This window comes from Hevea brasiliensis, chromosome 1 (genome assembly GCF_030052815.1).
Source record: "Hevea brasiliensis isolate MT/VB/25A 57/8 chromosome 1, ASM3005281v1, whole genome shotgun sequence".
Taxonomy (NCBI): Eukaryota; Viridiplantae; Streptophyta; class Magnoliopsida; order Malpighiales; family Euphorbiaceae; genus Hevea; species Hevea brasiliensis.
In genome coordinates, this window is record NC_079493.1 from 44524057 (window position 1) to 44668235 (window position 144179).

The window sequence follows — 144179 nt, forward strand, 5'->3', positions numbered from 1 at the left end:
CACTTCCCGATAGCTATCAAGTTGAGATTTGTCTACACCAACAACGTCGCAGAAGACGAAGCTTGTGTGATGGGTTTACAAGCTGCCATCGAAATGAAAGTCAGGAAGTTGGAGGTATATGGAGACTCAGCCTTGATCATTTATCAAGTCAAGGGAGAATGGAAAACTAAGGATCCGAAGCTAATCCCATATCAGAAGTACTTACTGGAGTTGATTAAGAAGTTCGAAGAAATCTCTTTCACTCACCTTAGTCGAGACAAGAATCAATTTACAGACGCCTTAGCCACCTTGGCTGTTATGGCTCAAATGGAAAAAGGGTAGACGACTCAGGTATTAAAGATTAAAGCAAGGAGTGAACCGACTTACTACTTCATGATCGAAGAAGAACCTGATGGTAAACCTTGGTACCATGACATCTTGCTTTACATCAGAACCAGAGAATTCCCCTCAGGGGCGAGCAAAAACGAAAAGAGGATGATTCGGAGATTAGCATTGGGATACTTCCCTAGTGGAGAAACCCTATACAAAAGGAGCTCCAACGGCGAATTATTGAGATGTGTGGATGCAAAAGAGGCAAAGAGAATCCTTTTCGAGACTCATGAGGGAAACTGTGCAAACTATGCTAATGGGCATATGATGGCTAAGCAAATCATGAGACGAGGATATTTTTGGACTACCATGGAAAAGGATTGCGTTGAGTATTTCCAAAAGTGCCATAAGTGTCAAATCTATGCAGATCCAATAAACGTTCCGCCTCACCAATTGTTCAACCTCATTTCACCATGGCCTTTCGCAATGTGGGGCATCGATGTGATTGGCCCCATCAACCCTAAGGCATCCAACGGGCATAGATTTATCATGGTAGCTATCGATTATTTTGCTAAATGGGTCGAAGCGACATCGTATGCCCACATTACACAGAACACATTTCTCAAATTCCTCAGAAATAATATCATCTGCCGGCACGGCCTCCCCAATGAAATCGTCACTGACAATGCCAAGAATTTGAATGGTCTGAAGATTCATAAATTATGTGATCAATACAAAATCTGACATCTCAATTCCTCACCATACAATCCCTAGATGAATGGAGAAGTGGAAGCCGCAAACAAAAATCTCAAGAGAATAATCCAAAAAATGACAGTCACTTATAAGGATTGCATGATATGCTTCCCTACGCTCTTCATGCATAATGGACTTCTGTAAGGACATCAACTGGGGCAACCCCATACTCACTGGTTTACGGGATGGAAGCTGTACTACCTATTGAAGTAGAAATTCCTTCCCTAAGAATTCTGAAGGAATCAGGGATTGATGAGTCGGAATGGATCCAGTCAAGGTTGGACCAATTAAACTTGCTAGATGAGAAGAGGCTAGCGGCGGCATATCACGGGCAGTTATACCAGAGAAGAATGGCCAAGGCATTTAAGAAAGGGATTCGCCCACGTGAATTCCAACCAGGAGACCTAGTCCTGAAGAAAGTGCTTCCGAATCAAAATGATCCCCGGGGTAAATGCTCACCAACCTACGAGGGACCCTATGTGGTTAAAAAAGAATTTTCTGGTGGGGCATTGATCTTGACCCACATGGAAGGCGAAGAATTTCTAAGACCTGTGAATGCCGACACCGTCAAAAGATACTATGCCTAAAAAAAAAAAAAAAAAAAAGGGAAGGAGTGAAAACCCGAAAGGGCGCTCCTAGCAAAATGTGTGAAAGAAGGCGAAAACCCTGGAGGGGCGCTTTCTGTAAAATGAGTGAGGGACGAAAACCCGAAAGGGCATCCTGAAAGAGCAAGTGAAAAAAAAAAAATCTAGGGGTGAAAACCCGAAAGGGCATCCCAATAACCAAAAGGGAGAAATAAGGAAAGGAGCATGAAACCGAGAAGGGAAATAAACCGTCATGGCATGAGACTTCAGAGTACTGGAAATAATGGCAGTTAAGGGACTTCAAAGCTAACTACAAGGAATATGTGAGATCTATCCTTGTACCCTTTTTCTTTGAAACTGTACCTTTATTTCTTAAAACCATAATAAAGTCATACTTTATTCACTTTGCTTTTATCTTTCCCGTATACTCACTCTTTAATATTGTCCTTCTTCAATCCCTTCATCTAATGCGCTATTAATCTGTTAAAATTTTGCCATAAGATTAGGATTTGAAAATAGATAACCTCACGTACTTTACTATGAGATTTGCAAGGAATGGCCTAAAAAAAAAAAAGTAGAGGTGAAAACCTGGAAGGGCGCTTCTAGTCAAATGGACGAAAGGAAAGTGAAAACCCGCAAGGGCGCTTTTCGCAAAATAAGAAGAAAGTCAAGAACAGAAAAGGGGCATCCGAAGAAAAGAGGTCATAGGTCAAGTCTTGTTACTCGTCCTCCATTAATCATTGGCCTTCGGGATCCTGTTAAGTACACTTGATCGGGGAAGAACTTCTCGTGTCGGGATTAGACTTGCTTTGTAAGTTGATTTTAATTTTCCTGCATTTAAATTTCCTATTATCAACCTCTGGTTCCTTGATCTAAGTTGATTTTAATTTTCAGCATTTTTAAATTTCCTGTTAATCAACCTCTGGTTCCTTGATCTAAGTTGATTTTAATTTTTAGCATTTTAAATTTCCTGTCAATCAACCTCTGGTTCCTTGATCTAAGTTGATTTTAATTTTCCTGCATTTAAATTTCCTGTTAATCAACCTCTGGTTTCTCGATCTAAGTTGATTTTAATTTTCCTGCATTTAAATGTCCTGTCAATCAACCTCTGGTTCCTTTATCTAAGTTGATTTTAATTTTCAGCATTTTAAACTTCCTATTATCAACCTCTGGTTCCTTGATCTAAGTTGATTTTAAATTTCAGCATTTTAAATTTACTGTCAATCAACCTCTGGTTCCTTGATCTAAGTTGATTTTAATTTTCAGCATTTTAAATTTCCTGTTAATCAACCTCTGGTTCCTTGATCTAAGTTGATTTTAAATTTCAGCATTTTAAATTTCCTATTAATCAACCTCTGGTTCCTCGATCTAAGTTGATTTTAATTTTCCTGCATTTAAATTTCCTGTCACTCAACCTCTGGTTCCTTGATCTAAGTTGATTTTAATTTTTCTGCATTTAAATTTCCTATTCCTTGATCTAAGTTGATTTCAATTTTCCTGCATTTAAATTTCCTGTCAATCAACCTCTGGTTTCTTAATCTAAGTTGAATTTTAATTTTCCTACATTTAAATTTCCTGTCAATCAACCTCTGGTTCCTTGATCTAAGTTGATTTTAATTTTCCTGCATTTAAATTTCCTGTCAATCAACCTCTGGTTCCTTGATCTAAGTTGATTTTAATTTTCAGCATTTAAAATTTCCTGTTATCAACCTCTGGTTCCTTGATCTAAGTTGATTTTAAATTTCAGCATTTTAAATTTCCTGTCAATCAACCTCTGGTTCCTTGATCTAAGTTAATTTTAATTTTCAGCATTTTAAATTTCCTATTAATCAACCTCTGGTTCCTTGATCTAAGTTGATTTTAAATTTCAGCATTTTAAATTTCCTGTCAATCAACCTCTGGTTCCTTGATCTAAGTTGATTTTTAATTTTCCTGCATTTAAATTTCCTGTCAATCAACCTCTGGTTCCTTGATCTAAGTTGATTTTAATTTTCAGCATTTTAAATTTCCTGTCAATCAACCTCTGGTTCCTTAATCTAAGTTGATTTTTAATTTTCCTGCATTTAAATTTCCTGTCAATCAACCTCTGGTTCCTTGATCTAAGTTGATTTTAATTTTCCTGCATTTAAATTTCCTGTCAATCAACCTCTGGTTCCTTGATCTAAGTTGATTTTAATTTTCCTGCATTTAAATTTCCTGTCAATCAACCTCTGGTTCCTTGATCTAAGTTGATTTTAATTTTCCTGCATTTAAATTTCCTTTCAATCAACCTCTGGTTCCTTGATGTAAGTTGATTTTAATTTTCTGTCAATCAACCTCTGGTTCCTTGGTCTAAGTTGATTTTTAATTTTCTTGCATTTAAATTTCCTGTCAATCAACCTCTGGTTCCTTGATCTAACTTGATTTTAGTTTTCTAGCATTTTAATTTCCTGTTACCAACCTCAGGGTGCCGACCCAAGTGGGTTTTAGTTTCCTAACTTTAATTTGAAATTTCAAATTTTAATCGTCCAAAATATGGGTCTGAATCTTTACATAATCCCTGCACGGAAATTTTTTCCAGTAGGAATTATATAAAGAGGGGCAGCTGTCGACACCATATTTTGGCCGATCCTCGAAACCAATAAACTTTGAAGCCTATCCCCAACACATAATCTCCCCTTTGCCAAATAACCACATTTCCGATCTCTCCTCAAAAGGAATCTAATTAATACTAAGTCCCCGTATCATTTAAAGCCTCACCGATCTCTCAAACCAATTGTCAAGTCCCCTGATCAGTCAATTATATTTCCGATCTTTCTTGTCAAAAGAGATTGAACCAATATTAGGCCTTTGTGCCATCAGTCTTATTGCCGATCTCTTATTTAAAAGTTTGGGAATAATAAAGTTAAGGTTCCAATCCGGTTTAATGATGATTCTGATCTTAAGTATCCAAATTAAATTTCCAATTTTAATCGAGTCCCGTTTAGCGTTGGTTCCCAGCCGATCTCATGCTTATTGTGTTTTTCGACCTCTTACACTTAGATTAATAATCACTTTTAGATGTTGTTCTAATATGCTCAGACAATCAAGTGCTTATGCAATTTAAAGACTTTTTGATCACATCCAATCATTGAATAAAAAGGGAATTTCATTTCATTTCATATTAAAATTTATACAGGTCATTCGGCTGGGGGATCACCCCCAGCCTGATTTACATTTTGTTCGCTCCCTCTCTCACCTTCGGCCTCCTCCCCGCTTTCCTCTTCGTCTTGGGGAGCCAGGTCGACCATCCAGGAGAAGTCCCTCTCGGGATAACGCTTCTTGAGCTCGGCCAAGAGATCCCTGTGAGCATTCACATAAGCACCGACCTCCCTTGTCACCACCTCTTCTTCTTTCGCTTTGAGCTCCTCAGTGAGGTGAGCAACTTCACCGGCCCGCAGTGCCTGAACTTCTTTAAGAACATGAGCTCGCTCAGCTAGAACATGAGCTTGCTCGGCCAGCTTATCCTCATAGAACTTCATCCGCCCCTCAATTTCAGATATGTAGTTCTGAGCGGATGAGAGTTGGGATCGAAGGGAAGCCACTTCATGACCCATCTTCTCGACCTCCTTACCCAGGCGGTGAGCCTTCTCCCGGACAATGTGCTGGTTCACTAAGCACTCCACGTTCAGGCTCATAGATCGGGTCAGGATGTCATCAAGATTGTCCGGGGATAGCCTATCCCGATCCTTCCGAAGGCAGATGGAGGACCCCAAGACCTTAGCAAAACCCGGGTTCTCTCAAACCGTGCGATTCTTCTCCAGCGAGTGGATCAAGATTTGGGCACTGCGGGAAAGGGTCCTTACAGGAGGTTGGGAAGGACCCCCTTCCGCACTCGAAGCGATTGGGGGAGGTGGAGGCGGCTCCTCTTGGCTAGGAGGAGATCGGACCACTTCTATGACTGGCGGTCCCGAGGGTTGAGACGAGCCTCCTTGCATCTCCCCGAGATCATGACTGGGCGTTTGAAGCAGCTCGGAACGTTTCATCTCCCGCACTTTCCAGGAGACCTCCCTCTTCCACTTTTGGCTCTCCTTGGAAGCTTCGCCGCTTGCCATACCTGCACAAAGAAGAGGTCAGTGAGATCGCTAAGATCCAAAGATCTGAGATATAGAAAATACCGATGCCGAGGTCAGAGAGCTGAAGCCCGCGATCTTTGCCAGTGATCAAATCCATTGTCCAGTGATGCAGTTCGGCAGTCACTACATCTAAACAAGAGAACTCCTCACTGGCCGCCTGATCTTTCAGCTCCATCACCATCAGGCCTTCTTCCCTATTTAGGGTGATGCGCTTCGGAAGTAAGGGGCCCTGGTGCAGCCAGCTGCGAGGGAAGCCCTCAAAGCCATTCAGAATTTTGCTCCTCAGAATGAAGAAGCGATTCTTCCAATTCTTCAGGGAGGAGGGCAGATCGGTAAAAAGCCCGTAATGTGGCTTCGCCTGGAAGAACCAATACTCGTCATCCTTTCGACGAGTTAATCTATGTAGTTCGGCGAATACCTTAGCTGTAGGATGGAGTCCCTTAGCTCGGCAGAGGCCTCTGAAGGCTACTAGGATCCACCACGAGTTCGGGTGAACTTGGGCGATGCACACTTGGTGAAATTTTAAAACTTCCTTGAAGAAGTCATCAAGGGGGAACCGCAGCCCGGCCTTTAATTGTTCTTCGTATACCATGATCATATCATTCTCCTCGAAGAAGTGATCGGCATGAAGATCGCCGTGACACTTAATCAGCTCGTATGAATCAGGCCGAATGTTATACTCCTGGCTGAACGACTGCAGGTCGGTTTCTTACAGGATTGATGGCAGCTCATCCATGGGAAGATTTTCTCTCCCTGAAGAATGTACATGCCTTGATGGTGCTGCTTGGCCCCAAGCTGGAACGGAGACCCTAGGAGGTTCAGGTCGCACGCTTGATCCGACCACCTCCACTTCATCAGACGACCACGAGATCTAAACCGAAGGGGGGCTTGCCGCTCTCTGGCCCTCGGCATCGCTCATTTTCAAAGGAAATAGAGAATTTAAACTAAAAGAAGGATCAAAACCCTTACCGAAGCTTGATCGGTGTCGGAAGAACTTGAAAAATCGAGAAAATTTTGGAATCGCTCACGGGATGCTGAAAATAACATAAGAGAGCAACTGGCTGACCCATCCCCTATTTATACCCGTATGAGCATTTAATGCTCATAGTGTTCCAGGCGGTGCATCGGTTAGCGGGAATCGCCAGCTTTTCTGACACGTCTCACGAATATTTCAGAAATTCCATAATAAAAGGGATCGGCTAGTTACAGATCGGTGAATTAAGGCGGATCGGTTAAGAGTTATTCAGTTAGGAACCAGATCGGATAAAAACATCAGAGATCGAAAAATAATCAATACAATAATAATAAAAATGATAGTTGTCAAAATAAAATTTTATTTCCGAAAAGGTCGGATTACATCATTTGGGCGATCTCTAGGGATCGAATTACATTAAAGGTCAGATTACATCATCTGGGCGATCTCTAGAGATCGGATTACATTGAAAGTCAAATTACATCATTTGGGCGATCTCTAGAGATCGGCAGTACATCCCATCTAATAAAGACCTATGTCAAAGCCTAGTCTCGTGGCTGAATCAAAAGATGTGGATAGATGTACAGCTCAAATAGGGGGATTATGACTCTCATGAAGATGAGAGAGGTCATCATCAATGTTATTGCCCAGAACAGAGTCGCTGTTGGGACACCCAATGTGGTGAGAAGCTGAATGAACTTCAAGGGGCAGTCACCAATGTTAAGGGGAATATTAGCAGTCTTCTCGCCCGAAATCAGTTCACCGATTATATCGGTCGAACGATTCGAGATCGACACGATTGAAGTCCTCGATCCAGGTCGACAAATTAGTCCGGTTCTCCCACTATCATCAAATGAGGTTATCATAATTTCCCGATTACCAGGATCCTAAATTTTTAGTCGGGGAATAAAAAGGACAATCAGAAAAAGATCAAAGGCCACTATCATGGCCGGGACTATTGCCAGAGCAGTTAGAATAGGAAATGTGAGAAGGAAGAGGAGAAAATCAAATACGGAGGGCTTTCCCATTGAAGGTATATATATAGGGAAAATCTGAGCATTTATTGCGAGCAGAAAACAAAGCAGATGCCTCGGAAATCAAAGGAATAAATGCTTTGACTGAACCGGACCAGATGAAGGAGAAGATCGGAGTTGGAGAGGTCGAAAGAGGGGAGCCCGGCACGAGAGAGCGAAAAAGGATCGTATTAGAAAGATCGCAAAGGAGGGGAGGTCAGAAAACAAAGGGAATAAGACAACTTCTGCTAACTGTCGTCATAATCAGAGCCGAGGTAGTTAAAGCGTTGCAGACGAAATCTCCACCGCACGCTCCAGAATCGCCCGCATTACTGACATGCGCCAGAGTATGTCATGACAGTGCTGTACATCCCAATCTCCACCATTGATCTTACTTGTAAGGACGAGCCCGGAGCCCTTGGATCAAAGAAGAAGACGACAAGATCAGTGCCTTTCACTTCCAGCCCTCGGATCGCCCTTGACAAGAAAATTTTGGGCCATCAGATTAGAAGAGAGAAAGGGCAAAAATTCTGAAAGGGATCTCAGCCGTTCGTTCTGATTCTCTTTAATTCCTGAGCCTCAGATCATGTCCTTTAAAATCCTAACCTTGCATCACCCTCAAAATAAATCCTGACCCTTCATGGGGAGCACCTGGTTCCTATAAATACCTGCATGAAAACTTTTCAAGGAGGACAGAAAAAATAGTGAATATAGCGGAAGGACTCTGAAACTTAATTCAGTTCGTTACTCTGCTATTTTTGAGCTTTCATAACAAAAACTTTTGAAACCAGTTTTCTGAAGTATTTTCTTGCAAAGGGATTTTTGAATACTGAAACTCTCCATTTTCAGTTCGTTCATTATCCTGTGACACTTTCACTTTCTGTCTTTATTATCTTTATTTCCACTCCCATTGTCCAAGCTCAACTTCATTCAAACTCGGTTATTTTGACCTGACTGCATTTTAGCAAAGTATCCTTCATTTCAAGGCGAACCTTAGTCCTCCGGCTATCAACCCGCAGTCCTATTATGTTTTGTGATTCCGTAGTTAGTTTAGTAGATTCGGCTCCCTACAGATGAGTGCTTATATCGCTGCTTTATCAAGTGCTCGTTTTATTTTACGTATTTCCTTTATTTTTATGTTTGTAATTTTCACTAAGTTTATACTGCGTTAAAAAATGCGAAGAAGGTCATTCTTGAGTTTACTTCTTTGTTAATCAGTCCATTCTTTTGTTAATCTTTGTTACTTCTAAATGCAAGAGTTCTAGTCCCGAGTAGCGTATAAGTAGTTGGATAAAATGTAGGTAACTGTATCTTAAGCGTTTCTTTAAAATAATAGAAGGTCTGAATAACAAGTCAGGAAAATAGTAAAGTTGAATAACTAGACTAACACAGAAGATAATTGGGTAAAATGTCATAAGGCGGAATAAAACCCAATCTAAGATAAATAAATGGAATAGATCGGGTATCAAAAGGTACTGGTAAGGCGACCACATAGGAGGTCGGAAAATTCAGTTTGGTATCCCCTGTCTAGTCACAAGGTACCAATGAGTTAAAATAAGCCTTATTCCGATCCCCGACATCTTTGAATGCCAGAACCCTTAGTTTTAGGCTCTTGTGATGTGTAGCTGTAATCAAATTTCGAGAGATCGGAAAAGTCCTTATCCGACTCCTATTAAAATAAAAGAGATCGGCGGAAAGTTCTTATCCGATTCTCAACCAAAATTTTAACAAATATTTAAAAGAGATCGGACGAGACTTCTTATCCGATTCTTAACCAAAATTTTAGCAAACATTTAAAAGAGATCGGAGGAGAGTTCTTATCCGATCCTCAATCCATAATTTTAATAAATATTTAAAAGAGATCAGAAGAGAGTTCTTATCCGATTCTCAATCCAAAAAATTCTAATTTTAACCTCAAAGAGATCGGAGGAGAGTTCTTATCCGATCCTCAGTCCATAATTTTAACAAATATTTAAAAGAGATCGGAGGAGAGTTCTTATCCGATTCTCAATCCAAAAAAACTCTAATTTTAACCTAAAAGAGATCGGAGGAGAGTTCTTATCCGATCTCTAATCAAAATTTTAATTTGAAAGAGATCGGAGGAGAGTTCTTATTCAATTCTCAAATCGAATTCTAACAAATATGCAAAATGACCCCTTAAACAAAACTGATATGCAACAATAACTCACAAAGGGTCGACTCATTTATTTATGTATCTAGGTAACCCGAATTGGTGAAAAATCAAATATTCCCTTTTACCAAGAGGATTAACATCTCCGTTCGAACCTCCTAACTATCAATTCTAGTTTATAAAGAGCTTGAAGTTAAATATGCTTACCCTCATTGAGGGACGAGGTGGGGTGCCTAACACCTTCCCCACCCGTTCACGGACCCTGAACCTTGAATCTCTGTTTTTGAAGTGGTTTCATTTTAATTTATTTTCGCAAATGGTTTTCTTTAATTTCCCTCAAAATTAAAATGGCGACTCCTCACTCTTTACCACTTCGGTGAGTGTTCGTCCAGGCGACCGCAAAACCCCTTGCGACACTCCCATTTGGCCAAAACCTTAGTTTAGGTTCCATATATGTTTTCTTTCATTTTTTTTTTATGAAATTTCATCATAAATTAACTTCATTCCAATATAACATGAAAAGAAACTTACCTCTTGTTGATTTCATTCCAACTTCACTTTTCTTCCAATTCTTGTTCTCCTTGCTTTTAATCTCTCAATCAAAGATCTCTTTGATGTTTTCTTTTAGTGGGCTATGGAATTTATGAAGAGAATTTAAGGGAATTAAAACTTGGGAGGGGAAATCAATGAGAGAAAGAAGTGGAAGAAGAAGAGAAAAAGAGAGAGAGAGGAAGAGAGAGGAGAGGGTGGTGGCATCTTATGAAAAAAAAGAAATGAAAAAGACATTTGTCTTCTCATATATATATATATATATATATATATATATATATATATATATATATATATATATATATATATATATATTTATATATTTATCCCTAAAATTAGCTTATTAAAATTATAAATTTTAATTGTGTCATAAGGATAATTAAACTTAAATTTTTATTCCTTTTTTTTTTTACATTTACACTTAATTTTTCCTTTTAATTAAATAATTAAATTTAACTATCAAAAGCCCATAAGTCTTTCATTTTAATTTTGTCATAATGGAAATGAAAGTTTAAGTTTTCATTTCATAAATTTTCCCTTACATATTTTTACTTGAATTTTTCTTCAATTTTTACCCCATAATTCAATTCATTAATTTCATTTAATTTAATTGACATTTTGGTCAAAAGTCAACTCTTGAGGTGAATTGACCAAAATGCCCATCATCGGGTCATAATCCTTCTTTTTATAATACCCGATGAGTCCTTAGCTTTTTTGTTCACTAGAATTTTTATTGTGTCTATCTCAATTAATTTTCTATTTATTTTTGGTCCTCAAGATGTCTTTGAATAGTATTAGTCATGGACCAAAAATGGTACTATTCATAACTCGGAGGTTCGGGGTGTTACAGTGTCATTGATTGAATATTGAAGTAATGAGGAGGAGAAGGAACATCAAATTGGAAGTGTATGTGCTTTGTGTAGGTTGTGTATTGAAGGCAGTACTTAAATTAGGTCATAAGTGTCAAACTGTGAACCCAATTAGTATGAGGCCAATGGGGGGTGAAACTACACACCAAATAGGCCAACTTTCATGTAGAAATATTGCCAAAATTCTACCTAGAAACTGACCTTAAAAATGACCAAATCTGGAATAGCAACCTTGCAACCCAGATTTTTGACCATATGAACAGTAATCATTAGGATGACCATAACTCACTCAAAACAGGTCCAATTGACCTGAAAGTTTTACCATGGATAGCTTAGACATAGAGCTACAATTATTATGAAGACACTAAAAGCCGAGAAATGATCAGAACCAAGTCAAAAGGGTACCAAAATTGCCAAGACTAAAAGTGACCTAAAATTGACCAAATTTTGCACTAAAGGTGCAATCTGTCCAGCTTTAGTAAATTGACCATATCTTGGTCTATACAACTCAGAATGACCTGAAATTTTTCCCCGCGTGCAATAAGACATAGAGCTACAATTTTACTTCTTTGACCAGGAGCTAAAAACAAAGAGAAATAGGACTTTAAGCTAGACCAATCTAGCACACCCAAAATTGAGAATTTGACATTTACATATAATGATGCTTGAAGCACTTTGGCAATGAATGCCAACTTAGGATATCTTGTATTTTGTACTTTTGTTGTATTTTTGAAATTCACCCCTATATTTTGTAATGTTATGAAAGCTCTAAAGTTTGTAATATTTTGTACATATTAAATAATATAAAGATTTTCTAGATATATTTGAATTATTATGGATTGTATTATAGAACTGTTTAATGACTGTAAAAGTCTATTGATTTTACTGAGAAATAAAGACCATGAAATATTCGAGATTTTGATTTTATCATATTAAACTGTTTTCAACAGGTTTGGAAGGACAGTTTGTCCGAAATATAGATGGCACCTTGCCAAATTTTTATTACCATTTTTGAAACACTGATTTTATCAAAGTATGAAAATAGTATCAACATGATATGAATATTATATAAAAGACTTCTTAAAATCAAATTGAGTTCAGAAAATGAAATAATCACAAAATAGGTGTTCCGGCATGCCGTGTAGCACGCCTTGCTTGGCTATACTGTAGACGGGTTACAGTAATAAACTCCCTTCTCTTCTCTTCCAGGTATACACTGTGCACATACTTCTTTCTGAACTCAGTGAGAAAGAAATCCCAAGTTATTTGTTTTGGTGGCAGCTCACTAGTTATTGTTTCCCACCATTAGTATGCATCATCTTGTAGTAGTGATACAGTAGCTTCCAAATTCTACTCTGGAGTATAATGAAGTTGCTTCAAGACTCTTCCAGTTCTGTCCAACCAGTTTTCAGCTGTGACAGAATCATCTTCCCTTTTGCCCAAAAAATCCACTGCTCCAAACTTCCTGAGTCTCTCCATATGAGATTTTTGATGTGGAGGTGGTGATGGTTGCATAACTCCTGCCATCTGTCTAAAGAACTCAGCCATTTGCTGAAATGTGGCTGGTGCATCTAGTGCTAGTGGAGCAGGTTCCCTTCTGTCTCTTGGTCAGTCATAGATGGAGCATGACTATCCACCTCCTCATCGATCGCTCTTTGCAATGTGGAGTCCATATTCTAATCAAAATAACAAATCAAAAGATCTGCATTAGAGTCATCTGAACACTTACAATGCAATGCATGATATGCAATCTATCTAGGTTTAGAAATGCCTAAACCGTGCTCTGATACCACTAAATATAACACCTCAAACCTGTCTACAGTATAGCTGAGCAAGGCGTGCTACACGGCGTGCCGGAGCACTTAGTATGTAATCAACTCATTTCCTGAACTCAATTTGATTTTAAGAAGTCTTTTAAGTAATATTCGTATCATGCTGATACTATTTTCATACTTTAATAAAATCAGTGTTTCAAAAATGGTAATAGAAAGCTGGCAAAGTGCTGTCTGTATTTCGGACAAACTGTCCTTCTAAACCTGTTAAAAATAGTTCAATATGATAATCTCAACCTTTCAAATTCTATTTCAGTATCAAAATTTCATAGTTTTAAAATACAATCCATCATATTTTATATTCATCAAAACACTATCCATAGGAGTTTAATATATACAAATTATTACAAACTTTAAAGTTTTATGATATCTATACATATTACATAACAAAATATCAAAATACAACTGATAGTCATTGCACAAGATCCTAAGTCCTACCATGTATGTAGTGTAGTGCAGATGACTCTAGACTTGTGTGCAGATCTGATGTCTCACCTGGTCGTAGGTCTGCTGGGCTCCCCAGCTGTGTCTCTAATACTTATGCATTACAAAAGCAACACGCTAAGCAATTTTGCTTAGTGGTGCTAAACATGAAGAAATATACACTAAAATAAAGTAAATGAATTATTTATGAATTTATGACATCAATATTCTTTACAGTTGTTGATTCTACATTTATTTGCTAACCTTTCATTTTTGCTAATTTTGGTGGTGTTGTATGTTAGAAGATTGGATTTAGCTATTAGAATTTAATAGTGCTTAAATTAACTACCCGTGTAGCCTATACACTGACTAGACTGGATAAACTGTATACTGGCACTGAGTACCTAGTACCTTGGGCTTCACACCATCGGTCACAAAGTATCTCCCGGTGTGCAAACAGTGTGGCTAAAAAGCAATATAGTCAATCCGACGATAAGCCAAGTATAATAACATAATACGTATAGCCGTAGGCTATTAAAGTCACAGTGCGGCATAACATGCTGTAAAAACACAGTATGGCATAAAGCTATTTACAGAACAGCTGTCAGAATCCTATTGGCATGCCAAACTATCCAAACTAGTCAACTAGGCAAACTAGGGCACATTACAAATTAATTGTTTAATTCCTCATTTTTTTGAGTTTACTAGTTATCATGTAATTCACAAGTCAATGTATATGTTGACCTTTTTAGGTTATATGGATAAGTTGATTCTAGCATCAACATGTCACAATTTGTAATTCAATATGCTGCCATTATAGTGTAATTTACCCTTTTTACAAGTTGACATTCATTGCCAAATTACTTCAAGCATCATTGTATGTAAATGTCAAATTTTCAGTTTTAGTGTGCTAGACTGGTCTAGCTTAATGTCTTATTTCTTTTGGTTTTTAGCTTCTGGTCAAAGAAGCAAAATTGTAGCTCTATGTCTTATTGAATCTTTGGCAAAATTTCAGGTCATTCTGAGTTGTATAGACTAACATATGGTCAATTTACTAAAGCTAGACAGATTGCACCTTTAGTGCAAAATTTGGTCAATTTTAGGTCACATTTAGTTTTGGCAGTTTTGGTACCCGAAATTGTGCAAGCTATTTGACTTGGTTCTGTCCATTTCTGGGCTTTGGTGTCTTCAATAAGAATTGTAGCTCTATGTCTAAGCTATTCATTTTAAAAATTTCAGGTCAATTGGACCTGTTTTGAGTGAGTTATGGTCATCCTAATGACTACTGTTCATATGGTCAAAAATTTGGGTTGCAACGTTGCCATTCCGGATTTGGTCATTTTTAAGGTCAGTTTCTAAGTAGAATTTTGGCAATATTTCTACATGAAAGATAGCCTCATACCAATTGGGTTCACAGTTTTGCACTTATAACTTAATTTAGGTGTTGCCAACACACACAACCTGCATTTGACAATTACACTTCCAATTTTAACAATCCTCTTCGTCCCAATACTTCAACATTTAATCATGGCACTTCTATATATGTGTATAATTCTAGCAAGCATTTTGGGTAGAACATTTAAGTGCTCAATGCATACAATACACCATTAATGTTTAACATTTACTTTAACCCAAGTTTAATGAACATTAACGCTTATATTACACATACACTTCCATGGCAATTACACAAATTGTCCACCATTCAACACCATCATATTTCATTAATAAATTTCATAAACTCATACACAAATTCATGATATTCAAGGCTGCCCAACATGGTAGTTTACTAAAGCATCAAAGTCCCACATTTAAACCCTTAATTCAAGCACTAACATACACATATTTGGACATTAACCTACTACTACTTCCATTTGAGTTAATCAACCTTAATTCTCATCCATTAGAGGTAAGAAAAACTCAACCACAACAAACTTTCATGGCTGCCAAAAATGGATAAGTTCATACCTCAATATTTTCTTCATTTCTCTTCACTAAATTACTCACCTCAACCTAAACACAAGGTTTACTAAAGCTAGGGAGAGGATTTGGAAACTTATCTCTTGAGATATTCCCTTAAACTTCACCAAATCTCTTCCTTTTTGTTCCCAATATCTTCCCCAAGGTGAGTAGGCAAGCTTTAATGAAGGATCCAAGTGGAAATGATGGCTTGATCATGCACTAATGGAGCTTTGCATGTGGGGCGGCAATGGTGCTTTTATGGAGGTTGCATTTCGGCAAGTGAGAGTGAGGTTGAAGATGAAGATGACAATGAATGGAATCTGCTGTCGGTCCAATATGTCTCCCAAGTTAGGAGTTAGTGGAGCACTAATCCTATTTTTAATGTTTAATTATTCCAAGTTTCCTTATTTGCTCACTTATCTCAATTCCTTTACTATTTACATAATGTATCTCATTTTAATTTTTCATGACATTTTCAAAGTGTAATATCATTTATTTTTAATGGACATTGAGGTCAAAAGGCAGCTCTAGGTGTCAAATGACCAAAATGCCCCACTTCGGGTTGTATTCCCGATTTTTCGGTAACACCGATTTTTATCTGTTTCTCAATTTTTTGTTTTTCTTTGTATAAATTTATTAATTTTTCTTTGATATTTCTAGTGTTAATTACATTTCAATAAACCTTTAACTATGTCCCGAAATATAATTCTGAGGGTTCCCCATAGTCCTGGGGTCGGCAGTGGCCTTCTCGGTGCGGTCACCCATCGTTGCAGTGTCAGCTCGTTTAACTTAGTTTCATTTTCTCTCTTTCATTTTTCTTTGATTTTTCTTGTATTTTCTTTTTATTTATTTCATCATTATATGTTTGTTCACTATCACGAAGTGTAGTTCCAGATATCCTGACTTGCCTGGACTAATATTATGCCACTAGAGCAACAAAACGTACAGAATACGTACAGTGGGGATGTTACATAATCTTAATTTTAATCATCTTGCATGATTAAAAGACATTTAGCAAGCTTATGTGTAGTGCCATGTGTCACCATCTCATGGGGCCACATGTCACCCTGTGAAATGACCAAAATACCCCTGTGCCTTAATTTTGAGTTCTCAACTCAAAATAATTATTTCTCTTCTTCTAATTAATTTATATCAAATATAAATTAATTAATTAATTAATCTCTATTAATTAATTTCTCATTAATTAAATTTATATTTAAACACTTTAAATATAAATTTAACTTATACTATACATCTAATAACCTAGATTTGGTTTTAAGTCATGCTAGGGACTTTGCAATCTAATTGCAAACCAAACTTATTTAATTAATCAATTAAACTCTTTAATTAATTAATTAAATCATATTTTAATTTGGTGATTACTTGTGTATGTGTGTGACTTACTAGGCTCATCACTAATTGGTAATGAGACATGATATCAACTCTTAATATCATCAGAACTCTTTCTTACCATAAATGATTTCTCTAAATCATTTTAAGCACCTTATAGACCATGGTTAACACCTAGCATAGCATGCCATGGCCACCCAATCAGTAATAAGGTTTACCTTAAATGAACCTATAATCATATGTTACCATGCACTAGAATCTCTCTGTTACAAATTCCCAATTCGAGTTGGAGTCATGGCTTATGTCAAACCCCATTTGCTATGAATATTATGTTCTCTTTTAATTCCAGTTCTTCATTAAAAAGATTTTCTTATCAAAAACTCTTTTCTGATTAAATCTATCTGTCCTGGCCAAGAACTTGAAACATCAAAAACAATTAAATGAACATAGGATTTTATCTCTATTTACTTAGAGGAACAGATTCCATCTTTGTGACACCCCTTACCCGACTACAGTGTAGCCGAGCAAGTTATGCCACTCAGTGTGCCGAGCACTCTATTTTATCTTAATTCATTTTTATTCTTCCTTTTGAATATAACTTGTGAAATATAATTTATTTAAGCCATTTATCGAAATTATAATTTATTTGAGGTTCCGAGAATTTTATAGAAAATCCGACAAAATACCGGCTAAAAATGGAGAAAACCGTTCTTCGGAACCTGTGAAAAACACTTCCAATATTCATATATTCGTATTCAATTACTCTCAAACTCCAATAATCATCATCTCAACATTTGTCAACCATTCATTTCTCAATTTCAATTCTCAATCATTCATCTCATTTGATAGTCATGTAACAATCACAGATCAATATTCACTTTTCCATTTACAAACACAAATTTGCATTATTTACATGAAAATTAAAATACATTACATAAGTTTCATTACATATGAGAATATCAAAATTTATTACAGAATGCCAAAATGACACCTAGTGTCCTACCAATGCACTGCAGAAGTTGAGGTGACACGGACACTATGCAGAACTGCAGGATGGACTTACCCAATCTGTGGTCTACTGGCTCTCGATCAGTATCTTCGCACTCACGCGTTGCAAAAGCGACGCGCTAAGCATAAAGCTTAGTGGTGCAAATAATAAAATAGAAAGAAATAATATGCAAATAAAAATCATAATTTCTTAGCCATTGTGTTCATAAGAACTGAATAATTACCAACTTAATGTTTAGTCGAGGGCTAATTACGTTTTATGATATTAACTTCTTCATGCATTTTGTTTATTTATTTTCTTCATGATCTTGAGTTTCTTTGTATTCTATCGTTATCATTCCTGATATTTAATTTTCGTATTTTCTTTAACAATCAATTCAGTTACAGTTATACTTTTCCATGCCCAAGTAACCTATCTTTGACGATCGGATCGATAACGGGTCGTTGGCACTGGACACCGCGGTGCCTCGGGCCGTCATACCATGGGACACAGAACGTCAACCACGTATGCAGTCAGTATGGCTAAAAAGCCATGATATCACATAATTGACATAAAAGCCATGAATACGGGCATAAAAGCCATGGATACGGGCATAAAGCCATGAATACAAGCATAAAGCCTTTCGCAATACTGCTAAAACAATACCCTATTGGCATACCAAACTATCCAAACCAATCTTGTTAGGTATACTAGGGCATTTGATACTTTAAAATATTAATATATTGTGCTTTATGACTTCATTATTTCATGATAAATTTCAATCATAATTCATACATTCATTTGATCATTTATATGATCACAATTCACATCAATTATCCTTTTATACCATTGTACTCAAAATACTTCTCCTCTTTACAATAATGAGAACTAATGTCTCATTCATACATTAATATGGTTTATTTATCCATTCATTATGTTATTCATATTGATCCCAATTCTAAACAATGGTTCACATGTACCATTGTATTCAAAACATTTTTCCTTTCTCATTTATACATTCAAGAGTCTACTTATGTAATTACAAATTTTATATTTCAAGTTGAGTTACTAATATTTTATGAATTCCATTTGTGATGGGCATATATGCCCTAACTATCTATTCACATCAATTAGGTGACTTATTTTTCATGTTTCAAGTAATCCATGAATATTTCATGGATTTCAAATTTATGGCCTAAATTTCTTTTTAACAATTTTGACTAGGATGCATAGTCCATATTTGTCATACAATTCTAAGCATTTAAGCTTAGAATTGGTTCTAGGTCTTCATCTTAATTCACTAATCATTTTGATTACTATTCACCATACTAGTCAACCAAAATGTTGACCTTTTTATACTTAATGGATATATTAATTCTAATTACACCAAGATCCCACATTTTGAGTTTTACATTTACTAGTATTAATTGCCAATTGCAATTTAAAGTCCCCTAGATGCATTTCTAATTTCAAATTTTGAATTTCAAGTTTTGGTGTCACTATTCACCTCATTGATCAACAAAAATGTTGACTTTTGCATAGACAATAGGTACATTGGTTTTAACACTCCCGATGTACCACATTTTGCATTTAAAACTTGTTGAAATCAATTACCAAATCCATTTCCAAGCTTATTTCAAGTTTTCATGTCACTATTCACTTTATTAGTCAACTAAAATGTTGACTTTTGCATAGAAAATATGTACATTGACTTTGGCACTTCAAACATACTACATTTTTCATTTAAAACTTGTTGGTTTTGGTCACTTTCTCAAAGCTTAGGTCATTTTGGCAAAATTGCCAATTTTCGGTTTTGGTGCTCCGAAGTTGCACTGTTTCATTGGTCGATTTACTGTTGGAATTTGACAAAACTTCCTTCATAGAAAATGTTCCTTATTTTGTCTAGTTGAATTTATTTTTTTGAATCACTCCATTTGGAGTTTTGTAGCTCAAGTTATGGCCAAAATAAGTTTACTGTTCACGTGCACTGTTCATGCTGCTATCATGGGTTCTGGCAGATTTTGATCCAACTTTGGTCAGTAATTTGATCAAGTTAAGTTCATAATTTGGTCTAACTTTCTTCTTATGAAATGTTCTACGATACCTTAGGTTTCCATCGGTTCAAGAATCGCCTAAATCCGAGTTTACTAGAGAGAGTTATAGCCATCCAAACATTACTGCTCAAGTGAAAATCTGCAGAGTTGCAGGTTTGATAACTTAACTTTGCCCAATAATTTGAATGGGTTAATGGCATAATTTGGGGTAATGTTCTTCATGAAAGTTGTTTTTCTATATTCTCTCTTGTTGCTGTAAAAATTTCAGGTCAATTTGACCATTCTACAGTGAGTTATGGCCAAATGAACAGTTACTGTTCATTTGGTCATTTCTGCAGGTGCTGGTTGCAGGGTATACGGATTGGGGCCAAGTTTTGGTCCTCTTGCTTTGGTCATTTGGGCATGGTTTCTTCAGAAAAAATGTGCCATTACAAGCCTAGTTTCATGTCCAATTGGCCAAACATCAATTGGACCTACACAGCCAATGTTATGGCTGTGCAAGTGGACTGAAATTTCAGTCACTCTGCTGCACTCACAAGGCAGCATGCTCCTTCACTTTGCCATGCTACATTTCAATCCAATTTATGGTTAACTTACCTAAAATGGTCACTAATTGACCCTTATAATGTTTACTTACCACTTCATAAGCCAAAACCAAATTTCACTCTCCAAAACCCTAGTTCCCATTATGAGTTTTCACAACATACCTTAATTAACTACTAGTTCATTATCCTTATATTCACATAATTTAAACCTAATCTTTAGTTCTCTTCAAGTCCATCAAAAACACTCAATCCTACTCCTTCCTTAAGGCAGCCGAAATCCATTGGGCTACATACACTTAACTTTTATTCATTTGGTTCACAACTTCATACTTATTTTAAGTCATTAACATGGAATAATAGAGATATAAGTGGAATTAGGCACTAACCTTTTTGAAACCAACCTTGAGCTTGTTATTCTTCAAGATTTCTCCTAGAACCATAATAATCATAATCAATTATAACTTCACTTTCCTAAATTAAATATCCAATAAAAATTCAACAGCATTTCCCCTTAAATTGGACTAAACTCCTATCATAAATCTTAAATCCACAACCACCCATTCATACCCAATCTGGCAGCTTGTGTATTCAAATTTATATATAATGATCTAACCGTTAGATAAATCCCAAATTTATACCATATATTCAAGACATCCCTATACAATATCAGTAAAAATTTCAGCATCAAATCATTTTATATCATGAGATATCAAACATTCATTCAACCCTTCAAAATCTGAATTGTTGCAGAAATCAGTCTTACTCAGACAGCTCATGCAAAACAATTTATATCTCATAAACCACAAGTCTAAAATTCACCAAATTTTAACCCAGCAGCCTCAACATCCCAAATATCATTTGTACCAAATTTCATAATTTTATAAGCATCCTAACTATTTATTTTTCTCAAATTTCAGTAGCCAAAATTCAGAATTCAACCTACAGACAGCCTGTGTTCAACAATATGTTTCTCCAAATCCAACCGTTGAACAATCACCAAATTTTAACCATAACTTCCACACATACATACCTCAAACATATCCAAAAATCAGCCATAGATGTTGAGCCAAACTCACCTGGACGGAAGAGAAACATGCTGCCCTGCTGAACCCCTTTTTCTGCTACTGTTCATCTCCTTCTCCTTCTTCCTTTCTTTCTTTCTTTTCCTTTTCTCTCTCTTTCTCTCTTATTCCAGCCAGTATGAAGAAGGAAACTGCTGGTTTCCTTTGTTTTTTATCTCATTTTAAGTCATTTTTATCTCTTTTTATTGGTTTGTCAAATGGTGATTGGTTGGAGAGTGTTGGATGACATCATATGATGTCATAATTTGCTTTTTATTTCATTTTTCTTTTCTTTTCATCACTACTCATTTTCAATTCAATTTTTAGCAATATTTATTCATATTTTATGTCATAATAATTATTTACTCAACTGGACAAGTCGGCCAAAAATCACCTCTGAAGGCGAAATGACCAAAATGCCCTCCGTTTGGCTTAACGGGTCAAAATTGTCTGTACCGATTGAAAAATTTTTCTAAATATTTTCTTGGCATTCTAATGCCATAGGAACCTCAATGACCCTTCTCTGGAGTCCCAAAAATTATTTTATAATTTTTCCCCCGGGTCTAGGGCTCCTCGTTGCGAGAACCGCAACTTCCCTCTAGTTACCCATCACTTGGGCACCGGCTCATTTGACTTGGTTGTATTTTATTTCTAAAATTTTTCCTAAATTTTTCTTATTAATATTTGAGTTAATTATGGTTCTTTACCTTAGTTTAAATATTTTTTCGGACGTTCTAGCTGTCCGGACCGACACTGGTCACCGGAACAGTAGACTGTGCGGAATTGCTACAGTGAGGGTGTTACAATCTTGATCAACACCTACCTCCATATATAACTAGTAGGAGCCAACACATGCCCATATACCCATACACAGTACAAGTGTAAAAGCAGTATCAAACTCAAACCACCTATATACAAGATAACTGTGCTATCTCAGGTCTAAAGATTATATGCACTAATATGATTTATGACAATACATTGACAAGAGTAAACTCCATGTACTTGTCATAAATGTCACTGGTTCGGCCTACTTATCATGTATAAGTGCCTATCATGTTTGTTATATGGCATGAGACTCACCATTCCATTTTATTTATATCTCATATAAATAACTTAGGAATAAACATGAATATAATCTTTCTGGATAAGTCATGTCCTTATTGTGAAGTATCCTTGATTGTGAACCTATTTATGATACTTTGTGCTAGAAATACTGTCACTCATATTCTTAATAACTTAAGAATAAAATTTCTAACAAAATATCACTAGAACTTTTCTATTACACATAAATATATTATGTAAACAGAAAAGTGAAAATGCCTTTTATTAATAGAACATATACAAGATGCATACTAAATGATATGCTCTAGGGCATACTACTAACAATCTCCCACTTACACTAGAGCCTTTCATTATAATATCTTAGACCCATCTTCTCAAGATGTCAGTCTAGCTGAGTCTGTGACATGGGCTTTGTAACACCCCTAAGTTCGGTAGGGCGTTCTACTGCTCCGGTGACCAGTGTTGTCCGGACAGCTAGGATGCCTAGAACCGTACTTCAATATGAGTGAGGAGACATAAAATAATGAAATACAAGAAAAGAAAATAAAAGGTAAAATAATAGCAAAGAAATGTAACAGAGTCAGTGAGCTGAAACCTAGCGATGGTGATCATGACCGGAAGTCACGGCGTGGACCGTTGACTAGCCTCGGATCATGGGGAACCACGGGAAACATTTTTAGGACTTAAATAGACCATTGTTGAAGAGTAAATATCATTAGAAAGATCAAAGAAAAATTAAATAATTAGTACAAAGAAAAGTGAGAAATCGAAAAACAGACAAAATACGGTGTTACCGAAAAATCGGGAAAACCACCCGAACAGGGGCATTATGGTCATTCGACATCCCGAAGTGTCTTTTGACCTAAATGTCCATTAAAAATAAATAGTATTACACTTAGAAAATGAAATGAAAAATTAATTTGGTGGTACCTAAAATAAATAGTGGAAATAATGAGTTAAATGTGGATTATGGGAAAGTTAAGTTTATAATATGAATTATTTTACTTAGTGGAGCACTAAGGGATTAATTTATCATTGAATTATGGCTGATATGGTCCACTCACCATCTGAAATCCATCTTCCTCATATTCTCTCAAAATGGCGAATTGAAGAACACAAAGAACTCCATGGGCGTTTGCATGCAAGCTTAATCCACCCTCCATTTTCAACTCCATTCACTTAGCTTCTTTCATGAAAAATGGTCTACACACCACAAGGAAGATATTGATACCAATTTTGGGAAGTTTAAGCAAGGTTTAACAAGCTCCAAGCATAAGGTAAGTTCATAATTTTGAGAATTTCTTTGTTAAAGTTTATGTGCATGTTATGGGTATTAGTTTGGTGAAGGAAAATTTTGAGTTTGATGGGTTATTGTTGTTGTCATTTTGGACAGCCATGGTCACGTTTTTGATGAGGAAATTGTGCATATAATTGTTGAGAAATAATGTTATTCATGGTGATTTAGTAACCTAGTGATTTAATGCATGTATATATGGTGAATTATGCACTTTGATGGAAATTAACTTATGGTACGGCAATGTGATGTTGATGAGTGATTTGTGGCAGCTTGTGGACACTTGAGAAAGGGTGTATATTGAAGGAAGTGTGGGCAGCATATTGACCTAGAAGGATTGATGTTAAGTATGTAAATTAAAGTTGTAAAGTGTATGTAATGTTTGTAGTGTTTAGGTGTAATTGTAATGGTACTTAGAATTGTGATTGTGAATGATAATTGGTGTGTTGATGGTGATTGGAATCTGCCCAAAATAATGCTAATGTAATGTAGTAAATGTTGTTGGTAATGTGCCAAAACAGTTTGGTAGGGTATGGAAGTAAACCTTGCAAGGTAAATAATGTGTTTGAAGTTGGGGTGTAATGCATATTAAGGGCAGTGTATATTTTGGCCTATAACCTTGAATGTGTAACCTTAATTAGTATGAGACCAATTTGAGGTGAAACTAGGCACAAAATGTGCCAACTTTCATTGAGAAACCATGCCAAAATTCTGCTTGCAAGGTGACCTAAAAATTTGACCAATTCGGATTAGATGCAATTAGGACCTGAAAAATGACCAATTGGGCAGCAGTGAGTGTTTAGGCCATAACTCACTTAAACCAGGTCCAATTTACCTGAAATTTTGACCAAGAATAGTTAAGACCCATACCTACAAGTCTTATGAAGACACCAAAGCCCAGAAATGACCATAAGCAAGTCAAACAACTTGCACAAGTTCGGGTCCAAAAACTGGCCGAACCAGAATTGACCACTTTGACCTAAAATTGACCTAAAATGGTACCATTTGACCAGCAATAGTGTAATGACCATAACTTGGTCTACTTAACTCGGATTGACCTGAAATTTTGCACCGCGTGCAATAAGACCTAGATCTACAAGTTTGTAGTTTCGACCGAGACCCGAAAACCGAGGGAACTAGATCGTCCGGTTAGGTCAAACCAGTGTTCCGGAATCCAGCAATTTGCATTAAAATGCACTAAGCGAGGAAATGACTTTGGTAAAACATACCAAACCTAAAACCCTATCGAGTGTGACATATTAACGACACTAAAACCTAATTTACCTAAAACGCATCGAGGGTCGGTATATTAGGTGATTAAGCGAATAATTGAGTTCAGTGCATTATTTACCAAACCCCATCGATAGAGACAGTTTAATTTGGTAATCAAACACTTCAAATTGTGTTTCTCGATTAACAAGGACTCAAAGAAAAGGGAAAGAAATCTGAGTCAAGACCAGAGACAAATATCGAGGTTTGTGCACAACAACTGTTTCTTTTGAATTATTTTCAATGGAAATAAATATTGATTATTTGTATATCATTATTTTAAATTGTGGAAATGTGTTTGAGGAATATTTATTGATTGAAAAATATTGTGAATAGTTTGAAACTGTGAAAAATGGTTTGAATGACATTGATGGATACTTATTGATTAAAAGCATTAGAAATGGTTTGAAACCACAGCTATCATGTATATTGATTGTATTCCTCTCTAGCTTGTCTAGTGGGATGAATTGAATTCTCTCTCGTCAAGTGTTGAGGTGTGTGCTGTTGAGGACGAATAGAATGAGTACTCATATTTTTGCTAGCTAGCCATGTTATTCCTCATGAGTCATCGACTTTGGGATGAATTGAATACCTCATTAGCCATCGGCTTTTGGGATGAATTGAATTATGGATCATGATTAAGTGTGTGATTTATTGATATGTATTGTGAGATTGTGAAATGGATTTAAACTCTCATTGACATATACTTTTTGAATTCAAACTGATCCGACTTATGGAAAATTATTGTGATATTGAGAAATGGAGTTTAAATTCTTGTTGACAATTATTGTCTTGAATTTAATTATGATTTTAAGTATCCACTATTTACATGACTTATGAATTGTGATTTAAATTGGATTTGGTTAATGTTGTGCACCATCGAGACATTGTCTCAAATGATAGCTTTTATTGTCGCAGTAGAGAGATAGACAGGCAGACTAGGCCGCATATACGCCCAATGAGGGATTACAGTATATTGAGTATACCGCTTTTGCTTTTTGTAATCAGAATGTATGACACTGTATGTACATATTGTATTTGGTTTTGAGCAGTTGTAAATTAAATTGTACTTGAAGTTGTAAATTAATTATGAGTGTTTTGGATTGTAAAAGTTGTATTATATTTCCTTATCTCAGACTTTGAAAAATTTCTATGGAATTGAGTTGATGAATTGTTGTGTTGAGAAATGTATTGGAGTTGAGATTTGGAAAAAATTATTGAAGTGCTTTTTACAGTTTTCAAGAACTGTTTTGTCCAAAATAGATGGCACTTTGCCAAAATTTTCTGAAATTCCAAATAAACCAAATGAGTTAGTTGTTTCACCTCAGTTCACCAAAGTTTTTAACACCTGTAAATAGTGCTCACCACTGTAAAAGAAGTAAGAAAAGTTTTTAAAATCCCTTGTAGTGTATTTAATGGGTTATCAGTAGACGGAGTTGGAAATTCATTAGGTATACTACGGGATCATGTTATGCCTTGCAGAGGGGTAAGGTGTGACAGGCTTAGTGAATGGATCAGCTGGATTTTCAGCTGATGCTATTTACTGCATGGCTACATCACCTCGCCCAACTATTTCTCTGATAATGTAGTAGCGCCTTTCTATGTGTTTGGATTTCTGGTGAGACCAGGGTTCCTTAGCCTGTATGACTGCTCCATTGTTGTCACAGTGAAGTGGAACTGCTGACTCAATGGAAGGAACTACTGCAAGTTCTATCATGAACTTCATTATCCAAACAGCTTCCTTTGTAGCATCTGATGCAGTAATATACTCAGCCTCAGTAGTGAAATCTGTAGTCGTACTCTGTTTGGAACTCTTCCAACTGACTGCACCTCCATTACAAATGAACACATATCCAGAGGTAGACTTTCTATCATCGATATTTGATTGCAAATCAGAATCAGTATAACCATCCAATTGCAAGTCTCCACCTCCATATATCAAGAATAAATCCTTAGTTCTTCCCAAGTACTTAAGGATATTCTTGATAGCTATCCAATGTTCCAAACCTGGATTGGATTGATACCTGCTAGTCAAACTAACAGCATATGCGATATCCGACCTCGTACACAACATTGCATACATCAAACTTTCAATAGCCAAAGCATATGGAATCTTAGCTATTTTATCTCTTTCTTTAGGTGTCTTAGGAGACATCTCTTTAGAAAGGTAGATACCATGTCTCACTAGTAACAATCCTCTCTTGGAATTAAGCATGTTAAACCTCTTTAACACCTTTTCCAAGTATAGACTTTGGGATGAACCAATTATTCTTTTCACTCTATCTCTATAGATGCGAATCCCAAGAATATAGTTGCCTCCCCTAAGTCTTTCATAGAGAATGTATTTAACAACCATACCTTTACAGTTGTCAACATACCTGTGTCATTATCCATCAACAAAATATCATCCACATATAAGATAAGGAAAGTGACAGCACTTTCACTAACCTTCTTATATACACATGGCTCATCCTCATTTTTTATAAAACCAAATGACTTAATGGCTTCATTAAAACGGATGTTCCAATTCCTCGAAGCTTGTTTCAACCCATAAATGGATCTCTTTAGCTTATATACCTTGGAACCATCTTGGGATTCAAAACCCCTAGGTTGTTCCATGAAAATGTTTTCTTTAATATATCCATCGAGAAAAGCTGTTTGGACATCCATCTGCCAAATTTCATAATCATAGTATGCAGCTATTGCTAATAGAATCCTAATTGATTTAAGCATGGTAACAGGCGAGAAAGTATCCTCATAGTCGATTCCTTGCCTTTGGCGAAACCCTTTCGCTACTAGCCTTGCCTTATAGGTCTCTACCTTTCCATCAGAACCAATTTTCTTTTTGAAAACCCATTTGTTCCCTATAGATACAATACCTTTAGGTGGGTCAACAAGATCCCAAACTTGATTCTTATACATGGAATCAATTTTGGATTTCATAGCATTAATCCATTTTGAAGAGTCTATATCTGATATAGCTTCTTCATAGGTAAGTGGATCATCTCCATGATCTACTTCTTCATTAGTAGACAACTCTTATTCTTCTTCATGAAGGAAACCATATCTGACTGGTGGGTGAGATACCCTGGTTGTTCTACGAGGAACAGCTGCAGATGTTTCATCAATAAGTGTAGGTTAACTAGATGGATCTATATTCATATGATCTGTTGGTTGGTCAGAATTCTCCAATTCTAACTCTATTTGCTTTCTTTTGCCTCCTTCTTGAACAAACTGTTGTTCAAGAAATGTGGCATCTCTACTTATTACAACCTCTTATTAAGTAGGCAAATAAAATAATATCAAAAACTATCTTTTGGATATCCAACAAATCGACCCTTTTCTTATTTGGTTTCCAATTTATCAGTGTTCAGCTTTTTGATATAAGCTGGATAACCCCAAATCTTAACATGCTTAAGACTTGGTTTTCTTCCATGCCATATCTCATAAGGTATGGAAAAAATTGATTTTGATGGAATCCTATTCAGAATATCCAAAGCTGATTCTAATACAAATCCCCAAAAGAAGATTGGCATATCAGTATAACTCATCATACTATGTACCATATCCAATAGGGTACGATTTCTCCTTTCAGATACACCATTCAGTTGTGGTGTTCCTGGAGGAGTCAGCTGGGAAACAATGCCATGCTCTCTCAAGTATTCATCAAATTCAGTACCCAAATATTTACCTCCACGATCTGATCGAAGTGCTTTAATACTCTTTCTTGTTTGATTTTCTACTTTAGATTTAAATTCTTTGAACTTTTCAAAGGATTCATGTTTGTATTTCATCAAATACAAATACCTAAACCTTGATTTATCATTAGTAAAGGCAATAAAGTAATGAAAACTGCCTCTAGCCATTTCCTTAAATGGACCACATATATCACTATGTGTTAGCTCCAAAATATTTTCAGCTCTTAGCCCTTGTCCAACAAAGGGTGATCTAGTCATTTTGCCTTGAAGGCAAGATTCAAAAGTTGGAGTAGGCTCAGAGCCCAATGAGGATAGAATCCTCATTTTCTCCAGTTTTGCAATCCTATCTTCTGCAACATGACCTAACCTTAACTGCCAAATATATTTTGAACTTGAGTTGATTTTCACCACGGCATTGCATTCATTTAGATCACTTGCATTCATTTTGTGTTTGTCATTATTATCCAAATAATAAAGACCATCATTTATATAAAGAGAACCAACATATTTATTTCTAAAATAAATGTTGCAAACATCATCTGTGAACTAAAATTCATAGCCATTTCTAGTTAAACTAGATATAGAAATGATGTTCTTAAAAGCATCAGGTACATATAAAATATTATCCAAACACAAAACATGTCCAGACATGTAAAAGGATTTAGATCCTATGGCTAAAGCTTCAACAGTTGAGCCATTGCCAATCTGGACTCCAACATCTCGAGAATGCAAGCTGCTACTATTTGTTAGTTCCTACATATCATAAGAAATGTGAGAACTGGCACCAGTATCTAAAACCCAAGCTGTAGATGAACTAGAGTAACATCAGAATCTAAATAACAAGATATGGACATACCTTTTGAAGGTTTATCCTTCTTGTTCTTCAGAGAAGCAAGATACTCTGGGCAGTTCCTTTTCCAATGCCCATCCTTCTGGCAGTGGAAACACTTTCCTTTGCCTCCATCAGCTTTAATCTTCCCTTTCTATTTAGTTATTTTCTTAGAAGGACCAGGAATCTGAGGTTTATTTTTCTTATTGTCCTTCTTCTTGTTGGACTTTCCAGCAGAAGAAGATGCAATCAAAGCTACCTCTTTTCCTTTATTGCTCGGCATATTCTTTTGGGCAATAACCAGCATGTTGAGTAAACCAGCCAAGGTGCATTCCTGTTTATTCATATGGAGATTTGTTACAAAATTCCCAAAAGACTCAGGAAGGGAATGAAGGATCAAATCCGTTTGCAGTTGGAAATCAATGTTAAAGTCAAGATGTTCTAGCTACTCAATTAAGCGAATCATCTTTTGGACATGATCCCCAACATTCTATCCCTCAGACTCTTCATGCGGAATAGCTGCCTAGATATCTCATACTTAGTATTCCTGCTGTGCTCACCACACAACTCTTGTAGGTGAAGGAGGATCTCACTCGCACTCTGCATGTTCTCATGTTGCTTCTGTAACTCATTACTCATGGAAGCAAGCATGTAACACTTAGCTCTCATATCATGCTCCTTCCACTTGTCCAAAGTTTCATGTTCCTCTTGAGTGCCCTTTAGAGGTAAGGGACCAGGAACATTTGAGTCTAGAACATATCCTATATGTTCAAGGTTCAAGACAAGTTTTAAATTTCTTAGCTAATCAGACAGATAAGGTCTTGTCAACCTATTGCGATCAAGTATGCTTGCAAGGATATTGGATGATGGTGGTTGTTCTGTGATCATTATTATCAGGAAATTAACTGCAAAAGATAACTAGATTAATTAGTAAATGTATCATGTAATTAACCAAAATGACTATAGTCTTTTAATCAAATTGGTCCTCCCACTAACTTAGCGAATCCTACACTTCCAAAGTAGAAAACAGAAATCCTAGTTGGATGGATTTCTAGTGGGTGATTGAATTCTTATAATTCTATTGATCATCCTCAGGCACATCCATTATTAGAATTACAATAAACTATAAGTGAGCAACTCCTTGCCCATCATATCTCATGTGAGGTTCAATCCTTTACCTAGCCCCTAATGCTCAAAATCTCAAGTACATCCATTATTGACTTATCTTACATTAGTTAAGTTGATCCCATTGAGCCAGTAATTATGCAAATAATTTTAATGTCCTCAGGTACATCCAATATTGGCCACCAAACCATTTATATATTTACAACATCTCATGCTTAACAATTATTCTTAAGAAAATCTTTTAAATTAATTGCATCATATGCAACTATTTAAAATTTCTTAAAATAATTGCCCCAATGGAGGGCCCATGTTATAATTACTTTAATTATAGCATTTCCAACTTAATCATTTGTTTGGAAGATTTTATTGTCATCCTAATTACTATTAAGGTCTCACTTTGCACATTATCCAATTAGCATGCATATATCATATAATTGCATACATTCCCATACATCTCATGCATTCATAGACAATAATTAAATATGGTATGATCGTGAACTTTTCTAAGGAATTTAATTCTGAGCCACCAAGAATTGAATTAAGGCATTCCTAGGTGCATTTCATTCACTCATTTTACAAGAGTTGCTGAAGGAGTACATAATCAACACTTGATATTGAATTCCTCCCACTAGTCCCACCAATGCTCTTGACCTCCTTGATCTTCTTGTAATCCAATTACATAGTCTTGGCATACTAAGGCGAATTTACAAGAACTAAATGAATGAAATTACAACCCAAAAATTATTACAACCTTAATAATACATGCCCAAAATAAATTAAAATAAATTAATTAATTTACAACCCAAAGAAACATAAAAGAAATAAATCCAATCACATTAGTCTTTTATAGTCCATGATCATCCATCATGCATATCACTATTTAACAATTAAATAAAACATACACACTTAAATTAAATTGAATATCTCATATTCAACTTAAAAATCCAGATTTAAATATGATTCAAACAAATTTAAAACTTTAGAAACAAATTTAAAAATTCAGATTTGAATCACATTCAAACAACCTTAAAAATTCAGATTTGAATCACATTCAAACAATTTTTAAAAATTCAGATTTGAATCATATTCAAACAATTTTAAAAAATGTAGATTTGAATATGATTCAAACAACTTTAAAAATTCAGATTTGAATCACATTCAAACAACTTTAAAAATTCAGATTTGAATCACATTCAAACAACTTTTAAAATTCAGATTTGAATCACATTCAAACAATTTTTAAAATTCTGATTTGAATCAAAATTTAATTGTGTGATTAAAACTCTAATTAAACAATTTAATTAGACATAGGATGTGCTTTTAGATCATACAACAATTGCAAATTAAAAAGCCAATTATTGCGCACACCATTGGAGGCCACAAAGTGTGCACACCAATGGTGTTGGTCACCAAGTTGCCAACTTTCATTGCAACCAGCAATGGATCTATCATCTCATGATCATACCACAGAATTAAATCATATAATCAACGATCTAAATGGCAAATATAGTGGCTCTGATACTAATTGAAGGAGTGGAAGTATGAAAAACACAAGTTTATATTATTGAATTTAAAAAATTTTTCATCTAGGGTCACAAGCATCATGCAAGATCTATTTTTATCTATTTGATTTCAATGATAAACAATATATTAAAACTCTTTTAATATGTTTTTGGATCTATATTTGCCATTTAAGATTTTAGAATTAATCAGATTAATTTTAAGAACCCTAGATTACATCAAGAATAAGTGCACTAACCTCTTGATGCACTGCAGTGTGTTTGTCACCTTTGGGATGTGTCTTTAGGACACTAGATGTTGTCCCTCTAGCTTGTCCACACCAAGATCACCTATGGCAGCCCTTAAACAGCTTCCAAAGCTTTTTCTATGAATTAGAAAATCAAGTTTTACCTTTTAAAAGATTACAGATGTAAACTGGACACTAGAAACGATTTCTAGTATTTTTAATTCAAGAGATTGTTTACTAATATCTTTGAATTGATGAGAGATGAAGAAGAAGAGAGGGAGAGGCAGCCAAGGGGTGGTGGCACCTTTGACAATACAGCAGTTTGTGTAATTTTTTCTTACATCCTTACACTTATATAGTTAGGTCACTACTTAAAACCCTTGCCACATGTCACCTTCTGATTGGTTCTAGGTTTAATTGACCCAATCACATTGTGCCAAGTATCAAACATATATTTAATCTTAATTTTAATCATCTTACATGATTAAAAGACATTTGGCAAGCTTATGTGTAGTACCATATGTCACCATCTCATGGGGCCACATGTCACCCTGTGAAATGACCAAAATACCCCTGTGCCTTAATTTTAAGTTCTCAACCCAAAATAATTATTTCTCTTCTTCTAATTAATTTATATCAAATATAAATTAAATAGTTAATCTCTATTAATTATTTTCTCATTAATTAAATTCATATTTAAACACTTTAAATATAAATTTAACTTATACTATACATCCAATGACCTAGATTTGGTTTGAAGCCATGCTAGGGACTTTGCAATCTAATTGCAAACCAAACCTGTTTAATTAATCAATTAAACTCTTTAATTAATTAATTAAATCATATTTTAATTTGGTGATTACTTGTGTATGTGTGTGACTTACTAGGCTCATCACTAATTGGCAATGAGACATGATATCAACTCTTAATATCATCAGAACTCTTTCTTACCATAAATGATTTTTCTAAATCATTTTATGCACCTCATATACCATGGTTAACACCTAGCATAGCATGCCACGGCCACCCAATCAGTAATAAGGTTTACCTTAAACGAATCTATAATCATATGTTACCATGCACCAGAATCTCTCTGTTACAAAATCCCAATTCGAGATGGAGTCATGGTTTATGTCAAACCCCATTTGCTATGAATATTATGTTCTCTTTTAATTCCAGTTCTTCATTAAAAAGATTTTCTCATCAGAAACTCTTTTTTAATTAAATCTATCTATCCTGGCCAGGAACTTGAAACATCAAGAACAATTAAATGAACATAGGATTTTATCTCTATTTACTTAGAGAAATAGATTCCATTTTGATCAACACCTGCCTCTATATATAACTAGTAGGAGCCAAAACATGCCCATATACCCATACACAGTACAAGTATGAAAGCAGTATCAAACTCAAACCACCTATATACAAGATAACTGTGTTATCTCAGGTCTAAAGATTATATGCACTAATATGATTTATGACAATACATTGATAAGAGTAAACTCCATGTGCTTATCATAAATGTCACTGGTTTGGCCTACTTATCATGTATAAGTGCCTATCATGTTTATTATATGGCATGAGACTCACCATTCCATCTTATTTATATCTCATATAAATAACTTAGGAACAAACATGAATACAATCTTTCTGGATAAGTCATGTCCTTATTGTGAAGTATCCTCGATTGTGAAACTATTTATGATACTTTGTGCTAGAAATACTGTCACTCATATTTTTAACAACTTAAGAATAGAATATCTAATAAAATATCAATGAACTTTTCTACTACACATAAATATATTATGTAAATGGAAAAGTGAAAATGCCTTTTATTAATAAAACATATATAAGATACATACCAAATGATATGCTCTAGGGCGTACTACTAACACTATAAGGCAAGGCTAGTAGCGAAAAGGTTTCGCCAAAGGCAAGGAATTGACTATGAGGAGACTTTCTCGCCTGTTGCCATGCTTAAATCAATTAGGATTCTATTAGCAATAGCTGTATACTATGATTATGAGATTTGGTAGATGGATGTCAAAATAGCTTTTCTCAATGGATACGTTGAAGAAAACATTTTCATGGAACAACCTAGGGGTTTTGAATCCCAAGATGGTTTTAAGTTATGCAAGCTAAAGCGATCCATTTATGGGTTGAAACAAGCTTCGAGGAGTTGGAACATCTATTTTGATGAAGCCATTAAGTCATTTGGTTTTATCAAAAATAAGGATGAGCCATGTGTATATGAGAAGGTTAGTGACAGTGTTATCACTTTCCTTGTCTTATATGTGGATGACATACTGTTGATGGGTAATGACACAGGTATGTTAACAATTGTAAAGGTATGAGTGTCAAATACATTGTCCATGAATGACTTAGGGGAGGCAACCTATATTCTTGGGATTCGCATCTATAGAGATAGAGTGAAAAGAATAATTGGTTTATCCCAAAGTCTATATTTGGAAAAGGTGTTAAAGAGGTTTAACATGCTTAATTCCAAGAGAGGATTGTTGCCAGTGAGACATGGTATTCACCTTTCTAAAGAGATGTCTCCAAAAACACCTGAAGAAAGAGATAAAATGGCTAGGATTTCATATGCTTCGGCTATTGGAAGTTTAATGTATGCAATGTTGTGTACTAGGCAGAATATCACATATGTTGTTAGTTTGACTAGAAGGTATCAATCCAATCCAGGTTTGAAACACTGGATAACTATCAAGAATATCCTTAAATACTTGAGAAGAACTAAGGATTTATTCTTGATTTATAGAGGTGGAGACTTACAATTGGATTGTTATACTGATTCTGATTTCCAATAAGATATCGATGATAGAAAGTCTACCTCTGGGTATGTATTCATTTGTAATGGAGGTGCAGTCAGTTGGAAGAGTTACAAACAGAGTATGACTGCAGATTCCACTACCGAGGCTGAGTATATTACTACATCAGATTCTGCAAAGGAAGCTGTTTGGATAAAGAAGTTCGTGACAGAACTTGCAGTAGTTCCTTCCATTGAGTCAGCAGTTCCACTTCACTGTGACAACAATGGAGTAGTCATACAGGCTAAGGAACCCCGGTCTCACTAGAAATCCAAACACATAAAAAGGCGATACCACATTATCAGAGAAATAGTTGGACGAGGCGATGTAGCCATGCAGAAAATAGCATTAGCTGAAAATCCAGCTGATCCATTCACTAAGCCTATGTCACAGACTCAGCTAGACCGACATCTTAAGAAGATGGGTCTAAGATATTGTAATGAATGGCTCTAGTGCTAGTGGGAGATTGTTAGTAGTATGCCCTAGAGCATATCATTTAGTATGTATCTTATACATATTTTTATTAATAAAAGGCATTTCAACTTTTCCTTTTAACATAATATATTTATGTGTAATAGAAAAGGTCCATTGATATTTTGTTAAAAATTCTATTCTTAAGTTGTTAAGAATATGAGTGACAGTATTTCTAGTACAAAGTATCATAAATAAGTTCACAATTGAGGATACTTCACAATAAGGACATGACTTATTTAGAAAGATTGTATTCATGTTTGTTCTCAAGTTATTTATATGAGATATAAATAAGATGGAGTGATGAGTCTCATGCCATATGACAAACATGATAGGCACTTATACATGATAAGTAGGTCGAACTAGTGACACTTATGACAAGCACATGGTGTAACATCCTCACTTTAGCTAGTCCGTACAGTTTACTGTTCCGATGACTAATGTCGATCCGGGCAGCTAGAATGTTTGAAATTATAATTAGACTAAAGTGGGGAGTTATAAAGAAATTAAATAATGCTCATAACAATCAAGGAAAGTTTGTAGGAATGAAATACACTAAGGTTAAACGAGCCGAAACCTCAGTGATGAGTAACCCAAAGGGGAAGTGACGGTAAAGTTCGTTAACAACCCTAGACCCAGGGGAAAATTTATAAAATAATTTTTGGGACTCCAGAGAAGGGTCATTGAGGTTCTTATGGCATTAGAATGCCAAGAAAATGCTTACAAAAAATTTTCTATCAGTACACATAATTTTGGCTCGTTAAGCCAAACGGAGGGCATTTTGGTCATTTTGTCTTCAGAGATGATTTTTGGCCAACTTGTCCAGTTAAATAAATAATTTATATGACATAAAATACGAATAAATATTGTTAAAAATCTAATTGAAATTAAATAGACAAGAAAAGGATAGAAAATGAGAAAAAATTAGGATTTTGACATCATTATGATGTCATTACTATTCTTCCACCCAATCAAATGTTGACACATGGCACTAAATTGTTTAAAAAGACTTAATGGGGAGAAAACGAAAGAAAAAAAATCAGAAAAGCCTTATCCTTCTTCCTTGCCATTTCACTCCTCTCCCATGGTCACCATTGTCAAGCTTTCCAAAGCTTGATTTCCATAGTTTTTCACCAACTAAAGCCTAAGTTGTCAATATAAAAACTTGTTCTTTCCTCTTGATAAATCTTTTGGGAGCAAAAAGAAAAGAAAAAGAAGAACCCTAGCAAGTTGGAATTTCACTCCATTAGAGGTTAGTGACTTAAACTTGATTTTCTCTTTAAATTCATGTTTAAGGAGTATGATTGAGTGCAAAATTACAAAGAAATTTAATAAATACTATGTGTATGCCCATCCCATATTTTTGGCAGCCTTGGTTGTGGTAAGATTTTGATGATTTTTATGGAGCTAAAATGTTAGTATGGCTGCCCTTAGTATTAATCTTTTAAGTGGAGTAATGAAATGCAAGTTATAATGCAAGGTTTGAGATAGTTGAGTTAGGGTTTGGGATGAAAATGAGACTTGGATCATGTGATGGTGAAAGTAGGTTTTAATGGTCAATTAGTGACCATTTTATTGTGTGTAAATAAAAAATGAAGTGGTTTGTGTAGTGGGAATTGAGTTTAGTATGGCTGCCCTTGGTGACCTGCAGGACTGGGCATGAGTCCAGTAGGTTTGGGCAGCAATAACTGGACTTGTAGAGGTTCAATTTGTGTGAGGCCAATTGTACATGAAACTAGACACATAATGGCACAACTGTGGTGAAGAAACCATGCCCATAAAACCAAAACAAGTTGACCTAAAGATTGCCCTAATCTGGGTGACCTGCATTCTGCCTGGGCAAATGACCAAATGAACAGTGTTTAGTCATTTGGTCATAACTCAATGTAGAAAGCTCCAATTGACCTGAAATTTTACCAGGAACAAGCTGAGATATAGCTAACCAAAATTATGACCATAACATATTCAAAAAGTGACCTGCAATCACTGCTCAAAATACTATAGAAATTCTGGAAAAATTATAATCCAGCCAGTTGTGGTTTTTGGGCCATAACTTGAGATACAAAACTACAAATGGAGTAATTCAAAGAAGGAAATGTAACTAGAAAAAATAAGAAACAAATTTCATGTTGATCATTTAGCCAAATTCCCACTGCAAAAATGACTAATGGAACAGTAAACACAGAGCTTGAAATCTGAAAATTTTGAACAATTAGCATTAAGCTTAGAAATGGTATTAGCAACCAATACCAATAATTTTAGAATGCAAAATTTGGTATGTTGGGAGTATTAAAACCAATGTGCCTATTATCCATGTAAAAGTCAACATTTTGTTGACTAAATGAATTGAATAGTAACACTAAAACTTGAATTTCAAGAATTGTGAAACTTAAAAGTGTAATATGCCCTAGTACACCTAGCAAGATTGGTTTGGATAGGTTGGCATGCCAATAGGGTTCTGTTAGTAGTACTGCATATGGCTTTATGCCATTCTGTGTTTCATGGCCTCTCATGCCATTCTGTGATAAAATAGCCTTTGGCTATGTTAATTGAGTTATTATACTTGAATTATATCCTTGATGATTATTACAGCTTATTAGCTATTCTGTTGCACACCGAGAGACACAATGTGACCGATGGTGTGATGGTCCGAGGTACTTAGTACCCAGTGCCAGTTTACCCATTTATCTAGTCCAGTCGACTAGTATGGGTTACTCGGGCAATGATAATGAATCTTATAAAATTTTAATCGAATAATACTGCAATATATGCCAGAAATTAAGTCTACCAAAAATGTAAATCTACATTCTGCATATTTATATTATTTTAGTTATTTTATTTTATATTGTCACCACTAAGCAGAATTGCTTAGCGCATCGCTTTTGCCACGCGCAGGTACTGGGGACTTAACTGGGGAGCCCAGCAGACATCAGACAGGGTAAACTTTCAGAGTTGCATACTGAGTCCAGAGTCACCTCACATTGCAGTGCATTTGGTAGGACATTAGGCCACTTTTGATAATTTGATATTTTGTATTTTGTAAACTTCTGTAAGGTATATTATAAACTCATGTAATTATGCTTTTGATGTAATTATCTATGAACTATGTTCAGTAATAAATGTGAGCATTTCTCATTGAGTTGACTGTGATATGACTTAAATTTAATTTTGAGATACTGAAATCATTTGAGAAATTGTTGAGAATATATTGGTGGTTGACTGAGAATGATGTGATGATTTTATTGGAAGTGTTTTTAACAGATTCAGAAGAATTGTTTTTTCAATTTACAGCCCTCTGCCGGATTTTCTATAAAATTTTTGAAAAATTCAAATTAATCAAAAAATTGTAAATAAATAAGTAAAAAGGGTAAATTGAATTGAAATGTGATTTGGTACTCCGGCACACTGTGTGGCATATCTTGCTCGGCTACACTGTAGACGGGTAAGGAGTGTCACATTTAGTGGTATTAGAGCATCGGTTTAGGCGTTTCTCGGCCTAGATAGAGTGCATACCATTGCATTGCATTTGTAAGTGTTGAGGTGACACTGATGTAGATCTGTTTGTTTTCTTATTTTGATTAGGATATGGATCCTGCTTCTCAAAGAGCAGTTGATGAAGAGGTGGAGAGTCGTGCTCCACCAAGGGCTAAATCTGGAGACAGAGGAGAATCTGCTCCACCAGCAGCTGAGGCACCTGCCCAACCTCAGTTTGCACTATTCCAGCAAATGACCGAATTCTACCAGTAAATGATGGGGGCAATTCCACCACCACAACCACAGCCACAACCTCCACCAGTACCACAGAAGTCCCATCTGGAGAAACTGAGAAAACATGGGGCTATGGTTTTTTTTTGGGAAGAAAGAGGATGATCCCATGACAGCAGAAAACTAGTTGGATAGAACAATCAGAGTGCTACAATAGCTTAATTATAGCCCCGAGCAGAACCTGGAGGGTGCTGTGTCCCTACTTTAGGATGATGCATATCAGTGGTGGGACACAGTAACCAGTAAGGTGTAACCGGAACGGATCACCTGGGAATTCTTCCTCATAGAGTTCAGGAAGAAATATGTCAGTAAAGTGTATTTAGAAGAGAGAAGAAGAAAATTTATCAGTCTAAGACAGAGGCAATTATCAGTGGTAGAGTATGAGCGTGAGTTTGTCAGACTGAGCCGGTATGGGAGGGAGATAGCCCCTACAGAGGCAGAAAGGTGTAGAAGGTTTAAAGAAGGGCTCAATGACAATATCAAAGTCATGATAACAGCATTGGAGATTACGGATTTTGCTAAGCTAGTTGATGCTGCAACGAAAATAGAAAGAGTCTAAATAAATGAACAAAATAGAAGGGAAAGACAGCAGAAGAGGGGTTCAGGTCAATCCATTACATTTTTTGCTCCCAGTAAGAAGAGTAAGGGTCCTCCTGCTCAGAGTTCAGGACAACCACAAGGTCAGGGTCAGTCTCAGGGGCCCAGACCATAGTTCACACCTAGGAGAGGCCAGTCCACACCATCAGTGGGCAGCTCTCTAGGGATGGTGTTTAGGGGACCAGCCCCAGCATCTTCTGCCTGTCCGTACTACTAAAAGTGGCATAAGGGGGACTGTTAGCGAGTGACCGGTGCATGTTTACGGTGTGGATCTACAGAACATCAGATCAAAAATTGCCCGAAGAGGACTACTACAATTGCTCCAACACAAGCTGACAGACCTGCTCTTGCACCACAAAGGGGTAGGAAGCCTAGTAAATCTGAGGCAGCGGGTCTATCACTAAGGCCTGCATCCGAGTCAGCTGAGAGGCCAGAGACTAGAACACCTGCCAAGGCCTATGCCATTAGAGCTCAGGAGGAGCAAGATGCCCCAAATGTCATCAAGGGTACGTTCTCCCTCTACAACACTTTTGTGCATGCATTGGTGGATCCAGGACTACTCATTCATACATCTGTATCAAACTACTCATAGAGAGGGGAGTTCCAGTAGAGGAGAGTGATCAAGACATTCTAGTCACAAATCCACTAGGCCACAGTGTGGTAGTGAATAAGGTGTATAAAGGTTGCCCGTTGAGGATTTAGGGGTATGAATTCTCGGCAGACCTAATTGAATTGCCCTTCCACGAGTTTGACATGATTTTGGGAATAGACTGGTTGTCACGTCATCAGGTAATAGTTGATTGCAAATTGAAGAGGATTTTTCTAAAAACTTCTGAGGGTAATGACATTACTATTGTGGGTGAAAGGACATATTTCCTATCCAATGTTATCTCAGTGATAGTTGCAAGAAGATTAATGAGAAAAGGCTGTAAAGCTTACCTAGTACACGTGGTTGATACTAGGCAGGCTAAGCCGAACCTGTGTGATATACCCACAGTGAGAGACTTCCCAGATGTGTTTCCTGAAGAATTGTCTGGTTTACCACCAGAAAGGGAAGTCGAGTTCGCTATTGAGGTAATGCCAGGTACAACACTAATTTCTATTGCCCCTTATAGGATGGCACCCACTGAATTGAGGGAGTTGAAAATTCAGTTGCAGGAGTTACTCGATAAGGGGTTCATACACCCTAGTGTGTCACCATGGAGAGCTCCGGTGCTGTTTGTGAAGAAGAAGGATAGAACCTTGAGATTGTATATTGATTACTGACAATTGAACAAAGTAACTGTGAAGAATAAATATCCGTTGCTCAGAATTGACGAACTGTTTGATAAGTTGAAGGGAGCCGGTGTATTTTCAAAAATTGATCTCAGATCAGGGTATCATCAGTTGAGGGTAAAGGGTGCAGATGTGTCAAAAACTGCATTCAGAACCCAGTATGGGCATTATGAATTTCTAGTGATGCTGTTTGGGTTAACAATGCACCAGCAGCATTTATGGACCTTGTGAACCGTATCTTCCATCCATACTTAGATCGGTTTGTAGTGGTCTTTATTGATGATATTCTAGTGTATTCCAAGGCCAGGGAAGAACATGATGAACATTTGAGGATTGTTCTGCAAACCCTACAAGAAAAGAAGCTATATGCTAAATTGTCCAGGTGTGACTTCTGGATGAGTGAAATCTCTTTCCTTGGACACATAGTATCAGCAGAGGGGATTAGAGTGGATACCAAAAAGATAGAAGCATTGATGGAATGGAAGCCTCCTAGAAATACAACTGAGGTCAGAAGTTTCTTGGGGCTAGCTGGGTATTACAGAAAATTTGTGAAGGGGTTCTCTCTTATAGCTGCTCCAATGACCAAGTTGTTGCACAAGAATGTGAAATTTGGCTGGAACGATAAGTGCCAAGCCAGTTTTGAGAGGCTGAAGGCTATGTTGATAGAAGCACCAGTGTTAACACAGCCAGTGTCGGGAAAAGACTTTGTGGTCTACAGTGATGCCTCACATAATGGGCTAGGGTGTGTATTGATGCAAGAGGGGAAAGTGGTCGCCTATGCTTCCAGGCAGTTAAGGCCACATGAACAGAACTACCCTACTCATGACCTGGAGTTAGCAGCAATTATCTTTGCATTGAAGATATGGAGGCATTATTTATATGGTGAAAAATGCTACATCTATACATACCACAAGAGTTTAAAATATTTGCTAACCTAGAAGGAGCTCAATTTTAGGCAGAGGCGATGGATTGAGTTTCTAAAGGACTATGATTGTGTGATAGATTATCATCCTGGGAAGGCAAATGTAGTTACTGATGCTTTAAGCAGGAAGTCCATCACAGCTCTAAGATCACTAAATGCCCGTCTATCCTTAGCTCAAGATAGAGCTATTTTGGCTGAGTTACAAGTGAGGCCAAACCTACTACAGCAGATACAAGATGGGCAGAAGGCAGATGAAAAATTAATGGCCATTGTGGGTAAAATTCTAGAGGGAAAGGAAACTAATTATGAGGTAAAAGCAGATGGGTGTTTGTACTACAAAGGAAGAGTGTGTGTACCAGATGACGGGGAACTGAAGACTAGTATTCTGAAAGAAGCACACACTAGTGTTTATGCTATGCACCCAATAAGCACAAAAATGTATAATGATTTGAAGCCTCATTATTGGTGGCCTGGTATGAAGAGGGATAAAGCTGACTATGTGACTAAGTGTTTGACATGTCAGCAAGTTAAAGCAGAACATCAAGTTCCATCAGGATTGCTACAGCCTATAAGCATACCTGAATGGAAATGGGACCAGGTCACTATAGATTTTGTTAGTAGTCTACTTCTCACCCAGAAGAAGCATGATGCAGTATGGGTGATAGTGGATAGATTGACGAAGTCAGCACATTTTCTGCCAGTTAGGACTGACTACTCACTAGAGAAGTTAGCAGAATTGTATATCAGTGAGATAGTTAGACTGCATGGAATCCCACTTTCCATCATATCTGACCAAGACCCAAGGTTTACATCGAGATTCTGGAAAAAGTTGCAAGAAGCCTTGGGCACACAACTCTGCTTTAGCACGGCTTTTCATCCTCAGACGGATAGACAGTCAGAATGAGTAATCCAGGTAAACCTAAGAACTAATTGAATTTTCATAGTTAATAAATTGAAATGATAGTAATAATGTGAATTATATGATAGATCCTAAAGGATATGCTAAGGAGTTGTGTCATTGAGTTTGAGGGGAGTTGGAATAGATACCTCCCACTGGCAGAATTTGCATATAACAATAGCTACCAAGCTAGCATTCAAATGGCTCCATATGAAACACTGTATGGGAGGAAATGTAGAACCCCAGTGTGTTGGACTGAATTGGGCAAAGATAAGTTGGTAGGACCAGACCTAGTAAAACAGACTGAGGAGAAAGTGAAGATAATTTAAGCTAACTTGAAAATTGCCTCAGATAGACAGAAATCTTATGCCGACTTGAAGAGAAAAGAGATAGAGTATGCAGTTGGTGACAAAGTGTTTCTCAATGTCACACCCTACCCCTCTGTAAGGCATAACATGATCCCGTAGTATACCTAATGAATTACCAACTTTGCCTACTGATAACCCATTAAATACACTACAAGGGATTTTTAAAAACTTTTCTTACTTCTTTTACAGTGGTGAGCACTATTTACAGGTGTTAAAAACCTTTTTGAACTGAGGTGAATTAACTAACACATTTAGACTATTAGTAATTTCTGTGAAAAATATTTTGGCAGAGTGCCCTCCGTAATTTGGATAAAACAGTTCTTCAAAAACCTGTAAAAAGCACTTCAATATTTTTCTCAATCTCAAACTCTAGTATTATTCAACACAAATCCACAATAATTTTTCAAAGACTGAGATACAAGAAATATAATACAATTTTTACAAGTCCAAATAACTCATAATTTATTTTACAACTTTAATTCACAATTTTAATTTACAACTGCTCAAAACCAAGAACACTATATACATACAGTGAACATACATTACAATATAAAATGCAGAATATGGTATACTCAATATACCCGATGATTTCTCGCTGAATTTACTAGCAGCCTAGTCTGCTGCCTTGTCAGTCTGTCTACCTGCGACAGCAATGAAAAGCTACCGCTGAGTAAAATTTACTCAGTGGTGCACAATAACAATTTGAAATGCGATATATAAATCTTTTATTGACAGTTCACAAATCAAATGATTCACAATTCCATTTCACAATTTACAAAATTCACCTAACACAAATTTGATCAAGTAATTGAATAATACCGTTTTGCAAATCAATAACACAATTCGATCAAATAACTGAATAATACGATTTTGCAAATCAATAACACAATTCGATCAAATAACTGAATAATACAACGTTGCCAATCGATAACATAATTTAGGCCATGACACAATTTTTCCACACATGCCGTGTTGTACACCACGACAAGACACACTCACCCCAATAATCGAAATCAATGAGGGAGGAAGCTAGCTGAATAATAAGTACTCATCCACACTCACCTCAGACTAACAAGTCAAAGAGGGAGGAACATAATCACACTCACGCCAGACTGATAAGTCAAAGAGGGAGGAATATATCAACAGTGTCATGCCAAATGTGAATCAAAACAATTTCAAATCACAATATTTCATACAAACCATAAATCACATTTTATCTCAAAATTTCCATTTGCAAAGTTGGCAATACGATAAGTTCCAAATAATATTCCCAAAACCAAAGGAATCAAAACTTATTCATAACTCATTTCTCTACATAAATTTGCTAGTAAAAGCAGTGAATATAAAAGTATTGTGCACGGACACAATTTAAAACTATAATGTTGAATTAAATTTTTAAGTAGAAAATGAGAAGTCAAACTTATTGTGCACAAACACAATTTAAAATAATAACATAGAAATAATCATAATTTATTTCAATTGAAAAATTCAGAAGAAATACTTATTATGCACAAACCTCTGATAACTGTCTCTTGGCTCTGACTCAATGTTTCCTTCCCTTTCCCTGAGTCATTGCTAACTGAAAACACAATTTGAAGTGTTTCAGTACTCATTTAAATTGTCTCTAACGATAATGATTGATAAGTAATTCACTGAATTCTATTATTTACTTAGTTAACCAAATATGTCGACCCTCGGTGCATTCTAGGTAATTTAGGTTTTAATGTTACTAATATATCACATTCGATAGTCTTTTAGGGTTGGTACATGTTACCAATTTCAGTTCCATGTATACTGCATTTTCTTGCAATTTGCTGGATTCAGGGATACTAGTTTGACCTAGCCGGACGACCTAGTTCCCTCGGTTTTTGGGTTTCATTCAAAACTATAAACTTGTAGATCTATGTCTTATTGCACGCATGGCAAAATTTCAGGTCATTCCAAGTTATGTAGACCAAGTTATGGTCATTTTACTATTGTTGGTCAAATTGCACCAAAATTAGTCATTTTAGGTCACTTTAGGTCATTTTAGGTTCGGCCAGTTTTTGGACCCAAAATTGTGCAAGCTGTTTGACTTGCTTATGGTCATTTCTGGGCTATGGTGTCTTCATAAGACTTGTAGATATGGGTCTTAACTATTCATGGCTAAATTTTCAGGTCAATTGGACCTGTTTTGAGTGAGTTATGGCCTAAACACTAACTGCTACCCAAATGGTCAGTTTTCAGGCCTCAATTGCACTTAATCCGGATTTGGTCATTTTTCAAGCTACCTTGCAAGCAGAATTTTGGCAAGCTTCCTTCATGAAAGTTGGCTCATTTTGTGCCTAGTTTCACCTCCAATTGGTCTCATACCAATTGGAGCCACACAATTAAAGTTATAGGCTTAAAACTCAAACTGCCTTATTGAAATTCTTGCATACACATCAAGCATCACTTTTAACACTCACCAAACTTACCATTCAAACCAATTCTGGTTGTACCACAACCTAAACATAATTCACAACACATTATAGGTCATTTTGGCAGCTTACAATTACATTCAATATGCACCAACAAGTGCATAATTTGCCCAACTCAATTTACAACAATTTAACTCCATAACCAAGCTCATTCACATGTCCAACCTTCACACCACTATACATACATTCAAACTGCCATAACAACCAACACATTTTAACATCATTATTCCATAAACCAAGCATGAATTCCAGCATTCTTCAAGAGTTAGCAAACTGCCATAATGGTACACTTACATTCCATTACTTTCCAAGCTTTAAATCTCATTTTACATTTACATACACTAAGTATACATCACTCAAACAATTTCCTACACAATATACATTTAATCAATCATTTAATCACCATTTACAAGCACAAATAATCTGCCTTCAAGGTATTTCCATGGCTGCCAAAATTACACATTCCCATTCAACATCAAACCTCAAAATTCTTTCAACAATTCAAGTACCCATAACATCCTCACAAGTTTTAATGAAGCAAAAATGGAAAATAAGCACTTACCTATCTTTGAAGCTTACTAAATCTTCTTCAAACCTCTCCCTTTTTGCTCTCAAATGGCTGCCCAAGTTGTATAGACCAACTTTGATGAAGATTATTGCAAGAAATTGTTGCTTGATCATGGGAGCATGGAGCATGCAAATGGGACGGCCATGGATGAACTTTTGGAGAGATTTTCTTTCGGCCAAATGAAGTTTAATTGAAGAAGAAGATGAATGCAGAGATATAGTGGAAGGAACCTGGTTTTTAATACTTAATATAATGTTTAGTGGTCCACTAACACAATTAAAACATTAAGTTAATGTTAAACTTTTAATTATTCAACATTATACCCCATAATTTTTCTTATTTATACAACACATAAAATTTCTTTTTTCATGGCATTTTCAAACATTAATATCATTTATTTTTAATGAAAATTTTAGTCAAAAGACAATTCGGGATGTCAATGACCACAATACCCCTGTTCGGGTTGCATTCCCGATTTTTCGGTAACACCGGGTTTTGTCCATTTTTCGATTTCTCACTTTTCTTTGTACTAATTATTTAATTTTTCTTTGATATTTCTAACGATATTTATACTTCAATAGATGTTTATTTAAGTCCTAAAAATATTTTCCAGGGTTCCCCGCGGTCCAGGGCTAGTCAACGGTTCACGCCGTGACTTCCCGGTGAGGTCACCCATCGCTAGGGTACTTGGTTACATTTCTTTGTTATTATTTTTCCTTTGTTTTTCTTCTTGTATTTCATTATTTTATGTCTCCTCACTCATATCAAAGTGTAGTTCTAGGCATCCTAGCTGTCCGGACAAGACTGGTCACAAGAACAGTAGAACGCACTACCGAACATAGGGGTGTTACAATACTCTCCCCCTTAAAATAATTTCGTCCACGAAATTTTGCCCAGTAGCCATCTTACAATAGTCATACGTTTATTTTCTCCTTTCTATATGATCGTATAATCTTCTTTTCCTCAAATTTGTATAAGACTTTTAACAATCCAATACAACGTTTAATTTGTTTGTATAACACCAATCTCCTCTTACTATTGTACTGTCTAATATTTCGGTTCACGTTCCTTCTTGAATGGCCCTTGAGGTCATGTTAGAATCATTCATCTAGTCATTGGTCCTCTGACCATTCTAGTCCATAGTCTTCCTCACATTCATAATATTTCTTTGTTATATATGAATCAACTGTTCAAATCTCTACTTCCATAACTCTTTTTATCTGTCAATATTCTATAACTTACTTCCTTTTGTACTGAACTATAACCTTTCGATATTCTAACCTTTGAGTTTTAGATCCCTAAGTAGGATTTTCAAACTTATTTCTAACAATTAAATTCTATCATGGCATAACTATACCAAAACAGATGCCGTTGGCAACTATTCTTATCTAGGTGTACTATCGGGTAGTACGTAGCTCTACACAATAATCTCAAGTTAGTACTGTAATCTGCAGCTTACAGTATAAACATCAAGAACATTGCATAGTTACTACGATACATCCCAATAGATCAAATTTTCCTATCTTTTATCCTTTTCGAATTCACTAATATCCCGAACTTATTATGATTACAATATCCATTAACAATTACTAACAGTGACATCCTTGCCCTCATCTAGAGCAATTCCATTACTGCATCTTACTTTTACGTCCTCTTGCCTTACATTAAGTAGGCTCACCAATTAGCTTTATAATTTATGGTGTGTTAGAAAATAATTTTTGCTAATAAACTCTTTCAAAACTAATTTCACTTATTATCACAATCCTTATTTTAAAGGACTAATCACTAATGCATCAAAATTTATTCCCCTGTAAAGGAATAACAATAGAATATATAGTTCTAACACTAACATAAAAGTATGCAAACTCCAGGTCAAACAATACTTATATATATCTTAGTTACTATTTGAGAAAGTACCAGCAATAATATCAAAAGTCTATGTCTCTTCTCTCTGCCGTATAGCGTATACTCCAGCTGGAGCATCACCTTGTTCTGGCTGATTCACAGTACTCTGACTTCTAGGTGTACTGCCCCTACCTCTACCTTTGCCTCTACTAACTGATGGTGAACTCTTTGGGGTAGAAACTTGGGTTGATCCCTTTGGTGTAGTAAATGATCCAGAACGACCTAGATTTACACAATCCCTAGCAAAATGGCCAGTCTCTCCACAGTTAAAACATGCTCCTACGGCTCTATAACATACCCCACTATGTGGTTTACCACAAGTTTCACAAAGTCGATCTGACAGTACATTCCTGGGTTTCTGTTGAGTTTGCTGATCAGATCGAGGTGGTTTCTGTCCAGAAGATCTTTCTCTACCGGACTTCTTACTATCTCTATTGTATCCCCCAAAGTTTTTCCTCTTTCCAGTAAGACCACTAGAACTCTGTTCTACTGACTATCCTTCTTTTTCTGTCTTCTCTGATTTCTTTTTCTCAGAAGCAGCTTCAGATTCAATTCTTTCTAATTCTAGTGCTTGAGAAATAAGTTCAGAGAAGTTGTTATGTTTGAATCCGACCACTTGTAATCTGATACTAGGCTTTAAGCCGGTTTCAAACCTCTTACATCTCTCCCTACTCATAGAAAGTAGACTTACTGCATAATGGCTTAGGCGGAAAAATTGCCTTTCATATTCAGCCACCGATCTACTCCCCTGTTTCAGACTTAGGAACTCTTGCAGCTTCTGGTCTACATAAGCATCAGGGACATATTTTTGTCTGAATTCCCTGAGAAAGTCATTCCATGTTAGCACTGCAGGTTCTACCAGACTGTGGGGAATGGTTTTCCACCAGTCATAAGCATCCCCCTATAGCAAAGATACTGAGTATTCAAATCTGAGCTCCTCTGTGCAATGCAGTTTCTTGAATACCCTATCCATCCTCTCTAACCACTATTCTACCTCTAGAGGATCTACTATCCCCTTGAACTCTGTAGCCCCATATTTCATCAATTTGTCATACTGCCTTGCAGAAGACCGTGGTTGTACCACTGGTGTTTGTATTGGGACTTGAGTAGGCATGTTACCAGCCATCTGTTGGAACATTGCAACCATCTGCTGAGCGAACTAAGCAGGGAACTGTGGTAATGCGGGGGCTGGTACTGCTGAACCACTGACATTATGTAGGGCTGGGGCATCCCCTTGCACCTCAGCCTCTATAGATTGATCGACTGAATGATCACCCTCTTCCATAGTCAATGCGACGATCTTAGACCTCCTGAACAATTAATGCAAGGAGATTTCCTCCCGTTAGTGCATATTTATAATGTAATGTACTGTATGTATCAAACAATGATATTGAGCAGTTGTACTATGAAGAAAGAATATTCAAATAACATGTGAAAATAGAATTTAAAAACTTTGCTCTGATACCACTAAAACATGTCACACCCTACCCCTCTGTAAGGCATAACATGATCCCGTAGTATACCTAATGAATTACCAACTTCGCCTACTGATAACCCATTAAATACACTACAAGGAATTTTCAAAAACTTTTCTTACTTCTTTTATAGTGGTGAGCGCTATTTACAGGTGTTAAAAACCTTTTTGAACTGAGGTGAATTAACTAACACATTTAGACTATTAGTAATTTCTGTAAAAAAAAAATTTGGCAGAGTGCCCTCCGTAATTTGGATAAAACAGTTCTTCAAAAACCTGTAAAAAGCACTTCAATATTTTTCTCAATCTCAAACTGTACCATTATTCAACACAAATCCACAATAATTTTTCAAAGACTGAGATACAAGAAATATAATACAATTTTTATAAGTCCAAATAACTCATAATTTATTTTACAACTTTAATTTACAATTTTAATTTACAACTGCTCAAAACCAAGAACACTATATACATACAGTGAACATACATTACAATATAAAATGCAGAATATGGTATACTCAATATACCCGATGATTTCTTACTGAATGTACTAGCAGCCTAGTCTGCTGCCTTGTCAGTCTGTCCACCTGCGACAGCAATGAAAAGCTATCGCTGAGTAAAATTTACTCAGTGGTGCACAATAACAATTTGAAATGCGATATATAAATCTTTTATTGACAGTTCACAAATCAAATGATTCACAATTCCATTTCACAATTTACAAAATTCACCTAACACAAATTTGATCAAGTAATTGAATAATATCGTTTTGCAAATCAATAACACAATTCGATCAAATAACTGAATAATACCATTTTGCAAATCAATAACACAATTCGATCAAATAATTGAATAATACCGTTTTGCAAATCAATAACACAATTCGATCAAATAACTGAATAATACAATGTTGCCAATCGATAACATAATTTAGGCCATGACACAATTTTTCCACACATGCCGTGTTGTACACCACGACAAGACACACTCACCCCAATAATCGAAATCAATGAGGGAGAAAGCTAGCGGAATAATGAGTGCTCATCCACACTCACCTCAGACTGACAAGTCAAAGAGGGAGGAACATAATCACACTCACCCCAGACTGATAAGTCAAAGAGGGAGGAATATATCAACAGTGTCATGCCAAATGTGAATCAAAACAATTTCAAATCATAATATTTCATACAAACCATAAATCACATTTTATCTCAAAATTTCCATTTGCAAAGTTGGCAATACGATAAGTGCCAATTAATATACCCAAAACCAAAGGAATCAAAACTTATTTATAACTCATTTCTCTACATAATTTTGCTAGTAAAAGCAGTGAATATAAAAGTATTGTGTATGGACACAATTTAAAACTATAATGTTGAATTAAATTTTTAAGTAGAAAATGAGAAGTCAAACTTATTGTGCACAAACACAATTTAAAATAATAACATAGAAATAATCATAATTTATTTCAATTGAAAAATTCAGAAGAAATACTTATTATGCACAAACCTCTGATAACTGTCTCTTGGCTCTGACTCAGTGTTTCCTTCCCTTTCCCTGAGTCGTTGCTAACTGAAAACACAATTTGAAGTGTTTCAGTACTCATTTAAATTGTCTCTAACGATAATGCTTGATAAGTAATTCACTGAATTCTATTATTTACTTAATCAACCTAATATGTCGACCCTTGGTGCATTCTAGGTAATTTAGGTTTTATTGTTACTAATATATCACATTCGATAGTCTTTTAGGGTTGGTACATGTTATCAATTTCAGTTCCGTGTATACTGCATTTTCTTGCAATTTGCTGGATTCCGGGATACTAGTTTGACCTAGCTGGACGACCTAGTTCCCTCGGTTTTTGGGTTTCGGTCAAAACTACAAACTTGTAGATCTATGTCTTATTGCACGCAGGGCAAAATTTCAGGTCATTCCGAGTTATGTAGACCAAGTTATGGTCATTTTACTATTGCTGGTCAAATTGCACCAAAATTGGTCATTTTAGGTCACTTTAGGTCATTTTAGGTTCGGCAAGTTTTTGGACCCGAATTTGTGCAAGCTGTTTGACTTGCTTATGGTCATTTCTGGGCTTTGGTGTCTTCATAAGACTTGTAGATATGGGTCTTAACTATTCATGGTTAAACTTTCAGGTCAATTGGACCTGTTTTGAGTGAGTTATGGCCTAAACACTAATTGCTACCCAAATGGTCAGTTTTCAGGCCTCAATTGCACTTAATCCTGATTTGGTCATTTTTCAAGCTACGTTGCAAGCAGAATTTTGGCAAGCTTCCTTCATGAAAGTTGGCACATCTTGTGCCTATTTTCACCTCCAATTGGTCTCATACCAATTGGAGCCACACAATTAAAGTTATAGGCTTAAAACTCAAACTGCCTTATTGAAATTCTTGCATACACATCAAGCATCACTTTTAACACTCACCAAACTTACCATTCAAACCAATTCTGGTTGTACCACAACCTAAACATAATTCACAACACATTATAGGTCATTTTGGCAGCTTACAATTACATTCAATGTGCACCAACAAGTGCAGAATTTGCCCAACTCAATTTACAACAATTTAACTCCATAACCAAGCTCATTCACATGTCCAACCTTCACACCACTATACATACATTCAAACTGCCATAACAACCAACACATTTTAACATCATTATTCCATAAACCAAGCATGAATTCCAGCATTCTTCAAGAGTTAGCAAACTGCCACAATGGTACACTTACATTCCATTACTTTCCAAGCTTTAAATCTCATTTTACATTTACATACACTAAGTATACATCACTCAAACAATTTCCTACACAATATACATTTAATCAATCATTTAATTCACCATTTACAAGCACAAATAATCTGCCTTCAAGGTATTTCCATGGCTGCCAAAATTACACATTCCCATTCAACATCAGACCTCAAAATTCTTTCCACAATTCAAGTACCCATAACATCCTCACAAGTTTTAATGAAGCAAAAATGGAAAATAAGCACTTACCTATCTTTGAAGCTTACTAAATCTTCTTCAAACCTCTCCCTTTTTGCTCTCAAATGGCTGCCCAAGTTGTATAGACTAACTTTGATGAAGACTCTTGCAAGAAATTGTTGCTTGATCATGGGAGCATGGAGCATGCAAATGGGGCGGCCATGGATGAACTTTGGGAGAGATTTTCATTCGGCCAAATGAAGTTTAATTGAAGAAGAAGATGAATGTAGAGATATAGTGGAAGGAACCTGGTTTTTAATACTTAATATAATGTTTAGTGGTCCACTAACACAATTAAAACATTAAGTTAATGTTAAACTTTTAATTATTCAACATTATACCCCATAATTTTTCTTATTTATAATACACATAAAATTTCATTTTTAATGGCATTTTCAAACATTAATATCATTTATTTTTAGTGGACATTTAAGTCAAAAGACAATTCGGGATGTCAATGACCACAATACCCCTGTTCGGGTTACATTCCCGATTTTTCGGTAACACCGGGTTTTGTCCATTTTTCGATTTCTCACTTTTCTTTGTACTAATTATTTAATTTTTCTTTGATATTTCTAACGATATTTATACTTCAATAGACGTTTATTTAAGTCCTAAAAATATTTTCCAGGGTTCCCCGCAGTCCAGGGCTAGTCAACGGTTCACGCCGTGACTTCCCGGTGCGGTCACCCATCGCTAGGGTTCTCGGCTCGCTTAACTTGGTTACATTTCTTTGCTATTATTTTTCCTTTGTTTTTCTTCTTGTATTTCATTATTTTATGTCTCCTCACTCATATCAAAGTGTAGTTCTTGGCATCCTAGCTGTCCGGACAACACTGGTCACAGGAACAGTAGAATGCACTACCGAACTTAGGGGTGTTACACTCAAAGTCTCACCGTGGAAGAAAGTATTGCGGTTTGAAAGAAAGGGTAAGTTAAGCCCTAGGTTCATTGGCCCGTATGAAGTCATTAAACGTGTGGGACTAATGGCCTATCGGCTAGCTTTACCACCAGAACTGGATAAAATCCATAATGTATTCCATGTTTCTATGTTAAGAAGATATCGCTCAGACCTTTCACATGTCATCTCCATGGAAGAGATTGAAATCCAACTTGACTTGACATATACAGAAGAACCTATACGAATCTTAGCTCGGGAAGTGAAGGAACTGAGAAATAAACAAATTCCACTGGTGAAAGTGCTTTGGAGGCAGCACAACACTGAAGAGGCAACTTGGGAAAGTGAAGAGACAATGAGGCAACAGTTCTCTCAACTGTTTACATCAGGTATATTGCGAGGATGAACTTTTTATTAGAGGGGAAGAGTTGTAACATCCTCACTTTAGCTAGTCCGTACAGTCTACTGTTCCGGTGACCAATGTCGGTCCGGACAGCTAGAATGTTTGAAATTATAATTAGACTAAAGTGGGGAGTTATAAAGAAATTAAATACTGCTCATAACAATCAAGGAAAATTTATAGGAATGAAATACACTAAGGTTAAACGAGCCGAAACCTCAGTAATGAGTAACAAGAAGGGCAAGTGACGGTAAAGGCCGTTAACAACCCTAGACCCGGGTGGAAATTTATATAATAATTTTTGGGACTTTAGAGAAGGGTCATTGAGGTTCTTATGGCATTAGAATGCCAAGAAAATTCTTAGAAAAATTTTTCTATTAGTACACATAATTTTGGCTCGTTAAGCCAAACGGAGGGCATTTTGGTCATTTTGTCTTCATAGATGATTTTTGGCCAACTTATCTAGTTAAATAAATAATTTATATGACATAAAATATGAATAAATATTGTTAAAATTCTAATTGAAATTAAATAGACAAGAAAAGGATAGAAAATGAGAAAAATTGAGGATTTTGACATCATTATGATGTCATTACTATTATTCCACCCAATCAAATGTTGACACATGGCACTAAATTGTTTAAAAAGATCTAATGGGCAGAAAAAAAAAGAAAAAAAAATCAGCAAAGCCTTATCCTTCTTCCTTTCCATTTCACTCCTCTCCCATGGCCACCATTGTCAAGCTTTCCAAAGCTTGATTTCCATAGTTTTTCACCCACTAAAGCCTAAGTTGTCAATACAAAACTTGTTCTTTCCTCTTGGTAAATCTTTTGGGAGCAAAAAGAAAAGAAAAAGAAGAACCCTAGCAAGTTGGAATTTCACTCCATTAGAGGTTAGTGACTTAAACTTGATTTTCTCTTTAAATTCATGTTAAAGGAGTATGATTGAGTGCAAAATTACAAAGAAATTTAATAAATACTATGTGTATGCCCATCCCATATTTTTGGCAGCCTTGGTTGTGGTAAGATTTTGATGATTTTCATGGAGCTAAAATGGTAGTATGGCTGCCCTTAGTATTAATCTCTTAAGTGGAGTAATGAAATGCAAGTTATAATGCATGGTTTGAGATAGTTGAGTTAGGGTTTGGGATGAAAATGAGACTTGGATCATGTGATGGTGAAAGTAGATTTTAATGGTTAATTAGTGACCATTTGGTTGTGTGTAAATAAAAAATGAAGTGGTTTGTGTAGTGGGAATTGAGTTTAGTGTGGCAGCCCTTGGTGACCTACAGGACTAGGCATGAGTCCAGCAGGTTTGGGCAGCAATAACTGGAGTTGTAGAGGTTCAATTGGTGCAAGGCCAATTGGACATGAAACTAGACACATAATGGCACAACTTTGGTGAAGAAACCATGCCCATAAAACCAAAACAAGTTAACCTAAAGATTACCCTAATCCGGGTGACCTGCATTTTGCCTAGGCAAATGACTAAATGAACAGTGTTTAGTCATTTGGTCATAACTCAGTGTAGAAAGGTCCAATTGACCTAAAATTTTACCAAAAATAAGTGAGATATAGACCTACAACTTTCATGAAGACACCTAACCCAAATTATGACCATAACATATTCGAAAAGTGACCTGCAGTCACTGTTCAAAATACTGTAGATTTGGTCAGTCCAGAAATTCTAGAAAAATTATAATCCGGCCAGTTGTGGTTTTTGGGCCATAACTTGAGATACAAAACTCCAAATAGAGTGATTCAAAAAAGAAAATGTAATTAGACAAAATAAGGAACAACTTTCATGTTGATCATTTTGCCAAATTCCCACTGCAAAATAACTAATGGAATAGTAAACACAAAGCTTGAAATCTGAAAATTTTGAACAATTAACATTAAGCTAAGAAATGGTATTGGCAACCAATACTGTAACACCCCTATATTCGGTAGTGCGTTCTACTGTTCCAGTGACCAGTGTTATCCGGACAGCTAGGATGCTTAGAACTACACTTCAATATGAGTGAGGAGACATAAAATAATGAAATACAAGAAAAGAAAATACAAGAAAAACAAAGGAAAAATAATAGTAAAGAAATGCAATCAAGTTAAGCGAGCCGAGAACCCTAGCGATGGGTGACCGCACCGGGAAGTCACGGCGTGGACCGTTGACTAGCCCTGGACTGCGGGGAACCCTGAAAAATATTTTTAGGACTCAAATAAATATTTATTGAAGTATAAATATCATTAGAAATATCAAAGAAAAATTAAATAATTAGTACAAAGAAAAGTGAGAAATCGAAAAACGGACAAAACCCGGTGTTACCGAAAAATTGGGAATGCAACCTAAATAGGGGCATTGTGGTCATTTGACACCCCGAGTTATCTTTTGACCTAAATGTCCATTAAAAATAAGTGGTATTAAATTTTTTAAAATCCCATGGAAATAAGAAATTTTACAAGTTATGGGGGATTAATTAAAATGTTAATAAGATTTGATTATTATAATATTAATTACACTTAATGGAAACTTAGTGGACCACTAAGTGGGACTATAAAATGCCAAAATTCTGTCCACTTTCACCTTCATCTTCCTCATTCTTGATTTTTGCCGAATTGAATTTTCTCTCCATTGTCCACCATGGCCATGCCTTGCATGCAAGCTCCACTCCTAATGATCAAGCCACAATTTCTCCAATTGTTCTTCATTAAAAGTGTTCTACACATCATGGGCAGCATGTAGGAAGCAAGAAAGAGGAGTTTTGGTGAAGTTTAATCAAGCTCAAGTTGAGGTTAGTCCTTAATCTTTCCAATTTCTTTCACTAATCCTTGTGTTGAGCTTTGGGTAAGTTGATTTATGAAGAAATTTTTGAGGTTTGATGTTGAATGGGAATGTATACTTTTTGCAGCCATGGAAACACCTTGAAGGCAGTTTATTTGTGCTTGTAAATGGTGAATTAAATGATTGATTAAATGTATATTGTGTAGGAAATAGTTTGGGTGATGTATACTTAGTATATGTAAGTGTGAAATGAAATTTAAAGCTTGGAAATTAATAGAATGTAAATGTACCATTGTGGCAGTTTGTTAACTCTTGAGGAATGCTGAAATTCATGCTTGGTTTATGAAATAATGGTGTTGAATAGTGATAGTGGTTATGGCAGTTTGAGTGCATGTATGATGGTGTGAAGTAGGACATGTAAATGAGCATGAATTGGTGATTGAATTATTGTAAATTGAGTTGGACAAATTCTGCACTTATTGGTGCACATTGAATGTAATTTTAAGCTGCCAAAATGACTTATAATATGTTTTAAATTATGTTTAGGTTATGGTACAACCAGAATTGACTTGAATGTTGAGTTTGGTAAGTGTTAGGAGTGATCCTTGATGTGTATGAAAGAAATGCAATAAGGCAGTTTGAGTTTTAGGCCTAGAACTTTGGGTGTGTGGCTCCAATTGGTATGAGACCAATTGGAGGTGAAACTAGGCACAAAATGTGCCAACTTTCATGAAGGAAGCTTGCCAAAATTCTGCTTGCAAGGTAGCTTGAAAAATGACCAAATCCGGATTAAGTGCAATTGAGGCCTGAAAATTGACCATTTGGGCAGCAGTTAGTATTTAGGCCATAACTCACTCAAAACAGGTCCAATTGACCTGAAAATTTGACCATGAATAGTTAAGACCCATATATACAAGTCTCATGAAGACACCAAAGCCCAGAAATGACCATAATCAAGTCAAACAGCTTGCACAAGTTCGGGTCCAAAAACTGGCCGAACCTAAAATGACCTAAAGTGACTAATTTTGATGCAATTTGACCAACAATAGTAAAATGACCATAACTTGGTCTACATAACTCAGAATGACCTGAAATTTTGCCCTGCGTTCCATAAGACATAGATCTAAAAGCTTGTAGTTTTGACCAAAACCCGAAAACTAAGGGAACTAGGTCGTCCGACTAGGTCAAACTAGTATCCCGGAATCCAGCATATTGCAAGAAAATGCAGTATACACGGAAATGAACTTGGTAACATGTACCAACCCTAAAAGACTATCGAATGTGACATGTTAGTAACATTAAAACCTAAATTACCTAGAATGCATTGAGGGTCGATATATTAGGTTGATTAAACAAATAATAGCATTCAGTGAATTACTTATCAAACATTATCGTTAGAGACAGTTTAATTAAGTACAGAAACACTTCAAATTGTGTTTCTCAGTTAGCAAAGACTCAGGGAAAGGGAAGGAAACACTGAGTCAAGGCCAGGAGACAGTTATCAGAGGTTTGTGCACAACGGCTATTTCTTTTGAATTTTTCAATTGAAATGAATTATGACTATTATACATTATTATTTTAAATTGTGTTTGTGCACAACAGTTATTTCTTTTGAATTTTTCAATTGAAATAAATTATGACTATTTGTATATTATTGTTTTCAATTATGGAAATGTGTTTGAATGGATAGTTATTGCTTGAAAAGCATTGTAAATAGTTTGAAACTATGGAAAAATTGATTTAGTGTGATTTGTGAAAATTTGAAGTTAATTATGAACTGTGTTGCCATTTTGTGAATGAATTTATGACTTTAGAAATTTATTGGATTCTCACGAATCATTTGAATAAAATGTTTGGAATTGATTTTGTGTTCACACTTAGCATGACAGTATCATATCATTCCTTCTCCATTTATGGGGTTGCGATCATTTATTTTCCTTCTCCATTTATGGAGTCGTGATCGTTTATTTTTCTCCCTCTCTGGTTTACCAGTTGAGGTGATCGGATGAGTACTCATTATATAGCTAGCTCCCTTCCTCATTGATTTTGATTAGTGGGGTTGTGATTGCTTTGTCGTGGTGTACAATGTGGCATTGATCGGAAATTTTGTGTCATGGCTTAAGTTGTGTATGAATTGGCAACACTGTGTTTGTAAATTATTTGACTAAATTGTGTTATTATGAGCTTTGATAATTTGTGAAATGGAGTTTAAATTCTTATTGACATTCACTGTCTTTTGAATTTAACTACGTTTTGATTACTGAGATTTATTGTGATATTGTGTTAAATTCCTTATGACATTCATTGTCTTGAATTTAACTATGGTTTTACGTATCTATCATTTATATGATTTATGAACTGTGATTTAAAGTTGTATTTGGTTAATGTTGTGCACCACTGAGACATTGTCTCAGTGATAGCTTCTCATTGCTATCGCAGGTAGACAGATTGACAGGGCAGCAGACTAGGCTGCTAGTACATCCAGCGAGAGATTATCGGGTATAATGAGTATACCACATTTTGCATTTTGTACTGTAATGTATGACCACTGTATGTACATAGTGTTCTTGGTTTTGAGCAGTTGTAAATTCAAATTGTACATTGAAGTTGTAAAATAATTATGAGTTATTTTGGCTTGTAAAAATTGTATTATATTTCTTGTATCTCAGTCTTTGAAAAATCACTGTGGATTTGAGTTGAGAAAAATGTTGGAGTTGAGATTTGGAAATATATTGAAGTGCTTTTTACAGGTTTTCTGAAGAACTGTTTTATCCAAAATACAGATGGCACTTTGCCAAAACTTTTACAGAAATTCCAAATAATTCAAATGTGTTAGTTCTATCACTTCAGTTCAAAAAAGGTTTTTAACACCTGTAAATAGTGCTCACCACTGTAAAAGAAGTATGAAAAGTTTTTAAAATCCCTTGTAGTGTATTTAATGGGTTATCAGTAGACGGAGTTGGTAATTCATTAGGTATACTACGGGATCATGTTATGCCTTACAGAGGGGTAGGGTGTGACAAATACCAACAATTTTAGAATGCAAAATGTGGTATGTTGGGAGTATTAAAACCAATGTGCCTATTATCCATGTAAAAGTCAACATTTTGTTGACTAAATGAATTGAATAGTAACAACAAAACATGAATTTCAAGAATTGTGAAACTTAAAAGTGTAATATACCCTAGTACATCTAGCAAGATTGGTTTGGATAGGTTGGCATGCCAATAGGGTTCTGTTAGCAGTACTGCATATGGCTTCATGCCATTCTGTGTTTCATGGCCTCTCATGCCATTCTGTGATAAAATAGCCTTTGGCTATGTTAATTGAGTTATTATACTTGAATTATATCCTTGATGATTATACTGCTTATTAGTTGTTCTGTTGCACACCAGGAGACACAATGTGACCAATGGTGTGATGGTCCGAGGTACTTAGTACCTAGTGCCAGTTTATCCGTTTATCCAGTCTAGTCGACTAGTATGGGTTACTCTGGCAATCATAATGAGTCTTATAAAATTTTAATCGAATAATACTGTAATATATGCCAGAAATTAAGTTTACCAAAAATGTAAATCTACATTCTGCATATTTATGTTATTTTAGTTATTTTATTTTATATTATCACCACTAAGCAGAATTGCTTAGCGCGTCACTTTTGCCACACGCAGGTACTGGAGACGTAGCTGGGGAGCCCATCAGACATCAAACAGGGTAAACTTTTAGAGCTACATACTGAGTCCAGAGTCAACTCACATTACAGTGCATTTGGTAGGACATTAGGCCACTTTTGATATTTTGATATTTTGTATTTTGTAAACTTCTGTAATGTATATTATAAACTCATGTAATTATGCTTTTGATGTAATTATCTATGAACTATGTTCAGTAATAAACGTGAGCATTTCTCATTGAGCTGACTGTGATATGACTTGAATTTAATTTTGAGATACTGAAATCATTTGAGAAATTTTTTAGAATATATTGGGGGTTTACTGAGAATGATGTGATGATTTTGTTGGAAGTGTTTTTAACAGATTCATAAGAACTGTTTTTTCAATTTACAGTCGGCACTTTGTCGGATTTTCTATAAAATTTGCGAAAAATTCAAATTGATCAAAAATTATAAATAAATGAGTAAAAGGTAAATTGAATTGAAATGTGATTTGGTGCTCCAGCACACTGTGTGGCATATCTTGCTCGGCTACACTATAGATGGGTAAAGGGTGTCACACATGGAGTTTACTCTTGTCAATATATTATCATAAATCATATCAGTGCATATAATTTTTAGCCTGAGATAGCACACTTATCTTGTATATAGGTGGTTTAAGTTTGATACTGCTTTCATACTTGTATTGTGTATGGGTATATGGGCATGTGTTGGCTCCTACTAGTTATATATGGAGGTAAGTGTTGATCAAGATGGAATCTGTTCCTCTAAGTAAATAGGGATAAAATCCTATGTTTATTTAATTGTTCTTGATGTTTCAAGTTCCTGGCCAGGACAGATAAATTTAATCAGAAAAGAGTTTCTGATGAGAAAATCTTTTAATCAAGAACTGGAATTAAAAGAGAACATAATATTCATAACAAATGGGGTTTGACATAAACCATGACTCCAGCTTGAGTTGGGATTTTGTAATAGAGAAATTCTAGTGCATGGTAACATATGATTATAGGTTCATTTAAGGTAAACCTTATTATTAATTGGATGGCCATGGCATGCTATGCTAGGTGTTAACCATGGTCTATGAGGTGCATAAAATGGTTTAGAGAAATCATTTATGGTAAGAAAGAGTTCTGATGATATTAAGAGTTGATATCATATCTCATTGCCAATTAGTGATGAGCTTAGTAAGTCACACATATACACAAGTAATCACCAAATTAAATATGATTTATTAATTAATTAAAGAGTTTAATTGATTAATTAAATAGATTTGGTTTACAATTAGATTGCAAAGTCCCTAGCATGACTTGAAACCAAATCTAGATTATTGGATGTATAGTATAAGTTAAATTTATATTTAAAGTGTTTAAATATGAATTTAATTAATGAGAAATTAATTAATAAAGATTAATTAATTTATTTATATTTGATATAAATTGATTAGAAGAAGAGAAATAATTATTTTGGGTTGAGAACTCAAAATTAAGACACAGGGGCATTTTGGTCATTTCACTGGGTGACATGTGGCACCATGAGATGGTGACATATGGCACTACACATAAGCTTGCCAAATGTCTTTTAATCATGTAAGATGATTAAAATTAAGATTAAATATAGGTTTGACACTTGGCACAATGTGATTGGGTCAATTAAACCTAGAGCCAATCAGAAGGTGATATGTGGCAAGGGTTTTAAGTGGTGACCTAGCTATATAAGTGTTGTTATGAAAAGAAAAATTACAACCAGCTGCTGCCTCCCTTTGTGCCGCCACCCTTGAGGCTCCCATTCTCTCTTCTTCTTCATCTCTCATCAATTCCAAGAGATTAGCAAACAATCTCTTGAATTAAAAATAATAGAAATTGTTTCTAGTGTCCTATTTATATCTTTAATTTCTTAAAAGGAAAAAACTTGATTTTCTAATTAATAGAAAAAGATTTAGAAGCTGTTCAAGAGCTGCCATAGGTGATCTTGGTGTGGACAAGCTAGAGGGACAACATCTAGTGTCCTAAAGATGCATCCTAAAGGTGCCAACACGCTACAGTGCATCAAGACGTTAGTGCACTTGTTCTTGATCTAATCTAGAGTTCTAAAATTAATCTAATTAATTCTAAAATCTTAAATGGCAAATACAGATCCAAAAGCATATTAAAAGAGTTTTAATGTAACACCCCTAAGTTCGGTAGTGCGTTCTACTGCTCCAGTGACCAGTGTTGTCCGGACAGCTAGGATGCCTAGAACCACACCTTGATATGAGAGAGGAGACATAAATAATGAAATACAAGAAAAGAAAATACAAGAAAAACAAAGTAAAAATAATAGCAAAGAAATGTCACCAAGTTAAGCGAGCCGGAAACCTAGCGATGGGTGACCGCACCGAGAAGTCACGGCGTGGACCGTTGACTAGCCCTGGACTGCGGGGAACCCTGGAAAACATTTTTAGGACATAAATAGACCCTTATTGAAGTATAAATCTCATTAAAAAGATTAAAGAAAAATTAAATAATTAGTACAAAGAAAATTGAGAAATCAAAAAACAGACAAAATACGGTGTTATCGAAAAATCGGGAACGTAACCCGAACAGGGGCATTATGGTCATTTGACATCCCAAAGTGTCTTTTGACCTAAATGTCCATTAAAAATAAATAATATTACACTTAGAAAATAAAATGAAAAATTAAATTGGTGGTACCTAAAATAAATAGTGGAAATCATGGGTTAAATGTGGAATAAGTGGAAATTTAGCTTATTATATGATTAAATGACTAAGTGGACCACTAAAGGGATTAATTAAATACATAGTGGGACATGTGTACACTTAAAATGCAGCTGAATAAGTCATCTTCCTCATTTGCATTCAACTTGCCGAATTGAAGAGTGAAGGAACCCACCATTGACGTTTTGCATGAGCTTCATCTTCTCCCTTCATTTCATCTCTAAATACTTAAGTAGCTTTATGAAAAATGGTCTACACATCACAAGGAAGATATTGATACCAATTTTGAGAAGTTTGGTGAAGGTTTAGCAAGTTACAATTAAAGGTAAGTTTGCATTTTTGAGAATTTCTTTGTTAAAGTTTATGTTCATGTTATGGGTGTTGGTTTGGTGAAGGAAAATTTTGAGTTTGAAGGGTTATTGTTGTTTTCATTTTGGACAGCCATGAGTCACGTTTTTGATGAGATATTTGTGGATATAATTGATGAGAAATGGTGCTGATCATGATGAATTAGTAACCTAGTGAATTATTTCATGTTTATATGGTGATTTATGCACTTGGATGGGAATTGGTAAATTGGATGGCACTTTGATGTTGAAGAATGGTTTGTGGCAGCTTGGGGACACTTGAGTAATGGTATATATTGAAGGAAGTGTGGGCAGAATATTGACCTAGAAGGTTGATGAGATGTATGTAGATTGATATTGTAAAGTGTATGTAAAATTTGTAATGGTTAGGTGTGTTTGTAATGGTAATTAGAAATTGTAATTGTGAATGATATTTGGTGTGTTGAGAGTAATGGTAATCTGCCCAAAATAATGTTAATGTAAAGTAGATAATGCTTTTGGTAATGTACCAAAACAGATTGGTAGGGTATGGAAGTAAACTTTGCAAGTTAAATGTGTGTTTGAAGTGGGGTGTGAAAGGCATAGTGAGGGCAGTGTACATTTTAGCCTATAACCTTAAATGTGTAACCTCAATTGGTATGAGACCAATTTGAGGTAAAACTAGGCACAAAATGTGCCAACTTTCATTGAGAAACCATACCAAAATTCTGCTTGCAAGGTGACCTAAAAAAATGACCAATTCGGATTAGGTACACTTGAGACCTAAAAACTGACCATTTGGGCAGCAGTGAGTTTTTAGGCCATAACTCACTCAAACCAGGTCCAATTGACCTGAAATTTTGACCTAGAATAGTTAAGACCCATACCTACAAGTCTTATGAAGACACCAAAGCCCAGAAATGACCATAAGCAAGTCAAACAACTTTCACAAGTTCGGGTCCAAAAACTGGCTGAACCAGAATTGACCAATTTGACCTAAAATTGACCTAAAATGGTACCATTTGACCAGCAATAGTATAATGACCATAACTCGGTCTACTTAACTCGGATTGACCTGAAATTTTGCCCCGCGTGCAATAAGACCTAGATCTACAAGTTTGTAGTTTCGACCGAGACCCGAAAACTGAGGGAACTAGATCTTCCGGTTAGGTCAAACCAGTGTCCCGGAATCCAGCAAATTGCATTAAAATGTACTAAACCAGGAAATGAGTTTGGTAACACGTACCAATCCTAAAACATTATCGAATGTGACATATTAAGGACACTAAAACCTAATTTACCTAAAAGGCAACGAGGGTCAGTATATTAGGTGATTAAGTGAATAATTGAGTTCAGTGCATTATTTACCAAACACCATCGATAGAGACAGTTTAATTTGGTACTGAACACTTCAAATTGTGTTTCTCAGTTAACAAGGACTTAGCAAAAGGGAAAGAAATACTGAGTCAGGACCAGGAGACAAATATCAGAGGTTTGTGCACAACGGCTATTGCTTTTGAATTTTTCAATTGAAATAAATATTGAATATTTGTATATTATTGTTTTAAATTGTGTTTGTGCACAACAACTGTTTCTTTTGAATTATTTTCAATGGAAATAAATATTGACTATTTGCATATCATTGTTTTAAATTGTGGAAATGTGTTTGGTGGACACTTATTGATTGAAAAACATTTTGAATGGTTTGAAACTGTGAAAAATTGTTTGAATGATATTGATGGAAACTTATTGATTGAAAAGCACTGTAAATGGTTTTTGTGGAAATTGAAGTTAATTATGAATTGGGTTGCCATTTTATGAATGAAACTATGAGTTTGGAAATTTATTGGATTCTCACGAATCATTTGAATAAAATGTTTGGAATTGATTTTGTGTTCACACTTAGCATGACAGTATCGTATCATTCCTTCTCCATTTATGGGGTTGTGATCGTTTATTTCCTTCTCCATTTATGGAGTCGTGATCGTTTATTTTTCCCTCTCTGGTTTACCAGTTGAGGTGATCGGATGAGTACTCATTATATAGCTAGCTCCCCTTCCTCATTGATTTCGATTAGTGAGGTTGTGATTGCTTTGTCGTGGTGTACAACACGGCATTGATCGGAAATTTGTGTCATGGCTTAAGTTGTGAATGAATTGGCAACACTGTATTCTTAAATTGTTCGACTAAATTGCATTATTATGTATTGTGAGATTGTGAAATTGATTTAAACTCTCATTGACATATACTGTCTTTTGAATTCAAACATGATCTGACTTATGGAAAATTATTGTGATATTGACAAATGGAGTTTAAATTCTTGTTGACATTTATTGTCTTGAATTTAACTATGATTTTAAGTATCCACTATTTACATGACTTATGAATTGTGATTAAATTGTATTTGGTTAATGTTGTGCACCACTGAGACATTGTCTCAGCGATAGCTTTTTAATTGCTGTCGCAGGTAGAGAGACAGACAGGGCAGCAGACTAGGCTGCATATACCTCCAGCGAGAGATTTTTCGGGTATAATGAGTATACCAATATTTTGCATTTTGTAATCAGAATGTATGACATCGTATGTACATATTGTTTTTGGTTTTGAGCAGTTGTAAATTCAAATTGTACCTTGAAGTTGTAAAATAATTACGAAATGCTTTTGACTTGTAAAAGCTGTATTATATTTCCTTATCTCAGACTTTGAAAAATTTCTATGGAATTGAGTTGATAAATTGTTGTGTTGAGAAATGTATTAGAGTTGAGATTTGGAAAATTATTGAAGTACTTTTTACAGGTTTTCTGAAGAACTGTTTTATCCAAAATACAGATGGCACTCAGCCAAAATTTTTACAGAAATTCCAAATAAACCAAATGAGTTAGTGGATTCACTTCAGTTCACCAAAGTTTTTAACACCTGTAAATAGTGCTCACCACTGTAAAAGAAGTAAGAAGAGTTTTTAAAATCCCTTGTAGTGTATTTAATGGGTTATCAGTAGACGGAGTTGGTAATTCATTAGGTATACTACGGGATCATGTTATGCCTTATAGAGGGGTAGGGTGTGACATGTTTTAGTGGTATCAGAGCAATGTTTTTAAATTCTGTTTTCACTTGTTATTTGAATGTTCTTCTGCATAGTACAACTGCTCAATATCATTGTTTGATACATATAGTACATTACAGTATAAATATGCACTAACGAGAGTAAATATCATTGTGTTATTGTTCAGGAAAGCTAAGATCCTCGCATTGAATATGGAAGAGGGTGATCGTTCAGTCGATCAGTCTATAGAGGCTGACGTACAAAAATGGATTTTGAGGTGCTAGTAACAAGTCCGTTAGGACAGGAGGTCGGGGAAATAAATTTTGATGCATTAGTGATTAGTCCTTTAGGATAAGGATTGTGATAATAAGTGAAATTAGTTTTGGAAGAGTTTATCGGCGAAAAGTATTTGCTGACACACCATAAAATTATAAAGCTAATTGGCGAGCCTACTTAATGTAAGGCAAGAGAACGTAAAAGTAAGTTACAGAAATAGAATTGCTCTAGATTAAGGCAGAGATGTTACTGTAGTAATTGTTAATAGATATTGTAATTAGAAGAAGTTCGGATATCAGTGAATTTGAAAAGGATAAAAGATAGGAAAGTTTGATCTATTGAATAAGCTGTAGATTACAGTACTAACTTGAGATTATTGTGTAGAGCTACGTACTACCCGATAGTACACCTAGATGAGAATAGTTGCCAACGGCATCTGTTTTTTGTATAGTTATGCCAGGACAGAATTTAATTGTTAGAAATAAGTTGAAAATCCTACTTAGGGATCTAAAACTCAAAAATTAGAATGTCGAAAGGTTATAGTTCAGTACAAAAGGAAGTAAGTTATAGGATATTGACAGATAAAAAGAGTTATGGAAGTAGAGATTTGAACAGTTGATTCATATATAACAAAGAAATATTCCGAATGTGAGGAAGACTATGGACTAGAATGGTCAGAGGACCAATGCCTGATGAATGATTCTAACATGACCTCAAGGGTCATTCAAGAAGGAACGTGAGCTGAAATATTAGACAACATCATAGTAAGAGGAGATTGGGTTTATCCAAGCAAATTAAACATTGTATTAGATTGTTAAAAGTCTTACGACCATATAGAAAGGAGAAAATAAACGTATGACTATTGTAAGATGGCTATTGGGTAAAATTTCGTGGACGAAATTTATTTAAGGGGGGGAGAATTGTAACACCCCTAAGTTCGGTAGTGCGTTCTACTGCTCCAGTGACCAGTGTTGTCCGGACAGCTAGGATGCCTAGAACCACACCTTGATATGAGAGAGGAGACATAAATAATGAAATACAAGAAAAGAAAATACAAGAAAAACAAAGGAAAAATAATAGCAAAGAAATGTCACCAAGTTAAGCGAGCCGGAAATCTAGCGATGGGTGACCGCACCGAGAAGTCACGGCGTAGACCGTTGACTAGCTCTCGATCATGGGAACCCCGGAAAACATTTTAGGACATAAATAGACCCTTATTGAAGTATAAATCTCATTAAAAGATTAAAGAAAAATTAAATAATTAGTACAAAGAAAAGTGAGAAATCGAAAAAGCACAAAATACGGTGTTATCGAAAAATCGAACGAATCTAACAAGGGCATTATGGTCATTTGACATCCCAAAGTGTCTTTTGACCTAAATGTCCATTAAAAATAAATAATATTACACTTAGAAAATAAAATGAAAAATTAAATTGGTGGTACCTAAAATAAATAGTGGAAATCATGGGTTAAATGTGGAATAAGTGGGAATTTAGCTTATTATATGATTAAATGACTAAGTGGACCACTAAAGGGATTAATTAAATACATAGTGGTTCATGTGTACACTTAAAATGCAGCTGAATAAGTCATCTTCCTCATTTGCATTCAACTTGCCGAATTGAAGAGTGAAGGAACCCACCATTGACGTTTTGCATGAGCTTCATCTTCTCCCTTCATTTCATCTCTAAATACTTAAGTAGCTTTATGAAAAATGGTCTACACATCACAAGGAAGATATTGATACCAATTTTGAGAAGTTTGGTGAAGGTTTAGCAAGTTACAATTAAAGGTAAGTTTGCATTTTTGAGAATTTCTTTGTTAAAGTTTATGTTCATGTTATGGGTGTTGGTTTGGTGAAGGAAAATTTTGAGTTTGAAGGGTTATTGTTGTTTTCATTTTGGACAGCCATGAGTCACGTTTTTGATGAGATATTTGTGGATATAATTGATGAGAAATGGTGTTGATCATGATGAATTAGTAACCTAGTGAATTATTTCATGTTTATATGGTGATTTATGCACTTGGATGGGAATTGGTAAATTGGATGGCACTTTGATGTTGAAGAATGGTTTATGGCAGCTTGGGGACACTTGAGTAATGGTATATATTGAAGGAAGTGTGGGCAGAATATTGACCTAGAAGGTTGATGAGATGTATGTAGATTGATATTGTAAAGTGTATGTAAAATTTGTAATGGTTAGGTGTGTTTGTAATGGTAATTAGAAATTGTAATTGTGAATGATATTTGGTGTGTTGAGGGTAATGGTAATCTGCCCAAAATAATGTTAATGTAAAGTAGATAATGCTTTTGGTAATGTACCAAAACAGATTGGTAGGGTATGGAAGTAAACTTTGCAAGTTAAATGTGTGTTTGAAGTGGGGTGTGAAAGGCATAGTGAGGGCAGTGTACATTTTAGCCTATAACCTTAAATGTGTAACCTCAATTGGTATGAGACCAATTTGAGGTAAAACTAGGCACAAAATGTGCCAACTTTCATTGAGAAACCATACCAAAATTCTGCTTGCAAGGTGACCTAAAAAAATGACCAATTCGGATTAGGTACACTTGAGACCTAAAAACTGACCATTTGGGCAGCAGTGAGTGTTTAGGCCATAACTCACACAAACTAGGTCCAATTCACCTGAAATTTTGACCAAGAATAGTTAAGACCCATACCTACAAGTCTTATGAAGACACCAAAGCCCAGAAATGACCATAAGCAAGTCAAACAACTTGCACAAGTTCGGGTCCAAAAACTGGCCGAACCAGAATTGACCAATTTGACCTAAAATTGACCTAAAATGGTACCATTTGACCAGCAATAGTATAATGACCATAACTCGGTCTACTTAACTCGGATTGACCTGAAATTTTGCCCCGCATGCAATAAGACCTAGATCTACAAGTTTGTAGTTTCGACCGAGACCCGAAAACCGAGGGAACTAGATCGTCCGGTTAGGTCAAACCAGTGTCCCGGAATCCAGCAAATTGCATTAAAATGCACTAAACCAGGAAATGAGTTTGGTAACACGTACCAATCCTAAAACATTATCGAATGTGACATATTAAGGACACTAAAACCTAATTTACCTAAAAGGCAATGAGGGTCGGTATATTAGGTGATTAAGTGAATAATTGAGTTCAGTGCATTATTTACCAAACACCATCGATAGAGACAGTTTAATTTGGTACTGAAACACTTCAAATTGTGTTTCTCAGTTAACAAGGACTCAGCAAAAGGGAAAGAAATACTGAGTCAGGACCAGGAGACAAATATCAGAGGTTTGTGCACAACGGCTATTGCTTTTGAATTTTTCAATTGAAATAAATATTGAATATTTGTATATTATTGTTTTAAATTGTGTTTGTGCACAACAACTGTTTCTTTTGAATTATTTTCAATGGAAATAAATATTGACTATTTGCATATCATTGTTTTAAATTGTGGAAATGTGTTTGGTGGACACTTATTGATTGAAAAACATTGTGAATGGTTTGAAACTGTGAAAATTTGTTTGAATGATATTGATGGAAACTTATTGATTGAAAAGCAATCAGAAATGGTTTTTGTGGAAATTGAAGTTAATTATGAATTGGGTTGCCATTTTATGAATGAAACTATGAGTTTGGAAATTTATTGGATTCTCACGAATCATTTGAATAAAATGTTTGGAATTGATTTTGTGTTCACACTTAGCATGACAGTATCGTATCATTCCTTCTCCATTTATGGGGTTGTGATCGTTTATTTCCTTCTCCATTTATGGAGTCGTGATCGTTTATTTTTCCCTCTCTGGTTTACCAGTTGAGGTGATCGGATGAGTACTCATTATATAGCTAGCTCCCCTTCCTCATTGATTTCGATTAGTGAGGTTGTGATTGATTTGTCGTGGTGTACAACACGGCATTGATCGGAAATTTGTGTCATGGCTTAAGTTGTGAATGAATTGGCAACACTGTATTCTTAAATTGTTCGACTAAATTGCATTATTATGTATTGTGAGATTGTGAAATTGATTTAAACTCTCATTGACATATACTGTCTTTTGAATTCAAACATGATCTGACTTATGGAAAATTATTGTGATATTGACAAATGGAGTTTAAATTCTTGTTGACATTTATTGTCTTGAATTTAACTATGATTTTAAGTATCCACTATTTACATGACTTATGAATTGTGATTAAATTGTATTTGGTTAATGTTGTGCACCACTGAGACATTGTCTCAGCGATAGTTTTTTTTAATTGCCGCAGTAGAGAGATGCACAGTATAAAGCAAACTAGGCCGCATATACCTCCAAATGAGAGATTTTTCGTGTATAATGAGTATACCAATATTTTGCATTTTGTACTGTAATGTATGACACTGTATGTACATATTGTTTTTGGTTTTGAGCAGTTGTAAATTCAAATTGTACCTTGAAGTTGTAAAATAATTACGAGCTGTTTTGACTTGTAAAAGCTGTATTATATTTCCTTATCTCAGACTTTGAAAAATTTCTATGGAATTGAGTTGATAAATTGTTGTGTTGAGAAATGTATTGGAGTTGAGATTTGGAAAATTATTGAAGTACTTTTTACAGGTTTTCTGAAGAACTGTTTTATCCAAAATACAGATGGCACTCTGCCAAAATTTTTACAGAAATTCCAAATAAACCAAATGAGTTAGTGGATTCACTTCAGTTCACCAAAGTTTTTAACACCTGTAAATAGTGCTCACCACTGTAAAAGAAGTAAGAAAAGTTTTTGAAATCCCTTGTAGTGTATTTAATGGGTTATCAGTAGACGGAGTTGGTAATTCATTAGGTATACTACGGGATCATGTTATGCCTTACAGAGGGGTAGGGTGTGACATTTAATATGTTGTTTATCAATGAAATCAAATAGATAAAAATAAATCTTGCATGCTATCTCAATAGCAGCTCACTCTGTTGCTTTCTCCTTTCTTTATCTACGACAGCAAAATAAGCTATCGCTGAGTATAATTTACTCAGTGGTGCACAATAAAATTTAAAATGTTGAATATAAAATATTCACTGATAAATCATAATTCAAACATTTCTCACTCATATTTCACCATTTTCAAATCGCATTTATAATGCAATTTTGTCAAATAATGTAATAAACACAGTGTTGCCAATCCATATACATCTTAGGTCATGACACAAAATTTTCTATCAATGCCATGTTGTACACCACGACAAAGCAAACTATAACCTCACTAATTGAAATCAATGAGAGAGATGGCTAGCTAGCTAATGAGTACTCATCCGATCTCGACCTCAACTGGTAAGCCAGAGAAGGAGGAAAATAATCGATCTCAACCCCATAAATGGAGGAGGAATAATGTGGTATTGTCATGCTAAGTGTGAATCCGAAATAAATTTAAAACAATTTATTCAAATATTGCATGAAAAATCCAATCAATTTCCAAAGTCCAATTTACAGGCACAAAGTAGCAACACAATAGTTCTCGGAATTCAAAATTAACACAATACATTTACAATATGGAATAAATCAAGTTTTCAAGGTGAAAACAATAATTTAGAGTTATTGTGCATAGACCTAATTTGAGTCGCCTCTAGGCCTTGACTCAATGTTCCTTATGCTTCTCAATGTCCTTTTCAACTGAAACAAATAATTTATAGTGTTTCAGTTTCATATCATATAATAATTCTAACAATTTATTTCATATTTATTTAATTGTATCCTTACATAGGCTTAAAATGGCATTTTCTAGACTTTGCATTTTATTACAATTTTTTAGATTTGTTATGCTGCCTTGACCTAGCTAATTGACCTATTTCCCTTTATTTCTGGGTTTTGATCAAATTACCAATAATGTAGCTCTATGTCTTATTGAAAATTTTCCACTGATCTCATGTCATTTGGAGTTCTATGGATCATGTCACACCCTATCCCTCAGTAAGATGTAACATGATCTCGTAGTACACCTAATGAATTATCGTACTTCACTTATCGGTAACCCATTAAATATGCTACAAGGGATTTTAAAACAATTCTCGTGAAATTTAAATAAACGATTAAAATCTGGTGTTATAAAAATTTTTCAAAATTTCAGCAGAGTGTCGGCTGTAGTTTGAGAAAACAGTTCTTCAAACCTGAAAAGGAAAACACTCCCAATATGATTTCTCAAATATAATCCCAATAAACTTCATTTAATCTCACAATTCAAATCTCAATAATCAAATCAAATGATTTTGAAACCAACCTCATCATAAAATAAAATTTCATTAATTACAAGACTCAAAAATTAATATTACAAAACTATACAGGTAAATAAAATCTCAAATTTATACTACAATAATTTGCACTTAATTACATACCAAAATATTTTACAAGAGTTTTTATACAACTACTCAAATAATTTACATATATATATTTACATGCATGCATCAAAACCTATGTACCTGGGTATACCTATGATATACCTGGAGCTGATCTGAATGTGTCTTCAAAGATGCTTACTCAACTGCTCTATGCTCTTTTCACCTGTGACAGCATGCAAAGCTATCGCTGAGTGGTGAACTCAGTGGTGCACAACTATAATTTAAAATATAGTACAATATACATTGACAAAATCATAACAATTAATTTGAAAGTCTCGAAATTCAACAAAATTTCAAAAGTCAAAATCTTCGTTGCCAATAATATAAATCATTAGTTAAAATGACTTTGAGCAAGAAATTCAATTTATCAAATCACAACTGGACATTTAAATTAATTCCAGCAATCATGGAAATAAGGATTAATTCCAACAAAATCAATTATGCATAAATCCCATTTGAAATCGAAATTCTTTACTACTCAAAAACCATTCTTTATCTCACTAACTATGCAAGACTAATCCGTAAGGGCCATCTTCAGGGTGATTCTAACTCCCTCTGGTCGGGGAGGTCGAATCGGATTCTAACTCCCTATGGTCGGGGAGGTCGAATCATCGTGCACAGTACACACCACAATAATGAAACTTCTGAAAGGGCCATAACAAATAAAAACTTAGATCTAACCTCTAATAAGAAGAGAATCTAAGCCCGTGCACGTACCACGGTAATCAAACAAAGCTAACTCCATTGTCTCCTCAACAAATGAGAGAGACGGGTAATAACCTAGTCAAGCATCTAGAGTGAGACATAAAACAATATCATGAATCTCTTTGTCCTTTTTGTGAGCATAAATCACAACACAATTCGATTCAATGTCAATTCCAATATCCAATAATTTTTATGCTCATCAGAATTCAAAACATAAATTTGTATTTTTTTTTTCCATGCAAATTGCCCATCACAATTCAAAACATATTCTATCACAATTTTTCAAAACATAATTTATTCAATCCACAACAATGCTTAATTTTTGTTGAAATACCATTTCACAAAGCTAAATTCAGACATACTATAACAATTTCAATAATCATTGAATTAAATCCAATACTTGATAAACATAATACATAAGGAAAATACGTCATTTAGTCATATGAAATTTTTAGAACAAAATGTAACATCCTCCCTATACGTGTTCTGTACGTTCTATGGCTCCAGTAGTCAAATAACAGTCCAGGCAAGTCAGGATGTCTGGAACTACACTTTGGTGATAGTGAACAGACATATAATGATGAAATAAATAAAAAGAAAATACAAGAAAAATCAAACAAAAATGAAAGAGAGAAAATGAAGCTAAGTTAAACGATGGCACCAAATGATGGGTGACTTAGGAAGGCCGCTGTTACCCCCAGACCGCGGAGAACCCTCTGAATCTAATTTTGAGACATAAATAAAGGTTTATTGAAATAGAATTGACACTAGAAATATCAAAGAAAAATTAATAAATTAGTATAAAGAAAAATGAAAAATCGAGAAATAGACAAAAATCGGTGTTACCGAAAAATCGGGAATGTAACCCGAAGTGGGGTGTTTTGGTCATTTGACACATAATGTTGCCTTTTGACCTCAATCTCCATTAAAAATAAATGATATTACACTTAGAAATTTTCAAAGAAAAATTAGAAAGTTAGTATAAACAAAAAATAAAAATTAAAGAAATCGGCGGTATAAGGAGTAAATCGGTGTTACCGAAAAAGTCCGAACTTGACCCGAAGAGGGGCATTTTGGTCAATTGACACCTAGAGTTGACTTTTGACCTAAATTTCCATGAAAAATAAGTAGTATTAAATTTTGAAAATGTCATGAAAATAAGAAGTTTTATACATAATGTAATTAAAAGAAATTATGGGGACATAATTGAAATAACTATAAGTTTAATTATACTAATATTAACCTAAAGTGAGTGGTATATATTATATTCATAAATCTTAATTAGTGGAGCATTATGGACATGTAAAAGCACTAAGTGGACAGATTTTATGAGGAAAACCATTCATTTTCTTCAATTCCACTTCCATGGCCGAATATGGGTCTCCATTTTTCCTCCATGAGAACTCATCATGCAAGCTTCAATCCTCCCCCATTTTCAACTTAAAACTCAAGGTTCCCTTCATCAAACTTTGTCTCCACACCATGGGAAAGCTTTGGGCAGCAAGAAAAAGAAGAAATTTCAAGGTTTAGCAAGCTCTAAACAAAGGTTAGTGCTAGTTTTCCTTACCTCACTTAATTAAAATTTGTACTAAGGTTGAGATGAGTTGAATTATTGAAAAATTAGATGGATTGGATGAATATTTAATGGTGATTGAATTTGGAAGCCATGGAACCTAAAGAGGTTTGAATTATCTTTACATGTATTTGATGGGAAATGATATTGATTAAGGTAATTAGAGGTCCTAGCAAATTAACTTTATGTATATGTTGAGATTGAGTGATTGAATTAGGAGTTTGAAAGAATTGTTGAAGACCTTGGATAATTGTTGAATTGGGGCAGCCTTGAGAAGCATGAAAATGGTTAATTTATGCATATTATTGTTGATTAATGATGCTCAATTTATATGATTATAAGTGGTAGAATTTAATTGTAAGAGTACATGTGAGGTTGACAATGTGAAAGTGGGTTTTGAACAAAATTTTGAAGACTTGGACAATTAAGCTTGAAATTGGCAGCCTATAATGTTATGAATTGTATTTGAATTTATGTAATATATTGATGAGATGTGATGGTATTAAATTGTGGGCAGCATGTGTAGTTAAAATGGAAGTGTTTGTGTAACATAAGTGTTGATGTACATTGAATTTGGGTGGATGTAAATGTTGAAGTTTAATGGTGTATTGTGTGCCTTGTGCCCTTGAGTATTCTGCCCAGAATTCTTGCTGGAATTGTGTACAATATATGTATAGAAGTGTTGTTGATTGAATATTGTAGCAATGAGGAGGAGAATGAACATTAAATTGGAAGTGTATGAGCTTTGTGCAGGTTGTGTATTGAAGGCAGCACCTAAATGAGGCCATAAGTGCCAAACTATGAACCCAATTGGTATGAGGCCAATATAGGGTGAAACTAGACACCAAATAGGCCAACTTTCATGTAGAAAGATTGCCAAAATTCTGCCTAGAAACTGACCTTAAAAAGTGACCAAATCCGGATTAGTGCATTTAAGGCCTGAAAACTGACCATTTGGGCAGCAGTTAGTGTTTAGGCCATAACTCACTCAAAATAGGTCCAATTGACCTGAAATTTTGACCATGAATAGTTAAGACCTGTACCTACAAGTCTTATGAAGACACCCAAGCCCAGAAAGGGCCAGAACCAAGTCAAATGGCTTGCACAAGTTCAGGTACAAAAACTGCCGAACCAAAAGTGACCTAAAAATTTACCAAATTGTGCACTAAAAGTGCAATCTGTCCAGCTTTAGCAAATTGACCATATCTTGGTCTACACAACTCGGAATGACCTGAAATTTTGCCCCGCTTGCAATAAGACATAGAGCTACAATTTTTATTCTTTGACCAGAAGCTAAAACCCAAAGGAAGTAGGACTTTAAGCTAGACCAATCTAGCACACAAAAATTGAGAATTTGACATTTTGCATACAATGATGCTTGAAGCATTTTGGCAATGAATGCCAACTTGTAAAAATGGTAAATTCCACTATATTGGCAGCATATTGAGATATAAATTGTGACATATTGATGCTAGAAACAACTTGTCCATATTACCTAAAAAGGTCAACATATGCATTGACTTGTGAATTATACAATAGTTAGTAAACTCCAAAGATTGAAGAATTAAACAATTAATTTATAATGTGCCCTAGTTTGCCTAGTTGACTAGTATGGATAGGTTGGCATGCCAATAGGATTCTGACAGCTGTTCTGTAAATGGCTTTATGCCATACTATGTTTTTACGGCCTATTGTGCCGCACTGTGACTTTAATAGCCTACGGCTATACATATTGTGTATTTATTTTTGGCTTATCGCCAGATTGACTATATGGCTTTTTAGCCACGCTATTTGCACACTGGGAGACACTTTGTGACCGATGGTGTGACTGCCCGAGGTACTAAGTACCCAGTGCCAGTATATCCGTTTATCCAGTCTGGTCAGTATATAGGCTACACGGGCAGTAATTCAAGTAAAATTAAATTCAAATAGCTAAATCCAGTCTACTGACATACAGCACCACCAAAAATTTGTAAATACTTTATTTACTTTATTTTAGCGTATATTTCTTTATATTTGGCACCACTAAGCAAAATTGCTTAGCGCGTTGCTTTTGTAACGCGTAGGTATTGGAGACACCGCTGGGAGCCCAGCAGACCTACAACCGGGTGAGACATCAGATCTGCACAGGAGTCCGGAGTCATCTGCACTGCATTGCATATGTGGTAGGACTTAGGATAACCTGTATTTTGTACTTTTATTGTATTTTTGAGATTCGGTCTTGTATTTTGTAATATCTTGCACATATTAAATAACATGGAGATTTTTTGTATATATTTAAATTATTATGGACTGTATTATGGAACTGTTTAATGACTGTAAAAGTCTATTGACTTTACTGAGAAATAGAGACTGTGAAATATTTGAGATTTTAATATCATAATATTAAACTGTTTTCAACAGGTTGGAAGGACAGTTTGTCCTAAATATAGATGGCACCTTGCCAAATTTTTATTACCAGTCTTGAAACACTGATTTTAACAAAGTATGACAATAGTATCAACATGATATGAATATTACATAAATGACTTCTTAAAATCAAATTGAGTTCAAGAAATGAGATAATCACAGACTAGGTGTTCCGGCACGCCGTGTAGCATGCCTTGCTCGGCTATACTGTAGACGGGTGAGGGGTGTTACACAAAATCAATTAAAATCTAGTTGTGCACAAACCTCTGATGAGTCACCTCTTAGCCTTGACTCAGTGGGTCTTTTCCTTTCCCAGTGTCTTTTCTAACTGAAACACACAATTTAAAGTGTTTCAGTACTCATTTAAATTGTTTCTAATAATAAGGTTCAATGATTAAATTTTATTAATACTATTCCTTTCATTAATCAACCTATAATGTAGACCTTTAATGCACACTAGGTGAATTAGCTTTAATGTCACTAATATGTTCCATTTTTCATTCCTCACATGCTGACATATGTTGCCAATTTCATTTCAAAGCTTATTGCATTTTATTGTAATTATTCAGATTTCATGGCCAATGATTACTGTGTATTGGACCAAGCTACAGTGTAAATTTAGTAGATTTCTTTTCATTAAATTGTTTCTCATTGTGTCTTCTTTAATTTCCTTTTTGAATCACTTCATTTGGAGTTGTATAGCTCAAGTTATGGTCAATTAACCATAACTAGGTCAAATCTAAATTTTAGTTTCCTTTTTAGGCATTTTCGGTTAATTTATTTGGACTATTTGTAATCACATTGAGGTCTAGCATTCTTCATAAGTATTGTTGCCCTATGTCTTAGGGACAACCAGAAATTTTGCTTACTATTTTTCAAGTCTTACAAAATTCTTTATAGACAAATTTTTAACTTGGACTCAAAGGTCCTATATTGGCATGGTCCTCAATTAAGTCAATGGCTTGACCTTAAATTCTGACCTTATACATTTAAAATTTGAGGAAGTTGTCTAAAACAATGTTTTAGGTCTCTTTCTTAGCTTTCCAGATTGGTATGGCTCATTTAAATTGGACACTTTTGGTGGTAGATATGCTTATTTGAATTTTCTGGATTTTATGGTCAATTGTGCTAATTCCAGATTTAGTATGCCAACTTAATCAAGTTAGTTGACCTAGTTCCCTTGATTTCTGGGTTTTGGTCAAATTACCGATATTGTAGATCTATGTCTTATTGAAATTTTGGGACTGATTTCATGTCATTTGGAGTTCTATGGACCAAGTTATGGTCATTTTATTATTGCTGGTCAAGTTGCACTTATATTGCAAAGTTTAGGTCATTTTTAGGTCAAAGTCAATTCAGCCAGTTTTTGTAACCCAAATTTTACAAGCATTTTGACTTGGTTCTGGTCATTTCTAGGCTTTTGTGTCTTCATAAAAGTTGTAGCTCTATGTCTAAGCTTTCCATGGTATAAATTTTAGGTCATTTGGACTAGTTTTGAGTGAGTTATGGCCAAAAAACTGATTGCTGTTCATATGGTCAAATTCTGGGTTTTTATGTCATGCAATTCCGAATTTGGTCATTTTTTTAGGTCACTTCTAGGCAGAATTTGGGCAAGCTCTCTACATGCAAGTTGGCCTATTTTATGTATAGTTTCACCTCCAATTAGCCTCATACCAATTGGAGTCACAACTTTACACTTATAACCTAATTTATACACTACTAACAATCACAACCTGCATAAGAGAATTTACACTCCCAATTTGGCAGTCCTCCTCCTCCCAATACTTCAATATTCATTCTTGACACTTCTATATTTATTCAACACAATTCTAGCAAAGTAAATTGGGCAGAATACTCAAGTAATATAGGCTCCCATGGCTGCCTAAAATAGTATATATTAATAACTCATCAAAACCTCAAAATTTCTTCATCAATTTACTTATCTCAAGCTTCCCACAAACTTTATTTTAGAAGGAAAGGAATTTGAACTCTTACCTATTGTTGGAGCTTGTTAAATCTTCACCAAATCCTCTCCTTCTTGCTGCCTATCTCTTTCCCATGTTGTGTAGACAACTTTTAATGAAGGAGGCTTGAAGTTTGGATGGTTGGATCATGGATGGCATGGAGCTCTAACTTTGCCCGGCTATGGAGTTTCCTTTGGAATTTCAATTTGGCAATGTTGAATATGAAGGTTGAAGATGAAGGTTAGTGCTACCCTTCTTGTCCACTAATGTTTAAATAGTCCACTTAGTGCTCCACTTAACCTTAATTAAGCATTTAAATAATCCTAAGTTTCCTAATTGCAATTAACACCCTAATTTCTCACTATTTACATTATATGTCAAGTTTCTCATTTTCATGGAATTTTTAAAATTTAATACTACTTATTTTTTATGGACATTTAGGTCAAAAGTCAACTCTTAGTGTCAAATGACCAAAATGCCCCTCTTTGAGTTGCATTCCCAATTTTTCGGTAACACCGATTTTTATCGATTTCTTGAATTTTTCATTTTTCTTTGTACTAATTCTTTAATTTTCTTTAACATTTATAATGTCAATTATACTTCAATAAGTCTTTAATTATTCTCCAAACTTAATTCCGAGGGTTCCCATTGTCTGGGTCGGCTATTGCTGCGCTAGTAACTTCCCCGTATGGTCACCCATCATCATGCAGGTCGACTGCTTAACTTAGTTTCATTTTCTCTCTTTCATTTTTTCTTAATTTTTCTTGTATTTTCCTCTATTGTATTTCATTATTTTATATCTTCTCACTAATATTTAAGTATAATTCTAGGCATTCTAGCTGTCCGGACAAACACTGGTCACCGGAACAGTAGAATACACTACCAAATGTAGGGGTGTTACAATTCTTCCCCCCTTAAAATAAATTTCGTCTCAAAATTTTACCTAATTTTAGTCTCTGAATAGCTGTGGGTGCTGCCTTCAAATATCCTCCTCTCGTTCCTAAGTAACTTCCTGGCCTGAATGATGGTCCATAACACCTTAACCAAATGTATACATTTATTTCTCAGCTGCTTCACCTCATGTACTAAGATCTTTATGAGCTTCCCCATCATACGTTCAATTTAAATTCATTTCACCTTTTTAGAGGTAAGCAATTTTGTGTGCTAACAAATCCACTCTTTCTAAGACCTTGTATGGTTCTATGGAGTGAGAACTTAGTTTTTCTCCTTTCTATACGATCGTATAATCTTCTTTCCTTTGAATTTGTGTAAGACTTTTAACAATCTAATATAACATTTAATTTTTTTGTATGGCATTAATCTTTTCTTACTATCGTTGCGTCTAATATTTCAATTCATGTTTCCTTATTGAATGACCATTGTGGTCATGTTAGAATTATTTATCTAATGATTGGTCCTCTAACCATTCTAGTCAACAATCTTACTCATATTCGTAACATTTCTTGTTTCATTTAAATCAACTGTTCAAATTTTCACTTCCACAACTCGTTTATTTACCAATATTCTATAAATTACTTCCTTTTGTACTGAACTATAACCTTTTGATATTCTAACTTTTGAGTTTTAAATCCCTTAGTAGGATTTCCAAACTCATTTCCAACAATAAAAATATGTCCTGACATAACTATACGAAAACAGATGCCGTTGGCAATTATTCTCATCTTAGTGTACTATTAAGTAGTACATAGCTCTACATAATAATCTCAAGTTAGTATTATAATCTGCAGCTTACAGTACAAATATCAAGAACATTGCCTAGTTACTACGATACATTCCAATAGATCAAATTTTCTTATATCTTATCCTTCTTGAGTTCATGTATATCCTAAACTTATTCTGATTACAATATCCATTAATAATTACTAACTGTAACATCTTTACCCTCGTCTAGAGTAAGTCTATTACTGCAACTTACTTTTAGGTCCTCTTACCTTACATTAAGTAGGCTTGCCAATTAGCTTTATAATTTATAGTGTGTTAGAAAATACTTTTAACTGAAAATTCTTTCAAAATTAATGTCAATCATACTTGTTATCATAGTTTTTATCCTAAAGGACTAGTCACTAATGCATCAAAATTTATTCCACTGTAAAGGAATAGCAACAAAAAAAAAAATAATTCTAACACTAACATATAAATAAGTAGTGCTGGGATCAAATAATAACTAATTGTTTCCTCCAAAATTAAGAACTTATCAGCAGCTACATCTGAAGCTTTTGCTCTTTCCCCTTGGCACATAGTGGACGCTCTTACTAGTGCGCTACTATATTCGGGTTGATTCACTATGTTATGATTGTGAGGAGTACCAATTCTATTTCTATCTCGACCTCTACTAACTGTCTGTGAACTTTGGAGAGCAGATCGAGGTGCTCTAGTACAATCTCTAACAAAATGTCCATGCTTTTCACAATTATAGCAGGCTCTAGCGGCCTTACGACAAATACCCCATGTAACTTGCCATAAACATTGCAGATACGGGCAGAATAGGCACCTCTGGTTGTTCGACGACTAGGTCTTGGTGGTCTCTGCCCTAATGATCCGCCTCTGTCATATCCATGAGCTCGGAGCTCCTCAAATTCTTTTCTCTTCCCCAAATTACTGCTAAGTTCTGACCCATAGGTTTCTCCCTCTTCTCTATTTCACACTGCCCTTGTGGGTGTTGGGTTTGTGCTTGAGCTTGAGCTGATAGTGCATCAACCATTTGTTGAAAGAAAGTGGCCATTTGTGCAGTAATTTATACAGGTGGGGCTGGTAAAGTCGAGCTTCTGACTCTCTGAGGGGCTGGGGCTTCACCTTGTACTTCTGCCATTACAAACTGTTCTATTGTCTCATTCTCTCTTCCATATCTTTTCACAGGATTTTCTATTTCCTGTACAACCAACACAAGAAGATTTCTCTTCATTAGTTAATATTTATGATGCAAATGTACTATATGTATCAAACATTTGAGCAGTTATATTTACCGACAAAAAGATTTCAAATTCACAGTTCAAAAATTACTTTAAAACCATTGCACTGATACCACTAAAAATGTCACACCCTATCCCTCAGTAAGAAGTAACATGATCCCGTAGTACACCTAATGAATTACCGTACTTCGCCTACTGGTAACCCATTAAATATGTTACAAGGAATTTTAAAACAATTCTCGTGAAATTTAAATCATATATTAAAATCTGGTGTTATAAAAATTTTTCAAAATTTCGGCAAAGTGTCGGCTGTATTTTGAGAAAACAGTTCTTCAAACCTGAAAAGGAAAACACTCTCAATATTATTTCTCAAATACAATCCCAATAAACATCATTTCATCTCACAATTCAAATCTCAATAATCAAATCAATTCATTTTCAAACCAACCTCATCATAAAAGAAACATTTTGTAACACCCTCCCTGTAGCAATTTCGTACATTCTACTGTTCCGGTGATCGGTGTCGGTCCGGACAGCTAGAACGTCTGGAAAAATATTTAAACTAAAGTGAGGAACCATAATTAACTCAAATATTAATAAGAAAAATTTAGGAAAAATTTTAGAAATAAAATACAACCAAGTTAAATGAGCCGGTGCCCAAGCGATGGGTAACTTAGTAGGAAATTGCGGTTCTCGCAACTAGGAGCCCTAGACCAGGAGGAAAATTCATAAAATAAATTTTGGGACTCCAGAGAAGGGTCATTGAGGTTTCTATGGCATTAGAATGCCAAGAAAATACTTAGAAAAATTTTTCATTCGGTACAGACAATTTTGGTCTATTAAGCCAAACGGAGGGCATTTTGGTCATTTCTCCTTCAGAGGTGATTTTTGGCCGACTTGTCCAGTTAAGTAAATAATTATTATAACATAAAATGTGAATAAATATTACTAAAAATTAAATTGGAAATGAGTAGAGAAGAGAAGAAAAGAAAATAAAAGAAAATACCTAATTATGACATTATATGATGTCATTAAAAACCTATCCACCAATCACAATTAAGCACCACTTAAATTAACCTATGAAAGAGGATAATTGAGACAAAAAAAAAAAAACAAAAGCCATCTGCTCTTCCTCACCCAAATCAGCGTCACTTTCTCTCCCAAAGCCATTCCACCATGAAAGCTCACTAAAGCTCCCAAACCTCACCTTATTTCACCTTGAAACCACAAACTTGCTTCACAAAAAATTAACCTAGCAACTTGAACATCCTCTAGACAGCCAAAAGAGGAAGAAAAAAAGAAGTTGGGTAGGTTGAAATTCTGCTCCATTCAAGGTTAGTGCCCTAAACAATTTCTTTTCTTTCTTTAATCTTGTAAGCATGCTAAATCAAGTAGAAATTGTGTGAAATTAAAAGAAAAACTTGAGTAAATGAAATATCTAAATTTAGCCATGAGAAAGTTTAAGGATTGTTGGTTTTTGATGAAATTAAGTGGCTTAATTATATTATTGATGAGTATAGATGATGAATAAAGTGATTTGGTATGAGTTTGGTGTGTGTATGCCATGAATTGGAAATTGGAGTTAGGGTTTGAGCATGAAATTGAGACTTTGATTATGTAATGATGAAAGTGAGTTTTAATGGTCAATTAGTGACCATTTGGTTATTGGTAAACAAGAAATGAAGTGTGTTTAGTGATGGGATTTAGGTTTAGTGTGGCTGCCCTAGGTGACCTGCAGAATTGGACATGAGTCCAGCAGGTTTGGGCGGCCATAACTTGAATTGTAGAGGTTCAATTGGTGCAAAGCCAAATTGAAATGAAACTAGACACATAATGGCACAACTGTAACACCCCTAAGTTCGGTAGTGCGTTCTACTGTTCCGGTGACCAGTGTTGTCCGGACAGCTAGGATGCCTAGAACTACACTTCGTTATGAGTGACGAGACATAAAATAATGAAAAACAAGAAAAAAAATATAAGAAAAACAAAGGAAAAATAATAGCAAAGAAATGTAACCAAGTTAAGCGAGCCGAGAACCCTAGCGATGGGTGACCGCACCGGGAAGTCACGGCATGGACCATTGACTAGCCCTGGACCGCGGGGAACCCTGGAAAATATTTTTAGGACTTAAAGAGACATCAATTGAAGTAGGAATATCATTAGAAATATCAAAGAAAAATTAAATTATTAGTACAAGGAAAAGTGAGAAATCGAAAAATAGACAAAACCCGGTGTTACCGAAAAATCAGGAATGCAACCCGAACAGGGGTATTATAGTCAATTGACATCCCGAATTGTCTTTTGACCTAAAAGTCCATTAAAAATAAATAATATTACACTTAGAAAATAAAATGAAAAATTAATTTGGTGGTACCTAAAGTAAATAACAAGAATTAAGGGTTTAATGTGGAATAAGTGGGAATTTAACTTATAATATGATTATTTGTGTAAGTGGGCCACTAATGAATAAACTAAACATAAAATGGGGCAGATGTAAGTCGACTATACCAGCTGAATACTTCATCTTCTCCATTTCCCTTAACCTAGCCGAATTGAAGGAAATGAAAACCACCATTGCCGTTTTTGCATGAGCTTGATCCACTCCTCCATTTCAACTCCAATCACTTAGATAGCTTCATAAAAATTTGTCTACACATCATAAGGGAGAGCTTGATACCAAAATCAAGAAGTTTAATCAAGGTTTAGCAAGTTCCAACCATAGGTAAGTTTACATTTTTTGAATATTGTTTTGTTAAACTTTGTGTACATGTTATGGGTGTTGGATTTGTGAAGAAAATTTTCAAGTTTGAGGAGTTATTGATATGTTCATTTTGGACAGCCATGGAGTTATGTATTTAAGGAAATATTTATACATATATTTGATGAGAAATGATGTTGATTAAGGTGATTTAATATCCTAGTAAATTATTCCACATGTATATGGTGATTGTGCACTTGGAATGGAAATTGATGAATTGTAGGACACTTTGGCATGGTGAAGATTTTCGGCAGCCTTGGGACTCTTGGATAAATGTATGTGTTTATGAAGGTATTGGCAGAATATTGACATTGAGGATTGATGGATATGTATATAGAGTGATTGTGTAAAGTGTATGTAAGAATTAGTAATGTTTAGGTGTATATGTGATTGTACTTAGACTTTGTAAATTTGAGTTTTAATTGGTGTATTGAGGATAATTGTAATCTTCCCAAAGTGACTTTAAAGTGAAGAGGTATGTGGTTTTGGTAATGTACCAAAACAGAATGGGTAAGAGAGATGGACTTAGAGTAAGGTAAATGTGTAGTTGATACATGTTTATGCAATGTAATTGAGGGCAGTGTACATTTTAACCTATAACTTTAAATGTGTAACCTCAATTGGTATGAGACCAATTGGAGGTGAAACTAGGCACAAAATTTGCCAACTTTCATTGAGAAAGCATACCAAAATTCTGCTTGCAAGGTAACATGAAAAATGACCAATTCGGATTAAGTGCAAATGACGCCTAAAAACTGACCATTTGGGCAGCAGTTAGTGTATAGGCCATAAGTTACTCAAAACAGGTCCAATTGACCTGAAACTTTAACCATGAATAGTTAAGATCCATACCTACAAGTCTTATGAAGACACCAAAGCCCAGAAATGACCATAAGCAAGTCAAACAGCTTGCACAAGTTCGGGTCCAAAAACTGGCCGAACCAAAGTTGACCAAATTTGACCTAAAGTGACCTAATTTGATGCCATTTGACCAGCAATAGTAAAATGACCATAACTTGGTCTACATAACTCAGAATGACCTAAAATTTTGCCCCGCGTTCCATAAGACATAGATCTACAAGTTTGTAGTTTTGACCGAAACCCGAAAACTGAGGGAACTAGGTCGTCCGGTTAGGTCAAACTAGTATCCCAGAATCCAGCAAGTTGCATTAAAATGCACTAAACAAGGAAATGAGTTTGGTAAAATGTACCAACCCTAAAACCCTATCGAATGTGACATATTAATGACACTAAAACCTAATTTACCTAAAATGCATCGAGGGTCGGTATATTAGGTGATTGAGCAAATAATAGCCTTCAGTGAATTACTTATCGAACATTATCGTTAGAGACAATTTAATTTAGTACTGAAACACTTCAAATTGTGTTTCTCAGTTAGCAAAGACTCAGGAAAAGGGAAGGAAACACTGAGTCCAGACCAGGAGACAATTATCAGAGGTTTGTGCACAACTAGTTTTCAACTGATTTTACTCTGAATAAGATTTCATATGATTAATTGTATGTTATTGATTTAAATTGTGTTTGTGCACAATAGTATTTCTTTTGAATTTTTCAATTGAAATGAATTATGACTATTTGTACATTATTGTTTTAAATTGTGGAAATGTGTTTGAATGGATATTTATTGCTTGAAAAGCATTGTAAATGATTTGATGGATACTATTGATTGAAAATCACTGTAAATGGTTTTTGTGGAAATTAAAGATAATTATGAATTGTGTTGCCATTTTGTGAATGAAATTATAACTTTGGAAATTTATTGGATTCTCACGAATCATTTGAATAAAATGTTTGGAATTGATTTTATGTTCACACTTAGCATGACAGTATCATATCATTCCTTCTCCATTTATGGGGTTGTGATCGTTTATTTTCCTTCTCCAGTTATGGAGTCGTGATCGTTTATTTTTCTCCCTCTCTGGTTTACCAGTTGAGGTGATCGGATGAGTACTCATTATATAGCTAGCTCCCTTCCTCATTGATTTCGATTAGTGGGGTTGTGATTGCTTTGTCGTGGTGTACAACGCGGCATTGATCGGAAATTTGTGTCATGGCTTAAGTTGTGAATGAATTGGCAACACTGTATTCTTAACTTATTCGACTAAATTGTGTTGTTATGCGATTTGATAATTTGTGAAATGAAGTTTAAATTCTTATTGACATTTACTGTCTTTCGAATTTAACTATGTTTTGATTATTGAGATTTATTGTGATATTGTGTTAAATTCCTTATGACAGTATTGTCTTGAATTTAACTATGGTTTTTAAGTATCCACTATTTATTTGAATTATGAATTGTGATTTAAATTTGTATTTAGTTAATGTTGTGCACCACTGAGACATTGTCTCAGCGATAGCTTTTTATTGCTGTCGCAGGTAGACAGACAGACAGTGCAGCAGACTAGGCTGCTAGTACCTCCAGCGAGAGACTACCGGGTATAATGAGTATACCAATATTTTGTATTTTGTAATGTAATGTATGTTCACTGTATGTACATATTGTTGTTGGTTTTGAGCAGTTGTACATAAAAATTGTACATTGAAGTTGCAAAATAATTATGAGTTATTTTGGCTTGTAAAAATTGTATTATATTTCTTTTACCTCAGTCTTTGAAAAATCACTGTGGATTTGAATTGAGAAATGGGTTGTGTTGAGAAATATGTTGGAGTTGAGATTTGGAAATCTATTGAAGTGCTTTTTACAGGTTTTCTGAAGAACTGTTTTATCCAAAATACAAATGGCACTCTGCCAAAATTTTTACAGAAACTCCAAATAATTCAAATGTGTTAGTTCTATCACTTCAGTTCAAAAAGGTTTTTAACACCTGTGAATAGTGCTCACCACTGTAAAAGAAGTAAGAAAAGTTTTTAAAATTCCTTGTAGTGTATTTAATGGATTATCAGTAGACGGAGTTGGTAATTCATTAGGTATACTACGGGATCATGTTATGCCTTACAGAGGGGTAGGGTGTGACAACAACTTTGGTGAAGAAACCATGCCCATAAAACCAAACCAAGTGGACCAAAACCTTGCCCCAATCGGGTGACCTGCAGTCTGTTTCTGCAGAATGACCAAATGAACAGTTATTGTTCATTTGGCCATAACTCTGTGTAGAATGTTCCAATTAACCTGAAATTTTACCAACAATAAGTTGAGATATAGACCAACAACTTTCATTAAGAAATCTAACCCAAATTATGATCAAAACCTATCCAACAAGTGAGTTGCACTCACTATTTACTGCACTATAGATATGGTCAGTCCAGAAAAATTCCAATCCGGCCAGTTGTGGTTTTTGGACCATAACTTGTGCTACAAAACTCCAAATGGAATGATTCAAAAAAGGAAATTCAATTAGACAAAATAAGGAACAACTTTCATGTTGATCATTTTGCCAAATTCCCACTACAAAAATGACTAATAGAACAGTAAAATAAGGTATGAAAACTGAAAATTCTGCTCAATTAACTTTAAGCTTAGAAATGGTATTGGCAACCAATACCAACAAATTTTGAATGCGAAATGTGGTATGTTGGGAGTATTAAAACTAATGTACCTATTGTCTATGCAAAAGTCAACATTTTGATTGACTAATGAAGTGAATAGTAACACCAAAACTTGAAATTCAAAAATCGTAAAACTCAAAAGTGTAAAATGCCCTAGTATACCTAACAAGATTGGTTTGGATAGCTTGGCATGCCAATAGGGTTCAGTTAGCAGTGCTGCACATGGCATTATGCAATTCTGTGATTTCATGGCTTTTAGCCATTCTGACATTATGTTGATACTTGGCCTCGTGCTTAATGTTATTACAGCTTATTAGCCGTTCTGTTGCACACCAGGAGACACATATGTGACCGATGGTGTGACGGCCTGAGGTACTTGATAGCCAGTGCTAGTTTACCTGTTTATCCAGTTCAGTCATCCAGTATAGGTTACTTGGGCAACCAAAAATGAAAGTGGATAAATTTAATGAAATAATGAATATAACCAGTACAAAATAAGTACGACTACAAATACTCATCGAAAATTTATTTGCAATGAGACATCAATACATTCACTGCATATTTATTTTCTATTATTTCTTTTTATTTTATTATTGGCACCACTAAGAATTATTGCTTAGCGCGTTGCTTTTGCCACGCATAGGTTCTGGAGATACTGACCAAGAGCCCAGTAAACCACAGACTGGGTGAGACCTCCTGCAGCTCTGCATAGTATCCGTGTCACCTCACCATCTTCAGTGCATTGGTAAGACACTAGGTTTCATTTTGGTATTTTGTAACTAACTTTTATTTTCTCTTGTGTAATTGAGACTTATGTAATGTATTTTGATGTTAATGTAAATAGTGAAAATTGTGTTTATGAATGGAAAATTGAGTATTTATTTATTGCTTATATATGAATACCATGAGAAATGAATGATTGAGAAATGGAAATGTTGTTGAAAAATATTGAGATTTTGATGATGAAATGGAGTTTGGGATTGGTTGAAAACTTTGGAAGTGTTTTTCACAGGTTCCGAAGAACTGTTTTCTCCATTTTTAGCCGGTACTCTGCCGGATTTTCTATAAAATTTTCGGAACGTCAAATAAATTATAATTTCAATAAATGACTTAAATGAATTATATTTCATAAATTTTACTTCATAACTATGAAAAAAAAATAAAAAAATAATAATAATAAATTAGGGAAAAAAATGATTGAATTAAAATAGGGTGTTTCGATACACTGCGTGGCATATCTTGCTCGGCTACACTGTAGACGGGTAAGGGGTGTCACATTTAGTGGTATCAGAGCACGGTTTAGGCATTTTTTGGCCTAGATCGAGTCCATACCATGCATTGCATTTGTAAGAGTCGAGGGACACTAATGCAGATCTGTTTGTCTTTGTTATTTTGATTGGGATATGGACCCCACATCTCAGAGGGCAGTTGAGGAGGAAGTGGAGAGTCATGCTCCACCTGCAGTAGCTGAGACTGGGGGTAGGGGAGAACCTGCTTCACCAGCTCCAGCAGAGCCTGCTCAGCCTCCACAAGTCATGTTCTAGCAAATGGCCGAATTCTTCAGACAAATGGCTGGGGTAATGCCACCACCACCACCTCCATAGCAGAAATCACACCTGGAAAGACTAAGAAAATTTGGAGCAGTGGATTTCTTTGGCAAGAGAGAAGATGACTCTGTTGCAGCTGAAAATTGGTTGAACAGAACAGGAAGGGTTTTAAACAACTCCACTACACTCCAGAGCAAAACCTAGAAGCTGCCATATCTCTGTTGCAAGATGATGCATATGAATGGTGGGATACGGTGTCTAGTGAAGTGCAACCAGAAGTAATAACTTAGGACTTCTTCCTCTCAGAATTTAAGAAAAAGTATGTGGGTAGTGTATACCTAGAAGAGAGAAGAAGAGAATTCATTAACCTGAGGCAGAGTCAGCTGACAGTGGTCGAGTATGAAAAGGAATTTGTCAGATTGAGCAGCTACGGAAGGGAGATAGTCCCTAATGAGGCCGAAAGGTGTAAGAGATTTGAAGAGGGATTAAATGACAACATAAAGATCATGATTACTGCCTTGGGAATCACCGACTTCACCAAGTTAGTGGAAGCTGTAATAAAAGTTGAAAAGGTTAGAATAAGTGAGCAGACCAGAAGAGAGAGACAGCAGAAGAGGCGCCCGGGTCAGTCTAGTTCATCTCCTGCACCTGGGAAGAAGTTCAAAGGTCCACCTACACAGAGTTCAAGTCAACCACGAGGTCAGGGTCAGTCTCAGGGGCCCAGGGTCACAGTTTACCCCTAGGAGAAGTTAGTCCACACCATCAGTGGGTAGCTCTCTAGGGACGGGGTTTAGGGGACTAGCCCCAGCATCTTCTGCATGTCCACATTGTCTGAAATGGCATAAGGGGGAGTGTTGGAGAGTGACTGGTGCATGCTTAAGGTGTGGGTCAACAGAGCATCAGCTGAGGAACTGTCCACGCAGAACTACTGCAGCTGCTCCAACACAAGCAGACAGACCTGCTCCTGCACCACAAAGGGGTAGGAAATCTGGCAAATCTGAGGCAGTGGGGCCATCACAGAGGCCTACATCTGAGCCAGCAAAGAGGCTTGAGGCCAGACCACCTGCCAGAGCCTATGCCATGAGAGCTCAGGAGGAGCAAGATGCCCCAGACATTATCAGGGGTACGTTCTCCCTCTACAATACATCTGTGTATGCATTGGTGGATCCAGGATCCACTCATTCATACATCTGCGTCAACCTACCCATAGAAAGGGGGATACTAGTAGGGGAGAGTGACCAAGACATTCTGGTCACTAATCCATTAGTCCACAGTGTAGTGGTGAACAAAGTGTACAAGGGTTGCCCATTAAGGATTCAGGGGTATGAATTCTTGGCAAACCTGATTGAGTTGCCTTTCCATGAGTTTGACGTGATTTTGGGAATGGACTGGTTGTCATGTCATCAGGCAATGGTTGATTGTAAACTGAAGAGGATTTCTTTGAAAACTCTTAAGGTAATGAGATTACAGTTATAGGGGAAAGGACAGATTTCTTATCCATTGTCATCTCAGCCACAGTTACAAGAAAACTGATGAGAAAAGGCTGTGAAGCCTACCTAGCACATGTGGTGGATACTAGGCAGGCTAAGCCAGATCTGTGTGACATACCATAGTAAAAGACTTCCCAGATGTGTTTCCTGAAGAATTGCCTGGTTTGTCACCAGAAAGGGAAGTTGAATTTGCTATTGAGACACTGCCGGGTACATCACTAATCTCTATTGCTCCTTATAGGATGGCACCCACAGAATTGAAGGAACTGAAAATCCAGTTACAGGAGTTACTGGATAAGGGATTAATATGCCCCAGTGTGTCACCATGAGGAGCTCCAGTGCTGTTTGTGAAAAAGAAGGATGGGACTTTGAGGTTATGCATTGATTACCGGTAATTGAATAAAGTGACAGTGAAGAATAAGTATCCATTGCCTAGAATTGATGATTTGTTTGATCAATTGAAGGGAGCAAGAGTATTTTCAAAAATTGATCTTAGATCGGGGTATCATCAGTTGAGGGTGAAGGATGCAGATGTGCCAAAGACTGCATTCAGGACCCGGTATGGGCATTATGAGTTTTTCGTGATGCCCTTTGGCTTAACAAATGCACCAGCAGCATTCATGGACCTTATGAACCATATCTTCCATCCATACCTAGATCAGTTCGTAGTGGTCTTTATTGATGATATTTTGGTGTATTCCAAGACTAGTGAAGAACAAGATGAGCATTTGAGGATTGTTCTGCAAACCCTGAGAGAAAAGAAGCTGTATGCTAAGTTGTTCAAGTGTGACTTCTGGTTGAATGAGATTGCATTCCTTGGAAACATAGTGTCAGCTGATGGGATTAGGGTGGATTCCAAGAAAATAGAAGCAGTGATGGAATGGAAGCTTCCTAGAAATACAACTGAGGTCAGAAGCTTCTTGGGGCTAGCTGGGTATTATAGGAGATTTGTGAAGGGATTTTCCTTGATAGCTGCTTCAATGACCAAGTTGTTACATAAGAATGTCAGATTTGACTGGAATGACAAGTGTCAGACCAGTTTTGAGAAGTTAAAGGCTATGTTGACAGAGGCACCAGTGTTAACACAGCCAGTGTCGGGAAAGGACTTTGTGGTCTACAGTGATGCCTCTCATAATGGGTTAGGGTGTGTATTGATGCAAGAGGGGAAGGTGGTCGCTTATGCTTCCAGGCAGCTAAGGCCACATGAACAGAATTACCCTACCCATGATTTAGAACTTACAACAATTATCTTCGCATTGAAGATATGGAGGCATTACTTGTATGGTGAAAAGTGCTACATTTACACAGACCACAAAAGCCTGAAATACTTGCCAACCCAGAAGGAGCTCAACCTTAGACAAAGGTGATGGATTGAGTTCATGAAGGACTATGATTGTGTAATTGACTACCATCCTGGGAAGGCAAATGTAATTGCTAATGCTTTGAGCAGAAAATCCATCACAGCTTTGAGATCATTGAATGCCCGTCTATCTTTGGTTCGAGATGGAGCTATTTTGGCTGAGTTGCAAGTGAGGCCAAACCTGTTACAGCAGATTTTAGATGGGCAGAAGGTAGATGAGAAGCTAAATGCTATTATGAGAAAAATTCTAGAAGGGAAAGAAACTGACTATGAAGTGAAAACAGATGGGTGTCTATACTATAAAGGAAGACTGTGTGTACTAGATGATGGGGAATTGAAGGCCAGTATTCTAAAAGAGGCACACACCAATGTATATGCTATGCACCCAGGAAGTATAAAAATGTATCATGATCTGAAGCTTCAGTATTGGTGGCCTAGTATGAAGAAGGACATAGCAGATAATGTGACTAAATGCTTGACATGTCAGCAAGTTAAGGCAGAACATCAAGTTCCATCGGGTTTGCTACAGCCTATACGCATACCTGAATGGAAATGGGATCGGGTCACCATAGATTTTGTAAGTGGTCTACCTCTCACCCAAAAGAAGCATGATGCAGTATGGGTGATAGTAGATACATTGACGAAGTCAGCACACTTTCTGCTAGTTAGGACTGACTACTCACTGGAGAAGTTAGCAGAATTGCATATCAATGAGATAGTTAGATTGCATGGAATTCCACTTTCCATCATATATGATCGAGACCCAAGGTTTACATCGAGATTTTGGAAGAAGTTGCATGAGTCCTTGGGTACACAACTCCACTTCAGCACAGCTTTCCATCCTCAGATGGATGGGCAATCAGAAAGAGTAATCCAGGTAAACAATTAAAACCAATTAAACTAATACACATATTGAACTGAAATGGTAATAATAATGTGAAATATATGTCAGGTCCTTGAGGATATGCTGAGGAGTTGTGTTATTGAGTTTGAGGGAAGTTGGGATAGATATCTTCCACTGGCAGAATTTGTATACAACAATAGCAACCAAGCTAGCATCCAAATGGCCCCGTATTAAGCACTGTATGGGAGGAAATGTAGAACTCCAGTGTGCTGGACTGAATTGGGCAAAGATAAACTGGTAGGACCAGACCTAATGAAACAGACTAAGGAGAAGGTAAAACTTATCAAAGCTAATCTGAAGGTTGCCTCAGACAGACAGAAATCCTATGCTGACTTGAAGAGAAAAGAAATAGAATATGCAGTTGGCGATAAAGTGTTCCTCAAGGTGTCATCGTGGAAGAAGGTACTAAGGTTTGGAAGAAAAGGTAAGTTAAGCCATAGGTTCATTGGCCCATATGAAGTCATTGAACGTGTGGGACTAGTAGCTTCCAGGCTAGCTTTACCACCAGAGCTGGATAAGATCCACAATGTGTTCCACATGTCTATGCTAAGAAGATACTGCTCAGATCCTTCACATGTCATCTCCATGGAAGAAATTGAAGTACAACCGGATTTGACATATGAAGAAGAACCCATACGGATCCTGGCTCGAGAAGTGAAAGAGTTGAGAAATAAGCAGATTCCACTGGTGAAAGTGCTTTGAAGGCACCACAACACCGAGGAGGCAACTTGGGAAAGTGAAGAGACGATGAGGCAACAGTTCCCTCAACTGTTTGCATCAGGTAAATTTCGAGGACGAAATTTAAATTAGAGGGGAAGAGTTGTAACACCCTCCCTGTAGCAATTTCGTACATTCTACTGTTCCGGTGATCGGTGTCGGTCCGGACAGCTAGAACGTTTGGAAAAATATTTAAACTAAAGTGAGGAACCATAATTAACTCAAATATTAATAAGAAAGATTTAGGAAAAATTTTAGAAATAAAATACAACCAAGTTAAATGAGCCGGTGCCCAAGCAATGGGTAACCTAGTAGGAAGTTGCGGTTCTCGCAACTAGGAGCCCTAGACCAAGGGGAAAATTCATAAAATAATTTTTGGGACTCTAGAGAAGGGTCATTGAGGTTTCTATGGCATTAGAATGCCAAGAAAATACTTAGAAAATTTTTTCATTTGGTACAGACAATTTTGGTCTGTTAAGCCAAACGGAGGGCATTTTGGTCATTTCGCCTTCTGAGGTGATTTTTGGCCGACTTGTCCAGTTAAGTAAATAATTATTATAACATAAAATGTGAATAAATATTGCTAAAAATTAAATTGGAAATGAGTAGAGAAGAGAAGAAAAAAAATGAAAGAAAATACCTAATTATGACATCATATGATGTCATTAAAAACCTATCCACCAATCACAATTAAGCACCACTTAAATTAACCTATTAAAGAGGATAATTGAGACAAAAAAAAAAATCCATCTGCTCTTCCTCACCCAAACCAGCGTCACTTTCTCTCCCAAAGCCATTCCACCATGAAAGCTTACTAAAGCTCCCAAACCTCACCTTATTTCACCTTGAAACCACAAACTTGCTTCACAAAAAAATTAACCTAGCAACTTGAACATCCTCTAGGCAGCCAAAAGAGGAAGAAAAGAAGAAGTTGGGTAGCTTGAAATTCTGATCCATTCAAGGTTAGTGCACTAAACAATTTCTTTTCTTTCTTTAATCTTGTAAGCATGCTAAATCAAGTAGAAATTGTGTGAAATTAAAAGAAAAACTTGAGTAAATGAAATCTCTAAATTTGGCAGCCATGAGAAAGTTTAAGGATTGTTGGTTTTTGATGAAATTAAGTGGCTTAATTATATTGTTGATGAGTATAGATGATGGATAAAGTGATTTGGTATGAGTTTGGTGTGTGTATGCCATGAATTGGAAATTGGAGTTAGGGTTTGAGCATGAAATTGAGACTTTGATTATGTAATGATGAAAGTGAGTTTTAATGGTCAATTAGTGACCATTTGGTTATTGGTAAACAAGAAATGAAGTGTGTTTAGTGATGGGATTTAGGTTTAGTGTGGCTGCCCTAGGTGACCTGCAGAATTGGACATGAGTCTAGCAAGTTTGGGCAGCTATAACTTGAATTGTAGAGGTTCAATTGGTGCAAGGCCAATTGGACATGAAACTAGACACATAATGGCACAACTTTGGTGAAGAAACCATGCCCATAAAACCAAATCAAGTGGACCAAAATCTTGTCCCAATCCGGGTGACTTGCAGTCTGTTTCTGCAGAATGACCAAATGAATAGTTATTGTTCATTTGGCCATAACTCAGCGTAGAATGGTCCAATTGACCTAAAATTTTACCAGCAATAAGTTGAGATATAGACCAACAACTTTTATGAAGAAACCTAACCCCAATTATGACTAGAACCTATCCAACAAGTGAGTTGCAGTCACTATTCACTGCACTGTAGATATGGTCAGTCCAGAAAAATTCCAATCCGGTCAGTTGTGGTTTTTGGACCATAACTTGAGCTACAAAACTCTAAATGGAATGATTCGAAAAATGAAATTCAACTAGACAAAATAAGGAACAACTTTTATGTTGATCATTTTGCCAAATTCCTACTGCAAAAATGACTAATGGAACAGTAAATATAAGGTATGAAAACTGAAAATTCTGCTCAATTAACTTTAAGCTTAGAAATGGTTGACCAACAAGGTCACTTAAAAAAAAAAACTACAAAGGAAAATAATTGCTAAAACAATAGCAAGAGAAGACTAAAATATTCTAAATTAAACTGAAGGTTGCATCAAATGATCAAAAGATTTAATAAGAAAAGAGTAAAATTAAGTTCTCACCCATAGGATCATACGAGGTCCTAGAAAGAGTGGATCCACTTGCACACAGATTTGCTTACCTCTGAAATTGAAATGAATTTGAATCTAACTTATGACAGAGGCTCATAAGAAACTTGGCACATGAGGTGAGCAATCGATGAGTAAATAGTATTGGTCAAAGTGCTAAGGAACCATCATTCAGGCCAGGAAGCTACTTGGGAGCATGAATAGGACATGAGGAGACAGCACCCACAACTGTTTAGAGACTGATACCAGGTGAAATTTCGAGGATGAAATTGTTTTAAAGGGGGGAGAATTGTAACACCCCTATTTGCATAGCCTAGTATATTTCACTGTTCCGATGACCGGTGTCGGTTCGGACAATTAAGGGGATTAGAACCACACTTAAGACAACTAGATAAGCCATAAACACAAATAATTAGTAGTTGTCAATTATTTAAGTATAAATAAGAAAAACAGAACATAAGAAGTTAAACGAGCTGAGAGTCACAGCGATGGGTGACCTTCTCGGGAAGGATTGCGAAGTCGATTTAAACTCAAATTTTGAACTGTAAAATGTGACACTGCAGTCCTTAGGACTATTGCGAACACAATGGAAAAGAGAAAATCATGAAAAAGAATTGTTAAGCCAGTCAAATAATTAGGTCAGGGAGCCGAAAGAAATATTGAATTATTTGCAAACCGGGTGTAACCAGCGAGGGGCAATTTGGTCAATTGACCCCGAGAGCTGACTCCTGACCTAACTGTCAAATAAAATCAGAGAAAAGAAAATTTCAGAGTCAAGAATTAAATTAAAGAACTAATAGAAAATTAAAAAAAAAAAAGAAAATGAAAAAGTGAAGGGAGATGACATCATGCATGACATCATGCATGATGCCATAAAATGTTATAATTAATAAATTTAATTAAATTGATTTATGGTCTTCCTAAAAGATAAAAATACAAGAAAAGAAAAAAAAAAAAAAACTAAAAAGTCTTCTTCCTTCACCTAAGTTGCTGCCCCACCTCTCCCTAAGCCACCATAGAAGAAACTCCATTGAAGCTTGAGTTCAAGCTTCAAAACTAATACTAAACTTTACCTTGACCTCAAATTAATCCATTAGAACTTGATAACCTCACTTGAGAAGAGGATTGAGCAAGAAAAAAAGAAGGAAAGAGGGGTGGAATTGAAGATTAAAATTCAAAGTTTAAGGTTAGTGAATTTAAATTGAAAATTTATGTTTAATATTTGTGTTCTTAGTGTAGGTAACTATGATCTTAACTTAAAATGAAATAAAAACATTTGTGAAGGACCAAACTGAAAATATGGCCAACTAGGGTTTTGATATATGTATGCAAGAATTTGGTGGATTTGAATGTGTATGTGAGCTTAATTGTGTTGAATAATTATGATTAAATGCATTGAATTGGTTAAATGCAATTAATTGGTGAACTAGGGTTTTGGACACCTAGGATTTGGGAGACAAAATGTGGAGAAATGGTGAAATGATGTAGTTGACCTAGTTTGAGGTGAGAAATGGTCATTTTTTATCAAATGAAGTGTGTTGGAAGTGTTGGAGTTGAGGTTAAATTCGGATTCCATGTGGTCATGCTGCTGGCAGCATGACCAAGGTCCCTTTGAGGGATCAAAAATGAAAATTTACAAGTCCAATTGGTATGAGACCAATTGGGAATGAAAATAGACACTAAATGACACAATTTTCATTTAGGAACCATGCCCAAAAAGTGACCAAAACCTAGTGAATAAATTGACCAAATCCGAAAATTCTCAGTCTGCCCTGTACAAACTGACTAAATGAACAATGTTTTGTTCATTTGGCCATAACTTGAGCTAGGCAGGTCTAAATGACCTGAAATTTTACCAGTGGACAGTTGAGATATAGACCTAAAACTTTCATGAAGAACAAAAACCCAAATTATGCCATTAACCAAGTCATTTGGCCACCCAAATTTGGTGACCTAAAACTGCTAGAACCAAAAAATGCCCAGAAATCTGGGTTAAGTCTAATTCGGCAGCCATAGTTCAAATGGCTATAACTTGAGCTACAAAACTCCAATTAGAGTGATTCAAAAAGGAGAATAAACTGAAGACAATAAGGAACATTTTCTATGAGGGAAAATTTGCTAAATTCTAATAGTAAAATGACCAATGGAACAGTGCAACTTAAGATGCCAAAACTAAAAATTTGCAATTTTGCCTAAAAGACTTATAATTTTAGTAAACAACCAAAACCAAGAAATTTAGTGATCAAAATGTGGTATGTGGGTGAAGTTGGAATTCCTACACCTATTAAGCCTTAGAAAGTCAACAAATTGTGTAACACCCTCCCGGTAACCACTCCATACATCCTACTGTTCCGGTGACCAACGTCGGTCCGGACAGCTAGAATGTCCGGAAAAATATTTAAAATAAAGTGAGGAACCATAATTAACTCAAATATTGATAAGAAAAATTTAGTAAAAATTTTAGAAATAAAATACAAACAAGTTAAACGAGCCGGTGCCCTAGCGATGGGTAACTAGAGGGAAGTTGCGGTTCTCGCAACGAGGAGCCCTAGACCTGGGGGAAAAATTATAAAATAATTTTTGGGACCTCTGAGAAGGGTCATTGAGGTTCCTATTGTATTAGAATGCCAAGAAAATACCTAGAAAAAGTTTTCAATTGGTACAGACAATTTTGACCCGTTAAGCCAAACGGAGGGCATTTTGGTCATTTCGCCTTCAGATGTGATTTTTGTCCGACTTGTCCAGTAATATGACATAAAATATGAATAAACATTACTAGAAATTAAATTGAAAATGAGTAGTGGAGAAAAGAAAGGAAAATGGGAAAAATACTTATTTATGACATCATTGTGATGTCATTTAAAATTTTCCACCAATCACACTTAAGCAACTAATTGACTAACAAATAAAAGAGACTAAAAGAAGACCAAAATAAAAAAAATTGCAGCAGCCATCTCCCTCCCCAAAAGCCAGCCCAAACATGCCCTAGACACCTCCATTGATTTTTTTTCAATCAAGCTTAATTTCTCCCTTTGTTACACGACTAAACCCTAACCCCTTTCATTAAACCTTGACCATATCTCTTGGGGAAGCTTTTGGCAACCAAGAAGAAGAAGGAAAGTGAAGTTTTGAGCTTGGGAAAAATCTCCCTACAAGAGGTTAGTGCATATATGTAGTTAAAACTCATTAATTCCATGATTGAGGCTTGTAATGGATGAGAAATTGTGAAATAAATGAAACAAATTCATGTGTATGTCCACTATAGAATTCGGCAGCCCTAATAGAGGAATGGTTTTGATTGTTTTAATGGACTTAAAGTGAGTTAGAAATGGTGTTTAAGGTATGAATATGCATGGATGTTGAACTAGTGTGCTAATTGAGGTTTATGGGTAAATTGAGTTGGACATTAGGGTTTTGAGAAGTGAAACTTTGACTTGGCTTATGAAACTGTTAAAGAACACTCTAATGGTCAATTAGTGATCATTTGAGGTATGTTGACCATAAATTGGACTGAAAAATGGTTTGGCAAAGAGAATGACTATGCTGCCTAAAGACAGCAGAATGGGGACTGAGAATCCAGTCCAATTACACAGCCATAACTTTGGCTGTGTTGGTCCAATTGGTGTTTGGTTAATTGGACATGAAACTAGGCTTATAATGGCACATTTTTGCTGAAGAAACCATGCCCAAAAGACCAAAGCAAGAGGACCAAAACTTGGCCCCAATCCAGATACCCTGCAACTGATTCTGCAGAATGACCAAATGAACAGTAACTGTTCATTTAGCCATAACTCACTGTAGATTTGGTCAATTGACCTGAAATTTTTACAGCAATAAGTTAAGACATAGACAAACAACTTTCATGAAGGAACTTACCCCAAATTATGGCTAGAACCCATCCAACCAAGTGACTCTAGTTACTGTTTATGTTACTATAGATATGGTCAATTCTGCAGATTGGCAATCCGGCCAGCTGTGGTTTTTGGACCATATCTAGAGCTACAAAACTCCAAATGGAGTGATTCAAAAAAAGAAATTCAACTAGACAAAATAAGGAACAACTTTCATGTTTGTCATTTCCTCAAATTCCCACTGCAACAGGGCCCAATGGAACAGTAAAATTGGGTCTCAAAAACTGAAATTTCTGCCCTCTTAGAATTAAGTTGAGAAATGGAAATGGCAATCAATTCCAACAAGTTTTAAATACAAAATGTGGTATGTTTGGGGTGTTAAAACCAATACACCTATTTTCTATTCAAAAGTCAACATTTTTGTTGATCAATGAGGTGAATAGTGACATCAAAACTTGAAATGCACAAATGGAAGAATTTAAAAGTTTCAATTGCCCTAGTATACCTAACATGATTGCTTTGGATAGTTTGGCATGCCAATAGGATTCAGTTAGCAGTACTGCACATGGCAATATGCCATTCTGTGATTTTATGGCTTTTAGCCTTTCTGACCTTGTATTGAGATTTGGCCTTGTGCCTGATGTATTCTGACTTGTTAGCTACATTGCACACCAGGAGATGCATATGTGACCGATGGTGTGATGGCCCGAGGTACTAGATACCCAGTGCCAGTTTACCCGTTATCCAGTCCAGTCATCTAGTGTAGGTTACTTGAGGCAACCAAATGAATAAAAGTGAACAAAGTTAATGAAATAATGAATATACCAATACCAAACAAAGAAAGCATACACATTCTATACACATTTATTTTCTTGCTATTTTTTTTATTATATTATTACACCACTAAGCATTATTGCTTAGCGCGTTGCTTTTGCCACACGTAGGTACTGGAGATCCCGATCGTGAGCTCTGTAGACCACAGACTGGGTGAGTCCATCCTGCAGTTCTGCACAGTGTCCTTATCACCTCAACTTCTGCAGTGCATTGGTAGGACACTAGGTGTCATTTTGACATTTTGTAACTTAATTTTGATTTTCTCATATGTAATTAAACTTGTGTAATGTATATTGAGGTTTATGTAAATTATGAAAATTGTATTTGTGAATGGAAAAGTAAATGGTTATTTATGATTTATATGTGATCATCACATGTGATGGATGATTGAGAATTGAAATTGAAATGTTGAGATCTTGATATTGAGTTTTGTGATGATATTGGAGTTGAGAATGAATGAATTTGTTTATTGGAAGTGTTTTTCACAGGTTTCGAAGAACTGTTTTCTCCATTTTTAGCTGGTACTCTGCCGGATTTTCTTTAAAATTCTCGGAACCTTAAATAAATTATGATTTCAATAAATGACTTAAATGAGTTATATTTTACAAGTTATATTCAAAGTTATGATGAAAATTAATTATGGTATATTAAAGTGTGCCGGTACACCATGTGGCATTACTTACTCGGGTATACTGTACACGGGTACGGGGTGTCACATTTAGTGGTATCAGAGCACGGTTTAGGCGTTTCTGGTCCTAGATTGAGTCCATACCACGTATTGCATTTGTAAGAGTCGAGGTGACACTAATGCAGATCTGTTTGTTTTTCTTACTTTGAATAGGATATGGACCCTTCATCTCAGAGAGCAGTCGAGGAGGAAGTGGAGAGTCATGCTCCACCTGCAGCAGTTGAGACTGGGGGTAGGGGAGAACCTACTCCGCCAGCTCATGCAGAGCCTGCTCAGCCTCCACAGGCCATGTTTCAGCAAATGGCCGATTTCTTTAGACAAATGGCCGGAGTAATGCCAGCACCACCCCCACCACCACCAGCTCCACAGCAAAAATCACACCTAGAAAGGCTAAGAAAGTTTGGAGCAGTGGACTTTTTCGGTAAGAGAGAAGATGACTCTGTTGCAGCCGAGAAGTGGTTGAACAGAACAGGCAGAGTTCTAAAACAACTCCACTGCACCCCAGAGCAAAATTTAGAGGCTGCCATATCTCTGTTGCAAGATGATGCCTATGAGTGGTGGGACACTGTGTCTAGTGAAGTGCAGCCAGAAGCTGTAACTTGGGACTTCTTTCTCTCCGAATTCAAGAAGAAATATGTGGGTACTGTATACCTAGAAGAGAGAAGAAGGGAATTCATTAACCTGAGGCAGAGACAGTTGTCAGTGGCTGAGTATGAGAAGGAATTTGTCCGATTGAGCCGTTATGGAAGGGAGATAGTCCCTAATGAAGCTGAAAGATGTAAGAGATTTGAAGAGGGACTAAATGATAACATAAAGATTCAGCTCACTGCCCTGGGAATCACTGAATTTAGCAAGTTAGTGGAAGCTGCAATAAGGGTTGAAAAAGTGAGAATCAGTGAGCAGACCAGAAGGGATAGACAGCAGAAGAGGGGCCCAGGTCAGTCTAGTTTAGCTCCTGCATCTGAGAAGAGGTTCAAAGGTCTACCTGCACAGAGTTCAGGTCAGCCACATGGTCAGGGTCAGTCTCAGGGGCCCAGGCCACAGTTCACCCCTAGGAGAGGTCAGTCCACACCATCTGTGGGGCAGCTCTCCAGGGATGGGGTTCAGGGGACCAGCCCCAACATCTTCTGCATGTCCACACTGTCTGAAATGGCACAAGGGAGAGTGTTGGAGTAATGGCGGTGCTGTTTAAGATGTGGGTCGACAGAGCAGCCGTGAGGAACTGCCCACGTAGAACTACTACAGCTACTCCAACACAAGCGCATGCACTGTTCTCGCACCACGAGAGGTAAAAATCTGGTAAGTCGGCGCGGTGGGACCATCACAGAGTCTGCAGATCCGAGCCAGCAGAGGCCGGATAATGCACCACCGCGTAAATTATGCCCGAGCTCGGCAAGAGCAAGATGCCGGGCGTCATCATGGAATGCGTTCTCCTCTACAATACTCCTGTGCATGCATTGGTGGATCCAGGATCCACTCATTCCTACATTTGCATCAACTTACCCTTAGAAAGGGGGATACTAATAGGGGAGAGTGACCAAGACATTCTGGTCACTAATCCATTGGGTCACAGTGTAGTGGTGAACAAGGTATACAAGGGTTGCCCGTTAAGGATTCAGGGGTATGAATTCTTGGCCGACCTAATTGAGTTACCCTTCCACGAGTTTGACGTGATTTTGGGAATGGACTGGTTGTCACGTCATCAGGCAATAGTTGATTGCAAATTGAAGAGAATTTCTCTAAAAACTTAAGAGGGTAATGAGATCACAGTTGTGGGGGAAAGGACAGATTTCTTGTCCAATGTCATCTTAGCCACCGTTGCAAGAAGAATGATGAGAAAAGGCTGTGAAGCCTACCTAGCAAATGTGGTGGATACTAGGCAGGCTAAGCCAAACCTAAGTGACATACCCACAGTAAGAGACTTCCCAGAGGTATTTCCTGAAGAGTTGCCTAGTTTGCCACCAGAAAGGGAAGTCGAGTTTGCTATTGAGACACTGCCGAGAACAGCACCCATTTCCATCGCTCCTTATAGGATGGCACCCACTGAATTGAGGGAGTTGAAAACTCAGTTGCAAGAGTTGCTTGATAAGGGGTTCATACGCCCCAGTGTGTCACCATGAGGAGCTCCAGTGCTGTTTGTGAAAAAGAAGGATGGGACTTTGAGGCTATGCATCGATTCTGTGATTGAATAAAGTGATCGTGAAGAACAAATATCCGTTGCCTAGAATTGATGATCTGTTTGATCGATTGAAGGGAGCAGAGTATTTTCTAAGATTGATCTCGCATCGAGGTATCATCAGTTGAGGGTGAAGGATGCAGATGTGCCAAAGACTGCATTCAGGACCCGGTATGGGCATTATGAGTTTCTGGTGATGCCCTTTGGCCTAACAAATGCACCAGCAGCATTTATGGACCTTATGAACCGTATCTTCCATCCATACCTAGATCGGTTCGTAATGGTCTTTATTGATGATATTTTGGTGTATTCTAAGACCAGGGAAGAACATGATGAGCATTTGAGGATTGTTCTGCAAACCCTGAGAGAAAAGGAACTGTATGCTAAGTTGTCCAAGTGTGACTTTCGGCTGAATGAGATTGCATTCCTTGGACACATAGTGTCAGCTGATGGGATTAGGGTGGATCCCAAGAAAATAGAAGCAGTGATGGAATGGAAGCCTCCCAGAAATACAATTGAGGTCAGAAGCTTCTTGGGGTTAGCTGGGTATTACAGGAGATTTGTGAAGGGATTTTCCTTAATAGCTGCTCCAATGACCAAGTTGTTACACAAGAATGTCAGATTTGACTGGAATGAGAAGTGTCAGACCAGTTTTGAGAAATTGAAGGCTATGTTGACAGAGGCACCAGTGTTAACACAGCCAGTGTCAGGAAAGGACTTTATGGTCTATAGTGATGCCTCACATAATGGGTTAGGGTGTGTATTGATGCAAGAGGGGAAGGTGGTCGCCTATGCTTCTAGGCAGCTAAGGCCACATGAACAAAATTACCCTGCCCATGATTTAGAGCTTGCAGCAATTATCTTCGCACTGAAGATATGGAGGCATTACTTGTATGGTGAAAAGTGTTACATTTACACGGACCACAAAAGCCTAAAATACTTGCCAACCCAGAAGGAGCTCAACCTTAGACAGAGGCGATGGATTGAGTTCCTGAAGGATTATGATTGTGTAATTGACTACCATCCTGGGAAGGCAAATGTAGTTGCTGATGCTTTGAGCAGAAAGTCCATCACAGCTTTGAGATCATTGAATGCCCGTCTCACTTTGATTCGAGATGGAGCTATTTTGGCTGAGTTGCAAATGAGGCCAAACCTGCTACAACAGATTTTAGATGGGCAGAAGGTAGATGAGAAGCTAATGGCTATTATGAGCAAAATCCCAGAGGGAAAAGCAGCTGACTATGAGGTGAAAGCAGATGGGTGTCTGCACTACAAAGGAAGACTGTGTGTACCAGATAATGGGGAATTGAAAGCCAGTATTCTAAAAGAGGCACACACCAGTGTATATGCTATGCACCCAGGAAGTACAAAGATGTATCATGATATGAAGCTCCAATATTGGTGGCCTGGTATAAAGAAGGACATAGCTGACTATGTGACTAAATGCTTGATATGTCAGCAAGTCAAGGCAGAACATCAAGTTCCATCAGGTTTGTTACAGCCTATACGCATACCTGAATGGAAATGGGATCGGGTCACCATGGATTTTGTAAGTGGTCTACCTCTCACCCGGAAGAAACATGATGCAGCATGGGTGATAGTGGACCGATTGACGAAGTCAGCACACTTTCTACCGATTAGGGTGACTACTCACCTGGAAAAGTTAGCGGTGTATATCGCTGAGATAGTTAGACTGCATGGAATTCCACTTTCCATCATATCTGATCGAGACCCAAGGTTCACATCGAGATTTTGGAAGAAGTTGCATGAGTCCTTGGGTACACAACTCCACTTCAGCACAGCTTTCCATCCTCAGACGGATGGGCAATCAGAAAGAGTAATCTAGGTAAACAATTGAACCAATTGAATTAATACAAATATTGAACTGAAATGATAACAATAATATGAAATATATGTCAGGTCCTTGAGGATATGCTGAGGAGTTGTGTCATTGAATTTGAGGGAAGTTGGGATAGATACCTCCCATCGCAATTTGCATACAACAATAGCTACCAAGCTAGTATCCAAATGGCCCCATATGAAGTAATCGTATGGGAGGAAATGTAGAACTCAGCAGTCCGGACTGAATTGGGCGAAGACAAATGGTAGGGCTGACACAGTGCAACAGTGAGGAGAAGGTAAAATCAATCAAAGCCAACTTAAAGGTTGCCTCTGCATGCATGTAAATCTTATGCCGACCTAAAGAGAAAAGAAATAGAATATGTGGTTGGCGACAAAGTGTTCCTCAAGGTGTCACCATGGAAGAAGGTATTGAGGTTTGGAAGGAAAGGTAAGTTGAGCCCTAGGTTCATTGGCCCATATGAAATCATCGAACGTGTGGGTCCAGTGGCCTATAGGCTAGCTTTACCACCAGAGCTGGACAAGATCCACAATGTGTTCCATGTGTCCATGCTCAGAAGATACCGCTCAGATCCTTCACATGTCATCTCCAGGGAAGAAATTGAAATACAACCAGATTTGACATATGAAGAAGAACCTCTACGGATCCTAGCTCGGGAAGTAAAAGAATTGAGGAATAAGCAGATTCCACTGGTGAAAGTGCTTTGGAGGCACCACAACACCGAGGAGGCAACTTGGGAAAGTGAAGAGATGATGAGGCAACAGTCCCCTCAACTGTTTGCATCAGGTAAAATTTCGAGGACGAAATTTAAATTAGAGGGGAAGAGTTGTAACACCCTCCCGGTAACCACTCCGTACATCCTACTGTTCCGGTGACCAGTGTCGGTTCGGACAGCTAGAATGTCTGGAAAAATATTTAAACTAAAGTGAGGAACCATAATTAACTCAAATATTGATAAGAAAAATTTAGTAAAAATTTTAGAAATAAAATACAAACAAGTTAAACGAGCCGGTGCCCTAGCGATGGGTAACCAGAGGGAAGTTGCGGTTCTCGCAACGAGGAGTCCTAGACCCGGGGGAAAAATTATAAAATAATTTTTGGGACCTCAGAGAAGGGTCATTGAGGTTCCTATGTCATTAGAATGCCAAGAAAATACCTAGAAAAATTTTTCAATCGGTACAGACAATTTTGACCCGTTAAGTCAAACAGAGGGCATTTTGGTCATTTCGCCTTCAGAGGTGATTTTTGGCCGACTTGTCCAGTCGAGTAAATAATTAATATGACATAAAATATGAACAAACATTACTAGAAATTAAATTGAAAATGAGTAGTGGAGAAAAGAAAGGAAAATGGGAAAAAGACTTATTTATGACATCATTGTGATGTCATTTAAAATTTTCCACCAATCACACTTAAGCAACTAATTGACTAACAAATAAAAGAGACTAAAAGAAGACCAAAATAAAAAAAATTGCAGCAGCCATCTCCCTCCCCAAAAGCCAGCCGAAACATGCCTTAGACACCTCCATTGATTTTTTTTTCAATCAAGCTTAATTTCTCCCTTTGTTATACCACTAAACCCTAACCCCTTTCATTAAACCTTGACCATATCTCTTGGGGAAGCTTTTGGCAGCCAAGAAGAAGAAGGAAAGTGAAGTTTTGAGCTTGGGAAAAATCTCCCTACAAGAGGTTAGTGCATATATGTAGTTAAAACTCATTAATTCCATGATTGAGGCTTGTAATGGATGAGAAATTGTGAAATAAATGAAACAAATTCATGTGTATGTCCACTATAGAATTCGGCAGCCCTAATAGAGGAATGGTTTTGATTGTTTTAATGGACTTAAAGTGAGCTAGAAATGGTGTTTAAGGTATGAATATGCATGGATGTTGAACTAGTGTGCTAATTGAGGTTTATGGGTAAATTGAGTTGGACATTAGGGTTTTGAGAAGTGAAACTTTAACTTGGCTTATGAAACTGTTAAAGAACACTCTAATGGTCAATTAGTGACCATTTGAGGTATGTTGACCATAAATTGGACTGAAAAATGGCTTGGCAAAGAGAATGACTATGCTGCCTAAAGACAGTAGAATGGGGACTGAGAATCCAGTCCAATTACACAGCCATAACTTTGGCTGTGTTTGTCCAATTGGTGTTTGGTTAATTGGACATGAAACTAGGCTTATAATGGCACATTTTTGCTGAAGAAACCATGCCCAAAAGACAAAAGCAAGAGGACCAAAACTTGGCCCCAATCCGGATACTCTGCAACTGATTCTACAGAATGACCAAATGAACAGTAACTGTTCATTTAGCCATAACTCACTGTAGATTTGGTCAATTGACCTGAAATTTTTACAGCAATAAGTTAAGACATAGAAAAACAACTTTCATGAAGGAACTTACCCCAAATTATGGCCAGAACCCATCCAACCAAGTGACTCTATTTACTGTTTATGTTACTGTAGATATGGTCAATTCTGCAGATTGGCAATCCGGCCAGCTGTGGTTTTTGGACCATATCTAGAGCTACAAAACTCCAAATGGAGTGATTCAAAAAAAGAAATTCAACTAGACAAAATAAGAAACAACTTTCATGTTTGTCATTTCCTCAAATTCCCACTGCAACAGGGCCCAATGGAACAGTAAAGTTGGGTCTCAAAAACTAAAATTTCTGCCCTCTTAGAATTAAGTTGAGAAATGGAAATGACAATCAATTCCAACAAGTTTTAAATACAAAATGTGGTATGTTTGGGGTGTTAAAACCAATACACCTATTTTCTATCCAAAAGTCAACATTTTTGTTGACCAATGAGGTGAATAGTGACATCAAAACTTGAAATGCACAAATGGAAGAATTTAAAAGTTTCAAATGCCCTAGTATACCTAACATGATTGGTTTGGATAGTTTGGCATGCCAATAGGGTTCAGTTAGCAGTACTACACATGGCAATATGCCATTCTGTGATTTTATGGCTTTTAGCCATTCTGACCTTGTATTGAGATTTGGCCTTGTGCCTGATGTATTCTGACTTGCTAGGTACATTGCACTGCCGGGAGATGCATATGTGACCGATGGTGTGACGGCCGAGGTACTAGATACCCAAAGGCGGTTACCCGTTATCGATCCGATGCGTCTAGTGTAGGTTACTTGGGGCAACCAAATGAATAAAAGTGAACAAAGTTAATGAAATAATGAATATATCAATACCAAACAAAGAAAGCATACACATTCTATACACATTTATTTTCTTGCTATTTTCTTTTATTATATTATTGCACCACTAAGCATTATTGCTTAGCGCGTTGCTTTTGCCACGCGTAGGTACTGGAGATCCCGATCGTGAGCCCAGTGGACCACAGACTGGGTGAGTCCATCCTGCGATTACGCATGGTGTCCTTATCACCTCAACTTCTGCAGTGCATTGGTAGGACACTAGGTGTCATTTTGACATTTTGTAACTTAATTTTGATTTTCTCATATGTAATTAAACTTGTGTAATGTATATTGAGGTTTATGTAAATTATGAAAATTGTATTTGTGAATGGAAAAGTAAATGGTTATTTATGATTTATATGTGATCATCACATGTGATGGATGATTGAGAATTGAAATTGAAATGTTGAGATCTTGATATTGAGTTTTGTGATGATATTGGAGTTGAGAATGAATGAATTTGTTTATTGGAAGTGTTTTTCACAGGTTCCGAAGAACTGTTTTCTCCATTTTTAGCCGGTACTCTGCCGGATTTTCTTTAAAATTTTCGGAACCTCAAATAAATTATGATTTCAATAAATGACTTAAATGAGTTATATTTTACAAGTTATATTCAAAGTTATGATGAAAATTAATTATGGTATATTAGAGTGTGCCGGTGCACCGTGTGTCATTACTTACTCGAGTATACTGTACATGGGTACGGGGTGTCACAAATTGACTTGAATAGTATAGTGAATAGTAACCCCGAAACACAAATTTTGAAGAACGCCAAGTTTAGCATATTAAAGCTAGGTATAAGTGAATTTGAATTTATTTTTGGATTTACGATGAGTTATGATATTGAAACACTTTGAAACTATGTGTTTCAGCTGAAAAGAATACCGGAAAAGAACCCGAGGGATCGAGTCAAGGCCAAGAGGCGACTCGTATAAGGTTTGTGCACAACTAACTCTTTTGTTATTTTTCAATTCCAATTTGATTTGAAATAAATTTATGGTATGATTTATGATTTTTGTTGTGTTGAGAATTTTAACTTATTGAATGGAATTGTATAATTTGAATATAAATTTTCATATGCATTTAAGGATTTATTGCATTGTTTTGAGGATTGTAAATTTTAAGTTTGATGTGTTACCAACCTTGAGCATGAATTTATGATGATTAAATATGTTGATGATTTGTAAACACTTTGTAAATAGAAATTGTTTTGAATATGACTTGAAACCACAGTTGACATGGCAAAATTTATTGTCAATTCTCATTAGCTTGTCTAGTGAGATATCATCTCCACTAGATGGGGCGAGTTACTTCCTCTCTAGCTTGCCAGTTGGGGAAGAATATGAATGAGTACTCATATATACTAGCCAGTCTTTGTTCGTCCCTTTTAGCCTTGGTTATTGGGAGAGTGTGAAATATCGTGGTGTACAACACGGCATCTATTTGAATTTTGGGTCATGGGATCAACTGTGTGAATTGTTGGCAACGCCCTTTAAATTATGCATAATTTGATAAATTGTGATTGAAATAAATAATTTGTTAGTGATTTAAAATATTTTTGCATTGTTTCAGAATTTAAAAGAAATGTAAATAAATAGTTATTAATTGATCAAAATGTTATTCAAATGAATAATTTCCATGAATGAAAATAATGATTTTTGAATGTCATGAATTTTGAAGAATTTAGAAATTTTAAATTTTTATTCATTATGAATTGTTAAGAATAATTTGTATTAAGTTTTAAATTATTAGTTTGTGCACTACTGAGTTCACCACTCAGCGATAGCTTTGTTTGCTGTCACAGGTGAAAGGACTAATAAAGCAGCTGAGCAAGATTTTTGAAAAGACATAGTGAGACTATCTTCGGGTATATCATAGGTATACCCTTGTACATTAGCTTTTGATGTAATTCTATAATTATATGTATGAAATTTACTTTGAGCAGTTGTACCAACTCTTTTTGTAACACCCCTAAGTTTGGTAGTGCGTTCTGCTATTCCGGTGACCAGTCTTTGTCGGACATGACTAGGATGCCTAGAACCACACTTTAATATGAGTTAGGAGACATAAAATAATGAAATACAAGAAAAGAAAATACAAGAAAAACAAAGGAAAAATCATAGCAAAGAAATGTAACCAAGTTAAGCGAGCCGAAAACCCTAGCGATGGGTGACCGCACCGGGAAGTCACGGCGTGGACCGTTGACTAGCCCTGGACTGCGGGGAACCCTGGAAAATATTTTTAGGACTTGAATAGACCCTTATTGAAGTATAAATATCATTAGAAAAATCAAAGAAAAATTAAATAATTAGTACAAAGAAAAGTGAGAAATCGAAAAACGGACAAAACCCGGTGTTATCGAAAAATCGGGAATGCAACCCGAACAGGGGCATTATGGTCATTTGACATCCCGAAGTGTCTTTTGACCTAAATGTCCATTAAAAATAAATAATATTACACTTAGAAAATAAATGCCATTCTGTGATTTTATGGCTTTTAGCCATTCTGACCTTGTATTGAGATTTGGCCTTGTGCTCGATGTATTCTGACTTGCTAGCTCATTACATTGGGAGATGCATATGTGACCGATGGTGTGACGGCCCGAGGTACTAGATACCCAGTGCCAGTTTACCCGTTATCCAGTCCAGTCGTCTAGTGTAGGTTACTTGGGGCAACCAAATGAATAAAAGTGAACAAAGTTAATGAAATAATGAATATACCAACACCAAACAAAGAAAGCATACACATTCTATACACATTTATTTTCTTGCTATTTTCTTTTATTATATTATTGCACCACTAAGCATTATTGCTTAGCGCGTTGCTTTTGCCACGCGTAGGTACTGGAGATCCCGATCGTGAGCCCAGTGGACCACAGACTGGGTGAGTCCATCCTGCGATTACGCATGTGTCCTTATCACCTCAACCTGCATTGCATTGGTAGGACACTAGGTGTCATTTTGACATTTTGTAACTTAATTTTGATTTTCTCATATGTAATTAAACTTGTGTAATGTATATTGAGGTTTATGTAAATTATGAAAATTGTATTTGTGAATGGAAAAGTAAATGGTTATTTATGATTTATATGTGATCATCACATGTGATGGATGATTGAGAATTGAAATTGAAATGTTGAGATCTTGATATTGAGTTTTGTGATGATATTGGAGTTGAGAATGAATGAATTTGTTTATTGGAAGTGTTTTTCACAGGTTCCGAAGAACTGTTTTCTCCATTTTTAGCCGGTACTCTGCCGGATTTTCTTTAAAATTTTCGGAACCTCAAATAAATTATGATTTCAATAAATGACTTAAATGAGTTATATTTTACAAGTTATATTCAAAGTTATGATGAAAATTAATTATGGTATATTAGAGTGTGCCGGTGCACCGTGTGTCATTACTTACTCGAGTATACTGTACATGGGTACGGGGTGTCACAAATTGACTTGAATAGTATAGTGAATAGTAACCCCGAAACACAAATTTTGAAGAACGCCAAGTTTAGCATATTAAAGCTAGGTATAAGTGAATTTGAATTTATTTTTGGATTTACGATGAGTTATGATATTGAAACACTTTGAAACTATGTGTTTCAGCTGAAAAGAATACCGGAAAAGAACCCGAGGGATCGAGTCAAGGCCAAGAGGCGACTCGTATAAGGTTTGTGCACAACTAACTCTTTTGTTATTTTTCAATTCCAATTTGATTTGAAATAAATTTATGGTATGATTTATGATTTTTGTTGTGTTGAGAATTTTAACTTATTGAATGGAATTGTATAATTTGAATATAAATTTTCATATGCATTTAAGGATTTATTGCATTGTTTTGAGGATTGTAAATTTTAAGTTTGATGTGTTACCAACCTTGAGCATGAATTTATGATGATTAAATATGTTGATGATTTGTAAACACTTTGTAAATAGAAATTGTTTTGAATATGACTTGAAACCACAGTTGACATGGCAAAATTTATTGTCAATTCTCATTAGCTTGTCTAGTGAGATATCATCTCCACTAGATGGGGCGAGTTACTTCCTCTCTAGCTTGCCAGTTGGGGAAGAATATGAATGAGTACTCATATATACTAGCCAGTCTTTGTTCGTCCCTTTTAGCCTTGGTTATTGGGAGAGTGTGAAATATCGTGGTGTACAACACGGCATCTATTTGAATTTTGGGTCATGGGATCAACTGTGTGAATTGTTGGCAACGCCCTTTAAATTATGCATAATTTGATAAATTGTGATTGAAATAAATAATTTGTTAGTGATTTAAAATATTTTTGCATTGTTTCAGAATTTAAAAGAAATGTAAATAAATAGTTATTAATTGATCAAAATGTTATTCAAATGAATAATTTCCATGAATGAAAATAATGATTTTTGAATGTCATGAATTTTGAAGAATTTAGAAATTTTAAATTTTTATTCATTATGAATTGTTAAGAATAATTTGTATTAAGTTTTAAATTATTAGTTTGTGCACTACTGAGTTCACCACTCAGCGATAGCTTTGTTTGCTGTCACAGGTGAAAGGACTAATAAAGCAGCTGAGCAAGATTTTTGAAAAGACATAGTGAGACTATCTTCGGGTATATCATAGGTATACCCTTGTACATTAGCTTTTGATGTAATTCTATAATTATATGTATGAAATTTACTTTGAGCAGTTGTACCAACTCTTTTTGTAACACCCCTAAGTTTGGTAGTGCGTTCTGCTATTCCGGTGACCAGTGCTGTCCGGACAGCTAGGATGCCTAGAACCACACTTTAATATGAGTTAGGAGACATAAAATAATGAAATACAAGAAAAGAAAATACAAGAAAAACAAAGGAAAAATCATAGCAAAGAAATGTAACCAAGTTAAGCGAGCCGAAAACCCTAGCGATGGGTGATCGCACCGGGAAGTCACGGCGTGGACCGTTGACTAGCCCTGGACTGCGGGGAACCCTGGAAAATATTTTTAGGACTTGAATAGACCCTTATTGAAGTATAAATATCATTAGAAAAATCAAAGAAAAATTAAATAATTAGTACAAAGAAAAGTGAGAAATCGAAAAACGGACAAAACCCGGTGTTATCGAAAAATCGGGAATGCAACCCGAACAGGGGCATTATGGTCATTTGACATCCCGAAGTGTCTTTTGACCTAAATGTCCATTAAAAATAAATAATATTACACTTAGAAAATAAATGCCATTCTGTGATTTTATGGCTTTTAGCCATTCTGACCTTGTATTGAGATTTGGCCTTGTGCTCGATGTATTCTGACTTGCTAGGTTACATTGCCTGCCAGGAGATGCATATGTGACCGATGGTGTGACGGCCCGAGGTACTAGATACCCAGTGCCAGTTTACCCGTTATCCAGTCCAGTCGTCTAGTGTAGGTTACTTGGGGCAACCAAATGAATAAAAGTGAACAAAGTTAATGAAATAATGAATATATCAATACCAAACAAAGAAAGCATACACATTCTATACACATTTATTTTCTTGCTATTTTCTTTTATTATATTATTGCACCACTAAGCATTATTGCTTAGCGCGTTGCTTTTGCCACGCGTAGGTACTGGAGATCCCGATCGTGAGCCCAGTGGACCACAGACTGGGTGAGTCCATCCTGCAGTTCTGCACAGTGTCCTTATCACCTCAACTTCTGCAGTGCATTGGTAGGACACTAGGTGTCATTTTGACATTTTGTAACTTAATTTTGATTTTCTCATATGTAATTAAACTTGTGTAATGTATATTGAGGTTTATGTAAATTATGAAAATTGTATTTGTGAATGGAAAAGTAAATGGTTATTTATGATTTATATGTGATCATCACATGTGATGGATGATTGAGAATTGAAATTGAAATGTTGAGATCTTGATATTGAGTTTTGTGATGATATTGGAGTTGAGAATGAATGAATTTGTTTATTGGAAGTGTTTTTCACAGGTTTCGAAGAACTGTTTTCTCCATTTTTAGCCGGTACTCTGCCGGATTTTCTTTAAAATTCTCGGAACCTCAAATAAATTATGATTTCAATAAATGACTTAAATGAGTTATATTTTACAAGTTATATTCAAAGTTATGATGAAAATTAATTATGGTATATTAGAGTGTGCCGGTGCACCGTGTGTCATTACTTACTCGAGTATACTGTACATGGGTACGGGGTGTCACAAATTGACTTGAATAGTATAGTGAATAGTAACCCCGAAACACAAATTTTGAAGAACGCCAAGTTTAGCATATTAAAGCTAGGTATAAGTGAATTTGAATTTATTTTTGGATTTACGATGAGTTATGATATTGAAACACTTTGAAACTATGTGTTTCAGCTGAAAAGAATACCGGAAAAGAACCCGAGGGATCGAGTCAAGGCCAAGAGGCGACTCGTATAAGGTTTGTGCACAACTAACTCTTTTGTTATTTTTCAATTCCAATTTGATTTGAAATAAATTTATGGTATGATTTATGAATAGTGTTGTGTTGAGAATTTTAACTTATTGAATGGAATTGTATAATTTGAATATAAATTTTCATATGCATTTAAGGATTTATTGCATTGTTTTGAGGATTGTAAATTTTAAGTTTGATGTGTTACCAACCTTGAGCATGAATTTATGATGATTAAATATGTTGATGATTTGTAAACACTTTGTAAATAGAAATTGTTTTGAATATGACTTGAAACCACAGTTGACATGGCAAAATTTATTGTCAATTCTCATTAGCTTGTCTAGTGAGATATCATCTCCACTAGATGGGGCGAGTTACTTCCTCTCTAGCTTTCCAGTTGGGGAAGAATATGAATGAGTACTCATATATACTAGCCGATCTTTGTTCGTCCCTTTTAGCCTTGGTTATTGGGAGAGTGTGAAATATCGTGGTGTACAACACGGCATCTATTTGAATTTTGGGTCATGGGATCAATCAGTGAATTGTTGGCAACGCCCTTTAAATTATGCATAATTTGATAAATTGTGATTGAAATAAATAATTTGTTAGTGATTTAAAATATTTTTGCATTGTTTCAGAATTTAAAAGAAATGTAAATAAATAGTTATTAATTGATCAAAATGTTATTCAAATGAATAATTTCCATGAATGAAAATAATGATTTTTGAATGTCATGAATTTTGAAGAATTTAGAAATTTTAAATTTTTATTCATTATGAATTGTTAAGAATAATTTGTATTAAGTTTTAAATTATTAGTTTGTGCACTCTGAGTTCACCACTCAATGATAGCTTTGTTTGTTTATCACAGTGAAAGGACTAATAAAGCGGTGAGCAAGATTTTGAAAAGACATAGTGAGACTATCTTGGGTATATCATAGGTATACCCTTGTACATTAGCTTTTGATGTAATTCTATAATTATATGTATGAAATTTACTTTGAGCAGTTGTACCAACTCTTTTGTAACACCCTAAGTTTGGTAGTGCGTTACGCTATTAGGTGACCGATCTTTGTCAGGAGCTAGGATGCCTAGAACCACACTTTAATATGAGTTAGGAGACATAAAATAATGAAATACAAGAAAAGAAAATACAAGAAAAACAAAGGAAAAATCATAGCAAAGAAATGTAACCAAGTTAAGCGAGCTGGAAACCCTAGCGATGGGTGACCGCACCGGGAAGTCACGGCGTGGACCGTTGACTAGCCCTGGGCTGCGGGGAACCCTGGAAAATATTTTTAGGACTTGAATAGACCCTTATTGAAGTATAAATATCATTAGAAAAATCAAAGAAAAATTAAATAATTAGTACAAAGAAAAGTGAGAAATCGAAAAACGGACAAAACCCGGTGTTATCGAAAAATCGGGAATGCAACCCGAACAGGGGCATTATGGTCATTTGACATCCCGAAGTGTCTTTTGACCTAAATGTCCATTAAAAATAAATAATATTACACTTAGAAAATAAAATGAAAAATTAATTTGGTGGTACCTAAAGTAAATAGTGAGAATTAAGGGTTTAATGTGGGATTAAGTGAAAGTTTAACATATTATATGATTAAATGAGTAAGTGGACCACTAAGGGAATAAAATAAACACATAATGGGGCAGGTGTAAGTCCATAATGCAGCTGAAATGTTCATCTTCCTCACTTGGTCCTCCCATGCCGAATTGAAGAAGAAAAATCCTCCATGGCCATTTTTCAATCAAGCTCTCTTAACTCCTCCATTTCAACTCCAATCTCTTAGGTTCCTTCATGAAAAATTGTCTACACATCATAAGGAAGAGTTTGATACCAAATTTGAGAAGTTTAATCAAGGTTTGGCAAGTTCCAACCATAAGGTAAGTTTACATTTTTGAACTTTGCTTTGTTAAACCTTGTGTACATGTTATGGGTGTTGGATTTGTGAAGAAAATTTGTAAGTTTGAAGAGTTATTGAAATGTCCATTTAGGACAGCCATGGAGTCATGTATTTAATGATTTAGTGTACATATATTTGATGAGGAATGATGTTGATTATGGTGATTTAATATCCTAGTAAATTATTTCACATATATATGGTGATTTTTGCATTTGGATGGAAATTGATGAATTGTAGGACACTTGGGTATTGAGGAGGATTTTCGGGAGCCTTGAACCTCTTGGATAAGTGTATGTGTTCATGAAGATATAGGCAGAATTGTAGCATTAAGGATTGATGGATATGTATATAGATTTATTTTGTAAAGTGTATGTGAGAATTAGTGATGTTTAGGTGTGTATGTGATTGTATTTAGACTTTGTAAATGTGAACTTTAATTGGTGTATTGAGGATAATTGTAATCTGCCCAAAGTGATGATAATGTAAAGTGGAATATGTTTTTGGTAATGAACCAAAACAGAAATGGTAGGAAAGTAAACATATTGCAAGGTAAATGTGTCATGGATGTGTGTTTAAGCAAGGTAACTAAGGGCAGTGTACATTTTAGCCAATAAGTTTAAATGTGTAACCTCAATTGGTATGAGACCAATTTGAGGTGAAACTAGGCACAAAATGTGCCAACTTTCATTGAGAAACCATACCAAAATTCTGCTTGCAAGGTGACCTAAGAAAATGACCAATTCGGATTAGGTGCAATTAGGACCTGAAAAATGACCAATTGGGCAGCAGTGAGTGTTTAGGCCATAACTCACTCAAACCAGGTCCAATTGACCTGAAATTTTGTCCAAGAATAGTTAAGACCCATACCTACAAGTCTTATGAAGACACCAAAGCCCAGAAATGACCATAAGCAAGTCAAACAACTTGCACAAGTTCGGGTCCAAAAACTGGCCGAACCAGAGTTGACCAAATTGACCTAAAAATGACCTAATTTGATGCCATTTGACCAGCAAGAGTGTAATGACCATAACTCGGTCTACTTAACTCGGATTGACCTGAAATTTTGCCCCGCGTGCAATAAGACCTAGATCTACAAGTTTGTAGTTTCGACCGAGACCCGAAAACCGAGGGAACTAGATCGTCCGGTTAGGTCAAACCAGTGTCCCGGAATCCAGCAATTTGCATTAAAATGCACTAAACAAGGAAATGACTTTGGTAAAACGTACCAAACCTAAAACCCTATCAAATGTGACATATTAACGACACTAAAACCTAATTTACCTAAAACGCAACGAGAGTCGGTATATTAGGTGATTAAGTGAATAATTGAGTTCAGTGCATTATTTACCAAACACCATCAATAGAGACAGTTTAATTTAGCACTGAAACACTTCAAATTGTGTTTCTCAGTTAACAAGGACTCAGGGAAAGGGAAGGAAACACTGAGTCTAGACCAGGAAGACAGTCATCAGAGGTTTGTGCACAACAACTATTTCTCTTGAATTTTTCAATTGAAATAAATATTGACTATTTGTATATTATTGTTTTAAATTGTGGAAATGTGTTTGATGGACACTTATTGATTGAAAAACATTGTGAATGGTTTGAAACTGTGAAAAATTGTTTGAATGGTATTGATGGATACTCATTGATTGAAAAGCACTGTAAATGGTTTTTGTGGAAATTGAAGTGAATTACGAATTGTGTTGCCATTTTGTGAATGAAATTATAACTTTGGAAAGTTATTGAATTCTTACGAATCATTTGAATAAAATGTTGGAATTGTTTTGACTCACAATTGGCATGACACTGATACTATGTTCCTCCTCCATTAATGGGGTGAGTGTGATTATTCCTCCCTCTTTGACTTATCAGTCTGGGGTGAGTATGATTATGTTCCTCCCTCTTTGACTTGTCAGTCTGAGGTGAGTGTGGATGAGTTCTCATTATATAGCTAGCTTCCTCCCTCATTGATTTCGATTATTGGGGTGAGTATGTCTTGTCGTGGTGTACAACACGACATGTACGAAAAAAATTGTGTCATGGCTTGAATTGTGATATTGATTGGCAACACTAGATTCTTCAGTTATTTGATCGAATTGTGTTATTGATTTGCAAAACGATATTATTCAGTTATTTGATCGAATTGTGTTATTGATTTGCAAAACGATATTATTCAGTTATTTGATCGAATTGTGTTATTGATTTGCAAAACGATATTATTCAGTTATTTGATCGAATTGTGTTATTGATTTGCAAAATGATATTATTCAGTTATTTGACCAAATTGTGATATTGATCGGCAACACTGTGTTATTCAGTAATTTGATCAAATTGTTTATGAATTGGCAATACGGTATTCTTAAACTATTTGACTAAATTGTGTTATTATGAATTTTGATAATTTGTGAATTGGAGTTTAAATTCCTTATGACATTCATTGTCTTGAATTTAACTATGGTTTTACGTATCCACTATTTATATGGTTTATGAATTATGATTTAAAGTTGTATTTGGTTAATGTTGTGCACCACTGAGACATTGTCTCGTGATAGCTTTATTCTTTGTCAGTGTAGACAGACAGAACTAAATTTGCTAATCTGTGAGAGATTTTTGTTTATAGTGAGTATATCACAGTTGGCATTTTGTACTGTAATGTATATTCACTGTATGTATATTTTGTTTTGATTTTGAGCAGTTGTAAATTCAAATTGTACCTTGAAGTTGTAAATTAATTATGAGTTATTTGACTTGTAAAAATTGTATTATATTTCCTCATCTCAGACTTTGAAAATTTTCTATGGATTTGAATTGAGAAAAATGTTGTGTTGAGAAGTATGTTGGAGTTGAGATTTGGAAATATATTGAAGTGTGCTTTTTACAGGTTTTCTGAAGAACTGTTTTGTCCAAAATACAGATGGCACTCTGCCAAAATTTTTACAGAAATTCGAAATAATCCAAAGGAGTTAGCTATTTCACTTCAGTTCACAAAAGTTTTTAATACCTGTAAATAGTGCTCACCACTGTAAAAGAAGTAAAAAAAGTTTTTAAAATCCCTTGTAGTGTATTTAATGGGTTATCAGTAGACGGGGTTGGTAATTCATTAGGTATACTACGGGATCATGTTATGCCTTACAGAGGGGTAGGGTGTGACACTTTTGGAACATATTTTTGGATTGTAATGAAATACAAATCATTATAAGGTTATCTTGAGATTTTATGTATTTATAAAGTTTGCACTACTAAATTTTTAATACTCCCATGAATGTAAATATTCATTTTGTTATCTTAATGAGATATTTCAATGTTTGATTTAATTTAAACTGTGTATTGAATTGCTTGTGTTGTTTGTGAAATGAGGATTGTTTGAATTTTGAGACATGAGAAATTGGTTGAGATTGATTTTGAAATTTGAAGAAGTTGTTGAGAAAAATATTGGGAGTATCTTTATTTTCGGGTTTTGAAGAACTGTTTTCTTAAAATACAGATGGCACTCTGTCGAAATTTTTATAAAAATTGCGGAGATTTTAAATATCTAAAAATTTGATTTATGTTTGGACTTTAAATAAAAGTTTTTATTGTCTGAAAAAAATTTACCCACCAATTTAAAAATGAACGAAAATTACTTCGAAATCCCTTGTAGTATATTTAATGGGTTACCGGTAGGCGAAGTACGGTAATTCATTAGGTGTACTATGGGAGCATGTTACATCTTATAAGGAGTAGGGTGTGACAGAATTTCTATAAAAATTTTGGCAGAGTGCCATCTGTATTTTGAATAAAATAATTCTTCAAAAACCTGTAAAAAGCACTTCAAATATATTTCTCAATCTCAAACTCCAACATTTAATCAACACAATATGTTTCTCAACTCAAATCCACAATAATTTTTCAATATTTTCAAAGGCTGAGATAAAAGAAGTATAGTATAAATTTTACAAGCCAAAATAATTCACAATTTATTTTACAACTTCAATGTGCAATTTTAATTTACAACTGCTCAAAACCAAGAACACTATATACATACAGTGAACATACATTACAATACAAAATGTAGAATATGGTATACTCAATATACCCGATGATCTCTCACTGAAGCTCTAGCAGCCTAGTCTGCTGCCCTGTTAGTCTGTCTACCTGTGACAGCAATGAAAAGCTATCGCTAAGCCATTATCTCAGTGGTGCACAACATTAACCAAATACAACTTTAAAACACAAATCATAAGTCATATAAATAGTGGATACTTAAAACCATAGTTAAATTCAAAAACAATGAATGTCATAAAGAATTTAAACTCCATTTCACAATATCACAATAAATCTCAATAAATCAAAACATGGTTAAATTCAAAAGACAGTGAATGTCAATAAGAATTTAAACTCCATTTCACAATATCACAATGAATATCCATAAATCACACACAGCTTAATCATGTTCCAAAGTTCAATTCGTCCCAAAAGCCGATGGCTAATGAGGAATTCAATTCGTCTCAAAAGCAGATGGCTAATGAGGAATAACATAGCTAGCTAGCAAAAATATGAGTACCCATTCTATTCGTCCTCAAAAGGCACACACCTCAACACTTCAGCTAGAGAGGGAATTCAATTTGTCCCACTAGACAAGCTAGTGAGGAATTCAATCAATATGCACGATAGCTGTGGTTTCAAACCATTTACAATGCTTTTTAATCAATAAGTATCCATCAAATATTATTTAAACAATTTTTCACAGTTTCAAACCATTTACAATGCTTTTCAAGCGATAAGTATCCATTCAAACACATTTCCACAATTTAAAACAATAATATACAAATAGTCATAATTTATTTCAATTGAAAATTCAAAAGAAATAACTATTGTACACAAACCTCTGATAACTGTCTCTTGGCTCTGACTCAGTGTTTCCTTCCCCTTCTTTGAGTCTTTGCTAACTGAGAAACACAATTTGAAGTATTTCAGTACTCATTTAAACTGTCTCTAAGAATAAGGCTTAACACTTAGTTTATTGAATTCTATTTTTTCCTTAGTCAACCTAAGATGTTGACCCTCGATGCAGTCTAGGTGAATTAGGTTTTAATGTTACCAATATGTCACATTTGTAGCCTTTTAGCGTTGGTACATGTTACCCAATTCATTTCCATGTATATTACGTTTTATTGCAATTTGTCGAATTCCAGTATACCAATTTGACCTAACCGAATGACCTAGTTTCCTTAGTTTTCGGGTTTTGTTCAAAACAACAAACTTGTAGATCTATGTCTTATTGCACGCGGGCCAAAATTTCAGGTAATTCTGAGTTATGTAGACCAAGTTATGGTCATTTTACTATTGCTGGTCAAAATGTATCAAAATGGTCACTTTAGGTCACTTTTAGGTCACTTTTGGTTTGGCCAGTTTTTGGACCCGAATTTGTGCAAGCTATTTTACTTGCTTATGATCATTTTTGGGCTTTGGTGTCTTCATAAACTTGTAGATATATGTCTCAACTATTCATGGTAAAAATTTCAGGTCAATTGGACCTGTTTTGAGTGAGTTATGGCCAAAAAACTAATTGCTGCCCAAATGGTCAATTTTCTGGCCTTAAATGCACTAATCCGGATTTGGTCATTTTTTAAGTTACCTTCCAAGAAGAATTTTGGTAAGCTTCCTTCATGAAAGTTGGCAATTTTTGTGCCTAGTTTCACCTCCAATTGGTCTCATACCAATTGGAGCTACACACTTAAGGTTCTAAGCCAAAACACACACTGCCCTATTGCACATTGTTCATCACTCATCAATTACACATTTAACACTTACCAAGTTACACATTCATGCCAATTCTGGTTTATACCATAACCTAAACACATTTTACTTCATATTGTTGGTCATTTTGGCAGCTTATAATCACACTCAATATGCACCTTATAGTACAGAATTTACCAAGTCCAAATTACAAACAATTTAGCCACATAACCTAGCTCATTTACAGGTCCACACTCACACCTTTATACACATGTACAAGCTTCCATAACAAGCACCATAATTCAAACATATAATTCCATAAACCAAACCATGAAATAACATATTTTGGTTCACACTTCAAGATGCCGATTCATACATCTCTCTCAATTAACTTCCAAGCTTCCAAAGTCAAGTGTACATTCACATATACATTTAGTATAAATCACCCAATTTATTCCTACACACATAAACACTTCATCAACACTTTAATATACCATTCACATGCAAAGATAAACTGTTCTTATGGAGTTTCTATGGCTGCCAAAAATATACATCTCCCTTAAAACATCAAACTCCAAAAATCTTTCCACAATTCAACTACCCATAAAATCCACACAAACTTTAATGAAGCAAGCATCAAAAATACCTACTTACCACTTTGGAAACTGTTCAAAACCTTGACTAAACTCGATCTTCTTGCTGCCTATCTACTGCCCAAGTGGTGTAGAGCAATTTTAGTGGAGAGAGTTAGTGGAAAAATGGCTTGGATCATGCTTGCATGAAGGTTCAAGGTGGGACGACAATGGAGGATTGTTCTTCACCATTTTCCGCTGGTTTTGGAATTGTTGGAGAAGATGGGTTTCTGCTGTCCAAATGAAGGTGTAGTGGTCCACTTTAGGTGTTAGTGGAACACTAAGTGAAAGTTATAACATTTGTTTATTCTAAAGTTTCCTTATTCCCACATTAAGCTCCTATCTTTTGCTATTTACATTAGGTACCACCAATTTAATTTTTTATGACATTTTCTAAGTGTAATATCATTTATTTTTAATGGAAATTTAGGTTAAAAGATAACTCGGGGGTGTCAAATGACCACAATGCCCCTGTTCGGGTTGCATTCCCAATTTTTCGGTAACACCGGGTTTTGTCCATTTTTCGATTTCTCACTTTTTCTTTGTACTAATTTTTTTTTTTTGATATTTCTAATGGTATTTATACTTCAATAGACATTTATTAAAGTCCTAAAAATATTTTCCAGGGTTCCCCGCTGTCCAGGGCTAGTTAACGGTCCACGCCACAACTTCCCGGTGCGGTTACCCATCACTAGGTTTCTCGGCTCGTTTAACTTGGTTACATTTCATTGCAATTATTTTTCCTTTGTTTTCCTTGTATTTTCTTTTCTTGTATTTCATTATTTTATGTCTCCTCACTCATAGCTAACTGTAGTTCTAGGCATCCTAGCTGTCCGGACAACACTAGTCATCGGAACAGTAGAACGCACTACCGAACATAGGGGTGTTACACATAACAAATAAGAACTTAGATCTAACCTTTAATAAGAGGAGAATCAAGCCTGTGCACGTACCATGGTAATCAAAACAAAGCTAACTCCATTATCTCCTCAACAAATAAGAGAGACGGGTAATAACCTAGTCAAGCATTTATAGTGAGATATAAAACAATATCATGAATCTCTTTGTCCTTTTTCTGAGCATAAATCATAACACAATTCGATTCAAAGTCAATTCTAATATCCAATAATTTTTATGCTCATCACAATTCAAAACATAAATTTGTATTTTTCCATGCAATTGCCCATCTTAATTCAAAACATATTCTATCAAAATTTTCGAAAACATAATTTATTCAATCCACAACAATGCTTAATACTTGTTGAAATACCATTTCACAAAGCTAAATTCATACATACTATAATAATTTCAATAATCATTGAATTAAATCCAATACTTGATAAACATAATACATAAGGAAAATAACGTCATTTAATCATTTGAAATATTCAGAACAAAATCAATTAAAAACTAGTTGTGCACAAACCTCTGATGAGTCGCCTCTTGGCCTTGAATCAATGTTCCTTATGCTTTTCAATATCCTTTTCAATTGAAACATACAATTTAAAGTGTTTCAGTACTCAGTTAAATCGTTTCTGATAATAAAATCTAATATCTAAATTTTCTTGGTACTATTCCCTTCAATTCATTTCATTAGTCGACCTATAATATTGACCTTTGATGCACTATAAGTGAGTCAATTTTAATGTTCCCAATTTGTCACATTTTATAGTCTCTAAGTGTTGGTATATGTTACCAATTTCATTTTAAAGCTTATTACATTTTATTATAATTATTCAGATTTCATGGCCAATGTTTACTGCCTATTGGACCAAGCTACAATGTAAATTTAACAGATTTCTCTTCATTAAATTGTTTCTCATTGTGTCTTCTTTAATTTTCTTTTTGAATCATGTCATTTGGATTTGTATAACTCAAGTTATGGTCAATTGACCATAACTAAGTCAATTCTGAATTTTGGTTCCCTTACTAGGCAGTTTTAGTATTACACTTTACCAATTTTATTTGAGTAGGTTGCTGCCATATTTAGGTCTATTACTCTTCATAGGATATGTTACCCTATGTCTTATGGTCACTAAGAATTTTTTATTGTAATTTTTCAAGTCTTGTAGAGTTACTTATGGTCAAGTTATTGGACTGGACTCAATGGTCTTGTAGTGGCAGGATGTTCAACTAGGGTAGTAGTTTTGACTCAACATTTGAGCTTTTTACATTCATAAGGTGAGGGAGAGGTCTAAAACAAAGTTTAAGGTCTATTTCTTAGCTTTCCGGAATGGTATGGCTCATTTTGTGTGAAGACTTCTAGTGGGAGTCATACTTAAAAAACTTTGCTAGAGTAATGGTCATTTGAACCATTTCCAGATTTGGTATGCTAACTTAATAAAGTTAATTGACCTAGTTTCCTAAGTTTATGGGTTTTGGTCAAAATACCATTATTGTAGGCCTATGTATTAGTGAAAATTTGGCACTGGTTTCAGGGCATTTGGTGTCATATGGACCAAGTTATGGTCATTTTACTATTGCTGGTCAAGTTGCACTTATATTGCAAGGTTTAGGTCATTTTTAGGTCAACGTCAATTCGGCCAGTTTTTGTAACCCAATTTGTGCAAGCATTTTGACTTAGTTCTGGTCATTTATAGGCTTTTGTGTCTTCATAAGAGTTGTAGCTCTATGTTTAAGCTTTCCATAGTATAAATTTCAAGTCATTTGGACCTGTTTTGAGTGAGTTATGGCCAAAATACTGACTACTATTCATATGGTCAAAATTCTAGGTTTTCATGTTATGCAATTCCGGATTTGGTCATTCTTTTAGGTTACTTCTAGGCAGAATTTGGACAACACTTCTGCATGAAAGTTGGCCTATTTTATGTCTAGTTTCACCTCCAATTGGCCTCATACCAATTGGAGTCACAACTTTACACTTATAACCTAATTTATACACTGCTTTCATCAATCACATAACCTGCACATAAATTGCACTTCCAATGTTTAATCCTCCTTCTCCCATACTACAATACCATATTCATGACACTTCTAATCTCATTCATCAAGTCTCAAGTTGGTAAATTCCCAACAGTTTACTCAAGTTCTCATTAATCAATGTAGAGCCCTAATTCACAAAGTCAAGGTCAACAATATATACTTGCAAACAATTAGTTAATACTTGAAATTTCCACTAACAACTTACAATACACTCCCACTAATCTATCAATACCATAATTCAACAATAAAATTCATGAATTACCAATCCCTTAAGTACCTCAAGCTTGCCACATTTAAGCTCAATTTTCCAAAGTTTCTAACACTTATTCAAACCCCTAATTCAATTATCATTTCAAACATATGCATGCCCATAAGCTCTAATTCATTTATTTACTTAAATCAACATGTCTAACCATCAATTACAAGTGGAATTTACCAACTTCCCATGGACTTCCTTAGCTGCTGAATTTAAATCCCCACAAATACTCATCCAATTCTTTCAATTTCTCCACAATTTAACTCATTACAACATCAACTCAAAGTTTAATTAAGCAAGGGAGGAAAAATAAGCACTAACCTTTTTTGAGCTTGACTAAAACCTCACCAAACTTCCTTCTTTTTGCTCCCAATATTCTGCCCAAGATGTGTACACTACTTTTAATAAAGAAACTTATAGGAATCATGGCTTGATCATGGAGTAGAGGAAGCTTGAATGTGGGATGGCCATTGAGGACAATGGGAGAATTTGGGAGAAATGGAATTCGGCTAAGATGAAAAATGAAGAAGAAGATGTTAGTGCTGCCCTCTTTGTCCACTAATGGCCTTAAATATGTCCACTAATTCCCCCACTAAGTATAATTAACATTATAATAATCCATGTTTTCCCTAATTGCAATTATGCCCTCATTTTTCACTATTTACATTATGTGTAATTTTTCTTATTTTCATGGCATTTTCAAAATTTGACACTATTTATTTTTCATGGACATTTAGGGTAAAAGTCAACTCGAGGTATCAAATAACCAAAATGCCCCTCTTCAAGTTATATTTCAGATTTTTCGTTACTACCGATTTACTCCTTGTATCGCCGATTTCTTTAATTTTCATTTTTCGTTTATATTGACTCACTAAATTTTCTTTGATATTTCCAATGTTAATTACACCTCAGTAGACCTTTAATTATGTCCCGAAAATATTTCCCCGAGTTTCCCATGGTCCAAGGCTAGTGAACAGTCCTCGCCGTAACTTCCCGGTGCAGTCACCCATCGCTACGGGTTCGGCTCGTTTAACTTAGTCACATTTTATCTCTTTTATTTTTCCTTTATTTTTCTCATCACATATTTCATTATTTTATGCTTCCTCACTGTCATTATAGTGTAGTTCCAGACATTTTGACTTTCCGGGGTAGACATTAGCCATCGGAACAGTAGGATGTACGGACTACGAAAATGAGAGTGTTACAAATTAAGCATTTAAATAATCCTAAGTTTCCTAATTGCAATTAACACCCTAATTTCTCACTATTTACATTGTATGTCAAGTTTCTCATTTTCATAGAATTTTTAAAATTTAATACTACTTATTTTTAATGGACATTTAGGTCAAAAATCAACTCTTGGTGTCAAATGACCAAAATGCCCCTCTTCGAGTTGCGTTCCCGATTTTGTTGGTAACACTGATTTTTATCGATTCCTTGAATTTTTTGTTTTTCTTTGTACTAATTCTTTAATTTTCTTTAGCATTTCTAATGTCAATTATACTTCAATAAGTCTTTAATTATGTCTCAAAACTTAATTCCGAGGGTTTCCCGCGGTCCTAGGGTCGGCTATTGCCTGCGCCGTAACTTCCCTGTGCGGTCACCCATCATTGCGATGCTGGCTCGTTTAACTTAGTTTTATTTTCTCTCTTTTATTTTTCCTTAATTTTTCTTGTAGTTTCCTCTATTTTATTTCATAATTTCATATCTCCTCATTAATATTTAAGTATAATTCCAGGCATTCTAGCTGTCCCGACAGACACTGGTCACCGGAATAGTAGAATGCACTATCGAATGTAGGGGTGTTACAGATCAAATTATGGTCATTTTACTATGGCTGGTCAAGTTGCACTTACATTGCAAAATTAGGTCATTTTTAAAGTCAAAGTCAATTTGGCCAGTTTTTATAACCCAACTTAGGTAATCATTTTAACTTGCTTAATGGCATTTCTGGGCTTGGTAGTCTTAACCAAAATTGTAGCCCTATGTCTTAGCTTTCCATAGATATAAATTTTAGGTCATTTGGACCTATTTGAGTGAGTTATGGTCATTTTAGTGACTACTATTCATATGGTCAAAAATCTGGGTTCACATGTTAGGCAATACGGATTTGGTAAATTTTTAAGTCATTTTCTGGACAGATTTTGGTAAGGCTTCTACATGAAAGTTGGCACATTTTGTGCCTAGTTTCACCTTCAATTGGCTTCATACCAATTGGGGTCACACATTTAGGGTTATAGGCTCAATTGCATACTGCCCTTTACATTTTCCTCAAACACCAATTCAAATGCACATTCAACTTGTTCTAACTTACTTTCCATGCCTAATTTTGATTTTGTACATTACCATATTCATCAATCACTTTACATTAAAGTCAATTTGTGCAAAATACAATTACTTGTAATACACCAAATATAATCCTAATTCACAAAGTCCAATTCTAATAATGTATACACATAAACACTCCTAAATATTACATATAACTTCCACTAAAAAATTATATACATATTCTTCAATCCTTAATACCACAATTCATCAAACAACTTCATGAAATTATGCACTCTTCATGGAACCAAAAAGTTACCGAAATGCTCCAAATTGCCAAAGTCTTCACATTTTCATTCAACCCTCAAATCAAATACTCAAACACACATAAACATAGAATTAATTTACTAACACATCAAATTACTCTAATCAACCTTAATTCCCATTAAATTCATATAAGAACAAACCTCTTACCTTTCACTTCCATGGCTGCCCAAAAATTAGATATATCAATAACTCCTCAAAACTTTAAAATTTCTTCACCAAATCACTTATCTCAAAATAAACATAAACTTTACTTAAGAAATGAAGGAGTTTGGACACTTACCTCTTTTGGAGCTTGCTTAAATCTTCACCAAAACTCTTCTTTCTTGTTTCCAATATGTTGCCCAAGTTGTGTAGAACAACTTTAGTGAAGGAACTTTAAGAAATGGAAGGCTGGATCATGGAGAGAGAAAGCTTGGTTGGGACATCCATGGAGTTTTCTTTTGAGAGAGAAATGCAATTTGGCAAAGGTGGTAAATTAAGGTTAAAGATGATGAATGAAGTGTTGTCCTCATGCTTATATAGTGCTAATTAGTGCCCCACTAACCTTTAATTAACATTAAAATATCCATATAATTAAACTTTAATTATCTTAAGTTTTATCCCTTAATTCCTTTTATTTATTCTATATATTTGACTTCTAATTTTTATGGCATTTTCAAAATTTAACACTACTAATTTTTCATGGACATTTAGGTCAAAAGTCAACTCTAGGTGTCAATTGACCAAAACGCCCCTCTTCTGGTTGTATTTCGAATTTTTTGATAACACCGATTTAATCCTTGTCCCGCCGATTTCTTAAATTTTCGTTTTCATTTATACTGACTTACTAATTTTTCTTTGATATTTTAAATGTCAATTACACCTCCATAGACCTTTAATTAGGTCTGAAAAATATTTCCCAGGGTTCCTCGCGGTCCAGGGCTAGTCAACGGTCCTCACCGTAACTTCCTGGTGCGGTTACCCATCGCTACAGTTTCTAGCTTTTTTAACCTAATTACATTTCATTGCTCTCATTTTTCTCTATTTTTTCTTGTATTTTCTCATCATGTATTTCATCATTTTATGTCTCTTCACTAACATTTAAGTATAATTTCCGACATCCTAACTATCCGGATAGACACTGGTCACTGGAATAATAGAGCGCACTACTTAATGTAGGGGTATTACACCTCCATTGAGGCAATTATTTTAAGAAATTTTAAATACTTGCATTGTAACACCCCTCACCTGTCTACAGTGCAGCCGAGCAAGGCGTGCTACATGGCATGCCGGAGCACCTAGTCTGTGATTATCTCATTTTTTGAACTTAATTTGATTTAAGAAGTCTTTATGTGATATTCATAACATATTGGTTCTATTTTCATATTTTAATAAGATCAGTATTTCAAAAATAGTAATAAAAATCTAGCAAGGTGTCGTCTATATTTCGGACAAACTGTCCTTCTAAACCTATTAAAAATAATTCAATATGATAATCTCAACCTTCCAACTAATTTTTCAGTCACAAAATTTCATAGTTTCAAAATACAATCCATCATAATTTACATTCATCCAAACACTCTCCATAGGAGTTTAATATGTACAAATTATTACGAACCTTAAAGTTTTATGATATACATATTACATAACAAAATGTCAAAATATAATTGATAGTCATTACACAAGATCTTAAGTCCTACCATGTATGCAGTGTAGTGCAGATGACTCTGGACTCCTGTGCAAATCTGATGTCTCACCCGGTCGTAGGTCTGTTGGGCTCCCCAGCTATGTCTCCAATACCTACGCATAACAAAAGCAATGCGCTAAGCAATTCTGCTTAGTGGTGCCAAATATAAAGAAATATACACTAAAATAAAATAAAAGAATAGTTTATGAATTTGTGACATCAATATTCTTTGCAGTTGCTGTTTCTACTTTTATTTGCTAACCTTTCATTTTTTGCTAATTTTGGTGGTGTTGTATGTCAATAAACTGAATTTAGCTATTTGAATTTAATAATGCTTAAATTAACTGCCCGTGTAGCCTATACATTGATCAGACTGGATAAATGGATATACTGGCACTGGGTACCTAGTACCTCGAGCCGTCACACCATCGGTCACAAAGTGTCACCCAGTGTACAAATAGTGTGGCTAAAAAGCAATATAGCCAATCCGGCGATAAGCCAAGTATAATAACATAATCCGTATAGCCATAGGCTATTAAAATCACAGTGTGGCATAATAAGCCGTAAAAACACAGTATGGCATAAAGCCATTTACAGAACAGCTGTCAGAATCCTATTGGCATGCCAACCTATCCAAACTAGTCAACTAGGCAAACTAGGGCACATTACAAATTAATTGTTTAATTCTTCATTTTCAGAGTTTATTAGTTATTATGTAATTCACAAGTCAATGCAAATGTTGATCTTTTTAGATATCATGGATAAGTTGATTCTAGTATCAACATGTCACAATTTGTAATTCAATATGCTGCAAATATAGTGCAATTTACTCTTTTCACAAGTTGGCATTTATTGCCAAATTACTTCAAGGCTTCATTGTATGTTAATGTCAAATTTTCAGTTTTAGTGTGCTAGATTGGTCTAGCTTAATGTCTTATTTCCTTTGGTTTTTAGCCTCTGGTCAAAGAAGCAAAATTGTATCTCTATGTCTTATTGAACTTTTGGCACAAATTTCTGGTCATTCTGAGTTGAATAGACCATTATATGGTCAATTTACTAAAGCTGGACAGATTACATCTTTAGTGCAAATTTTGATCAATTTTAGGTCAAATTTTGTTCTGATAGTTTTGGTACCCTAAATTGGGCAAGTAATTTGACTTGGTTCTGGCCATTTCAAGGCTTTGGTGTCTTCATAAGAATTGTAGCACTATGTCTACGCTTTTCATGGTAAAAATTTCAGGTTATTTGGACCTGTTTTGAGTGAGTTATGGTCATCTTAGTGACTACTATTCATATGGTCAAAAATCTGGGCTTGCACATTACCAATTCTGGATTATGTTATTTTTAAGGTCAATTTCTAGGCAGAATTTTGACAACATTTCCACATGAAAGTTGGCCTATTTTGTGTTTAGTTTCACCTCCCATTGGCCTCATACCAATTGGGGTCACCAATTTTCACTTATATTTCAATTTACCTACTACCTTCATAACACACAATCTGCACATAAAAGAACACTCCCAAATGCTATTTCTCCTCCTCCCAAAACTACAATTATACATTCATAACACTTCTATACCTTTCATCATATCTCAATCATATCCATTTGGGCAAAATATACAAGTGCTCCATGTACATTATACAACCCTCATTCACAAAGTTAAATTCAACATAAGATATACATGAAATCACTTAATTATTACATATACCTTACAACCATTACTTCACATACACTGCCCTCTATTCATCTTCACCATAATTCATCAAGAAAATTCATGGAACCAAACATTAATTCATCAATTTAAAGGCTGCCAAAAGTGGCAGTTTGCTAAGGTATTCAAATTGCTTTCCAACCCTTAAATTCAAGTACTCAATATACATATACATGAAAACTAATTTACTACAACTTTAAATTGACTAAATAACATTAATTTCCATCCATTAGAGGTAAGAAAAACTCAAGCAATATAGGTTCTCATGGCTGCCGAATTTGAACAATTCCATAACTCAATAAATTCTTCCATTCTCTTCACCATTCAACTCACCTCAACCTAAACATGAAGTTTACTAAAGCAAGGGAGGGGATTTGGACACTTACCTATTTTTGTAGCTTGCTCAAACCTCACTAAACTTCCTTCTTTTTGCTCCAAGTATGCTGCCCAAAGTGTGTGGATAAGGTTTAGTGAAGAGAAGTGTGAGAATTATGGCTTGATGATGTGTTGATGAAGCTTACAAGGTGTGCGGCCATGGAGGTTTGGTTTGGGAGCTTCATTTCGGCAAGAAGAAGAATGAAGAAGAAGATGAAGTTAGTGGGATCTGCTGTCCCAAAGTCCCATATATCTGTCCTAAATCATGAGTTAGTGGAGCACTTAGGTTACTTTTATTGTTTAATTATTCAAAGTTTCACAATTTACATTTTATGCCTCATTTCTTTCACTATTCATATAATGTACCTCATTTTAATTTTTCATGACATTTTCAAAGTGTAATATCATTTATTTTTAATGGACATTAAGGTCAATAGGCAACTCTAGGTGTCAAATAACCAAAATACCCCTCTTCAAGTTGTATTCTCGATTTTTTGGTAACACCGATTTTTATCTGTTTCTCGATTTTTCATTTTTCTTTATACTAATTTATTAAATTTTCTTTGATATTTCTAGTGTCAATTACATTTCAATAAACTTTTAATTATGTCTCGAAATTTAATTCTGAGGGTTCTCCACAGTCCTGGGGTCGGCAATTGCCTTCGCCGTAACTTTCCGGTGCAGTCACTCATCGCTACGGTGCTAGCTCGTTTAACTTAGTTTTATTTTCTCTCTTTCATTTTTCTTTAATTTTTCTTATATTTTCTTTTTATTTATGTCATCATTATATGTCTGTTCACTATCACTGAAGTGTAGTTCCAGACATTCTGACTTTCTCGGACTAAAATTAGTTCATTGGAGCAACAAAACATACAGAATTGGTACAGGGAGGTTGCTATAACTCTTTCCCTCTAAATAAAAAAGAAATTTACCTGATGTGAAGAGCTGAGTGAACTATTGCCTCATTGTCTCCTCGCTCTCCCATGTTGTCTCTTCCATGTTATGGTGCCTTCACTAGTGGAATTGTCTTGTTTCTGACCTCTTTTACCTCTCATGCCAATATTTTAATCGTTTCTTCTTCATATGTCAAGTCAGGTTGTACAATAATTTCGTCTGCTAAGATGACATGTGAAGAATCTAATCTGTATCTTCTAAGCATCGAGACATGGAACACGTTGTGTATCTTGTCCAGCTCTGGTGGTAAGACTAATCTGTAGGCTACTGGTCCCACACGTCCAATAACTTCATATGGGCTAATGAACCTAGGGCTTAATTTTCCCATTTTCCCGAATCTCAATACTTTCTTCCACGGTGATACTTTGAGAAATACCTTCTCGCCAACTTCATACTCAATGTCCTTTTTTTTCAAGTTAACATAAGATTTCTGTCGGTCCGAGACAACTTTCAAATTGGCCTTTATCAGTTTCACCTTTTCCTCTGTCTATTTTACCAGGTCTGGTCCCACTAGCTTATCTTCACCTAATTTAGTCCAACATACTGGTGTTCTGCATTTTCTTCCATACAGTGCTTCATAGCGTGCCATTTGTATGCTAGCTTGATAGCTATTGTTGTATGCAAATTCTGCCAGTGGAAGGTATCTATCCCAACTTCCCTCAAACTCAATAACACAACTCCTCAGCATATCCTCAAGGACCTATCACATATGTTCGGTTATTATTATCATTATCAGTTTAATTTATTGTTTGCAATAACTCAATGAGTTTCAAAATTTACCTGGATTATTCTTTCTGATTGTCCATCCGTCTGAGGATGAAAAGCCATACTAAAATGGAGTTGTGTGCCCAAGGATTCTTATAATTTCTTCCAAAATCTAGATGTAAACCTCGGGTCTCTATCAGATATGATGGAAAGTGGAATTCCATGTAGTCTATCTATCTCCCTGATGTACAATTCTACTAGCTTTTCCAGTGAGTAGTCAGTTCTGACTGGCAGAAAATGTGCTGATTTGGTCAACCTATCCATAATCACCCATTCTCCATCATGCTTCTTCTAAGTGAGAGGTAGACCACTGACAAAGTCTATAGTGACTCGGTCCCATTTCCATTCAGGTATGTTTATAGGTTGTAACAAACCTGTTGGAACTTGGTGTTTTGCTTTGACTTGCTGATTGTCAAGCATCTAGTTACATAGTCAACTATGTCCTTCTTTATACCTGGCCACCAGTATCAAAGTTTCAGGTTATGGTACATTTTTGTGCTTTTTGGGTGCATAGCATACACACTGTTATGTGCTTCTCTCAGAATATTGGTTTTCAACTCTTTATCATCTGATACACACACTCTTTCTTTATAGTACAGGCACCCATTTTCTTTCACTTCATATTCAGTTTCCTTTCCCTCAATGATTTTGCCCATAACAGCCATTAATTTCTCATCTGTCTTCTGCCCATCCTGTATCTATTGTAACAGATTCGGTTTCACTTGCAACTCAGCCAAAATAACTCCGTCATGAGTTAAGGACAGTTGGGCATTCAGAGATCTTAATGCTATAATAGATTTTCTACTTACGGCATCAGTGACTATGTTAGCCCTCCCAGGGTGGTAGTCAATCACACAATCATAATCTTTCTGGAATTCAATTCATCACCTTTGTCTCAAATTAAGTTCCTTCTGGGTTGGCAGATACTTCAGACTCTTATGGTCTATGTATATGTAGCATTTTTCTCCATACAAGTAATGCCTCCATATCTTCAATGTGAAGATAATTGCTGCTAACTCCAAATCATGAGTAGGGTAATTCTTTTCATGTGGCCTTAACTGCCTGGAAGCATATGTGACCACTTTCCCTTCTTGCATGAGTACACACCCTAACCGTTATGTGAGGCATCATTGTAGATTACGAAGTCTTTTCCCGACAATGGCTGTGTTAACACTAGTGCCTCTGTCAACATAGCTTTCAGCCTCTCAAAACTGGCTTGACACTTGTCATTCCAGTTATATTTCATATTCTTGTGTAGTAATTTGGTCATTGGAGCAGCTATCAGGGAAAATCCCTTTACAAATCTTCTATAATATCCAGCTAACCCCAAGAAACTTTTAATCTCAGTTGTATTTCTGGGAGGCTTCCATTCCATCATTGCTTTAATCTTCTTGGGATCCACTTTAATCCCTTCAGCTGATACTACATGTTTACGGAATGTAATTTCATTCAACCAGAACTCACACTTGGACAATTTAGCGTACAGTTTCTTCTCTTTCAGAGTCTACAGAACAATTCTCAAATGCTCATCATGTTCTGCTTTATCCTTGGAATACACCAGGATGTCATCAATGAAGACCACTATGAACTGATCTAAATATGGATGGAAGATACGGTTCATAAGGTCTATTAATGCTGCTAGAGCGTTTGTTAACCCAAATGGCATCACCAGGAATTTATAATGCCCATACTGGGTTCTGAATGCAGTCTTAGGCACATCTGCATCCTTAACCCTTAACTGATGATACCTTGATCGAGATCAATCTTAGAAAACACACCGGCTCCCTTCAATTGATCAAACAGATCGTCAATTCTAGGTAATGGATACTTGTTCTTCACTGTTACTCTGTTTAACTGCCAGTAGTCAACACATAACCTCAGTGTCCCATCTTTCTTCTTTACAAATAGTACTAGAGCTCCCCACGGCGACACACTAGGGCGTATGAACCCCTTGTCTAATAATTCTTGCAGCCGAATTTTTAACTCTTTCAATTCAGCAGGTGCCATCCTATACGGAGCAATTGAAATAGGAGCTGTACCCAGCATAATCTCAATAGCAAATTCAACTTCCCTTTCTGGTGGCAAACTAGGCAATTTCTCAGGAAATACCTCAAAGAAATCCCTTACTGTGGGTATGTCAGACAATTCAAGTTTACCCTGCCTAGTGTCAACCACGTGTGCTAGATAGGCTTCACACCCTTTTCTCATCCATCTCCTTGCAATTGTAGCTGAGATGACATTGGATAAGAAATCTGTCCTTTCACCTACAACTGTTATTTCTTCATTCTCAGCAATTTTCAGAGAGATTCTCTTCAATTTACAATCTGCCATTGCCTGATGATGGGATAACCAATCCATTCCCAAAATCACGTCAAACTCAAGGAAAGGCAGTTCGATTAAGTCTGCTAAGAACTCTTTCCCTTGAATCTTCAATGGATAGCACTTATATACCTTATTTACTACCACACTATGACCTAGCGGATTTGTAACTAGGATTTCTTAGTCACTTTCCTCTACTAGTATTCCCTTTTCTATGGGCAGCTTGATACAAATATATGAATGAGTAGATCCAAGATCCACTAATGCATGAACAGAAGTATTATGGAGGAGGAACATACCCTTAATGACATCTGGAGCATCCTGCTCCTCCTGTGCCCTTATAGCATAGGGTCTGGCTAGTATTTTACCCTCTGCTCTCTCCCCAGACTCTGATACAGGTTTCTGTGAAGTACTAACTGCCTCAGCCTTACCCAGCTTTCTACCCCTTGGAGCTGGAGGGGCAGGCCTAACAGTTGATACCGGAGTAGATGTAGTAATTCTACGCGGATAATTTCGGATTAGGTGGTCTGTAGACCTACACCGTAAACAAGCACCTACCATCCTCCAACATTCCCCCTTATGCCCTTTTTGGCAATGTGGTCAAGAAATAGATACTATTGGGGTTGGTCCCCTAAACCCTGTCCCTAGAGAGCTAGCCACTAAAGGTGTGGACTGGCCTCTCCTCGGTGTAAACTGAGATTTGGGCCTCTGTGACTAACCCTGACTTGGTGCTCTACTAAAACTCTGAGTAGGCAAACTTCTGAATTTCTTACTAGGGGCAGTAGATGTACTGGTCTGACCCTGATCTCTTTTTTGCTGTCTGTCCCTTCTGCTCTACTCATTTATTCTAACTTTTTCAACCTTCAATGCGGCATCCACTAACTTGGCGAACTCTGTAATCGCCAAGGCTGTAATCATTACTTTAATGTTATCATTGAGTCCTTCCTCAAATCTTTTGCATCTCTCGGCCTCATTAGGGACTATTTCTCGCCCATAGCAGCTTAGTCTGATAAATTATCTTTCATATTCAGCCACTGTCAACTGTCTCTGGCATAGGGTAATAAATTCCCTTCTCTTCTCTTCTAAGTATACACTACCCACATACTTCTTTCTGAACTCAGTGAGAAAGAAATCCCAAGTTATTTGTTCTGGTGGCACTTCACTAGTTACTGTATCCCACCATTGTTATGTATCATCTTGCAGTAGTGATACAGCAGCTTCCAAATTCTGCTCTAGAGTACAGTGAAATTGTTTTAAAACCCTTCTAGTTCTGTCCAACCAGTTTTTAGCTGTGATAGAATCATCTTCCCTTTTGCCCAGAAAATCCACTGCTCCAAACTTTCTAAGTTTCTCCATATAAGATTTTTGATGTGGAGGTGGTGGCAGTGGCATAACTCCTGCCATCTATCTAAAGAACTCAGCCATTTGCTGAAATGTGGCTGGTGCCTCTGGTACTGGTGGAGCAGGTTCCCTCCTGTCTCCTAGTTTAGTCATAGATGGAGCATGACTCTCCACCTCCTCATCGATCGCTCTCTGCGATGTGGAGTCCATATTCTGATCAAAATAACAAATCAAAAGATCTGCATTAGAGTCATCTTAACACTTATAATGCAATGCATGATATGCAATCTATCTAGGCCCAGAAACGCCTAAACCGTGCTTTGATACCACTAAATGTAACACCCCTCACCCGTCTACAGTGTAGCCGAGCAAGGCATGCTACATGGCATGCTGGAGCACCTAGTTTATGATGATCTCATTTTCTGAACTCAATTTGATTTTAGAAGTCTTTATGTGATATTCATAACATATTGGTTCTATTTTCATATTTTAAGAAAATCTATGTTTCAAAAATTGTAATAGAAATCCGACAAGGTGCCGTCTGTATTTCGGACAAACTGTCCTTCTAAACCTGTTAAAAACAGTTCAATATGATAATCTCAACCTTCCAACTAATTTTTCTATCTCAAAATTTCATAGTTTCAAAATACAATCCATCATAATTTACATTCATCCAAACACTCTCCATAGGAGTTTAATATGTATAAATTATTACAAACCTTAAAATTTTATGACATAAATATTGCATAACAAAATGTCAAAATACAATTGATAGTCATTACACAATATCCTAAGTCCTACCATGTATACAGTGTAGTGCAGATGACTCTAGACTCCTGTCCAGATCTGATGTCTCACCCGATCGTAGGTCTGCTGGGCTCCCCAGCTGTGTCTCCAATACTTACGCGTAGCAAAAGTAACGCGCTAAGCAATTCTGCTTAGTGGTGCCAAATATAAAGAAATATACACTAAAATAAAATAAATGAATTGTTTATGAATTTATGACATCAATATTCTTTACAGTTACTGTTTCTATTTTTATTTTCTAACCTTTCATTTTTGCTAATTTTGGTGGTGCTGTATGTCAGTAAACTGAATTTAGCTATTTGAATTTAATAATGCTTAAATTAATTACTTGTGTAGCCTATACACTGACCAAACTAGATAAACGGATATGCTAGCACTAGGTACCTAGTTCCTCGGGCCGTCATACCATCGGTCACAAAGTGTCTCCCGGTGTGCAAACAGTGTGGCTAAAAAGCCATATAGTCAATCCGACGATTAATAACACAATTCATATAACCGTAGGCTATTAAAATCACAGTGCGGCATAATAAGCTATAAAAACACAGTATGGCATAAAGCCATTTACAAAATAACAGGCAGAATTCTATTAGCATGCCAACCTATCTAAACTAGTCAACCAGGCAAACTAGGGCACATTACAAATTAATTGTTTAATTCTTCATTTTTAGAGTTTACTAGTTATTATATAATTCACAAGTCAATACAAATATTGACCTTTTTAGATATCATGAATAAGTTGATTCTAGTATCAATATGTCACAATTTGTAATTTAATATGCTGCCAATATAGTGCAATTTGCCCTTTTCATAAGTTGCCATTTATTGGCACATTACTTTAAGGCTTCATTGTATGTTAATGTCAAATTTTCAGTTTTAATGTGCTAGATTGGTCTAGCTTAATGTCCTATTTCTCTTGGTTTTTAGCTTTAGGTCAAAGAAGAAAAATTGTAGTTCTATGTCTTATTGAACTTTTGGCACAAATTTCAGGTCATTTTGAGTTATATAGACCAAGATATGGTCAATTTACTAAAGCTGGACAGATTGCACTTTTAGTGCAAAATTTGGTCAATTTTAGGTCAAATTCAGTTCTGGCAGTTTTGGTACCCTAAATTGGGAAAGTAATTTGACTTGGTTTTGGAAATTTTTGGGCTTTGGTGCCTTCATAAAAATTATAGCTCTATGTCTAAGCTTTCCATGGTAAAAATCTCAGGTCATTTGGACTTGTTTTGAGTGAGTTATGGTCATCTTAGTGACTATTGTTCATATGGTCAAAAATCTGGGCTTGCACATTATCAATTTCGGATTAGGTCATTTTTAAGGTTAGTTTCTAGGCAGAAATTTGGCAACATTTCTACATGAAAGTTGGCCTATTTTGTGTCTAGTTTCACCTTCCATTGGCCTCATACCAATTGGGGTCACCAATTTTCACTTGTGTTTCAATTTACCTACTGCCTTCACAACACACAATATGCACATAAAAGAACACTCCCAAATGCCATTTCTCCTCCTCCCAAAACTACAATTATACATTCATAAAACTTCTATACCTTTCATCATATCTCAATCATATCCATTTGGGCAGAATATACAAGTGCTCCATGTACATTATACAACCCTAATTCACAAAGTTAAATTCAACATAACATATACATGAAACCACTTAATTATTACATATACCTTCCAATCATTACTTCACAAACTCTGGTCTCTATTCATCTTCACCATAATTCATCAAGAAAATTCATAAAACCAAACATTAATTCATCAATTTAAAGGCTGCCAAAAGTGGCAGTTTGCTAAGGTATTCAAATTGCTTTCCAACCCTTAAATTCAAGTACTCAATATACATATACATGGAAACTAATTTACTATAACCTTAAATTGACTAAATCAACATTAATTTCCATCCATTAGAGGTAAGAAAAACTCAAGCAACATAGGTTCTCATGGCTGCCAAAATTGAACAATTCCATAACTCAATAAATTCTTCCATTCTCTTCACCTTTCAACTCACCTCAACCTAAACATGAAGTTTACTAAAGCAAGGGAGGGGATTTGGACACTTACATATTTTTGTAGCTTGCTCAAACCTCACTAAACTTCCTTCTTTTTGCTCCAAGTGTGCTACCCAAGGTGTGTAGATAAGGTTTAGTGAAGAGAAGTGTGAGAATCATGGCTTGATGATGGGTTGATGAAGCTTACAAGGTGTGCGGCCATGGAGGTTTGGTTTAGAGCTTCATTTCGGCAAGAAGAAGAATGAAGAAGAAGAAGATGAAGTTAGTGGGATCTGTTGTCCCAAAGTCCCATATATGTGTTCTAAATCATGAGTTAGTGGAGCACTTAGGTTACTTTTATTGTTTTATTATTCAAAGTTTCACAATTTACATTTTTTGCCTCATTTCTTTCACTATTCATATAATGTACCTCATTTTAAATTTTTATGACATTTCAAAGTGTAATATCATTTATTTTTAATGGACATTGAGGTCAAAAGGCAACTCTAGATGTCAAATGATCAAAATGCCCCTCTTCAGGTTGTATCCCCGGTAACACCGATTTTTGTCTGTTTCTCGATTTTTCATTTTTCTTTATACTAATTTATTAATTTTTCTTTGATATTTCTGGTGTCAATTACATTTCAATAAACATTTAATTATGTCTCAAAATTTAATTCCGAGGGTTTCCTGCAGTCCTAGGGTCGGCAATTGCCTTTGCCGTAACTTTCCAAAGAGGTCACCCATCGCTACGGTGCCGGCTCGTTTAACTTAGTTTTATTTTCTCTCTTTTATTTTTCTTTAATTTTTTTTTGTATTTTCTTTTTATTTATTTCATCATTATATGTCTGTTCACTATCACTTAAGTATAGTTCCAGACATCCTGACTTGCCCGAACTGGCATTAGGTCACTGGAGTAACAAAACATATAGAATTGGTATAGGGAGGATGTTACATGCATTATTAGCTATATGAGCTTGGATATGATGCATTTATTTAAGAGATTTTCTTAAAAATAATTGTTAAGCATAAAATGTTGTAAGTATGTAAATGATTGGTGGCCAATAATGGATGTGCCTGAGGTCATTAAAATTATTTGCATGTCTACTAGCTCAATGGGATCAACTTAACTAATGCAAGATAAATCAATAATGGATGTGCCTGAGATTTTGAGCATTAGGGGCCAAATAAATGATTGAACCTCACATGAGATGTGATGGACAAGGAGTTGCTCACTTATAGTTTATTGTAATTCCAATAATGGATGTGCCTGAGGATGATCAATAAGACTATAAGAATTCAATCACTCACTAGAAATCCATCCAACTAGGATTTTCGTTTCCTACTTTGGAAGTGTAGGATTCGCCAAGTTAATGGGAGGACCAATTTGATTAAAAGATCATAATCATTTTGGTTAATTACTTGATGCATTTGCTAATTAATCTTGTTATTTCTATAGTTTATTTTCTAATAATAATGAACACACAACAATCACCACCATCCAATATTCTTGCGAGCATACTTGATCACAATAGGTTGACAAGACCTAACCTTTCTAATTGGCTCAGAAATTTAAAGCTTGTCCTGAACCTAGAACGTATTGGATATGTTCTAGATTCAAAGATTCT